This window comes from Phalangium opilio, unplaced genomic scaffold, assembly GCF_054372755.1.
Source record: "Phalangium opilio isolate 3A_F unplaced genomic scaffold, DU_Popi_V2 ptg000009l_1, whole genome shotgun sequence".
Taxonomy (NCBI): domain Eukaryota; kingdom Metazoa; phylum Arthropoda; class Arachnida; order Opiliones; family Phalangiidae; genus Phalangium; species Phalangium opilio.
In genome coordinates, this window is record NW_028324146.1 from 115,737 (window position 1) to 221,174 (window position 105,438).

Sequence of the window (105,438 nt, forward strand, 5' to 3'; positions counted from 1 at the left end):
CTGATGAGTGTTACTGAACGCAGCCTATGACGTGAGGGGGAAAAAGCGCGGGAATCCTATAGGCGCGAGCGCGAGCTTCTCGCCAGTCTAAACTCTGGGTCTGATAGCGGAGAGGGTGGCACCATCTCACTTGAAAAATATATCTGTGACGTCAGCCTACAGGGAAACGTTTTAGCCTTTTATAAAAAGAGGATTTCAAATCATTTCATATGAAGCATTTTCAAAGGCATAATTGCGGCCAAATAACCATATAGCTTGATATTATTCGTAAATATTTTTTGCTAAGCCTTGTCTATCGAATAAAAAAGAATAACGGAGAAAATAAAGTACTTAACTGAAAAGATAAGAGAATGTTTTGTGTCGAGAAACGTTTATCTCCATCTGACGTGTGACAGAACTAACCGCCTGTATCTTTTTAAGCAGTTATATTTGTACGCTCTTCCTTAAGCCAAGTTACCAACATATCGTGTTTGGATAGTTGCACATTATATTTCAATTAATTAATGATTAAATTGGAAAATAAAAATAACTTTATACACCTTTGTATTTAGAAATTCATTATAACAAATACAATTTGCCCTTTCACAGAGTGGAATAGATCAGTTGATATTTTGACTGAGTAAAATGTACGTCGCTGTAGTAGGGCCGATGGAAAAATAGTCGATGATAAATGTCAGACCAATGACACCGAATATGAAACTGCGTTTAAAACTAGAAATAACAACATTGACGTCAGGGTGGGAAATAAGGATTTTTTTTTAAACTGGACATTGGGCCAGCGACCCCTCTGGCCTGGAATAAATAAACTGGTCCATGACCACTGACCAGGGCGCGTCGTCTGCTAAATTGAAGAAGTGGATAATTAAAATACATTAGCTAATGTCTGGACTCTGGAAACCCTTGAATTTTCTTAGTGGTCAAGTGGGCCACTGACCCCCCTCCGATTTAATATTTAAACTGGTCATTTGCCCTGTGCCACCGCCTTATTTCCCACGCTGATTGACGTATCTGATTTCACGAGTATAGAGATCTTTCAGTTGGGGGAGGAGCTATGATTTGTGAGATAACTTACACGGCCATATTGGTGGGTTGAATGCAGGAGGTAAGCTGAAACCCACCAATATGGCTGCCAGAACTGAGGCAAGACTTAGGAGGATCTGACGTAGTATTCATACAGCTGAAAAGTCTCTATTACAGCTACATAATCCAAAGAGGATCTATTCCATCCTGTATCTCAATGTAGGACATAATCCCCCGGACAAAATCCCCCGGACAATTTCCCCCCGAATGGATGCCGAAGACAAAATACCCCCAGCCCCAGGACAAATTCCCCCCAGCCCCGGGACAAATTCCCCCCAGCCCCGGGACAAATTCCCCCCAAACTGTGTTCTTCGGAAGAAAATAAATGTAAAATGTAATATTTTGGAAAAGGCGTACCATTGTTACAATATTTCCAAAACCGAGCCGAACCCAACCCAACCCAACCCAACCTAACCCAACCTAACCCAACCCAACCTAACTCAACCCAACCCAACCCAACCTAACCTAACCTAACCGGGGATTATGACCGGGGAATTTTGTGTAGAGCGTAGGGGGATTTTGACTACAGAGTGGGGGGATTTTGTCCTGATAGTGGGGGGATTTTGTACTCTTAACTTGGATGGGGGGATTATGACCGGGGAATTTTGTGTAGAGCGTAGGGGGATTTTGACTACAGAGTGGGGGGATTTTGTACTCTTAACTTGGATGGGGGGATTATGACCGGGGAATTTTGTCCAGAGCGTAGGGGGATTTTGACTACAGAGTGGGGGGATTTTGACTACAGAGTGGGGGGATTTTGTCCAGATTGTGGGGGGATTTTGTACTCTTAACTTGGATGGGGGGAAAATGACCGGGGGATTTTGTCTTGAGAGAGGGGGATTTTGTACGTTTTTTAAAAATGGGGGGGGGGATTATGACCGGGGGTCTTTTGTCTTGGGGGTATTTAGTCCGTATACCCCTGTATCTGGGGCTGGGGGGAGTTTGTCCCGGGGCTGGGGGGGGGTTTGTCCCGGGGCTGGGGGGAGTTTGTCCCGGGGCTAGGGGGAATTTGTCCCGGGGCTGGGGGTATTTTGTCTTCGGCATCCATTCAGGGGGAAATTGTCCGGGGGATTTTGTCTCCTACCTGAGGGGATTATGTCCTTTTCTTCTCAAATGGGGGGATTATGTCCGGGGGATTATGTCCTACATTCATCCTGTATCTACCGCCCTCATACTCCAAAAGATAAAATCCAAATTAGGAATTGTGTCTTACCTCATCCGTGTCGGTCATTGTTTTGTTCATACACTTTTCACAGTAAAACAAAAACAAAATGAAGTATTATTTCGATCCGATTGTCAATTCAGCCACGCAAATTCCTTATACGTGAGTGGACGCAGATATTCACGCGTGTAAACTAGCGCGGGGTTGTGTTTATTACGAGATTGACGCAACTTTTACGCATTAAAACAACATAAACAGCGCCCAAATGAGATGAGAAATATGTGACACTACAAAGAATGATCGAGGTTTCAACTGCCAGACCTAGGCCTAAATACGCGAAGCCGAGCGGCGCTTGAAAGCAGAGAGAATTTATAATAGGGAGTGGAAACTGAGGAATATTATGTAGCTCAAAAATCACGTGATCAACAAAACTGGCCAGGTCCATTTCCGGTATTATTTTTTGAGGCCCCTCCCTCTAGGGTGGGTCTAGAATGTTGAGGGAGGGTCTAGGGGAGATGGACACTACCTTTTTAGGGAAAGGGAAACATCTGACTTAAAATAACTCCAAATGGCGCCAGTCGCACTCGAAATCGCCAACCCTTATTGGATAATTGTACAACCAACAGTGATTGAGGGCAAACTTTAAAATTAAAGGAGAGTCATGTGACCGGAAATTTACCTGGCCAGTTTTAGCGTGGCTGCCTACTTGTTTGAGCTACATTGTATTTAGCACTGTCAAGGGCAAGAACTTCCACTCCCTATTATAAGTTCTCTCTGTTGAAAGTCTCCGCCCTTGCCCCACTTGTAGGAATTCTTTTGGAAATGCCTATGGAACTTTGTTTGGCCTGTTAATCAGCCCAACAAGTACTAGGTTGCGACTAAAAATGCGGGATTACGACATACTATTTAACCAAGTTCCGCCACCCGCGCTATTTTCGAGGGGACAGACACTTCGCTCTTGGCTATGATGACACAAGGAGATATGTTCCAATTAAATTTATTTTATACTTTTATCAGAAGGGAATAAGAGAGAAGGGACACACTTTATATCTCCTTAATGCTTTACACTCGTAACAACAGTCTTACTAACCTCAAATCAACTACCCTTCACTGATTGGCTGCTATCTAACTTCTGTCGTAGCTGTGACGTCACATAAGAAGGTGACGTCTCGGTTGACGAATAAAAAGTAGTTTTGTTTACAACTTTACATTGAAGGAGATAAAAATGGCCGAATTTCTTGTTGATAAACGAAATCAAGCTGTGCAATGAATTTAGATGCACGGGAATTGAGAACACACCAAAATCAGATAATTTGAAGATGAAAACTAATTATTCTGAATTTATATTAAAAAATACAAATTAGTTTCAATAAAATACATACTTGAGGTTTTAATTACACAAGAACGAAACATGGACAGCCCTAAGCCTTTGGAGAATGAAAATCTAGCAGACAAATAGGCCGCCTGATACCGCGGAGAAGTTAAAGGAATAGCGACGTGATTTAAAAATTATCTCAAATCTAAAGAAAACCTTACTTTTTTGAGTGTTTAAACTCTTCTGATTCCAAAAATATGCTTGATTAATATTTAAATATGAAGGAAAACACAGAAAAAACACTTTGAAAACTTGAAATTTGGGGGGCAAAAGCAAATTTGCGAAGAAGATTTTTGGCGGGTTTTCTCCTTGCTACGTCACTCACGGCATCTCGCGGAAAAGCCAAGCGCGCGCGCGCCCGAGTCTAGAGTCTACTAATGCGCGCGAATCTGAATAAAATAGGCTTAACGCGGTGCGGAGACACTAAAAGGCGGCACGTGAGTGACATCTAGAGAGAAAATTTCTCCTTACTACGCCATCAAGCGAAACAAAATTTTAACTAGGCCTTTTCCAAACACTAAACTTTGATTGCAATTTTACAAATTTCTACGAAACCAAATACAAAAGTAAACATATCATAATAAAATAGATTTTTCAAGGATTTTTTTAGCATTTTAAGTTTGTGGGTGACGAAAATTATGTCACTAACACTTTAAAGAACTATTTTTGCAGTAAATTGGTTAAAAGCTGTGTACTTGCGCAAAGTTTTCGCGGTTTTCTTGAGGTTGGTTGGACTCTCGTTACCATAGCAGGCTCTAATGTCTCCCTTCTCTCTTATTCCCTTCTGATTGAAGTAATAATAAAGTTTATTTGTCCACTCTTTTTATAAAAAAAAAAACTTCCGTAGAAAGAATCTACAATTACGTAAGGCTTTATTTTAAGTTAAAAAGTTGATCATTAATTTTGATTTAAATAATTGTCATTCATCGAAAACAGAAATTGCAAATTAAAACTTTTAAAACTGAAATAAAATTACCGTTAACTTTTAATTAACCCTTTTTAATTAGAGTGTGGTGGTGGTGGGGGGGGGTGCCCAAAGACATTAAATATTGCTTAAAACTAACCAATGCAAGTACCTTTTGTTTGAAGCTATATATAAGGTCTTTGGATCCACATAACCGAATCGATGTTCCGTCTTAAGAGAAAAGGGTGGTCAAACACCATACTCTATTTTACCCCCAAATTTTGAAAGGATTCTGTCTATTTAACAATATATTCTGATGCCAAATAGCAGCGTTTATGCAAACAGATTCATCTTGAAGTAGAAGTAGGCGTTGTTTACATCTGGTTTACTTGAAATAAAGGGTGATTTTTCGCTTGAAGGAATACAGCAGAATTAATCTCCCTTAACTAATGGCGTATATTCATAATGTACATTATATTGTTATACAATGCTTCCCACGCGGTGTGGAAAAGAGGACGTCGAACAGAAAGAAGAAAAGCCTTCAACCTCAACGCTGCTCTGTTCCACTTTAACAGCAAATATTTCTTTAAAATATACTCTATCAAAAGCATACAGATATAAAAACAAAAAGTGCACTTCACTAACAATTCCCTAGTGAAGTGCACTTTTTATTCAAAATGTCCAACCCCTCGATTATGCTATATACAATCATGCATGCCTTTTGGCTATCAACTAGAAGAACTTTATCTCGTAAAGGGGAACATAAACTGAAGGGGGTCACACGACTGTAACGATATCCGCTGTACGTGGTTTCGCAATAGCGTAACCATTTCTATCTACATTAATATACGGTGCTTTGTGCTTTGAATTGTTAGCCACATCGTATATATACGATGTGGCTATTAGTTTCACTGTGGCCGTAGTAGTAGTAGTAGTGCCACAGTCCTGCCTTTGGCAGTATCGTTCGTCATTTTTGAACGACGCTAGAAAAGATTTTCTTCCTTATAGTATATGGTAGAAGTTTACATTCGGTATCATAAATATATGGTATAAGTTTACATTCGGTATCATAAGTATATGGTATAAGTTTACATTCGGTATCATAAGTATATGGTATAAGTTTACATTCGGTATCATAAGTATATGGTTTAAGTTTACATTCGGTATCATAAGTATATGGTATAAGTTTACATTCGGTATCATAAGTAGATTTTACATTCAGTATCATAAGTATATGATATAAGTAAGTAAAAAAAATTAAGTAATACAACAGTTAAAGGTAGCGCATCGAGGGGCTATTCACTCAAATTTTTTCTGTACGCGGTCGCCTGTTAAGTGCGGTACGATGTGGCTACTATTTCGAGCCCTTGGGTCGCCTTGTTTTCTCGATTATCTTATCTCTCTCGGCGATTCGTTATTTCGCTCTTACCGCGATATTTGAGAATTATGGTGTTCTATACCTTTGTTGTTTTATCTTTTAAACGACCATATTCGTCAATATTTCAAACTCAGTTAAAGGAGAAAATTAAAACTTGTTTTCAAGAATGAATTAAGGCTCTTTCAGACGATCCAACTTTTTGACTCAACTCGATGGGTCAAAAAGTTGTCTCAACTTTTGAAGGAAAAAGTGTAGTAAATCCTTCCTTTTCACAGGACTAAACTTTTACCGCCAAATGGAACTTTTTAAGCGCCACCTACCTTGGCATTTACGAAATAACCCGCGATAAGGCTTTTTTTGTAATTCATTTTGATTGGCTGGAGAAATGAACTTAAAAAGTTGAGTCAGCAAAAATTGGATCACTGATCCAATTTTTCCTAGCCAACTTTTTTGGTGACTCAACTCATCCAGCTTCTATTCACACGATCCAACTAGTTCAGTCAACTCGTGTTGACCCATCAAGCTCAGTCAAAATGTTGGATCGTCTGAAAGCGCCTTTAATATAGAGGCGAAACTATTCGCGTAATTTTTAAATCTCCATTCTGTAAAAAAAATGTTAAATTGTGTTACCAGGGATAGATTTAATTTTAGAAGTAGGAATGGAGAACGGCTAGTATTTACTTCAGTCCGACTCATAGACCAGTATAGAGTCCCTCCCTCCAACACGTAACGAACAGTTTAAATTATCTTATTGGCTGCTCATTTAAACTACGTTTTGATGACGTTGCTGATGGAGACGGCGAAAATACGTAATTCCTTTTTACCTCTGTCGCTATGACCCGCCTCTTCTTTCATACCCCCCCCCGTCCCGTGGAAGGGGGTCCGGGACTTTGACGCCCGCCCCCAGATTACTAGATCTGTTCTCCATTCCTACTTCTAAAATTAAATCTATCCCTGATTATACCCTAGTGGTTTTATTTTAATTGTGCCATTTCACAATACCCCTTTCAGTAGGATGGATTCTTGTAATATAATTATCACCCATTCTGATTAGTATGTCATAAATTAAAGGGGTAGTTCTTTGGGTCAGACAGAGTGTAAAGTGTCAAAGAACAGTTAGTTACGGAGGTACGGGCTCTCAAACAATGACACCTTAAAAGAAGGAAATTGGCGCACATGACGAGCAAGAAATATCAGTATGCTCATCTTGTTAAGACAATTTCAACAGCCTCCAATCTAAGAATGTTAATATGGCTTTATCCAGTAGAATTGTACCGGACGTTTAAAGTTAGAAATGTACTTAAAGGCCGACTTCCAGCAGCGAAAAGGGTTCTAGCGAACTGAAAACCGAGCATCGAGACTAACAATGGAGCGACCGTACCGATTTTCGAAGCAGAGAGAATTTAGAAGGGGAGTGGAAGGCCCCCCTTTGACTCTATTAAACGTGATGACGCCCAAACAAGATGTCGCGTTGAGCTTTTTGGGGTAGGCGAGTTTCCGGTCACGTGTTCTAAAATATCTCTGATACAAACGCATCATACCGGAAATCGACCTGCCTAGATAACGTTTGGCAGACGACGTTGCGCTACATACCAAACCACCCCTTCCACTCCCCTTCTAAATTCTCTCTGCTTCGAATCCCCGCTGGGGCAAAAGTTGGAAGGGTTCTAGCTAACTGAAAACCGTGCAGGGTGGGAAATAAGGATTTTTTTAAACTGGACATTGGGCCAGCGACCCCCAAGCCTGGAATAAATAAACTGGTCCGTGACCACTGACCAGGGCGCGTCGTCTGCTAAATTGAGGAAGTGGATAATTAATTAGCTAATGTCTGGACTCTGGAGACTCTTGAATTTTCTTAGTGGTCAAGTGGGCCACTGACCCCCCTCCGATTTAATATTTAAACTGGTCATTTGCCCTGTGCCACCGCCTTATTTCCAACGCTGAAACTGTGCTATGTGGTTCTAGCGAACTGAAAACCGAGCATCGAGACTGACAATGAAGTAGGGACCGTGCCGATTTTCGAGTCCCCGCTGGGGGGTAAAAGATGGAAGGGTTCTCGCTAACTGAAGATACACAATAGAGAATTCCCTTCAGGGGAAAGCAAAAACTCGAGAGGAAATAAATTTAAAAGGATTTCATTTGTTCATTTTCAGTTCGCTAGAACCACATTGCACGGCTTTCAGTTAGCGAGAACCATGGAGGAAGGATATGAGCTATGGGCTCTATCAGGAATGTATGGAGGGGTAGGAATGGCTAAGGTCAAATCTTAATCGGCTTGAAATGATCTTGGAAACAACTGGCGTGGCTTAAATTACGCTAGTGACGTCATAGCCTGACGTAAATATCGTATTTACCACTTAAATTATTTTCATTCATTCATTGGCTGCCAAAGAAACTTGTTTGCTATAATTGTCCACCCTCTTCCCTAGGTCCTCTGCCTAGGCTGAGAGAATCGAATATGAACGCGAACGGCGGTGAATCAGCGCATTTAATTTTAAAAAATCTAAAAGGTCATGCCTTTGTTAACGAGTCATGACATTTTTTGCCTTCGGTAGACAGCTAAACAGACGTAGGGGGTGGAGCTACACTTCTAAATAAAAAGGACTCGCCTTATGTTTCCACCATCAAGGGTACAACGAGAGCCCCCTTAGCCATTCCAGCCCCTCCATACATTCCTGGCTCTATAGGTGAGGCCAACTAATAGGCGCGCGAGAAGCCAAAAAGGGTCACGGTGGCGCCGCCAGACGGCGAGTAAAGTAATAAAATGTATGGCGAAAATATGAAGCTAGTCCCTTGGAGTTGATTTTGGGGTATGACATAAATTTGATGAAATCTTTTTGAAAAACCATAAATTTTCAGAGTTTTGAAAATGTAATTTATCCACCTTTCACAATCTGCAGCTGAAGTAGTATTTCAAAATGATTCGAAACGTCATAGTGGTATGCTAGAGGATATGTATATTCGTTGAGATTTAATTAAAAAATTGCCTATGTAACATTGATAAAATAATAAATTTACTGATTAATATTAGACTTACGATACGATTAAACATTGAGCAATTATAAAGGAGATACATATTTGTTTTATTTGGGAAAACATTTATGAGTGAGGAAAGATGTCACCCCATTTTATGCCTTGATACTAAGGGATGCCTACCTTCCTTTTTAGCCACATCGTATGATGTACACCTACGATGAGGCTCTTAGTTTGACCCGCCCTGTTGTTGTCGTCGTAGTAGTAGTTGGGGTGTCACAGTCCTGCCTTTGGCAGTATCAAATTTTTCGTTCGTGATTTTTGAACGTCGAGAGAAAATATTTTTCTTTTTAGTTAACGTTACAGTTCACAGGTGGAGTTTTAAACTTAATACAGGGAAGCAATTATTTCTTCAACTTTTCTTCCTCCACGGAGAATCGAACCGCGGACCTTTCACTTGCCAGCCCAGTACTAAGCAGCCTCGCCTAACAACGCTTGTTAAGAAACGGTCTCGAATAAAGCGCTATAGTCGGAGAGAGAGGTTTGTCACCGGCACCGTCCCCTTCTCTCTCTCTCTCTCTCTCTCTCTCTCTCTCTCTCTCTCTCTCTCTCTCTCTCTCTCTCTCTCTCTCTCTCTCTCTCTCTCTCTCTCTCTCTCTCTCTCTCTCTCTCTCTCTCTCTCTCTCTCTCTCTATCTCTTCAACTAGGAGTCATGATCCTATCCGAGGCCTGGAGATATAACTTCGCGGTTGGAGAAGCAAAAACATATTAAATAAATTTTTACCGACCGGGCAGAAGTTTTTATCACTGTTTAGGGTAGGGCATCGAGGGGCTATTCACTCTGATTTTATGCACGGTAAATCATTTAAGCATTGTAAAAGATAGCGCTATTCACTCATTAGGGTAAGGTATAGAGGGGTTATCCACTCATTAGGGTAGGTATAGAGGGGCTATTCACTCGTACGATGTGGCTACTATTACGAGCCCTTGGGTCGACTTGTTTTACTTCGATGAGGCTTAGTAGTTAAACATGGCTAGCCTTTGTAGAAGCGACTTCTGGTGAAGAAGAACCGTAAACAGAAACGAGTATTATGGTTCCAGAGTTGCCTCGAATTTGCCCATCCCATGTTCACCATCCCTCTATGCATTGTAAAGGAAGATGACCCTCCTGTAGCAAAAGGCCACAAGCTTCGTATCCCTTCTGATATTATGATTACCAGAAGTGAGATGAGACTAGAAGTGAAGGGCTCTAGCATTGGTAGTAGATCCTGGCACTAGTGAACAAATTTCAGGATTTTATGCCATCGCTCCCCACGCGCCTACACTAGAGAGAAAAAAATTGGTCGAGTTCCAAAAACATTTCCTACCCCCTTCCCCTCAACCTAAAGCGGCGGAACACGGACGCGGCTCCTTGAATCTAGTTCGGCCGTCTACCGCCACGAACGTCTCACTTTTTGGAGAGGGGAAATTCAGAAACCGCTACTAGAGGGCCAACCGTTCTTGTGTTATCAAGAATATTCACTTTCGTCAAGTGAAGAATTTGGTTAGCGCAGTACTTCTGGTCTCATCTCACTTCTGAAATTACCGATCTTAATTTCGAAATGCATTCTGTATGGAATGTAAAGATTTTTCCATTCACTAGAAATCTCCGAAATTTTTATCTCATGATCTCCACTTCTTGTTCCTCTAGGATTATTTTAAAGCAAACTTTAAAGGAAAGAGCGCCTCCGATTTCTTGATTTGATATTATGTCTTGATACTGGCAAGGGTGATCGATTACCGTGAAAGGAATTCATTCAATCATCCCAAGAATTTCAAACTACATATACGATAGCAGAAGTTGATGACTTCTTATCCTGGGGAAGTATTGGACACTAAGGCATTATATAGTATCCATCCCTGCAAGTCAAAATTGCCTATGGCATTCGTAAAAGAGGGTCGAAAGTTTCCTCCCCACTAGAAAAACGATCTAATCTACTGAAAAAATCCCACGCCGAGAGGCTGTGGCACTCAAACTGTGGGGCGTGTTCAAAACTTCTTCAGCGCCAATCGTTGAAAAGCCGTCTGGCTAGAACTCTATGAAAATCCATTACAATCCGTGGGCCTAGGACCCCACACTAGTTTGAACGGAATTTCTAGCAAACTCTATTAAAACAGCTGTTCTTGTCACCGTTTCTGATTCGTTACCTCAAACCACAGGACACGCCTTAAAGTTTCGTTTCTTGCCCGCTGCTGGCGCGCAAATCAGCCTGCCAACTCAAAATGAGGGAGATGCCGTAGGTGGCGCGGTGATCGGACATAATAAGAAGTTGGCTAACAGAGATGGTTCCGGATATGGTTAGAGTCCAATACTTCCCAGGATAAGAAGTCATAAACTTCTGGTAATAGTATTTGCTTCTTTGGAACTCCATGTGTCAGAAAATGGAGTTTAAATAATGAAAATAACTATTTATGTGCTTAGAGACGTAGCTTGGTTTTTGAAAAGCTTTTTTCTTTTATTGAGTGGGATCGATATGTATGTCACAGAACTGTAATTTACGACCAAAAAAGTTACTGGACCCTTGCAGTTGTATTATTGCGTTAATGATATTTGATACGTTTATCGTCATTGAAACATTATAGCTTATTGGATAACTTTCCAAGAGCGGCTGTGAAATATTCTTAGCGCTTTGAAATAATCTCGCGATAAACTACGATTTACTAAAATGACTTATTTAATCGAAAGTTTATATAAAATAATTATGTAATGGGCCTCTTAATGTGTAGAAAATTTTATTACGACTTCTCTATCGTCTTGTCGAAGTTGCGCAGAAATAGAAGCTCTTTCAAAGCAATTTTAAAATGCTCTTGAATATAGTTGATTACGTGGTGCTTGGCGTAACGTTACTGGTTTGCGCGATAATTGGAGTAATTACGGGTCGTAATCGTAACAAAGCTACGACGTCGGAGTATTTGTTGGCCGATCGCCGTATGTCCGTCATCCCCGTCGCCTTCTCCATCATGGCCACCATCTTCTCAGCTATTGCTATGGCTGGGGGTGTGGGAGAAATGTACTTGTACGGTGCGCAGTATCAGATAAGTTCCGTCGCTGGAGCAGCCACTAAAATAATCATCGGATTTACTATGGTTCCCGTATTTCATAATATGGAATACACCAGCATTTACGAGGTAGCTAATGGATATGTAGTATCAAAAGTGGATGAGAGGAAAAGTATGAAAATGGCCAAAAGTGATGGCGAGTCATCAGAGTTTCGCCGTAGTTGACCGTTTTATTGGCGTAGCTATACTGGGCCTGTTCACTCCCTTCAAATAGGTCTTGTGTTAATTCGCGGTTACGCGGTTACCGTCGTCTGCTATTGTGTATGCTAGAACGCCCTCGATTTGTGTTTGTAGTCAGGACAGAGTAGCTGCTAATGTTTTAAAAGGTATTTGAAGGTATAATATGGATTTAAGTAAGATTATCGAAGCAATAGAAGAGCACATGAAACTAGATACGTTTAAAACTAATCTCGGTAATTTAGCTATAGCGCGAGCAGCTTGCGTCGTGATGCGCGTGATCGAGTGGGCTATGGTTAAACCAAGGAGCATAAATGTCTGAACTACTTTCAATCGCGAGTTTGCAAGTCCATCAGTCACTAGTAAACTAAATAGTTATTGGCGAAACTTTGATGTCCGCGTTTTTTAACACAGGCTCTATGGCCATTGTCATACTTTCCTTCTCATCCACATTTGGTAATAGTTAGTATAGGGGGCGCTGTAGGTTAGCTGTGGCATAGGGGCTAGCCACCTGCACCCCTCTATGCATTGTAAAGGGACCCACTTGTAAACAAGCCACAGGCTTAGTGTGGAAATCCCTTCGTAGACAAAGCTCAGATTATTATTATTATTATCAGTACTTGGAAAATAGATTCGACCGAGTGACGAGGCTTCTATTTTCTGGATTCTATTTAATCACGAACGTCTTCTACTTGGGATTGGTGCTGTACGTTCCAGCCCTCGCCATCACCAAAATAACGGGAATTCCCTACTGGGTGACGTCAAGCGTTACGGGTCTCGTCTGTACTTTCTACTGCGTACTGGTAAAAACCTTTCTACATTTAAATTTTACCCTAAGCAGAAGTGAGATGAGACTAGAAGTGAAGGGCTCTAGCATTGGTGGTAGATCCTGGCACTAGTGAACAAATTTGAGCAGATTTTATGCCACCGCTTCCATCGCTGCGCCTCCACTAGAGAGAAAACAATTGGTCGAGTTCCAAAAACATTTCCTACCCCCTTTCCCTCAACCTAAAGCCGAGGAACACGGACGCGGCTCCTTGAATCTAGTTCGGCCGTCTACCGCCACGAGCGTCTCACCTATTGGAGAGGGGAAATTCAGAAACCGCTACTAGAGGGCCAACCGTTGGTGTCTTATCAAGAATATTCACTTTCGCCGAGTGAAGAATTTGGTTAGCTCAGTACTTCTGGTCTCATCTTACTTCTGGTCATTCCATTATTGCCATAAGAAAAGCAAACACCACAGGGCGAGGCCGCCATCATAGGCTATTTCCTTGGCGCCAATAATCACAGCATGAGGCAGTGTGAGTCGGCTAGCGTTGTGAATGGCAGTCCAGCCCCTGCGCGTTGATTTCTCTGCAAATATTTAACCCTAATCTCCTCATGCTTATGACCTGACGATTTTGTACCCACAAAAGCCCTAGTTCTTGTATCCCTACTTAGTTTATACGACCCATTTTAACCATAAATTCTCTAAATTAATTAAGTTAATAAAACCAGAAGGGGATAATGGGAGAAGGATGCCACTCTGTATTATCTTAATACATTAGTTATGTAACGTCATTCTTCCCAGGCGAGGGACCCCTTTTAGTTTGCTTTCCCGCTCATCAAACTACAAATGGGCATCGCACCGTAAGGTGAATTCAATAGTTGTTTGGCACTAAATCCCCAGCAATCATCCCGGGATACAAACCTTGATTGTCTTGACGTGGGACAAAAATGCACAAGCGCATGCGTCTTACCAAATATTTAAACGCTAATAGAATAATGATGAGGGAACTATTTATCGCGTATGTGATTCGGTTTAGTAACCTTGCCTTAAGTGTTCCGATGTTGGGAAGAGTGACGTTACACTTACCCCGCTTTGTGGTGCGGTACACTTCTCTCGAAGAGAAGTATTATATACTTCTGATATAACTCAGTTAATCGTTGGTCCTTTCACCCTTGACACTTTTTCCAAATAAACATAGGGAGGTTTCAAAGCCGTTGTATGGACGGATGTACTACAAACCGTACTCATGTTTTCATGCGTTCTGTTAGTTATAATCAAAGGTACGATAGACGTTGGTGGCCTTGGTGAAGTTTGGACAACTGCAGTCGTCGAAGGAGATCGTCTTCATTTAACGTATGACGTTTAACGTAATCCTAAGTAGAGTAGCAACTTATATATAAAATTATCGTAAACGCAGGGTCCTTGAAACTGAAACTACGCGTTACTCAATGTGGTCTCTATACGCAATGGGGATTGTTTTTGCTCTCAAAGATTATGGAACGAATCAAGCGGGAATTCAACGCTTTCTCAGTGTTAAATGCGCTAAGGATGCTCAAAAGTATATATCACTACTATCAAATGTGGATGAGAGGGAAAGTTTGACAATGGCCATAGAGCCTGTGTTAAAAACCGCGGACATCAAAGTTTCGTCAATAACTATTTAGTTTACTTGTGACTGATGGACTTGCAAACTCGCGACTGAAAGTGGTTCAGACATTTATGCTCCTTGGTTTAACCATAGCCCACTCCATCACGCGCATCACGACGCAAGCTGCTCGCGCTATAGCTAAATTACCGAGATTAATTTTAAACGTATCTTAGTTTTATGTGTTCTTCTATTGCTTCGATAACCTTACTTAAACCTTCAAATACCTCTTAAAACATTAGCAGCTACTCTGTCCTGACTACAAACACAAATCGAGGAAGTTCTAGCATACAAAATAGCAGACGACGGTAAACGCGTAACCGCGAATTAGCACAAGACCTATTTTAAGGGAGTGAACAGTCCCAGTATAGCTACGCCAATAAAACGGTCAACTACGGCGAAACTCTGATGACTCGCCACTTTTGGCCATTTTCATACTTTTCCTCTCATACACTTCTGCTACTATCCTATTATACGATGTGGCTAAAAATCATATAAGTTGACTGGGAATTTTCTCATTTCACAGATCAATTATGTTGAGCGCATTTATGATGTTAATTTTCAAGGTTATGCTGGTTCTTTTGACACTGGTTATTTATGCTCGCTTTGCCAACTGCGATCCACTCAATGATCCCAACAGTGACGTCACTTCTATGGACCAGGTCAAACACATTTTAATCTAATTTTGAATCAAACTATACAAATACCAGAATTATGTCCTGAGTAGAATATATTCTTGGAACCAGGCGAGGGGTCGGACGTTCGGCATTTTAGTGTACGGGATTTTGAGATTTCAAGATTTTGACAAAGATTTTGAGATTCTGACTCAGATTTTAGAAATCTGGAAATCTAGTCCAAGATTTTAAGATTTCGGGATTTTAAAGGAGATTTTCAGATTTTGAACGCGATTTTCAGATTTCGAAGAAGATTTCGGGATTTTGTTCAGGATTTTCAGATTTTGACAAAGATTTTGAGATTTTGCCCCAGATTTTGAGATTCTGACTCAGATTTTATAAATCTGGAAATCTAGTCCAAGATTTTAAGATTTCGGGATTTTAAAGGAGATTTTCAGATTTTGAACGCGATTTTCAGATTTCGAAGAAGATTTCGGGATTTTGTTCAGGATTTTCAGATTTTGAAGGAGATTTCGGGCTTTAGAAGAAGATTTTCTGATTTTGAAGGAGATTTTCAGATTTCGAGGAGATTTTCAGATTTCGAGGAGATTTTCAGATTTCGAAGAGATTTTCAGATTTCGAGGAGATTTTCTGATTTTGATATTTTAGGATGAGATTTCGGGATTTTACTTTAAGATTTCGGGATTTCGGGATTTTACTTTAAGATTTCGGGATTTCTAGATTTTAATGTGAGATTTCGGGATTTTAGGTGAAGATTTCGGGATTTTCAGATTTTAAAATAGGGATTTCGGGATTTTCAGATTTTAAGGTAGGGATTTTGGGATTTTTAGATTTTGACGTGAGATTTCGGGATTTCGAGATTTTGACATGAGATTTTAAGATTTTTAGATTTTGACGTGAGATTTCGGGATTTCGAGATTTTCGAGAGAGATTTTAAACAGATTTCAAACGAAGTGTACGGGATTTTGACAAACGTCCGACCCCTCGGAACCAGGCATTAGTCTGCTTAAATTTGTAGACGGAACTTGACTCGAAGTCAATTTGATACAAAATTTAATTTCAGATCTTGATTCACGCTATTGAGGTAACTCTGAGTAACACCCCTGGGCTAGCTGGATTAGCCCTGTCGGGTATTCTGAGTGGGGCACTTAGTACGTTCTCGTCTTATATTAACGCTTTCGCCGCCGTCACTCTGGTCGATTTTATGCAAATTTACTGTCCTCGATTGACCAGCAACGACAGAAACAATATTATCACTTGTAAAGTTCTGAGTAAGTTTAATTCGTGAAACAAGGTTTGCCATAGGCAGGAATATATAGATTTCTCTACCAGAGAGAATTTATAATAGGGAGTAGAAACTGAGGAATATTATGTAGCTCAAAAAATCACGTGATCAACAAAACTGGCCAGGTCTATTTCCGGTACTATTTTTTGTGGCCCCTCCCTCTAGGGTGGGTCTAGAATGTTGCGGGAGGGTCTAGGGGAGATGGACACTACCTTTTTAGGGAAAGGGAAACGTCTGACTTAAAATAACTCCAAATGGCGCCAGTCGCACTCGAAATCGCCAACCCTTATTGGCTAATTGTACAACCAACAGTGATTGAGGGCAAACTTTAAAATTAAAGGAGAGTCATGTGACCGGAAATTTACCTGGCCAGTTTTAGCGTCGCAGCCTACTTGTTTGAGCTACATTGTATTTAGCACTGTCAAGGGCAAGAGCTTCCACTCCCTATTATAAATTCTCTCTGTCTTCTACTTGGAATATTTAAGAAGTTATAGACCCCATATTATATCTGAATGAAGGTAAGGGGAAGGGCTTAAAACTTCAGTTTCTCCTTCCTCGCGTTTAATTGGTTATTCACTCTAGGTTTACTCGTTCACACAACGCAAAGATAAATTGTTACATTAGGGTTAGGCGCAGATTGATCAAAAGCTACGTCAATACCACTTGACTTCCAAGTTCAAACACTTTAGGTGTGACGTGAGTTGTGACGGTTTCTACATCTCCTCTCCCATTTAGTTCAAGCAGGGAGGAGGAATGTTGTAAAGGAGTGGTCTACGCACGTTGTAAAAAGAGAGAGAGAATTCTCGCAGATTCCGGGTTAGAGCTCTGAGACCTAACCGAGGCTCTTTTTTTTTCAGGCGCATGCGCGATTTTTTTTCTCCGGACCGTCGGCTGCTAAAATTTACTCTCGCGTGAGTCGCGACGGCGCGAGTCGTTAGGCTTAGAAATTTGAAACTTGGTTTTTTCTCTCTCTAACGTCAGTGATGACGTACTTGCGCACCGCTGATGCGTAGTAGCTACTAGTTGGTCTCGGGTCGATCTCTCTCTCTCTAACGTCGGTGATGACGTACTTGCGCACCGCTGATGCGTAGTAGCTACTAGTCGGCCTCGGGTAGATCTCTCTCTCCAGACCGCGAAATGGAGACCTCTCCGTAATACCTTTGGCCACTCCTCTACATTCCTCCTCCCTGGTTCAAGCAGATGGACCCAGTCACCCAGAAAATGGCGAGGTAAAGATTTCAAGTAGATAAATCTATTTATTCCTGCCAAAATGAGTAGAAATAAACAATATATAAAGAAGTTTGTAAAGGCGTGAATATTTTCACTGCATTGTTTATTACCTTTGTTTACACCTTTAAAGTACACAAACAAAGGGTTTTAGAATTGTATATGACAAAAACAACGGCGCTTTAAGCATGGTTTTCACTTGGCGTAAATCACGACTTTTCGCCCGCGACGTCAAGCGACACAGTTACGCTGGACAGAAATTACGTTGAGTGTGGCACTGGCGATATTAGCTTTCTATGTTTTCGGCCGCGTTCAACGTTAACGCTCTGCGCGAGCCAATCAGCAATAAGCTAGAGTCATGACGTCATTTTCGACCACGCGTCGAGGCCTTCTGCGGTCCGCCATGTTTTTATTTATGTCGTTCCTAACGGAGTCAGTAACTAGTACAAATCCCTGAGAATGCCGATCGAAGTTCAATGCTGAAAGGTTTATAGGGACTTGGCAATTCGGGCTTAACTCCGCCCCCAGCGCCATTATGGTATGTTTTTTTAACAGAATGAAAGCTATATAAGCCCCTGGTATGTTTTTTAGCACTAGAGGAAGGTAGCCTGACGTTGCATGACGTAGTACAGCCAAGTCCCTATTGAAGAGGTTAGGAACAATACAAATCTGTATGATATTAGAAACAAAGATTGCAACGAAGAAAGACAATAGATGGGCTGCAATTAGTGCAGTGTTCAGTTTATCTGTTAAGCCTTGGTTCCTTTATTTGCTGGAACTACGCTAAGTGAAAACGCTATAACGCTGGGTGACAGCGTAAAAAACAAATCTGACGTTTGACGTCCAGCTGCAAAGTAGTGTTTTTCGGTCAAGTGAAAACCATGCTTTAGATGCTTAGTCATGTCTAGAAAATGAAACACAATTATTTTATTTATTTTTAGCGGCTGTTTATGGAGTAATTGCGGTATTGTTTAGTTTCGTCGTTCCGTTTTTGGGTGGTGCCATGAAAACGTTTTCATCGATCGTAATGGGCCTATCTGGTCCAATCTGCGGAGTAATGATTCTTGCAATATTCTTCCCTCGAGCAAATCCTAAGGTATCGCTGTGCTAAATACATTTCTTCGCTAGTTTCTCGTATAACCAAGAAGTTATATCTAGTTTATTAGGGAGAAGGAATAAATTCGCCTTCAGATTTCCAGCTTTATCTCCAGTCCAAACGTAGCCTGTCCGGAGTCAATCCCCGTCTCTAAATTACAACCAGCATCTCATTGGTTCTTGAAAACTCACGTCAGCGCGACGACGCGAGGGACGAAAATTACACTCATATTTTCCGACTGAGGAGAGGCGAAATAGCCCGGCGCCTCCTTTTACGCCCCCCCCTTGTATTTTGAAAGGGGGACTGGGACTATGGCGCCCGGCGCCTCCTTTTACGTCCCCCCTTGTATTTTGAAAGGGGGACTGGGACTATGGCGCCCGGCGCCTCCTTTTACGCCCCCCCTTGTATTTTGAAAGGGGGACTGGGACTATGGCGCCCGGCGCCTCCTTTTACGTCCCCCCTTGTATTTTGAAAGGGGGACTGGGACTATGGCGCCCGGCGCCTCCTTTTACGTCCCCCCTTGTATTTTGAAAGGGGGACTGGGACTATGGCGCCCGGCGCCTCCTTTTACGTCCCCCCTTGTATTTTGAAAGGGGGACTGGGACTATGGCGCCCGGCGCCTCCTTTTACGTCCCCCCTTGTATTTTGAAAGGGGGACTGGGACTATGGCGCCCATCGCCTCCTTTTACGTCCCCCCTTGTATTTTGAAAGGGGGACTGGGACTATGGCGCCCGGCGAATACAAAGGCATCTTATACCTTCTCCCTAATAAACTAGATATCACTTCTTGGGATAACTGTAACTATGAAATTGTAATGTACGCTCAGTATATTTGACAATGAGCAAATCAAAATTATTTTCGTTAGGCTTTAAGTTAGAAAAGGTTGGTATTTGTAGGCCCCATTATTTTTCTAATGTTGTCTGAATCAGAGCCTCCGAAAAGAACTAGGCCCTTGCATGTCAAATTTTACGTGGGGAAATATCCCGTTTGTTTAGGAAAATATTTTCACCATATGTGTACGAGATGGCGCTTATATTGCCGTTGCGACAGGGGTCTTCCTTAAATTATCGTTGATGTTTTAGGGGTCAGTCATAAAATTTTTATGACAGAGAAAGGTTTCATCCTAAAATTAACGTAAATGTTTTTGGGGCTATTCACTTTTTATTGAATCTTTCGGTTAAATTGTATTGAGGACAACAAAATAAATTATTTCATTTAAAACAATTCAGTAAGAGTAATAAAAACGTATACTTACAATCCGTGACCTTGGCCCAAATACTTAAGCAGTCGACAGGGTCACGGGGTTCAACTTTGTTTATTTTACGGCCATGTAAGCGCCCCCAAGCGTAAAACCACAGCGAACTAAATTGGTTAAAAAAATATTCTCGCTTCGCGACATGCATGGGCCTAGTTCATTTCGGAGGCTCCGTCTGAATCGAATGTCACAATTTTTCATTGAAGGCTACGAAGGTAGCCTTGCTTTTAGGGACATTGATTTTCTTGTGGATTGCTATTGGAGCTCAAATATATCCAATAAATCACGACAAGTTACCGTCGTCTACAGCTGGTTGCTTATCATTCACTGAAAATTCAACAAACGTATTTTATTCCAACGCTACAAATCTCGAGTCAGATGAAATCCTCCCAACAGGGCTCCCATTACACGATATCATAGGGTACGTCAGACATGCTCGAGAATTTCTAGCCCTAAAGGAACTTACAATATACGTTTTAGTTTAATCAGAAGTGAGATGAGACTGCAGAAGTACTGAGCTAACCAAATTCTTCACTCGGCGAAAGTGAATATTCTTGATAAGACAAGAACGGTTGGCCCTCTAGTAGCGGTTTCTGAATTTTCCCTCTCTAATAGGTGAGACGCTCGCGGTGGTAGACGGCCGAACTAGATTCAAGGAGCCGCGTCCGTGTTCCGCCGCTTTAGGTTGAGGGGAAGGGGGTAGGAAATGTTTTTGGAACTCGGCCAATTGTTTTCTCTCTAGTGTAGGCGCGATGGAAGCGGTGGCATAAAATCCTCAAATTTGTTCACTAGTGCCAGGATCTACTATCAATGCTAGAGCCCTTCACTTCTAGTCTCATTTCACTTCTGGTTTTAGTTTAATTTATTAATACGCGGTAGTATTACCTGCATATGAATAGTCACTTCACTCTCATCACTGTTCTTTTTAACATGGCACAATGACTACCTTATCTGATTTCTTAGGTCTGAGATGAATAGTGGCACTCCGACTGGCAAGATGTTCTTCCCATTTTCTGGGATATCTTTCGCGTGGTTTGGTCCAGTTGGAACAGTGTCGACGATATTTTTCGGTTATGTTTTGTCGTACGTTTTTGGTAAGTCACAAATAACAATAAAATAAGTATAGTCACTCGCGAGCCAATGATACTAAGATGTAAAATGTATTTCAGTTGGACCAGTCGAAACAAACCCTAAATTATTGTGTCACCTAGTTTGTCGACCAAGCTCCTGGAAGAATATGTAAACTAAAGAATATGGGTTTTTGATAAAAAATTGATTTTTAAAGGAATAGCGACATGATTTAAAAATTATCTCAAATCTAAAGAAAACCTTACTTTTTTGAGAGTTAAAACTCTTCTGATTCCAAAAATATGCTTGATTAATGTTTAAATATGAGAGAAAACACAGAAAAAACACTTCGTAAACTTGAAATTTGGGGGACCAAGGCAAATTCGCGGAGAAGACTTTTGGCGGGTTTTTCTCCTTGATACGTCACTCACGGCATCTCGCGGAAAAGCCAAGCGCGTGCGCCCGAGACTCCCGAGCCTACTAATGCCGCGCGAATCTGAATAAAGTAGGCTTAACGCGGCGCTGAGACAGTTACAGGCGTCACGTGAGCGACATCTAGAGAGAAAATTTCTCCTTACTACGTCATCAATCGAAACAAAATTGAACTAGGCCTTTTCCAAACACAAAACTTTGATTGCAATTTTATAAATTTCTACGAAACATATCATAATAAACTAGATTTTTCAAGGATTTTTTTCGTATTTTAAGTTTGTGGATGACGAAAATTAGGGCAGTAACTCTTTAAATACCAGAAATACTTTATTTTTGCGTATACTACTTTCAATCTTATGACATTTAACATTACATTATCGTCTGTCTAATCGCCACTAACGGTGTTAATTTCTTTTTGTTGGAAATATCACGACTCACGAGGTTTCGTTTTCTTCAAGTATTTGATAATTGGATCGTTGATGTACTTCCGCTTGTAGTTTTTCCATTATTTCTCTCATTTCCTTAATCTCATCTTCATGCTCAGTTTGAATTTTTCTTATTTTCATTTCCAGCTCTTTAATCCTATTGGTTAGTCCAACACTCCTAGTGGATAATTCGCCATTTTCCGAGTGCAGTTCATCTAATTTCATTTGCAATTTGTCCGCGGTTTCGTTCTCCTTTTCCACCGCAGCTTCTAGTTCGAAGTTTCTTGTTGATAGATTGTGACTGATAGTTTCAACTTCATCATTTTTGTTAGTTAGTTTGTTTATCATTCCTTTCAGTTTCTCGATCTCCGCTTCTTCTTCCCTTTCTATTTTTCCAATTTCGTTTTCCAATTGACTTACTTCAACATTTTTGTTTTCCAAAACCGTTTGCATTTGTTTTTTCAAACGCGTTATCTGGTCCGATATTTCGGAAATTCTTCGACGTTGCCAATCCACGTCATTGTCTTCACGAAACGATGATTTTCCCAAGTTGGAAAATTGCTTTCTATCTCCAAAAGGGAAGTTATCCTTCGGTTTTTCATTTTGGTTGTTTTTCTTGCGGTCATCTCGCGTTGGTGCTCCAATGTTGAATACTTGGAATCCCGAATTGGCTCCGTTGTTAACGTTGTTGCTGCTGATGTTGCTGTAATGATATCTCTGCTTTTGCGTTTGCAATTTTTCAAGGAGGTTTTCCTTTTCAAGTCGAAGTTTATCAAGATCTTCTATGATTTTATTCAGGTGTTCGTCTTTTTCGTTCCGAGTCGAAATAAGATTCTCTTTGACGGTACTTAATTTGACTTTCAATGTCACGATGTTTCCAATTATGTCCATAAGATTTTCATCAAGTTCAGATTTATCTTTGGACTCTCTAGAATTTCCCGCTGTTTCACTTTTGGTTGTAGTTTCTTCCATATTTTCGTCTCTGTTATTTGCAAACCCTGTTTGAGTGTTGTCGGTCCTTCCCATGAAACTGGCGTTCCTTTTCACGAGATCTTCACTGCTTCGTGGAAAGCGGATCCAAATATGATAAGATTTCAAACCATGCAGTTATCGTCGTGTTCCGGCCTATTTCACTTTAAACGAAGTTGCTTTGAGCTAAATAATAAGCATTATGATTGTTAGTGAGTGTTAATTGTTAGGAGTTGTGGTAAAATATAGCTCATAATAAACCGACTTTGATATAAAAAATTAAATACGTTAAATTAAATCAATCAGGCAAGATATAGCCTATACAGGGTGTTTCTGATAAGCATGTCATAAATTAAAGGGTGTGTTCTTTGGGTCAAACTGAGTGAAAAGTGTCAAAGAACATGGGGTCTACAACGCTTAGTTTCGGAGGTACGGACCCACAAACATTGACCCCCAAAACGTGAAAAATGTCACAAATGTGGAGAAAGACATATCAGCTTGCTCATCTTGTTTAGACAATTCCAATACTCTCCCATATTAGAATTCTATTGAGCCATTTTCTAGCAGAAGCGTATTATTAAAGGTAGAAGTGTGCAAGGCATAGTATTGATTCTTTTAAACCTGCGTCATCACGCCACGTATGAAAAAAAAATTTACGTTATCCAGAACACACGTAGTGAAATTTTCTATGCGACCTAGCGAACTTATTCATTCTCTCTATTTTAAGATAAGACTTCCAGATATAACTGGATCTTGATGATAACATAATTTTTGAATGATTTAGGTTTAGGTTCGCAAACGCGTCCCCAGCGTTAACATAAGACGCACCTAAATACAACTAATTCAAGTTATATTTCGAAACAAATTGACTACAGAAATTAATTATCTAATCATCCTTAACCAATAGACAATGCTGCGTCCATAGATAGTCGATTTAATTCTTTTACCGTTTTTAATAAACACTACATTTTTTCAAAGGGAGGTATATATTTCAGTATATATCGATATATTTATAAATACTACCAAAAGTGAGATGAGACCAGAAGTACCAAATTCTTCACTCGGCGAAGGTGAATATTCTTGATAAGACAAGAACTGTTGGCCCTCTAGTGGCGGTTTCTGAATTTTCCCTCCAATAGGTGAGACGCTCGCGGTGGTAGACGGCCGAACTAGATTCAAGGAGCCGCGTCCGTGTTACGCGGCTTTAGGTTGAGGGGAAGGGGGTAGGAAATGTTTTTGGAACTCGACCAATTTTTTTCTCTCTAGTGTAGGCGCGTGGGAAGCGGTGGCATAAAATCCTCAAGTTTGTTCACTAGTGCCAGGATCTACTACCAATGCTAGAGCCCTTCACTTCTAGTTTCATTTCACTTCTGATACTACGTGAAAAAAAAGCTTTCGCCTCACTTTAAAGCCACGTCATAACTGCTAGTGAACCGAACATATTACAATGGCCCTAGTTGGAAAACCATAATATGTAGTATTTATCCATAACCATATGGATTGTTAATCCAGTGAGCTTCAAGAAAACCACAGTAATTCCTTTTCGTTAAAAATGTCTCCACTACGTCACTATTACACTGAAACTGATGCGTTAAATGCAAGGTTCTTAAACTCGCATCCGCTTATATAGGTTGGCTTATAATGGGGGGTAATTTTTCGGAGTTTTGGAACGGATGGTGGGGGGGCACGACACCTATGTTTTCCCTAGGAGAGACGTCACTGAATGTCTTAAAAAATAAAACAAGACGTAGCGTTTTTGCCCTCGATTTTTTTCCATTCTCCTCTCCTCGCCTCTCCCATCCTCTACCCGAGAGCATGCCGAGAGTCTCGAGTAGAGTACCCATCAGCTTCGGGCCTTCGGCTCGGCCGCCGCTCGGGTTCATGTCCGTTGCATTTCATATATATTAAAATATAATGATTGACATAGTTTAACCAAGGTAAATAATTGCCAATTAGGCTATTATTTAGTATTTAAATATTTAGTTTTCACACTGTCCATGTCACGTTAATTTTAGACTGACAACCAATGTAATCTAATTTCTAAAGTGTAGTTAACCAAGGCTTAATTCTTACAGGTTGATATTTTGTATTTGATTGGGAATTTCCTAAGGCAAATAATGCCGGTTTACACTGCGCGGTTTAGCAAACCTCAGTTGAAGCAAATAAATTTTTAAAATATCCATGGTTGTGTTTTATTTAATATAGTAAGGTATCAATTCACTTTTAATATCTCAGTTGAAGCAAACACCCTTTTTAAGTCCTAAGTTCAATAGAGACAGACAAAGTCATACATACTATGAGCCCGCCTTACACGTTTTGGAGCTAATCCTAGACATTCAGCTACGTCACTCACCCCATGCAGGCTCGAGTGCGACGAATTTCGGAAGAAAGCCCAAAGTTTGAGAGAGATAGTCCCCCCTTGCGTTAAATGGCCATAACACGTTGCAAAATCAACACTGGATAAACATGAATCCTCTTGTAATAGTTATGACTAAGAACGTACTTAAAAATTAAAAAACCCCTTCGAAACCTTTACAACTAAAGCCTTGGAGGTTTATGAAGGCTTTATGAAGTATAACGTTTACTTTTCTGTAATTTTAGTTGCTTTCAATCCACTATCTAAGAGCTAATGAATTTAGTTATCAGAGGAAAAACAGACGCAACCTTACCTTTCAACGCTTTTTGTTGTAATGCTATTCGTTATCTACACCTTCGCTTTTATCAGTAGTTTCGAAAGTTACGTAATAACAGAAGGGGATAATAGTAGAAGGATGACACTCTGTATCCTCTTAATGCTTTAGTAATGTAACGTCATTCTTCACAGGCTCCCCCTTTTAGTTTGCTTTCCCGCTCATCAAACTACAAATGGGCATCGCACCGTAAGGTGAATTCCATAATTGTTTGGCACTAAATCCCCGGCAATCATCCCACAAACCTTGATTGTCTTGACGTGGGACAAAAATGCACAAGCGCATGCGTCTTACCAAATATTTAAACCCTAAGAGAATAATGATGAGGGAACTATTTATCGTGTATGTGATTCGGTTTAGTAACCTTGCTCTAAATGTAAAATGATGTTGGGAAGAATGACGTTACACTCACCCAGCTTTGTGGTACACTTCTCTCGAAGAGAAGTATTATATACTTCTGGTAATAAGAATAAGTATGACCTTCTGTTGTTATATAAATAAGAGAAACTTAAAGCATTTTTAGTAAAATCCTTGAAATATAATTAAGCAAAATGTTTCATTATTTCCTGCTAATTACGAGTTTGATACTTGACGCATTTGCGACTGAAAATAACTTTAGCCGAAGCCCTTCATTAAAATGGCTAAAAATAACGTTAATCCAAGCGCCTAACACGCGACCAATTGGTAAAAAAATCACTTGATTTACCATTTCAATCACCCTTTAATGGTTGTTGTCAAAAAAGACGGTTATATTATAAAATACGCTGGGATCGGTTACAGCTAGATTCCCACTCGACCGAAAAAAAACCGGCGGAAATCACACAGCCAACGGTAGAAATTTTAACTTACGCCTACGACTGAATTTTCAGTTTGGCGGTAGATATTTTTGGGTCACGTGACAGATTTCAGTGGTTTCCACAACATTGATTTCCCACTCTGAATTAGTATCTTTGTCCCCTTGTCGCTTAGATCGTACAAGAAGGGATATTTTCTGTCCTCCTCAGTAAAGTCTTCCTTATTAACATCAAATCTCTTTTTACTTCCGTTAATTTAATTTTGCTTTCTTGGTAGTATGTTTTCGATAAGCCTTGGTCAACCACAAAAAAATGGCGGCTATCAATCTATCTCGCGTGTGCGTGCGCTCTTGAAATTTATGACGTTGTCAGTAGGATAATTTCATTGGTGGAGACACAGGCGTAACGCCGAACACGACCGAAAAAATAGAACACAACTTACGCCCGACTGAACGGAAATTCCGTCGGACTCGGCGTAAAGATTTTTCGGTCGAACCCCTTTCTGCCGGGTTTCCGTCGTGTTTTCCGTCGAGTGGGAATCTAGCTTTAGTACGTACTGAAAATGGATCAGCTTTCCTGATAAACATTAACGCAATATGACACATCAATTAACCCAGTTTCAGATTTTTCGCGTATATTTGATTGCGTTTCCGGTTCTAGCATAACAACACTCGCTCTTTGAAGCGTACGTAAAATTCATTTGGAACTAAAATGAAATGGATGATAGTTTCGAGTGTTCTAGCGCTTTGCCTGGCAGAAATCTCTAAGGTTAAACTAGATAAACCTCAAAATGCATCGCCTAAAACGCTGGCGCTCTTGAGGATGCAAATGACCTATCTAACCGCACTAAAACAATACACATTAAACATGGAGAACAATCTAGAACAACTGAAGGAGTAAGATCAAATTGCCGCCTTCACGGAAGACACTTTTAAACCGTTTTGAACCACTTTGGTAAGGTACAAAGGATAGTTAAAATGTCCAACAATTTATGGATGTAAAATTCAAAAAAAAAACGTATCTGTTTAGTTTATATAAATTTTTATGAAAGTTGAAAATGTTGAAGCACTAAAGCTTAACGCAATGTTTTTGGTAACAAAGTGTGTTTTTACCTCTCCGAGTGACGTATGTCACGGAGAGGTTCTAATTTCGACGTGTCTGTGTGTGTGTGTGTGTGTGTGGGGGGGGGGTGTGTGTGTGTCTGTCTGTTGTTATACCCACGTGACCGCGTTCGCAGTTTGCAAATCGGAGCAAACGTGTTCTCAATTTCCGGAAATTTCGAAAATTGTATTACACTTACAGGCTATTACTCCATTGCCTGTCTAACATCACCAGCCTCTGGTCTTTGTCCATCCCACATGGACACCAGTCTGTACACACTGGCTTCTAATCACAATCGTCTGCTGCTCTTTGTCCATCCCACATGGACACCAGTCTGTACACACTGGCTTCTACTCCCCACCCTCTTGTGGTCTTTGTCCATCCCACAAGGACACCAGTCTGTACACACTGGCTTCTAATCACCACCGTCATCTGCTCTTTGTCCATCCCACATGGACACCAGTCTGTACACCTGGCTTCTAACACCACCATCTTCTGGTCTTTGTTTTTGTCCATCCCACATGGACACCAGTCTGTACACCTGGCTTCTACTCCATCATCATCGTTAAGGTTAAGACATACGCGGCGATCGGCCAGGGTTACGAGAAACGTCCGGCCTCCCTAAGGTGGGGCTTCCACCAAAGGTTCACGCAATTGCGCTGTTCTTATCCATAGCTGCGATTCGACACCCTTATATACTACCTATTTGAGTAAGGCGACGCAACCGGCGTATGCTTCATTTCAAACGCCAATATTAGTCAAGTCTCTCAAGAATGTTTAATTATTCTTTTTCAAAACGATGTAACGCTCAATAAGGCGAACAACTATCGAAGAAAATATTTAATATTAATTATATTTATTTTAATATTTAAGATAATCATGTCTCTAAACTCAAAATTAATACGGAAAGGGTAAAACAGTAGTCTATGTGTTTGTCTATATGTGTCCGTCCGTTGTTACACTAGTGCGCTGCGTTAGAAGTTCGTTTTTGTTTTGATGTGTAAAGAAATCCTTCAGAACCTTAATATTCCTGTTTTCAATAATATAAAATGAATATGTGGAAATATTTTTCGTAATTATGATGCATTTAGTACTTTTGTAGCTTTAAAGCTCTATTTCATTTTGATATTCCAAAGATTTTTTTTAATATTATTATTTAAAATGGATGTTTATATATTACTTAAGCTATACTACATCTGTTTATAGCATAATCCTTCCTAAAGTGAATACAAGCGCAACGCTACAATGTTGGTCAAATGAACTGTTATTTGTTAATAGGCCTAGTGAACCAAAAAGTAAACGCTTGGGTTTGGTTTTCGTTTCTGTAATGCAGAGACATTAACGGTTCAGAGTGAGCCGAAAGTTAAATACACTATTAAATAATTAGGCTTAGATTATATAATCATGGTGGAAATCTGGGCCGCGTTCAGCAGAGCCCAGCGCTGTTAGCAGTGTCCTACATAACGGGATTTTGTTTTTGAATTTTGACGTCACGGTGCTTAGCGCTGAGCTAGCGCGGTCTTCAAAGAAAATAGGCGGCCTTTTGGATAACGTGACGTAAAACGTGTAGTTCTCAGCTTGGCGAAAAAACCATGGATGAATCAATACAAATAGCTCTATGGGACTATAGCTATTTAATTGGCGTGAAACCAGTTGATCACGCGAGAATTTTAAGAGATATGTTAGTTTCTAATTTTAATTATAAAAGTTGTTATCTATCTCTATAAATATGTTATCATACAATTTTTGTTAAGCCTTGGTACCTTGCACGCTTTATTGCGCTAGCGTCATTTATAAAACGCCGATGACCGGAGAAAAGCTATGACGACAGAGCTCACCGGTAAACATTTCCAAAATCCGCTGTCTTTTTTGGTGAGCTCTGCTGAACGCAGCCCAGACCAGTGAAAGGTCTGATCGTAATCGGATAATAGCTTCGTGTTTTCATGCTTTTCATGGTACGCATTTACTTTCAGTGTGTGTAGCCACAAATAAGCTTTGGTGTTATGTAACGTTAACAGTCATGTTGACAAACTAAGAAAATCGTTGAGGTGAAACGAGAGGATAGTGTTTATATGGCAACCCTGTTGTGAATATGGCTTTGAACATAGAGGGCATACAGTTGAGGAGTAGAAAATTGGGCCTTTACAAACACGTAAAGGTAGTATCCCTCCAAAGTTTTATCTCTTCATTTCCCGTTTCTCCCCCATCGGATGATTTTAATGTGTACAAGTATATCATTATTGGATGTAAAATGTCGTCTGATTTACAGTATATTTGCTATGCTTTGTATACTGCTTTCATATTTCATAAATTTTAACTTAAGAAACATTTCCATATCTGGGTAAATAAGTTTGTAAGTAGTCGTCTTGACTCGGAGAGGTAATATTTTGGTTTTCCCAACTTGTTATCTATTATTATAATGGCAACAAATCGTATATACCCCAAAATTTGAAGAAAGCGGGCAAGAGGGGTACCCTTCACTTTAAACGTCAATATTAGCAAAGTTTCGAAAGATAATAGGAACAACTTTATTTTAAACGATTTAACTATTTTTAAAGTTATTTACTGGCGATTAAAATAATTAATATCATTTATATTTAATTAATTATTTAAGATAAACTTATTTCTATGTAATGACACAAGTGAGAGTTTATATAGAACGAGTAATGAAGATTGCATCCGAATCGAAACACTACACGCACATCAAAGTTAATATAAAGCGAGTAGGATGATAAGATCTCTTACAAAACGATAACATTTCCTTTTTGCAGAATATTAAATGGAAATATTTTAAATATTTTTCGGCATTACGATTCTTTAATTAGTTGTGTAGCTATAAAGCTCCGTTTCATCTTAATATTCCAAGAACATCTTTTGATATTAGCATTTCAAATTTGGTGTTTACTTTTCAATTTAGCTTTACTATATTTATATATATAGTGTAATCGCATTTCTTATATTCATTAGATATTATGGGTGTTAATTCATCATCTATCCACAAGTGCTGAAACGATTGGGTCTGTGAAATAAGATACCCTAGATTTAAACTAGAAATGACCTTGTTTCGCCTCCTCTTATAGGAGGTGTTAACGGTTCAGAGTGAGCCGAAAGTAAAATACACCCTTCAGTGATACATTTTAGGTCCTCATTAGAATAATTGAGGATACAAAGGAAATTGTTAAACGCTTAAGCCTTTGCTAAAGACCTTGGGAATATTTCGCCAATTTGAACTATGTATTTCCGGTTTTTCTCATATGCTGGTGGACCTGTGTTTAGAAAGTAAATTCGTCTCGGCTCGGAGAGGTTTATTTTGGTTTCCCAACTTGTAATTATACCTCTGTCCAAATATAGCGCGAAGATGTTTTTAAGGATTTAGGAATTGAAAACAATCGCTGTCTGGTTGAAGCCCAGGTTTTCACTTGGTCTCTTCAAGAAGTTATATCTAGTATAAATTGGCCAGATTTCCAGCTCTTTATCTCCAGTCCAAACGTAGCCTGTCCGGAGTCAATCCCCGTCTCTAAATTAGAACCAGCATCTCATTGGTTCTTGAAAACTCACGTCAGCGCGACGATGCGAGTGACGAAAATTACAGTCATATTTGTCCGACTGAGGAGAGGCGAAATAGCCCGGCGCCTCCTTTTACGTCCCCCCTTGTATTTTGAAAGGGGGACTGGGACTATGGCGCCCGGCGCCTCCTTTTACGTCCCCCCTTGTATTTTGAAAGGGGGACTGGGACTATGGCGCCCATCGCCTCCTTTTACGTCCCCCCTTGTATTTTGAAAGGGGGACTGGGACTATGGCGCCCGGCGCCTCCTTTTACGTCCCCCCTTGTATTTTGAAAGGGGGACTGGGACTATGGCGCCCATCGCCTCCTTTTACGTCCCCCCTTGTATTTTGAAAGGGGGACTGGGACTATGGCGCCCGGCGCCTCCTTTTACGTCCCCCCTTGTATTTTGAAAGGGGGACTGGGACTATGGCGCCCGGCGCCTCCTTTTACGTCCCCCCTTGTATTTTGAAAGGGGGACTGGGACTATGGCGCCCATCGCCTCCTTTTACGTCCCCCCTTGTATTTTGAAAGGGGGACTGGGACTATGGCGCCCGGCGCCTCCTTTTACGTCCCCCCTTGTATTTTGAAAGGGGGACTGGGACTATGGCGCCCATCGCCTCCTTTTACGTCCCCCCTTGTATTTTGAAAGGGGGACTGGGACTATGGCGCCCGGCGCCTCCTTTTACGTCCCCCCTTGTATTTTGAAAGGGGGACTGGGACTATGGCGCCCATCGCCTCCTTTTACGTCCCCCCTTGTATTTTGAAAGGGGGACTGGGACTATGGCGCCCGGCGCCTCCTTTTACGTCCCCCCTTGTATTTTGAAAGGGGGACTGGGACTATGGCGCCCATCGCCTCCTTTTACGTCCCCCCTTGTATTTTGAAAGGGGGACTGGGACTATGGCGCCCGGCGCCTCCTTTTACGTCCCCCCTTGTATTTTGAAAGGGGGACTGGGACTATGGCGCCCGGCGCCTCCTTTTACGTCCCCCCTTGTATTTTGAAAGGGGGACTGGGACTATGGCGCCCATCGCCTCCTTTTACGTCCCCCCTTGTATTTTGAAAGGGGGACTGGGACTATGGCGCCCGGCGCCTCCTTTTACGTCCCCCCTTGTATTTTGAAAGGGGGACTGGGACTATGGCGCCCATCGCCTCCTTTTACGTCCCCCCTTGTATTTTGAAAGGGGGACTGGGACTATGGCGCCCGGCGCCTCCTTTTACGTCCCCCCTTGTATTTTGAAAGGGGGACTGGGACTATGGCGCCCGGCGCCTCCTTTTACGTCCCCCCTTGTATTTTGAAAGGGGGACTGGGACTATGGCGCCCATCGCCTCCTTTTACGTCCCCCCTTGTATTTTGAAAGGGGGACTGGGACTATGGCGCCCGGCGCCTCCTTTTACGTCCCCCCTTGTATTTTGAAAGGGGGACTGGGACTATGGCGCCCATCGCCTCCTTTTACGTCCCCCCTTGTATTTTGAAAGGGGGACTGGGACTATGGCGCCCGGCGCCTCCTTTTACGTCCCCCCTTGTATTTTGAAAGGGGGACTGGGACTATGGCGCCCATCGCCTCCTTTTACGTCCCCCCTTGTATTTTGAAAGGGGGACTGGGACTATGGCGCCCGGCGCCTCCTTTTACGTCCCCCCTTGTATTTTGAAAGGGGGACTGGGACTATGGCGCCCGGCGCCTCCTTTTACGTCCCCCCTTGTATTTTGAAAGGGGGACTGGGACTATGGCGCCCGGCGCCTCCTTTTACGTCCCCCCTTGTATTTTGAAAGGGGGACTGGGACTATGGCGCCCATCGCCTCCTTTTACGTCCCCCCTTGTATTTTGAAAGGGGGACTGGGACTATGGCGCCCATCGCCTCCTTTTACGTCCCCCCTTGTATTTTGAAAGGGGGACTGGGACTATGGCGCCCGGCGCCTCCTTTTACGTCCCCCCTTGTATTTTGAAAGGGGGACTGGGACTATGGCGCCCGGCGCCTCCTTTTACGTCCCCCCTTGTATTTTGAAAGGGGGACTGGGACTATGGCGCCCATCGCCTCCTTTTACGTCCCCCCTTGTATTTTGAAAGGGGGACTGGGACTATGGCGCCCGGCGCCTCCTTTTACGTCCCCCCTTGTATTTTGAAAGGGGGACTGGGACTATGGCGCCCATCGCCTCCTTTTACGTCCCCCCTTGTATTTTGAAAGGGGGACTGGGACTATGGCGCCCGGCGCCTCCTTTTACGTCCCCCCTTGTATTTTGAAAGGGGGACTGGGACTATGGCGCCCGGCGCCTCCTTTTACGTCCCCCCTTGTATTTTGAAAGGGGGACTGGGACTATGGCGCCCATCGCCTCCTTTTACGTCCCCCCTTGTATTTTGAAAGGGGGACTGGGACTATGGCGCCCGGCGCCTCCTTTTACGTCCCCCCTTGTATTTTGAAAGGGGGACTGGGACTATGGCGCCCATCGCCTCCTTTTACGTCCCCCCTTGTATTTTGAAAGGGGGACTGGGACTATGGCGCCCGGCGCCTCCTTTTACGTCCCCCCTTGTATTTTGAAAGGGGGACTGGGACTATGGCGCCCGGCGCCTCCTTTTACGTCCCCCCTTGTATTTTGAAAGGGGGACTGGGACTATGGCGCCCATCGCCTCCTTTTACGTCCCCCCTTGTATTTTGAAAGGGGGACTGGGACTATGGCGCCCGGCGCCTCCTTTTACGTCCCCCCTTGTATTTTGAAAGGGGGACTGGGACTATGGCGCCCATCGCCTCCTTTTACGTCCCCCCTTGTATTTTGAAAGGGGGACTGGGACTATGGCGCCCGGCGCCTCCTTTTACGTCCCCCCTTGTATTTTGAAAGGGGGACTGGGACTATGGCGCCCGGCGCCTCCTTTTACGTCCCCCCTTGTATTTTGAAAGGGGGACTGGGACTATGGCGCCCGGCGCCTCCTTTTACGTCCCCCCTTGTATTTTGAAAGGGGGACTGGGACTATGGCGCCCATCGCCTCCTTTTACGTCCCCCCTTGTATTTTGAAAGGGGGACTGGGACTATGGCGCCCGGCGCCTCCTTTTACGTCCCCCCTTGTATTTTGAAAGGGGGACTGGGACTATGGCGCCCGGCGTCTCCTTTTACGTCCCCCCTTGTATTTTGAAAGGGGGACTGGGACTATGGCGCCCATCGCCTCCTTTTACGTCCCCCCTTGTATTTTGAAATAGGGACTGGGACTATGGCGCCCGGCGCCTCCTTTTACGTCCCCCCTTGTATTTTGAAAGGGGGACTGGGACTATGGCGCCCGGCGAATACAAAGGCATCTTATACCTTCTCTCTGAGATACTGATATAACTTCTTGGTCTCTTATTGCCCATGTTGGTTTTCTTTAAAAATTAGAGTTACGCTTAGCTATCGTCTTTTGAAACTAAGAAACGTTTTATAAAATTAAAGGTAGCGTTTTGATTAACAAAGTTTTCTTAATTGTTTTTATTATTTTAAATCGATTACAAAATACTTGTCTGGCTATATTATTTTAAGAAACTACAGATATTTCATTAGAAAATGTGATTATTATTAACAGAAGGGGATAATAGAAGAAGGATGACACTCTGTATCATCTTAATGCTTTAGTTATGTAACGTCATTCTTCCCAGGATCACCCTTTTAGTTTGCTTTCCCGCTCATCAAACTACAAATGGGCATCGCACCGTGAGGTGAATTCTATAATTGTTTGGCACTAAATCCCCAGCAATCATCCCACAAACCTTGATTGTCTTGACGTGGGACAAAAATGAACAAGCGCATGCGTCTTGCCAAATATTTAAACGCTAATATAGTGTAATGATGAGGGAACTATTTATCGCGTATTCGTTTTAGTAACCTTGCTCTAAATGTTCCGATGTTGGGAAGAGTGACGTTACGCTTACCCCGCTTTGTGGTACACTTCTCTCGAAGAGAAGTATTATATACTTCTGTTATTAATTAAAAATGTACCAATTTCAAAACGGTTTCAAGGTCTCAATTGTGAACAAGGCTATAACCCCTATCTTCATCTACATGCAATTGTTATGGCAAATGAAGATTCTTCTGTTTCAGATATATTAATAAATCTCTGACAATTTACAACAATTCCGAAACAAACTATGAACAGTTTTTGAGTCATCCAATCAACAGCTACTTGTTGACTAGGAGATCTTCCATCGACATTGCTGATCTAGAAAAACTAATGACGAAACCTCACCAAGGTAAGCTTCCTCCCCGCGTTTTCACGTCCTGAATAAATTAAGTTACTCCGTCAAAAAGGCGTCTTATGTTTTCTACGAATCGGTTTTAACATAAGAAAATAATACATAGCTCCCTATAAGTATGAAACTTTCCATTTAAGCCACGTAAGCAGCATTTTCTTCCATTGAAATTTGTAAACGGTTTCTAATGCCACCTATTAAGAGTTTTTGGCGTTAAAAAGATGAAATATTTGCTTAGAAAATTTTCAAATTTTACATTGTAATTAAATAGTTAAAGGCCTAGAAGTTATTATTATGATAATTATAACTGATTAAGTACATGTCAAAATTATCATAATAAATTAATAGATGGCGCGAGATTTTGACGAACGAGGCTAGTGCCTACACTTGTACGAGGTAAGGAGTATCCCCGGCCCATCGTGCCTTTCTCGGACACCTTAGGTGGCGGAGGCGGTTTCGCCCCCTTTTACTCGTAGTACCGAAACTTCTCCCCACGGGGCGTAAAAGTGTAAGCGCGCCAAACTTGGGAGCAAATGCTGTAGTATGAAAATGTACTACGTTTCATACTTATAGGGAGCTATATATTATTTTCTTATGGTTTTAAGCAATACTTTTTTCAAGAAAGACCAATCCCTAATATGTTCACCAAATATGGAAAGTCTTTGTTCTTAACCTACAGCGATAATTTTCCAACAATGAATTTCAGAGTTGAAATCAATGGTAGAGTTCTTCCAAAACCTTGGCCACCTACCAGTTCAGGAGGAATACATCTTGGCGGTCGAAGGACTGATGTCTTTACAAGAAACATACGTTCTCGACTCAAAATCATTATCCAAAGGCTACATTAAAAGCCAACACTTCAAAAATTACCCTGATGTTAAAGGGGAGCCCTTAGAAGGTAAGTTTCAACACAATATAAAAAGTATTAAGATTCAGTACCGGTAGTGGGAACAAGCAGACCAAAATGTTCACTGAAAATTGTCATACAAAAAAATCTTTCAAGGATGTGAGAGTTTACTAACGAATGCAGAAGGTTTGACAGTTTGACTGGCGGTTTTAATAATAGTGCTTCTTAAAACTTGCAATGGCTGAAAGCAGAAGTTTATGACTTCTTATCCTGGGAAGTATTGGACTCTAACCATATCCGGAACCATCTCTGTTAGCCAACTTCTTATTAGGTCCGATCACCGCGCCACCTACGGCATTTCCCTCATTTTGAGTTGGCAGGCTGATTCGCGCGCCAGCAGCGGGCAAGAAACGAAACTTTAAGGTGTGTCCTGTGGTTTGAGGTAACGAATCAGAAACGGTGACAAGAACAGCTGTTTTAATAGAGTCTACTAGAAATTCCGTTCAAACTAGTGTGGGGTCCTAGGCCCACGGATTGTAATGGATTTTCAGAGAGTTCTAGCCAGACGGCTTTTCAACGATTGGCGCTGAAGAAGTTTTGAACACGCCCCACAGTTTGAGAGCCACAGCCTCTCGGCGTGGGATTTTTTTCAGTAGATTAGATCGTTTTCCTAGTGGGGAGGAAACTTTCGACCCTCTTTTACGATTGCCATAGGCAATTTTGACTTGCAGGGATGGATACTATATAATGCCTTAGTGTCCAATACTTCCAAGTCATCAACTTCTGCTGAAAGTAATATAAGAAAATGAGGAGAGGGTGTTTCATGCTTTTCACGATACTTTTGAGCCAACCAAAAATACTGTTCTATACAAACGACAAACTTTAATTTTTGAAATATTTACCAGAAACGCCCTGAAAAGAAAGTTAAAAAACTTATACCTATTTAAGAGACACTGAAAAAGTTAAAGGGAGGGTGAAGTAGAAAATCAAGTGATTTTTTATCGATTCTTCAACTAATTATAAGACCAGTCTGCATAGTCAAACATTCAGGAAATACCAGCTCCGAATGATTTTAAAATTCAAATTAGGTTCCGATTATAAGGATAATTTTAAACAAGGACCTCCGACCAATCGCGTAACGCCCTGCCTTTTTATTAACAAAATTCTCGTGGCACGCTCCATGTCTCGCGCCACGATTGTCACGTAGCGCGCGAATTTTATCAATCTCGTGCTAAATTTCATTCAACACGGAACGTGCCACGAGAATTTTGTTAACAGGAAGGCAGGGCGTTACGCGATTGGTCGGAGGACCTTGTTTAAAACTATCCGTAAAATCTGAACCTAATTTGAATTTTAAAATCACTCGGAGGCTGTATTTGCAGAATGTTTGACTATGCAGAATGGTCTTATAATTTGTAGAAGAATCGATAAAAAATCACTTGATTTTCTACTTCACCCTCCCTTTAACGAGTTAATATTTTCTACTGTTAGGCCTAAGTGTAGCCTACAAAATTTTATAATAGGATGTTTTCAATTGGATGATAATTTATAATAAATTTGAATGTAGCTATCGATTGCAAATGGCTGTCCCACCAATATTTTGAAGAAAAACTGGAGAAAAATGAATTCAGATCTGCAGAGTGGAAAGATATTGAAAACATACTGACTGTAAATATAAATTAAATTCATTTAAATTAGTCAAATTTCACATCTAACTTTGTACGTTTTCCAAATATATTTCAGTATGACATATTGGAATCAGAAAATAACAACTCTGGTAAGCATTGGTGCAATATGCAGGGATAATTTCAAAATATATGCCTACACGTCAATGTAGAGTAAGTAAATGAGTTGTCGCAAATACCTAAAAAATAAATTTGATCAATTCAGTTCTGTTCCATTGCAAGAAAGACGTTTCGTGTAGCTATTGTTGACAATGCAAAAGTCTGGGTTTGCTAACTTTCTAGCTTAATTTAGTCGTACAATTAAATAATGTCAATAGACGGCATATAGAATAAATAAGTTTGAAACAATTAATGTACTGGCTTATAAGCACATGCTAAATAAGTCGGATGGCCAACAAATAACTTCGGTTCAATTGGTTTTCTTTCATTGACGGTATTTGCGACGTCTTATTTTGTCTTTTATCTATTGTGATTGTACTGGTAGCCAAGCTTGTATTAGGAGTTTCTCCTTTACTTGGCTGCCACCATGCTCAAATGGGAAATAAATTTATTATTATTATTATTATTATTATTATTATTATTATTATTATTACTCTACAAGCGTTGCCCTTGTTAATCAAGGCCTAAGCACGGCGCCGATTTTTATTTTTCGGTTGGCAATTTAAGTTGCCGAATTCTCTTACCCGAGAGAGCGCTGTTAGCTGGACTTAAAGGGTCTCTAAAGAATTCGGCGGACCGTTGGAAATATTTTTTGAAAACGTCGTTATTAACGTCACAATCCCGGGGGGGGGGGGTGAGCAAAACGAAAGTCTTTCCTTCTAGCAAACGCAGCGGGGGTCTCGGACTCTCGCGTGTCAGAACTGGGGAAACGCCGAAGCAGGGCGGATCACAACCAATCACAAGAGAGGGGATTATGGGTCGGGTGAGTTTTTATAAAAAAAGAAATTCAACGGTCCGCCGACCTCTTTACAGTCCCTTTAAGGAATTGGAAATGTTAATTTTCGCACGCGTTTCGCTCCAGCTCGCAATGCCATCTCGAGGTAAAATAGTGAGAAAATAAGAAGTCGCGTCTCTTAAAAGTCGCCCCTTTTGAAATTACCGCGAACAGGCCTTGATTAACGTAGGCAGCGCTACAAGCCCCTTACATGTCAGGGAAGGTATCAAGACTGCTCATCAGCGAAGGGTTTTACATTAGAGAGAAAAAAATTGGTCGATTCCAAAAACATTTCCTACCCCCTTCCCCTCAACCTAAAGCGGCCGAACACGGACGCGGGTGCTTGAATCTAGTTCGGCCGTCTACCACCGCGAGCGTCTCACCTATTGGAGAGGGAAAACTCATAAACCGCTACTAGAGGGCCGACCGTTCTTGTGTTATCAAGAATATTCACTTTCGCCGAGTGAAGAATTTGGTTAGCTCAGTACTTCTGCAGTTTCATCTCACTTCTGCCTGTATTAAACAAAAAGTCCGATTTTCCATGATATTTAAAATCTTTTTTTTTTCATAACATCTAAAATCTTGTTTTTCACAAAATTTAAAATCCGATTTTCCATAATGAAATCTCCTGATATAAACCGTTTCAAAATTGCTTTATTGATGTACAGGTAACCTTGTTCCCGAGAAACCAATACTGGAAACCAAGCTTTTTTCAAATTTGTTGAGTCAAGAGCAAGAAACCAGTCAATTCCATCGATTATGTCGTGGTGAAAAATTAATTGTAAGTATGGGCAGAAGTTGATGACCGGGAAGTATTGGACACTAAGGCATTATATAGTATCCATCCCTGCAAGTCAAAATTGCCTATGGCATTCGTAAAAGAGGGTCGAAAGTTTCCTCCCCACTAGGAAAACGATCTAATCTACTGAAAAAATCCCACGCCGAGAGGCTGTGGCTCTCAAACTGTGGGGCGTGTTCAAAACTTCTTCAGCGCCAATCGTTGAAAAGCCGCCTTGAATATCCATTACAATCCGTGGGCCTAGGACCCCACACTAGTTTGACCGGAATTTCTAGCAAACTTTATTAACAGCTGTTCTTGTCACCGTTTCTGATTCGTTACCTCAAACCACAGGACACACCTTAAACTTTCGTTTCTTGCCCGCTGCTGGCGCGCAAATCAGCCTGCCAGCTCAAAATGAGGGAGATGACGTAGGTGGCGCGGTGATCGGACCTAATAAGAAGTTGGCTAACAGAGATGGTTCCGGATATGGTTAGAGTCCAATACTTCCCAGGATAAGATGTCATAAACTTCTGGTATGGGCTGTAAAATATGGGGAAAAATTAAATGGCCATCTTTAAAAAACATAAACTCTACACAACAGTAGAAATTTAATCGCTGACCACCTATTTTAATTTGAATTGATTATGATAGTAATATTGTGGTGATTTAGTTTACTAGCTAAGCAACCCGGGTGTTTTGTGGATCAGGAAGCCGGAAAGAGATTCATTCTCTTTGTAAAAGCAGGAATGTATGGAGGGGGGCTGGAATGGCTAAAGCGGCTCCCGGTGTTCCCTTGATGGTGGAAACATATGGCGAGGCCTTATTTTTTTTTAGAAGTGTAGCTCCTCCCCCATTGTCTGCTTAGCCATCTCCTGAAGGCGGTAAATGTCTAGTCGTTTCAAACGACGAGGGTGGAGTTAGCGGAAGAATTTTCACTTTTTGGCAGCCAATGAAAATATTTAAGCGGGAAATAATCGTATTTCGTCAGTCTATAACGTCTCTAACATAAAATAGGCCACGCCAGTTGTTTCCAAGATCATTTCACGCCTTTTAAGATTTGACCTTAGCCATTCCAACTCCTCTCCATTCATTCCTGGTAAAAGTTAAACACTTAAAAGTCTTTGGGCCCACACCTGGAAAATATATGCATGAGTTTTTTTAGAAGCAAATGGTTTACAACTTTGAATTTCAATAAAATGATGCTGCTGAATTGCGACGATTCTAGAATTGGACGTTATGAACATGATAGGGGCTCGTCTTCATCCCAAACTTGAGGAACATAAGCAAATCACTGCAATCATGCATTTTGGTCAAATTCTGAAACGAATTTTGACTGTACTGTCACAAATATACAAAGAAACGTACCAACATCTTTGTTAAATATATGCACAGGCTTAATCGGGTGTACAATTGGGTAGTGTTTCCTGTGTGTGATTGTAGACCCTAAACACTTAATAGTCTTTGGACCCTCTCCTATGAAATATCTGCAAGAAGTTGTTTTTAAGAAACGAAAGATGCTTATTTATTGATTTCAAATAAAGTGAAATTCTACGCATCTGGGATAAGACGAACTATACAGTTAGGGGTTCGCGGACCCAACTTTGAGTAACTCCAGAAAACCACTTCTAAAACCTTCCCCTTGTGTTACCATGCAGAAGTGAGATGAGACTAGAAGTGAAGGGCTCTAGCATTGGTTGTAGATCCTGGCACTAGTGAACAAATTTGAGGGTTTTATGCCACCGCTTCCCACGCGCCTACACTAGAGAGAATAAAATTGGTCGAGTTCCAAAAACATTTCCTGCCCCCTTCCCCTGAACCTAAAGCCACGGAACACGGACGCGGCTCCTTGAATCTAGTTCGGCCCCCGTCTACCACCGCGAGCGTCTCACCTATTGGAGAGGGAAAATTCAGAAACCGCTACTAGAGGGCCAACCGTTCTTGTGTTATCAAGAATATTCACTTTCGCCGAGTGAAGAATTTGGTTAGCTCAGTACTTCTGCAGTCTCATCTCACTTCTGATATCAACTATGAAGTTAAGTCAATTTCGGTATCGGATTGTGAAAAACTAGAAAAACAAGCCACTTTCTTATTATATTGCATCGCGTAGGACGCTTCTGTGGAAAAGACACTCTCTTGTTTCCTCTTCAATGGCTATGATGCGTATTACCTTCTGCAACCGATTAAGCTGGAAGTTGCGTCTAACGAGCCCTTCATCGCCATTTTACACGACATCATCAGTGACGAAGAGATGGAAGCTCTGAAAAGTTTAGCAATACCCATGGTGCGTGTTAAACAGATAAGAGGCCAACATATACCAAAGCAGAAGTCCATTAAATTAGCCAAGGAAGTAAACAATTACAATAGCTGGTATAGCGTACGTCTCTGCTGGGGTAAGAACTCCTCCTATCTCCACGAATAGGGGCTTAAATGTTTCCCCCTTTCCCAACACAGTTAAAAATATCGAGCTCCACTCTAGGAAGTCTTTCTTGACGTGAGCGGGGCGTGACTTCTTCAGCCTATGAACGCTGCATCTCTAAAGGGTAGATTGTTTGCTTTATAAAAAAATAAAAAGGAACGGCCACGGTCGTTAAATAGTTTTTTCAATAGGTTTATGAAGAGTCATTAAAAACTGAATGACCTTGACTGTTCCAAAATTCACACCCCCATCCCTTCTCCTGATTCTATGCTAGAGAGGCCTCGGTTTTACAGTGGAAGGGGCGTTTTCCGGGCCCTTTAGAGATACAGCGTTCATTTTCAGCCAATAGCTGTTTCTCTTCCAGTAGGGCAAATTTTGGAGTGCAGGTCGCACCTAAACCGGAGATCTTAGAAAAGTTATCGCGAGGTGGCGAATGTGTCGCCCTTCTTCAGTATTGCTACACAAGAGAGGGGAGTCCCAAACCCCGCTTTTGGTTACTTCCTAGGCTAATTTAATGGACTTCTGACCAAAGTAACGCAGTTTAATAGAATTGTGTATGTAGATGCAACCAGCACGTGGAGTCGACGCTAGTGGAGCTCTTTTACTTTCTTATGGAAGAATTAGCCATACGTAATGCTTTATTAAAGTGTTTCCCCAATGTTATGTGCCGACGCGTTACTGTGTAGAATGAGATCTATTTACTACGAGGGGGTAGACACGTTGGATCTCTGTGTATACCTGAGTTCAAAAGAGTTCAGCTTTGACAGTGCATTGAGTTCAAAGTATTCGGAACTCAGAGTTCAGCTTTGACAGTACATTGAGTTCAAGACATATTGTACACCTGAGTTCTCAAGTGTCTACCCCCTCGATTTACTACCAAAAGTGCATGCCACCAAAGAGAATATACCAAGAGGAGCCATTCACAAGGCTTTTGAATTGCCCGGCCACGGTTTTGGAGTAACTAGATCCGGTTTTTGTTAATTGGCTAAGAAGCGATGCCTTTCATTGGTTAAATTATGTCGGCTGCTTATTTTTGGTGGTGGCAAAGGGTTGATCTCCGGGTTGGCCGTTAACGTGCAAAAGGTAATTTCTAAGCAGACAACACGGTCACGTGAACAACCGCCGGAACTAGTTTCTCCAAATTCGGAGCCGGTCCCTGTTTACAAAGTTTCTGCTCCTCTTGGTATATTCTCTTTGATACCACGTGGTAGTGTTAAATTATTTTAGGTCCACAAGTAATCGCGCTGCCTTTAATGTTTAAAATTGCTCTGATTTCACAAGTAAAGAATTAACACTGGTTGCCATGAGCAAAGAGAATATACCAAGAGGAGCAAAAACTTTGTAAATCGGGACCGGCTCCGAATTTGGAGAAACTAGTACCGGTTGTTCACGTGACCGTGTTGTCTGCTTAGAAACTACCTTTTGCACGTTAACGGCCAACCCAGAGATCAACCCTTAGCCACCACCAAAAATAAGCAGCCGACATAATTTAACCAATGAAAGGCATCGCTTCTTAGCCAATCAACAAAAACCGGATCTAGTTACTCCAAAACCGTGGCCGGGCTATTCAAAAGCCTTGTGAATGGCTAAACTTTCTGCTCCTCTTGGTATATTCTCTTTGCTATGAGAAACTGGTAAATCTGTATTTGTGGAAAAGAGTTAATTATAAATATGTTTTAATCTTTTTAATTTTCCAACATTTGTAATTTGCAGAACGTTTGTAACTATGAATTCGAGTGCAGTAACGAAACGTTTAGCAAATAAACTACAAATGATGACTGGACTACGAATTAACGACACCGATTGGAGCAGCGAAGAATTCCAAGTAAATCTTTGACGCTGAATTTAGCTCGGAGTTGATGAGAGAATTATAATGAGATAAATTACTCGATAAAACCAGAAGTGAGATGAGACTAGAAGTGAAGGGCTCTGGCATTGATAGTAGATCCTGGCACTAGTGAACAAATTTGAGGATTTTATGCCACCGCTTCCCACGCGCCTACACTAGAGAGAAAAAAAATGGTCGAGTTCCAAAAACATTTCCTACCCCCCTTCCCCTCAACCTGAAGCCACGGAACACGGACGCGGCTCCTTGAATCTAGTTCGGCCCCCGTCTACCACCTCGAGCGTCTCACCTATTGGAGAGGGGAAATTCAGAAACCGCTACCAGAGGGCCAACCGTTCATGTGTTATCAAGAATATTCACTTTCGCCGAGTGAAGAATTTGGTTAGCTCAGTACTTCTGATGTTTCATCTTACTTCTGATAAAACTAAGATAAAAGTATTGGAATAAAAATAAGTAGTAGCACCTTGCGCAAGAAAACTTAATTAGATTTTAAAATTAATTAAGGTAAGATCACGGTGAATTAACATCAACTCCCAGTAGAGCGAAATTTTGAAGATTTTGTTTTGACAGTACAAAATCTCTCGGTATATCAAACGTTCTATAATATAAACTTTTGAAATTATTGAAATATTATTTTTGTATTTATACATGCTAAGTAATGGGCATTTATCGTGACATGTTTAAAATTTGACCATTTAAATGAGACTTTCTGACAATCTATATCTAACAAGTCCAAGACTTAATGGAGCAAATCGCTAGCAGTCAGAGCAATCTACTTGAATTTCTTGTCAGTGAGAACAGAAATATATTACTTTACACGAAGTTCACTTCTCCCTACCTCGCGCCGGCCATCATCTATGAAGTATTTTTACAGGCTAGAAACGGTACCGTTCCTCCCGAACAGCGAGGCAGAGAGGTGAAAATAAAAACACTAGCGTCGCGTAGTGAGAAAAATGTGCTTTTCTTACAATCGTATCATGGTTGTATCTTATGCAGCGGCTTCTCACTTGCGCGAAATACAGTTGAATCCCGCCGTTTCTAGGAAACGTCAGATTATCTTGGCAGTGGCCATTTATCACAGTTCTCTCTCGAGAGAGGAAAAATTTTCTCTTCGCGACTAGCGCGCGTCGGGAGGGGGAAAAAATTCATGCCTCTTCACTCTTGAAAAGTTTTTTTTCGGGTTTTCTCTTCATAGATGATGTCCACGGTACTAACCATTATTGAAGTGAACTTCGTGTAAGGTAATATATTTCTGGTGAGAATGATAAGCTCCGAAAGCCGTAGTTGATTCAACCGCTTGTTGACCCAAACGTTGATTTCCTACAAACTTTCCTATACTTTCTATACATGCAGGTAAATAATTACGGGACTGGAGGAGTATACAAGCCGCATTACGATTATTTTCAAGGAAATGATCCACAGACAGTAGCCATGTTGAAAGGCAGCGATGGTGATAGAATGGCTACCTTCATGTATTACGTACGTCAAATCGCATTCATACAGTAGACCCTTTTCGGAAGTCGGGTGTAAAATAGCGTCTGGTGACTGGCCACGTGGTTCTCTTAAGACGGAACTTCCGGTATGGGCATCCAAAGACGTTAGATATGCCTTCAAACAAAATGACTGGGGTCAACTGATAACGTCTATCTAATGTTTATGGGTCCACATAGCGGACGATCCGTTTTAGCCCTTTATCAAGCAGACGAAAATGCGTCACCTCTTTTTGAAAAAGTCTTTACTAGTGTGCTCACAGAGAGAATTTATAATAGGGAGTGGTTTACTAGTGTGCTCACAGAGAGAATTTATAATAGGGAGTGGAAACTGAGGAATATTATGTAGCTCAAAAATGACGTGATCAACAAAACTGGCCAGGTCTATTTCCGGTACTATTTTTTGTGGCCCCTCCCTCAAGGGTGGGTCTAGAATGTTGCGGGAGGGTCTAGGGGAGATGGACACTACCTTTTTAGGGAAAGAGGAACATCTGACTTAAAATAACTCCAAATGGCGCCAGTCGCATTCGAAATAGCCCACCCTTATTGGGTAATTGTACAAATAACAGTGATTGAGGGCAAACTTTTGGAGATTCATGTGACCGGAAATTTACCTGTCCAGTTTTAGCGTCGCAGCCTACTTGTTTGAGCTACATTGTATTTAGCACTGTCAAGGGCAAGAACTTTCACTCCCTATTATAAATTCTCTCTGGTGCTCATGAGCAAATGTCGTTTTACAGTTGTCTGATGTGACTGCTGGTGGGGCGACTGTTTTTCCCCGAGCTGGTGTCTCCATTTGGCCGAAAAAAGTACGTGTTCTATTTGGAACAAACACAATCTGCAGGGTAAAAATGTAAACCTATATCCAATTGGATAACTAACATAACATCGAGTATGGAGCAAATTATTTGATACGGTTGGGTTTAAAGGCAGACAGGAAACTCTTCTCATTTTCACTCCCTTAAAACACATGGGGGGGGGTGACGTCATTTTAAATTTTTTTGTTTAAACGCAGGGCTCTGGTGTTTTCTGGTGGAATTTGAAGGGAAATGGTGACGCACTCGAGTTAACGAAACACGCGGGCTGTCCCGTCCTCTTTGGCACAAAATGGGGTATGTTTTATGATTTTTTTTTCACTTCAGGTTTAAATTTTATTTTTTTGAAGTGACGAACGTCTGGATTCGCAGCAATGCTCAAATGTTTCGCAAGAAATGTCATCGAAATCCGCATAAATCATTTCGCGAAATATAATTTTTTCACCATATTTAATTTAAGCTCCTGCTCATGCGCACTTTTTTCTATTAAAATTTTAACACCTATTAATTTGGTACGACTTTTTTGTGACCAACCAACCAAGCGCAACTCAACCATGGAAATGTACCACATAACTGGGAATTCTTATTATCAACATTGCTGACATGCGACAATTTCAATTAAACAGTCACAACATAATTTTGTGTTCTTCAAATTATTACTATCAAAAATAAATAGAAATAAAAGAAGGTGAAGCAGTAAGGCGACGTGTGATTCATTTTGTCTCTGCTAGAGCCATGAGAAAAAATTACTAGGGGATGCAGCTGGTTTCTAATAGGATAGAGTCCAAAGGGTCAAAAAGTACAAAAGTGGCACTTTTTCAATGAATACAAATTAAACTCCCTTTCAACCGAAGAAGAAGAATAAAGCAGGGAGAGAGGGAGATGCCGCGTGAATAGCGCGAGGTGTCTCTCTTTTGGGTGGGGGAAGTAAATTTCCCAGCCAACGGGGGTAGTATCGCCCGGGCCACCGCGAGCTCTACTGCGCAAAATCCAAATTTTTTATCTCATGTAGGAACTATTCGTGATGTCACTTCGCGCATGCTCAATGATCCACCGAATGACCCAGGGAGAGAGAGAGAACATAGTATTTTATACCCCCGTTTTCAACCCCTTCCCGCTAGATACGAGTTCTGTTAGCATTAGGCGGCTTCTCCCTTTCCTCCCTGAATAAAGCGAGCACGAACCCAATTCATTTAAAGAAAGGGTATTGTGTCCGAAGGAGGCGCCATTGGACGGTCAAGGGCAAATTAACCAAGGTCCCATTATTATTTGGGCCTATTTTTTCTAAAAGGTGGAACAAATTATTAGGGCATATATATTCTAAAAGGTGAAAATTAATACTCAGGAGATATATTTTCTAAAAGGTGGAAATTAATATTCAGGAGATATATTTTCTAAAAGGTGGAAATTAATTATAAGGGGATATAATTTTTGGAAAGATGGCAACTAATTAGAGCCAATATTTTGTGAAAGGTATGAACCAATTATTAAGGTATACATTTTGGGAAAAGTATCATCTAATAATTATGGCCAATATTTTATCTAAAGGTGAAAACTAAGTATTAGAGGCAATATTTTGGAAAAGGTTAGAACCAATATTTTGGAAAAGGTTAGAACCAATATTTTGGAAAAGGTTGGAACCAATATTTTGGAAAAGGTTAGAACCAATATTTTGGAAAAGGTTGGAACCAATATTTTGGAAAAGGTTAGAACCAATTATCAGGATAAACATTTTGGGAAAAGTATCATCTAATTATTAGGCCCAATAATTGTTCAAAAGGTGAAAACTAAGTATTAGAACCAATATTTTGGAAAAGGTTAGAACCAATTGTTGGGGTAAACATTTTGGTAAAAGCATCATCTAATTATTAGTGCTAATATTTTTTCAAAATATGAAAACTAAGTATTAGACGCAATATTTTGGAAAAGGTTAGAACCAATTATTAGGATAAACATTTTGGGAAAAGTATCATCTAATTATTAGGCCCAATAATTGTTCAAAAAGTGAAAACTAAGTATTATAGAGCCAATATTTTGGAAAAGGTTAGAACCAATTATTAAGGTATATATATATTGGGAAAGATCGGCTTTGTCAGCTGACTAAAGTTGGGTAATGTGAACGGGCCTTTCAGTCTGCCAGTCAGTCAGGACTTTGATTTATATAGATATAGATTTGGAAAAATAATGTTAACTGTAATAGATAAGTAACATAAATCTAAATTTGATTTTAAAAATTATTACCGATACGCTCTTTTGCTTTTCAAATGACAAAATTCTCAAATTGAATGAGATAACGGTATTTAGTTATTTAAAAGGAAATTATGGTAAGAAAAAGAGTAGTAAATGATTGAAAACAGGTTTTGCTAGCGGCAAGGTGCTGCTTGTACGCGAAATGTAATGTAATAGCCGGGGGGCCAACAACACTCGTTTACTGACCGAATGTGATTCAAGCGATAGAATATGGGCGTTAATTCCAAAAAACAACTTAAACGAGGTACAAAGGACAAGTTTCACAGTACCGTTTCCAAGACAATTTCTCTAAACTTAAAGCTGCAAAATAAGTGTCGAATTTGTGAAGAAAATCATATTTCCTAAATCAAAAAGAAAATATATTAAACTAAGGATAATATCAGAAGGGAATAAGAGAGAAGGGACACACTTTATATCTCTATAATGCTTTACACTCGTAACAACAGTCTTACTAACCTCAAATCAACTACCCTTCACTGATTGGCTGCTATCTAACTTCTGCCTAAGCTGTGACGTCACATAAGAGGGTGACGTCTCGGTTGACGAGTAAAAAGTAGTTTTGTTTACAACTTTACATTGAAGGGAATAAAAATGGCCGGATTTCATGTTGATAAACGAAATCAAGCTGTGCAATTAATTTAGATGCGCGGGAATTGAGAACATACCAAAATCAGATAATTTGAAGATGAAAACTAATTATTCTGAATTAATATTAAAAAATAGAAATTATTTTCAATAAAATACATACTTGCGAAACATGGACAGCCCTAAGCCTTTGGAGAATGAAAATCTAGCAGACAAATAGGCCGCCTGATACCGCGGAGAACTTAAAGAACTATTTTTGCAGTAAATTGGTTAAAAGCTGTGTTTTTTTTTTCTTGAGGTTGGTCGGACTCTCGTTACCAAAGCAGGCTCTAATGTCTCCCTTCTCTCTTATTCCCTTCTGATAATATTTATTAATGATATTATATTTTGGTGTATTCCCTCTTCTAAGGAATTTTCAAAACTAAAGCGTTTTTTAGGTATTTTTAAAAATATAGTAGTGTACTTTCTAATCTTATTATTTTTTAAATTAAATATTATTTTCCAGTATATTTTGTAAATAAAAAATGTACATTCCTCTCAGTTTTCGAAAGTGAAGCGTAAATCCCAGTCCCAGTATACTTCCTAAATAAAAGCATAATTGTTAATATAATTTTAAACAACGTTATAATTTTTAATGTATTTCTAATAAATAAATGTTGATTTTAAGGTTAACTTTTGTATTAAAAAGTACATTATTTTCTTAATCAAAATTATCTATATCTATATAAATCAAAGTCCTGACTGACTGATTGACTGACTGACTGACAGACTGACTGATAATCAACGCCAAGCCCAAACCGCTTGCCCTAGAAGGCTGAAAATTTGCAGGAACGTTACTCATAAGTAGTAGGCGCGTACTAAGAAAGATTTTTCCAATACGCCGCCATCTTTTAAAATGGCGCCCAGAAGTGTAAAAAAATCTTCTCTACGCAACAAAGTCCTCGAGTTTCAACCGATTTCACAAATATTTAGTACGCTGGTTTCCTTTAACCTATAGACGGGCTGAATGGTCTTTTGGGTTCGATTTGTCGCCATCTTTTTAAATGGCGGCCAAAAACTTAAAAACCCTTCTTTATAGAATAATGTCCGCGTGAAAAGTAATCGAAAAAATGCATTCCGACGGGCTGACGGGCAACGCCGAGTGCCTTCGCTCCTAGGGTGTTACAAAAATATTAGTCGAATCAGTAAAATCCACCCACCGACTGGCTGACGGGCATCGCCGAGTGCCTTCGCTCCTAGGGTGCTACAAAAATATTAGTCGAATCAGTAAAATCCACCCACCGACTGGCTGACGGGCATCGCCGAGTGCCTTCGCTCCTAGGGTGCTACAAAAATATTAGTCATCAGTAAAATCTACACATTCTTTATAACTTTTTGATGGAAGTTCTTATCACACGCGAGAGTTCTTCATAAAATCCGAACAAAAATTTATGAAAAAATATATTGAAGGCAAAGGAACATGTAGTGTGTAAGGAAACATGCGAGACTATCCCTTTGACATTTTTATTAAGAAAAGAAAACAGAAACAACAAAAAAAGAGAACGAAATATTTGTTAGTTGTCAGGCGTTGGGCGCGGTGCAGCGCGGTGCCTTCACGTTCACGTTCAAATTGAGGGAAATTTCTCAGATATAATTTTTAAAGGCAATTTTGTTAAATGGCATTGAATACATTAACAATATACATACAACTTATAATGCACGAAAGGAATGTCAAATGCACTTTCCGGACAAGAGTAAATCAACGAGGAGTACAATACCCTCTTAAACACTTTCTCCAATTCTTTACAGAGGCAGCCTACCTGAACTAATCTTTGCTTTAAACTGAAAATCTATTAGGCCTACCATAGTTTGTTTTGTACTAATATAACCCTAACATTCGACTTTATATTTTAACATACGGAAAATGGCAATATTTTTAATTAATATCTTTAAATGTAAAAGTTCCGAATGGTCCAGTCTGAATGCTCTAACTATTATGCTGACCACAAGCTCTCGATAGTGTTATTCTTAAATGACAAGTACCAGAAGTGAGATGAGACCAGAAGTACTGAGCTAACCAAATTCTTCACTCGGCGAAAGTGAATATTCTTGATAACACAAGAACGGTTGGCCCTCTAGTAGCGGTTTCTGAATTTTCCCCCTCCAATAGGTGAGACGCTCGTGGCGGTAGACGGGGGCCGAACTAGATTCAAGGAGCCGCGTCCGTGTTCCGCCGCTTTAGGTTGAGGGGAAGGGGGTAGGAAATGATTTTGGAACTCGAACAATTGTTTTCTCTCTAGTGTAGGCGCAGCGATGGAAGCGGTGGCATAAAATCCTCAAATTTGTTCACTAGTGCCAGCATCTACTATCAATGCTAGAGCCCTTCACTTCTAGTCTCATCTCACTTCTGCAAGTACACAGTAAAAATGATTTTTAGAAGTCGTGACTATCTTCAACAATGGCAGCTACAAATATAACCTACAACTTCCTAGGGGAATAACGTCATTAAGTTTCAACCAATTTCTCTAAAATTTAACATAGTGGATTACCAAAATTTCACAAATAAAATAGTGTTGCCAGCCTTTGGGTCTGTAGACGCCATGTAAAATAAGAAGCGTGCTAACTCGGAATACCCATTTTACTATATACTAGCGCCTGTCAATCCCGAAGCAGTTATCGCTGTAAGACAACAACGTTTTTGGTGAAAGTGTTCCCATTTACCCCAAAAGGAATATTTCGCCCAAAAGATTTTTTTTTCCCGTTTCGCCCAAGCCCGGAAATTGAGATCACATTTTACAGGCCTAGGCCTTCTGTGGTTGCCTGTAATGTCTGTTACTAAATAAAGTATTATTGTTATTATCTAATTTTAGCCTATAGAAATAAAAAAACCTAGAAAAAAATTAGCCTTGTTGGACTGAGTTGGGTTGGGTTGGGTTGGGTTAGGTTAGGTTAGGTTAGGTTGGGTTAGGTTAGGTTGAGCTGGGTTGGGTTAGGTTAGGTTAGGTTATGTTGGGTTAGGTTGAGCTGGGTTTGGTTGGGTTGGGTTGGGTTATGTTATGTTGGGTTAGGTTGAGCTGGGTTTGGTTAGGTTGGGTTGGGTTGGTTTTGGTTGGGTTGGGTTGGGTTAGGTTAGGTTGGGTTGAGTAGTAATCATTCAGTTGGCTTTTATTGCTTTACTTGAGATACACAGTGAAATACGCGCCGAGTTTATTAAAGCAGTGGAAGGCACGGATCGAGATGATATTGTAAGGGAAATTTAGGCTAATATTTCTGTTTTGGGGGAAAAATATTTTGGGACAAATGAGTTTGGGAGAAATGGGAATTGGGGAAACTGTTTTTGGGTGAAATGGGGGAGAATCAGTGAAGTATCTAGATATTAATTGATTCTCTTTGAAGCCCACGAATTCACCCTCTAGCTTGTTTGACACTCCTTGGAGAGATTTGCTCCTGTTTATATATATCGTTCAATAATGTTTTTATTTTCTCGCATTTTCCAAGTTAGTTATTTAGATAATGGGTGGGGAACAAACTAGTTGAATTAACAAGTTTTTATAAGTCTAAAACGCTTATTGCTTCGTCAAGGCCGGTAAATATACATTGCGCTGGCTGAAGCTCGATATTCGACTTAATTACTAATATTTGCTGCTTGTTGTTGTTTTTTTACGTCAATAGTGGATTTTGTCTCGGGTATAAAAGACGACTTTACCTGTCGTTAAGATCACACTTTCATTCATTCACAAACTCTGCTTCAAACGGAATAACTTCTCCGAACGGCTCAACTATGAACGCTTTGGTAAGATTGATCAATTTTTATTAAATGCAGTTTTAGTTAGAACTGAAATATTTAGCCGAAACTCGTATCGTATTGGTCATTAACGATTCCAAGTACTTTAGAAAATCTATGACTTAAGTACCATGGAAGTCAAGGGTTTCAAAGTGTTATTTGAATCCCGCTTAGTATAGGTTTCTCTACCCAAAGTAAATTTGATATCTATGCTATTGCGCTATTGAAATTATTTAAAGTGTTAGTGCCACGTTTTTTGAAAAGTGGCTAATTTTCGTTTTAAAACATCAATTGGGTTATAATAACAGTAGAACCAAAGTAAAAAGTCTTATAGAAATTTATTCATTTTGTAATATGAAAAAGAAAATTGATATTTCACATACCTCATTAAGACGGAATAAATTATAAATATACCCCTGGTGACGTCATAAGAGGTTGACCAGCGCGAGACAGATTTCATTACGACAGCTAAGCCTAGTTTTTAAACATCGCGCGCGCGTCAAATTCGATGACTTTGAAAGCGCCACCTATCAATGAAAAAATAGGACTTGCGGAGTCGCTGTTCACGCGCGCTCGAATCGTGACGTCACCAGGGGTATATGGAGTATTCAACTGTCAAAATAGTTTGAAAAAATTCTGCGAGTAGGTTCCGAAAGCCGGGGTTTTAATAATATTTTAAAAATTATAATGCTTTATATAAATAGATATTCTGAATCAGAAAGATTTGATCTTTCAGATGGGGATAAAACCTTTTGGTTTTAAAAATAGCGATTTTTGGTGACTCTAACACTTTAAAGCAGTAAAAGACGTTTTTTATTATAAATTCACTATGAAAAATATGCCCAATTCATAATTAATTTTCCAAGACTAATATGAAGAAATCTCTCCATAAAACGTTTCTCAACATTAATGATTTTGATTGTAGTAAAATTGATCCAGTCAAAATGACCAGTATTAAAATTATCAAATTCATTATCAAACCCTCGTTATTACAAAAATTATTGAGGTTAAAATTCCCGTACGAATTCTAAATCGTTTTCTATTAACCAATTACTCTCTAAATGGTCCTTAAAATTAAATACAGCTTCGACTACTTATCATTGACAAGAATTTTAACCGTTACTATTCAGGATTATTGATTTTACTAACCCGGAAGCCTTTAAAAACCCGCTAGCAAAAGTTTGAATTGCTTTCATATTTCGTGGTTTCAAGGGCATAAAATATTTAGATCTGAAATAAGCAGGACGTTACTTTTAATTATTTCATTCATTTTTAAAAGGCTTTCAACGAAGTCGCTCTTTCTCAAAATTAGCTTAAATTGTTTAAAACGTCACACACTTTTACGTCGTTGAGGGAATCTAGGCGTTACAGAATAAATATTGTTGAAGCTCGTTCATGTGGAAAGTTATTATGATCAGAAGGGAATAAGAGAGAAGGGAGACATTAGAGCCTGCTTTGGTAACGAGAGTCCGACCAACCTCAAGAAAACCGCGAAAACTTTGCGCAAGTACACAGCTTTTAACCAATTCACTGCAAAAATAGTTCTTTAAGTTCTCCGCGGTATCAGGCGGCCTATTTGTCTGCTAGATTTTCATTCTCCAAAGGCTTAGGGCTGTCCATGTTTCGTCCATTTTTATCTCCTTCAATGTAAAGTTGTAAACAAAACTACTTTTTATTCGTCAACCGAGACGTCACCTTCTTATGTGACGTCACAGCTAAGACAGAAGTTAGATAGCCAATCAGTGAAGGGTAGTTGATTTGAGGTTAGTAAGACTCTTGTTACGAGTGTAAAGCATTATGGAGATATAAAGTGTGTCCCTTCTCTCTTATTCCCTTCTGTTACGATGTTAACACCACGACAAATTCGCTTTAATGGAGTGAGGGAGAGAGGAATTAGAAAGATTAGAAAACGCCCTGGTTATGACATAAACCAAAGAGAATATACCAAGAGGAGTAGAAAGTCTAGCCTTTCACAAGGCTTTTGAAAAGCCCGGCCACAGTTTTGGAGTAACTAGATCCGGTTTGTGTTGATTGGCTTAAGGAGCGACGCCTTTCATTGGTTAAATTATGTCGACTGCTAATTTTTGGTGGTGACTAAGGGTTGATCTCTGGGTTGAATGTTGACGTACAAAAGGTAATTTTTAAGTAGACCGTAGACGACATGGTCACGTGAACAATCGGAAGTAGTTCCTCCAAATTCAAAGCCGGTCCCTATTTACAAAGTTTCTGCTCCTCTTGTTATATTCTCTTTGCATATACATACAGTTTAACGATATATTTTTAAATCACTTGGCCGGTACGGTTAGGGAAAATTAAAATATAACAAAGTCAATATCTGACTTCTAAACCAGTGTTTGATGGAATTTTATTTAATGGTTGACTATTTTACATTATCAGTTTTTAACGTATCTGATTGTAAACATTACCAGGTCGCTATCACCCTTCTTGGCTTTGCCACCTACGCCTCCGCCGGTCTTGTCGGCCCATACGGACACGGACTCGGGCTCGCCGGGCACGGTCTTGGCCTTGGCGCCACCACCGTTGATGTTACTGGTCCCATCGCCGCTGCTCAAGGCGCCGCAGCTGCCGCTCAAGGCCACGTTGCTGCCAAGCAAGGAGCTTACGCCGCTCTCCAAGGACAAGCTGCCGCCGCTCAAGGCCACATTGCCGCCAAGCAAGGAGCTTACGCCGCTCTCCAAGGACAAGCTGCTGCCGCTCAAGGCGCCGTTGCTGCCGCCCAAGGCCGTCTCACTCACGCCGGAGTCGTCGGACACGCCGGTCTCTTAGGAGCTGGAGCCTACGGACACGCCGGTCTCTTGGGAGCCGGAGCCTACGGACACGCTGGTCTCTTGGGAGCTGGAGCTTACGGCCTCGCTGGACACGGTCTTTTGGGACACGCTGGAGCCTACGGAGTCGCTGGACACGGTCTCTTGGGACATGCCGGTCTCGCTCATGCTGGATTAGGGCATGCCGGTCATCTCGGATACCTCGGTTAAATTCAAACTATTTTCGTTTTCAAAAATCGCCTTGTCGCCAAAATTTTGCCCTCGTGTCTGTTACAAATTTGTAATATATTTTTAAATTCATTCGGCAATGTAAAATAAAGTAATTTATATATTAATTGTGATAAAATGTTTGGACCTTTATGCAGTTTGTTTTATAGATATAAACGCTAGTACAAATTGTTAACTAAAGTTGTCCTTAATTGGACCGTTTTTCCGTGTAGGCTGTCCCTCACAAAATTTAAATCGTTCGTCAAGTATTGTACATTTTAATTCATTAAACAGCTAAAAATGTTTTATGTTGAAAATTTCGTTTAAATATTTTCCTAGTTTTGCTAAGCCTAAACTATACTAGAGCAGGTCAGAATATACACTAACTTTGGGAAGTTTTTGGCTTTGGCGATTTAAATTACGAGAAAACATCGCTTGAGGCTATGAGGCATAAAAAAATAATGTATTCAACTTCACCAAATGCTTGGGTATTAACAGGGATAGATTTAGTTTTAGAAGTAGGAATGGAGAACCGAGTAATGTGGGCGCGCGTCAAAATCCCGGCCGGACCCCCTTCCACGGGACGGAGGGTATGAAAGGAGTGGCGGGTCATAGCGACAGACGTAAAAAGCAATTACGTATTTTTCGCCGTCACCGCCAGCAACGTCATCAAAACGTAGTTTAAGTGAGCCAATAAGATAATTTAAACTGTTCGTTACGTGTTGGAGGGAGGGGCTCTATACTGGGCTATGAGTTGGACTGAAGTAAATACTAGCCGTTCTCCATTCCTACTTCTAAAATTAAATCTATCCCTGGTATTAATTTATTGCCTTAAATCCAATAGTCATTTAGATTTAATCATAAGTAACATAATAACCATAAGTATGACAATTAGCCAAAACTAACTATAAACCCATTTTCGGACCTTTTACGTCATCATAAGTTCGCGCCCAGCACAGAGACCTCTAGCGGTGGAAAATGAAGCGACTTCCGCCCATATCGAAAATCCGGTTCAGAGATTTAAACAGACTCCATTGAGATTTGAGTCAACGGTCCTAAGCCTTGGTTATATAGTTGATTTGTATTGACTTTTTACCGGCCACATTACGAAGTTGAAAATTGCACTGGGTAGGTTTAGTTACCGAATATTTTGACTTCAAAAGGCTTATCATTTTTGGTGCTGAAATATCCGACTTATGGCAGTTTTAAAGTGAAACATACAAACACCGCGACCGCGCGAGCTTGTACAATAAATAGCAGACGAGCTATTTCCGACACAAATACGTTCAAGGAGATGGTTTATTGTGATTGGCTAAAATTGTAGAACTATGTCATTCGCCAAAGACCAGCATGAAGTACCCGACGGAGTTGCAAGTCCTGGCCTGAAGTAAGTGAAAGTGTCAGTGTTGATTATAGGTTTCATTTTGAAATTTGCATTATGACAATAGGAAGAGTCATACTTATGTTTATTATGTTACTTATGATTTAATGCGTTAATTAAAACTAAATTTGAATCGGTTTAAGGCGTTGGAAAAATTATAAGCAAATACGCGGGGAAAATCCATTTTGAAGGCTAATGTAGTAAGCATTGAATTATAATTTAAGTTTAGTGAATCGTTAATGAAGAAATAATTTTTAATTGAATTAAGGCTCTTTCAGACGATCCAACTTTTTGACTCAGCTTGATGGGTCAACTGGAGTTGAATCAAGTAGTTGGATCGTGTGAATGGACGCTGGATGAGTTGAGTCACCAAAAAAGTTGGCCATGAATAATTGGATCATTGACTCAACGTTTTAATTTCATTTCTCCAGCCAATCAAAATGAATTACAAAAAAAGCCTTCCTCACGGACTATTTCGTTAGTGCCAAGGTAGGTGGCGCTTAAAAAGTTCCACTTGGCGGCAAGAGTTTAGTCGTGTCAGGAATGTATGGAGGGGCTGGAATGGCTAAGTGGGCTCTCGTTGTACCCTTGATGGTGGAAACATAAGGCGAGTCCTTTTTTTGGTTTTTTAGAAGTGTAGCTCCACCCCCTACGCCTGTTTAGCTGTCAACCGAAGGCGAAAAAAACATGACTCGTTAAAAAGGCATGGCAGAAGTGACCTTTTAGATTTTTTAAAGTTAAATGCGCTGATTCGCCGCCGTTCGCGTTCATATTCGATTCTCTCAGCCTAGACAGAGGACCTAGGCTAGAGGGTGGAGCAAGCAAGTTATTTTGGAAGCCAATGAATGAATGAAAATAATTTAAGTGGTAAATACGATTTTTACGTCAGGATATGACGTCACTAGCGTAAATTAAGCCACGCCAGTTGTTTCCAAGATCATTTCACGTCGATTAGGATTTGACCTTAGCCATTCCAACCCCTCCATACATTCCTGGTCGTGTGAAAAGGAAAGATTTATTTCACTTTCCCCTTCAAAAGTTGGGCAAGTTGAGACAACTTTTTGATCCATCGAGCTGAGTCAAAAAGTTGGATCGTCTGAAAGAGCCTTAAGTCTCAAAAGTTGAGGTGTGAAAGCTCATTTCTCTGAAAATTTTAATTCTTAAGGACTCCAAAGTAAGCCAAAAAAATCTTCATTGAGATATGGTGGTGGCACTCTCGGGGTCTTACCAAAAATGACGTCACCAGATTTTAGCGACATCTGGTTGGCTTGCCGCTTATGGTAGTTCTCAAAGTCGCCGCTATGGGTAGGTGGCGCTGATTAGGAATAAGGCGAATTGAATTAAATAATTTGCAGCCTTGTTAGATTTGCGAATGCAGGTTTAATTTACCAAAACAACCTATGTATATACAAATAAAATCCGTATACGAATTAATACGGAATAAATTTTTTTAAAACAAACTGTACATTTAGATAAACGTTAAACCCGCCTTACATTTATATTAAAATTGCAGCAGCTACTTAGAAATTTACAATGTACATCGAATATCAGCGTCCTAATTAAAAACTAAAACCAAATTAAACAATAATTTGAGCTCCAGTTAAACCCAAGTTAGCCCAGCTCAAACCGAGTGGAGAAGCGGCGCTCAAAAGAGTTGGGCCGGCAGCGATCGACTTGATTCCAATGGGAGCAGCGGCGTTCAAGACAATTGGGCCGGTAGCGATGGATCTGAGTCCGACGGTGCTCAAAAGGGTTGGAGCAGAGGCAGAAACGGTGGTGATAGCGGCGGGAGCAGCGCTCAAGAGGGTTGGAGCAGCGGCTACGGTGGTGATGGCTGGGGCAGCAGCGGCGATGACACCCCCTTGGGTGAGACGTCCTTGGAGACGGGCAACAGCTCCTTGTTGAGCAGCGATGGCTCCTTGGGCAGCAGCGACGGATCCTTGGGCGGCGGCCACGGCGCCTTGAACAGCGGCAGCGCGTCCTTGGGCTTGGGCGATGGGACCGGTGATATCGACGGTGTCAACGACGGCTGGGGTAGCGGCCACAGTGATGGCGGGAGCCGCAGCAAGTCCAACGACTCCAGCAGAGGCGGCAGAGGCCAAAGCCAAAAGGGCGACAACGACCTGCGAAGTAAGTTATGATTACTACACTTGTTGAAAAGCCGATAAGGCTAATCCAACGGATATTGATGATCACCAATCTTACTGCGCAACTCGTATTTATTAAATATTATCAAATGTGGATGAGAGTGAAAGTATGACAATGGCCATAGAGCCTGTTTTAAAAACCGCGGACATCAAAGTTTCGCCAATAACTATTTAGCCTACTAGTGACTGATGGACTTGCAAACTAGCGACTGAAAGTAGTTCAGACATTTATGCTCCTTGGTTTAACCATAGTCCACTCGATCACGCGCATCACGATACAAGCTGCTCGCACTGTAGCTAAATTACCGAGATTTGTTCTAAACGTATCTAGTTTTATGTGCTCTTCCATTGCTTCGATAACCTTTCTTAAATCCATATTATACCTTCAAATACCTTTTAAAGCATTACCAGCTACTCTGTCCTGACTACAAACACAAATCGAGGAAGTTCTAGCATACACAATAGCAGACGACGGTAACAGCGTAACCGCGAGTTAACACAAGACCTATTTTAAGGGAGTGAACAGGCCCAGTATAGCTACGCCAATAAAACGGTCAACTACGGCGAAACTCTGATGACTCGCCATCACTTTTGGCCATTTTCATATTTTTCCCCTCATCCACTTTTGATATTATGCACTTGAGAACTTTAACAATTGCTAAACTTAAGTTCAAAAGACGCACTGAGGCGGAGGAATACACAACGAAAAAGTGTTAATCAAATCCGAGTACAACTTTAAAATACATAGCAGCCGTTTAACTTCGAAATGCGGAATTAAAAACCTAAGCAAAAACCTTCCACGATAAAGACATTGTACCTCACTTGTAGTTAAGTTTAAATTTTACTCGCGAACCTTATGTCAGGCCTTAAGCAGAATAGTTTTAAACAAAATGAATCGAAATTAAGCAAAATTTCAAACTTCTTAATGACTTAAGAGAGTGCTTTACGAATTTTCGGCTAAGTTAATATCAAGAAGTTATATCAGTATCTCAGAGAGAAGGTATAAGATGCCTTTGTATTCGCCGGGCGCCATAGTCCCAGTCCCCCTTTCAAAATACAAGGGGGGACGTAAAAGGAGGCGCCGGGCGCCATAGTCCCAGTCCCCCTTTCAAAATACAAGGGGGGACGTAAAAGGAGGCGCCGGGCGCCATAGTCCCAGTCCCCCTTTCAAAATACAAGGGGGGACGTAAAAGGAGGCGCCGGGCGCCATAGTCCCAGTCCCCCTTTCAAAATACAAGGGGGGACGTAAAAGGAGGCGCCGCGCTATTTCGCAGCCTCTCCTCAGTCGGAAAATATGACTGTAATTTTCGTCACTCGCGTCGTCGCGCTGACGTGAGTTTTCAAGAACCAATGAGATGCTGGTTGTAATTTAGAGACGGGGATTGACTCCGGACAGGCTACGTTTGGACTGGAGATAAAGAGCTGGAAATCTGGCCAATTTATACCTTCTCTCTGAGATACTAGATATAACTTCTTGGTTATTTAAACTCGCTCGGTAAAACATCTAACCGAACCATACATTTCTATGGGACATTTATAAGAAACAAAACTTACGAAGGTGTTCATGATGACTGTTGTTAAGCCGCTTAAGGAAGCTGATTTCGGAGAAAGGAGGAGAGAGTGATATGATTTTTTCCGAGAACCAAATCCCCTTTTATACCAAATTCGTTTCCGACAAGTTAACGCTTTACCATAATTGAAATAATTGCGCATTAATGAACCAATCGGTCTCGGTACATCGTCAGAGAATGTGTCCTTCGTTAGATATCAATCTTTTAAGCTAAAAATAATGCACCACCCATTTTTTACCCCTTCATTCCCTTAATATAATTTGCAGCCTTGGTATAGAAATCTACCGATATATGCCTCAAGGCACTAAAAAAACTATACTTATAATATTTAAAATTTAACCCAAACGGAAAACTTTAGCTTCCGTTTTTTGTAACTAAGAGGATAAGTAAGATAATAAGAATAAGTGTGATCAGAAGTGAGATGAGACTAGAAGTGAAGGGCTCTAGCATTGATAGTAGATCCTGGCACTAGTGAACAAATTTGAGGATTTTATGCCACCGCTTCCCACGCGCCTACACCACTGAGAGAAAAATTGGTCGAGTTCCAAGAACATTTCCTACCCCCTTCCCCTCAACCTAAAGCGGCGGAACACGGGCGCGGCTCCTTGAATCTAGTTCGGCCGTCTACCGCCACGAGTGTCTCACCTACTGGAGAGGGAAAATTCAGAAACCGCTACTAGAGGGCCAACCGTTCTTGGGTTATCAAGAATATTCACTTTCGCCGAGTGAAGAATTTGGTTAGCTCAATACTTCTGCAGTCTCATCTCACTTCTGGTGTGATGCACACTTCTTATTGACTTAATTTCTTGTGAAATTGAAGTTTGGTTTCTTATATGTTGAACCTGGAAACAGGGGCCTTTGCCTTGCCAAAGATGAATTTGATTTATAAATGAGAAGCTGGTTTTGCAAAATCATGTTTAACTCTTAAATACACATTAACTTATAGCATTGAGTGCCATTGGTATTGTTCATGCCAAGATTATAAAAAATTCACTTTATGGTTTACTATTTCTAGTAATGAAACAATGCGTTAATTTTAATGAAGTGTATACTCTAAGTGTGATGCTTCTCATGATAGTGGTTTAGCCTTGCTGAGATTTATTTATAGAGAGACTTGAGAATTGACAGCTCGAGATTTTACAGTCCAGCTTTGTATTTATTCTGTACCAAGCTTAGGGAGCTTGACTAATAAAAACCTAAAATAAATGTTAGGTTTAACACGTCAAACTTTGAAACTTTAAAAACTTTGTAAAATACCGGATTTTTTTGTTGTAAGATTTGATTAACGACTTTGATGTATTTTAACAATTTTCAGGGATTTTAAAATTGCTTTCAAACAATTTCATTCTCTACTTACTTACGTCTAATAGTGCAATTCTGAATGAGAAACGGAATGGTTGACTCATCAATCTGATTTAAAATTTGGTATTTCCCAAATCGAAATCTGCGCGTTTTTAAATTTCAATGTAATAGATGGAGTAAGAGTTAAAACCAGAAGTTGATGACTTCTTATCCTGGGAAGTATTGAACACTAAGGCATTATATAGTATCCATCCCTGCAAGTCAAAATTGCCTATGGCAATCGTAAAAGAGGGTCGAAAGTTTCCTCCCCACTTGGAAAACGATCTAATCTACTGAAAAAAATCCCACGCCGAGAGGCTGTGGCACTCAAACTGTGGGGCGTGTTCAAAACTTCTTCAGCGCCAATCGTTGAAAAGCCGTCTGGCTAGAACTCTCTGAAAATCCATTACAATCCGTGGGCCTAGGACCCCACACTAGTTTGACCGGAATTTCTAGCAAACTCTATTAAAACAGCTGTTCTTGTCACCGTTTCTGATTCGTTACCTCAAACCACAGGACACACCTTAAAGTTTCGTTTCTTGCCCGCTGCTGGCGCGCAAATCAGCCTGCCAACTCAAAATGAGGGAGATGCCGTAGGTGGCAAGGTGATCGGACCTAATAAGAAGTTGGCTAACAGAGATGGTTCCGGATATGGTTAGAGTCCAATACTTCCCAGGATAAGAAGTCATAAACTTCTGTTAAAACCACTATCAGATTTTCTAGGTAAATCTTTACTCCCAACGTGACGCTTTACCATTAATTCTTAAAAGAAATTTACGTTAATAATTATGCATGAACAATTTTTATTTGAACGTGAATCCAAATATATACAATCAAAACAAAAAACTGTTCAAATCAACGTATATGAAATTGAGTAACAATTCCTATAGAACTATTTACAAAATTTGTTAAAATAAACCATGGACTAGTTACTTCAAAAATAAACATTGAAACGTGCTACCATTGACGAGAAATCAAACTTAACCGATAATCTTGGTGGCTCCAATTCCGGCAATACCGCAACCCCATGGTCCGCATGGAGCAGCAGCGGCAATACCACAACCCCATGGTCCACACGGAGAACCAATTCCCAAACCCAAAGTGGCAGCGGCAATGGTACCTGGTGCAGCGATAACTCCTGGAGCGGTGGCGGCAATTCCGCAACCCAAAGGTCCGCATGGAGAGGCAATTCCGCAACCCAAAGGTCCGCATGGAGAGGCAATTCCGCAACCCAAAGGTCCGCATGGAGAGGCGATTCCCAAACCCAAAGTGGCAGCGGTAATGGTGCCTGGTGCAGCGACAATTCCTGGAGCAGCGGCGACGACGCCTCCTTGCGTAAGACGGCCTTGAGCGGCAGCGACGGCACCTTGGACAGCGGCAGCTTGTCCTTGGAGGGCGGCGTAAGCTCCTTGTTTAGCGGCGATGGTTCCTTGGGCGGCAGCTACGGCGCCTTGAGCCGCTGCGATTGGTCCAGTGATATCGACGGTGGTAACGGCTCCGATTGGGGCACCGATGATACCGGCACTGGTAGCGGCGGCCATGCAGCAAAAGGTAAGGGCAACCTAGAATCAACAAAGGGTACACGATGTACTTAGTGACCAAGGATTATAAATGCAACTAATTTCGTTCTGTGAAAATAGACTGGATTATTTCTATTTATGCTGGGGTTTACAATTACATTATTCACATTTTGAATTATTCTCCTCAGATCTTTGCTAACTAGGCTTAGTGTTTTTACGTCAAAGTTAACAATACATATGAAATGCAATGGTGTCTTAATTTCTCAGAGCTTCTATTTCTTGGAGTACTAAAGATTTCAAGTCTTCAAACGTACTAGAGCATTGCAACATTTTCTACTTTGAGCAAGAAGTTATATCTAGTATCTCAGAGAGAAGGTATAAATTCGTTAGATTTCCAGCTCTTTATCTCCAGTCCAAACGTAGCCTGTCCGGAGTCAATCCCCGTCTCTAAATTACAACCAGCATCTCATTGGTTCTTGAAAACTCACGTCAGCGCGACGACGCGAGTGACGAAAATTACAGTCATATTTTCCGACTGAGGAGAGGCAGCGAAATAGCCCGGCGCCTCCTTTTACGCCCCCCCTTGTATTTTGAAAGGGGGACTGGGACTATGGCGCCCGGCGCCTCCTTTTACGTCCCCCCCCACTTGTATTTTGAAAGGGGGACTGGGACTATGGCGCCCGGCGCCTCCTTTTACGTCCCCCCTTGTATTTTGAAAGGGGGACTGGGACTATGGCGCCCGGCGCCTCCTTTTACGTCCCCCCTTGTATTTTGAAAGGGGGACTGGGACTATGGCGCCCGGCGCCTCCTTTTACGTCCCCCCTTGTATTTTGAAAGGGGGACTGGGACTATGGCGCCCGGCGCCTCCTTTTACATCCCCCCTTGTATTTTGAAATGGGGACTGGGACTATGGCACCCGGCGCCTCCTTTTACGACCCCCCTTGTATTTTGAAATGGGGACTGGGACTATGGCGCCCGGCGCCTCCTTTTACGTCCCCCCTTGTATTTTGAAAGGGGGACTGGGACTATGGCGCCCGGCGCCTCCTTTTACGTCCCCCCTTGTATTTTGAAAGGGGGACTGGGACTATGGCGCCCGGCGCCTCCTTTTACATCCCCCCTTGTATTTTGAAATGGGGACTGGGACTATGGCACCCGGCGCCTCCTTTTACGACCCCCCTTGTATTTTGAAATGGGGACTGGGACTATGGCGCCCGGCGCCTCCTTTTACGTCCCCCCTTGTATTTTGAAAGGGGGACTGGGACTATGGCGCCCGGCGCCTCCTTTTACATCCCCCCTTGTATTTTGAAATGGGGACTGGGACTATGGCACCCGGCGCCTCCTTTTACGACCCCCCTTGTATTTTGGAATGGGGACTGGGACTATGGCGCCCGGCGCCTCCTTTTACGTCCCCCCTTGTATTTTGAAAGGGGGACTGGGACTATGGCGCCCGGCGCCTCCTTTTACGTCCCCCCTTGTATTTTGAAAGGGGGACTGGGACTATGGCGCCCGGCGAATACAAAGGCATCTTATACCTTCTCTCTGAGATACTGATATAACTTATAGGGACTTGGCAGTACTACGTCATGCAACGTCAGGCTACCTTCCACTAGTGCTAAAAAACATACCAGGAGGAGGGGCTTATGTAGCTTTCATTCTGTTAAAAAAACATACCATAATGGCGCTGGGGGCGGAGTTAAGCCCGAATTGCCAAGTCCCTCTTGCTTTGAGATTAACAATTCAAAAAGCAAAACGCTCGAAATGGTGATCAAGCTTCTAGAACGGATGCAAAGTGATCCCAAGTACTTTCGTTTACCATTTACATATCCTAAATTATACATAGGCTGGAGGGTATTGCTAAGCCTTTTGCTCTTCGGTTTCCCTGAATAACCATTAGGATGAATTCTTACCAAAGCGTTCATGTTGACTTGGATCTTGTTTGTCTGCTCGGGATGGATTCCAAAGGAATTCTGGTTAAAGTTTGATGTCTAAACAGCGATCGTCGCCGCTATTTATACCTCGGCATTTGATATAATCCCACCCATCTAAACAACAACAGTAAACAGATTTGGCCCAACCCAGAAACTCTCAAGTAGAAGCAGAAGTGAGATGAGACTAGAAGTACTGAGCTAACCAAATTCTTCACTCGGCGAAGGTGAATATTCTTGATAACACAAGAACGGTTGGCCCTCTGGTAGCGGTTTCAGAATTTTCCCTCCAAAAGGTGAGACGCTCGCGGTGGTAGACGGCCGAACTAGATTCAAGGAGCCGCGTCCGTGTTCGGCGGCTTCAGGTTGAGGGGAAGGGGGTAGGAAATGTTTTTGGAACTCGACCAATTTTTTTCTCTCTAGTGTAGGCGCGATGGAAGCGGTGGTATAAAATCCTCAAATTTGTTCACTAGCGCCAGGATCTATTACCAATGCTAGAGCCCTTCACTTCTAGTCTCATCTCACTTCTGGTAGAAGTGATTTAAATTGAATGTCCTTGATGATCGAACGTCCTTTATTTACAAATCAACAACTTCACTGAAACATATCAGGTGGGTAACACGCATTCAACACGAGATTCGATCTCAATTCTGAATCAAGGCTTGATTTAAATTAAATACGGGTTAGAATTATGGCTGCGGAATGTCGTTAGGCTTAGCGATTAATCTTTATTTAATGTAAATTTTATTCTTTTATTCAAGAATAAAAATCTAAACATTTTCTAGAATGAGTGAAATCAGTTGGTTGTAATTACGCAGACTCGTTGGCTAATTTGGGATCCATGGAGGCAGTAGTTTTACTCCTATAATCTCCCTCTAATACTCTTGAACTATATATATACCAGTTTTTAAAGGGAGGGTGAAGTAGAAAATCAAGTGATTTTTTTTATCAAATGTTCTACTAATTATAAGACCAGTCTGCATAGTCAAACATTCAGGAAATACAGTCTCCGAATGATTTTAAAATTCAAATTAGGTTCAGATTTTAAGGATAATTTTAAATAAGCCCCTCCGACCAATCGCGTAACGCCCTGCCTTTTTATTAACAAAATTCTCGTGGCACGTTCCGTGTTGAATGAAATTTATCACGAGATAAGATAAAATTCGCGCGCCACATATCAATTTCTGTATGATTTCAATTTTTTATTAATATTAATATTGTGGGAGCAACGCCTAACGATTCCCTCAGAGAATTTATAGTAGGGAGTGGAAGCTTTTGCCCTTGACAGTGCTAAATACAATGTAGCTCAAACAAGTAGGCTGCGACGCTAAAACTGGACAGGTAAATTTCCGGTCACATGACTCTCCTTTAATTTTAAAGTTTGCCCTCAATCACTGTTGGTTGTACAATTACCCAATAAGGGTTGGCGATTTCGAGTGCGACTGGCGCCATTTGGAGTTATTTTAAGTCGGATGTTTCCCTTTCCCTAAAAAGGTAGTGCCCATCTCCTCTAGACCCTCCGCCAACATTCTAGACCCACCCTAGAGGGAGGGGCCACAAAAATAGTACCGGAAATAGACCTGGCCAGTTTTGTTGATCACGTCATTTTTGAGCTACATAACATTCCTCAGTTTCTACTCCCTATTATGAATTCTCTCTGATTCCCTCAAGTTAAATTACGGAAGTTCCTTAAATGGATATTTTTTTAAAAAAAATTCAAAACTTGATTTTCTCAAGGTTTGGCAAGGTCGTTGGCGTTCGCCTTTAAAGTAGGTTCCTAGAGAAATTTGCATATATACCATAGGAAATTGTTTTTCATCAATGTATTTAAAAGATAGCGGGGACTCCACCCTTTTTATTGGGTCTGTTGGAACCAGTTTTTACCACTTTCCAATGATATCAATATTCAACCTAGAGATGCCGATCTCGGCCCCGTGGACATTTGGATCTTTTTCAAGGTTCAACTACATTCTAGGCAATTATTACACCTAGCAAAATATAGTTGATTTAACGGTTGTAGAGATTTCAATAGGTTTTCTCTAACCAATTATAATTTCAACTCTAATCTGTAGAAAAGTCAGAATTTAGTTTTTATTTATTCGATTAATGATAAATATATACAGAACTAGCTGTTACCCGCGGCGTCGCTCGCGTATAATAAGAACTTCCATCTAAAATGATATAAAGAATGGGTAGATTTTACTCATGACTAATATTTTTGTAGCACCCTAGGAACGAAGGCACTCGGCGTTGCCCGTCAGCCCCAAGGGATGCATTTTTTCGATTACTTTTCACGCGGACATTATTCCATAAAGAAGGGTTTTTAAGTTTTTGGCCGCCATTTTAAAAGATGGCGACAAATCGAACCCGAAAGACCATTCAGCCCGTCTATAGGTTAAAGGAAACCAGTGTACTAAATATTTGTGAAATCGGTTGAAACGCGCGGACGTTGTTGAATAGAGAAGAGTTTTTTTACATTTCTGGGCGCCATTTTTTAAGATGGCGGCGGATTGGAAAAATCTTTCTTAGCACGCGCCTACAACTTATAAGTAACGTTCCTGCAAAGTTTCAGCCTTCTAGGAAAAGCGGTTTGGGCTGGGCGTTGATTATCAGTCAGTCTGTCAGTCAGTCAGTCAATCAGTCAGTCAGGACTTATATTTATATAGATATAGATGATAGCAAAATTACAAACCCATTGTCAATTTCAATGTTATGACAGTATTAAAATTGACAGAATATGAAGGGTATTCATTGAGCATCTAAAGTCATTTTCCGTGACCAATTCTAATTTCCAGTTTTATTTTTTTTTAAAGTCAGAACGTTCATTTTAATTAAAATTAATTTGCAATACACATTTCTGCTTCTGCGCATAATAATTAGTTCCATAAGTTCATAAAATATGTTTCATAAGTTTGTCTTTGGTTACTGAGACCTTGTCACGAAGTGGCTTAGGTGAAACGTCAAAGATTCTCGTAGTGAGGCGCTGTCAATAATTAAGAAGATGTACTAAAAACCGAGTATGGTCAATAGAGTAATTTCGGTTGAGAGGGGGAGTGAACTGTGTATCCCCTACGTTAGGGGCAACTTTGTACTAGAGAATACTATTTGCCCCCGGAAGGGAAGGGGAGGGGGGATATCACTAAGGTAAGAGATAGAGGGTTATGACGTTGCCGTATATGGGAAAGAAATTACTCTATTCTTGCTTCGTTCTCGAATTAGCTTTCAGTGTGTTTCTAGCATAACAAAATATAGGTAGTGAAAGCAATCAATAAATATATTAAACTAGTAGCCCGACGGGACATTTTTGTTCGTTTCCCAGTCGCCATTTTAAAAGATGACGGCAATTCGAAACGCAAAATTCATAAGCCTTGCCCATAGAATATATATCCGGGGTACCAAATATTAAATTTAAAGTAGATCTGTCCGCAATCTTTCAAGATGGCGACGGAATGGAAACATCTTTCTTATTACATGCCTACTACCAGAAGTGAGATGAAACTAGAAGTGAAGGGCTCTAGCATTGATAGTAGATCCTGGCACTAGAGAACAAATTTGAGGATTTTATGCCACCGCTTCCATCGCTGCGCCTACACTAGAGAGAAAAAAATTGGTCGAGTTCCAAAAACACTTCCTACCCCCTTCCCCTCAACCTAAAGCGGCGGAACACGGACGCGGCTCCTTGAATCTAGTTCGGCCCCCGTCTACCGCCGCGAGCGTCTCACCTATTGGAGAGGGAAAATTCAGAAACCGCTACTAGAGGGCCAACTGTTCTTGTGTTATTAAGAATATTCACTTTCGCCGAGTGAAGAATTTGGTTAGCTCAGTACTTCTGGTCTCATCTTACTTCTGCTACTACTAAAGAGTTACGTCCCTGCATATTTCGGCCTTCTAGGTAAAGCGACTTGGGTGGGGGTTGATTATTAGTCAAAACATATATAGATAATTATCCGTATCAATTAATAATTTTTTTTTTCCGGGCCAAAAATATTAGGGGTGAGGTGCTTTGAATATTAAAATCTCCAGTAAATTCTAGAAGGTACCGGTTTCAACTGGAAAGACATTTATGTGAATTGAGTTTTGCCCTTCGAGCTCGACTTGAATGAATAACGAATCAAATACTTGCTACATAAAGCTAAGCAAGCTGTATTTGAAGAAATAAACCGGTGTCAGTTTTGTAATAGAGTAATGTCGGTAGAGAGGGGAAAAACCAGTTTATCCCTCCCTTTAGGCGCGCTTTTGTAAGAGGGAATACTGAGCGCGCTTGTTAGGGGGGATGACACGGAGCATGGAGAGTAGTATAGGCGCTACGTACAGCAACGTCACTCCCTTCTATCTCCAAGCTACGTGTCATCCCCCCTAACAAGCGCGCTAGTATTCCCTCTTACAAAAGCGCGCCTAAAGGGAGGGATAAACTGGTTTTTCCCCTCTCTACCGAGATTACGCTATGGAGTGACGTTGCAATACGTAGCGCTGACATTACTCTATAAAGAATTATCTGCTTAAAGAAAGTAAAAAATATGATATTAGATTCATAACTTCAAAACTAAAATATTTGAAAAAAAAAAAAAACATCGAAGAAGGTGATTTCGCAAAGTCGGACTAGTCACGTGCAACTGTTTCTGGAGACGTCACACAAAGTCCTACTACCGTAAAAAAATAGGTTTTGGTCGGCCGTATTTATAGAGGGTGATTGTTATTTATCGTCTGCTACAATTAGCCTTATTCCTGATCAGCGCCACCTACCCATAGCGGCGACTTTGAGAACTACTGTAAGCGGCAAGCCAATCAGATGTCGCTAAAATCTGGTGACGTCACTGACTGGCACTCTCGGGTCTTACCAAAAATGACGTCACCAGATTTTAGCGACATCTGATTGGCTTGCCGCTTACAGTAGTTCTCAAAGTCACCGCTATGGGTAGATGGCGCTGATCAGGAATAAGGCTAATTAGATATGCTACAAGTTGAAAGCTTACAAACGTGTTTACTTTTCATTAATTTGGTTACCAAGTAAATATCAATATTGTTCTTAATAAAAATGTATCGAACCATTTAATCCTAAATCCATATCCACTAATCCAAGTGTAAAATTTGAACAAGCAGACAGCTTAATCCTTTAACCCTAGTCTTGAAAATATCGATTTTTCACCCTGAATGATGTTTTCCCTGGCCGGGAGTGTAGCGCACTCCTGTAAGCCAAGCGTCTGGGCGGCAAAGTTTGAGGGAGTAAGACACATGTGGGCGATCCTACCCTATAGGTGCCGACTGCCCCGTGTCCGCCGGAGGTGACTTGACCCCCACACCCCGTCCGTCACCTCCCAAGTAAACCTCATTTCCTTCACCTGCTTATACACATCCTGATACCTGAATAATCACATCCTTGCCGCGGTCCATTGACCCACTCGCAATGAGACCTGCAATAATCTAAGACGTCGTAATGACCTCGTAAAAACACTAAAACAAGCTGGAACGTGCTGACATAGTTTGCGAAATCACCTAACATTTTGGAAAGATGAGTCAAGCTCATTTTCGATTTATAAACCGCTATAGGGAACTATATTAACACCCGCAAACGCTAATTGGCTTGAGATCCCTATTACGATTTACATATCAGAAATTTGCTGAAATTATATACAGAACTAGCTGTTACTGGCGGCGTCGCTCGTGTGTAATAAGAACTTCCATCAAAATGATACAAAGAATGGGTAGATTTAACCGATGACTAATATTTTTGAAGCACCCTGGGAGCGAAGGCACTCGGCGTTGCCCGTCAGCCCGTCAGGATAGTTTTTATTACTTTTCACGCGGACATTATTCTAAAAAGAAGGGTTTTTAAGTTTTTGGCAGCCATTTAAGAAGATGGCTACAAATCGAACCCGAAAGACCATTCCTAGGTCAAAGGAAACCAGTGTACTAAATATTTTCGAAATCGGTTGAAATGCGCGGAATCTGTTTGCATAGAGAAGATTTTTTATATTTCTGGTCGCCATTTTTTAAGATGGCGGCAGATTGGGGGGAAATCTTTCTTAGTACGCGCCTACTACTTATGAGTAACGTTCCTGCAAATTTTCAGCCTTCTAGGGCAAGCGGTTTGGGCTGGGCGTTGATTATCAGTCAGTCAGTCAGTCAGTCAGGACTTTGATTTATATAGATATAGATTAACGAAATATTATTGGTGTAGAAGTTTTTCCAATAATTTTAATGTTGTTTTATTAATGCAAATAGACTAGAAAATTGTCGTCTGTACATTTAATTATCCTTTTAATGGTTTAAAAACCATGTATATAGTATTTCACTTGAAGTTGAATATTGCTACAGAGCTTTTTTTGATTATAACTAAGATAAGGTGCGCTATATCATTTAAAAGTGAAGAAGAACTTAAGTCAATGTGCTACAGTTACAATACTCGATCAAGAAGTTATATCAGTATCTCAGAGAGAAGGTATAAGATGCCTTTGTATTCGCCGGGCGCCATAGTCCCAGTCCCCCTTTCAAAATACAAGGGGGGACGTAAAAGGAGACGCCGGGCGCCATAGTCCCAGTCCCCCTTTCAAAATACAAGGGGGGACGTAAAAGGAGGCGCCGGGCGCCATAGTCCCAGTCCCCCTTTCAAAATACAAGAGGGGACGTAAAAGGAGGCGCCGGGCGCCATAGTCCCAGTCCCCCTTTCAAAATACAAGAGGGGACGTAAAAGGAGGCGCCGGGCTATTTCGCTGCCTCTCCTCAGTCGGAAAATATGACTGTAGTTTTCGTCACTCGCGTCGTCGCGCTGACGTGAGTTTTCAAGAACCAATGAGATGCTGGTTGTAATTTAGAGACGGGGATTGACTCCGGACAGGCTACGTTTGGACTGGAGATAAAGCTGCTGGAAATCTGGCCAATTTATACCTTCTCTCTGAGATACTAGATATAACTTCTTGACTCGATTCTTCTATCGCTATATTTCAACATCGAATATATTTCTTTCCAAACCGAATGATTGTGACGAAAGAGAAACCACTTGGAGTTAAAAAACATTTGAGTGCTTTTTGATGAGCACTACGATAATGCGTGACAATACTATAAAAGGCTTTCGTGGAAACAATGTTCATATAGATTTTTCTTCAAGTTACGTCTCTTCGTAGCTCAAAACATTTCAAAAATGAACACTCTGGTAAGTTGAACTTAATGTCTTAAAACTACCGTCTTAACTGTGGTGGTAAGTGAATACTACAAATTATGGATCGTAAAAAGTGAATAGGGCATAGGGAAACTAGGAGAGCGCTTTGCTGGTACAAAAACCGTGGTATAAAGAGTGGAAAATTAGGCTTCTTGGTATTAACAGAAGTGAGATGAGACTAGAAGTGAAGGGCTCTAGCATTGGTAATAGATCCTGGCACTAGTGAACAAATTTGAGGATTTTATGCCACCGCTTCCCACGCGCCTACGCTAGAGAGAAAAAAATTGGTCGAGTTATAAAAACATTTCCTACCCCCTTCCCCTCAACCTAAAGCCGCGGAACACGGACGCCTGTGCTTGAATCTAGTTCGGCCGTCTACCACCGCGAGCGTCTCACGTTTTGGAGAGGGGAAATTCAGAAACCGCTACTAGAGGGCCAACCGTTCTTGTGTTATCAAGAATATTCACTTTCGCCGAGTGAAAAATTTGGTTAGCTCATTATACTTCTTGTCTCATCTTGCTTCTGGTATTAAGGAAGTTTATTCGAAATGATTGAAAACTAAAGCTAATCGCAAAACTTATGAAAATATTCGTAAACTTCATTTTAGACTTGGAATGATTTCATCTGAATTGAAGGAGACATTTAGAGACTAAAATTAACATACATAATATTTTCTACTCCTGTGGTTTTTCATTCGCGATGCTAAAACTTTATAGTTCATTTAACACCTAATTAATTATTCTAGGAGAGCGATAGCTCTCTTAGATAAGACCTCATACCGACTTTAATGTATAAGGATGGTTTTTTGATTGGTTATAACTTTTTTTGTATCGTATTAACTGCTTTGAAAAAATTCCACAGAACTACAATTCGGGCCCTCAATATGTGGTTAAAATTTCAAGAAGATCCACCCATTAGTTTATTGTATAAAAAATAAAGTTGCTAAGGGTGGTTTTCATTTCCATAAAATTAATCAGCCCTTTTGGTGAAAAAGTTAAATTTTCCCATAGAAATAACATGGAGTTTTTTTCAAATTTAGCCATTTTGTGGCCACCCTTTTGAAATGAAATATTCGTTTGTTACGTTTGGGAACGGTTTTATATCAAAATTTAAACCTTTTTCTAGGACCATTTTTAAGGTTTTTGAGAAAAATTAATTTTAAGTATGTTTAATTTTAAATTTTAAAAACTACCCCAATCTGCGATATTTTAGCATGGATACGCTGTTTCATTGGTAAATATCAGCGCGACCAATATTGGCCTTTTTTTACGTATAGTTGCGTCATAATAATCCGATTGTTTTTTCTTAATGCCTTTTGGTTGAAATGGCCTATCGATAGTGAGATAAGACTGCTTTAATATTGCCGCCGTGACAAATTACCCCGTTTGTGGCCGCCATTTTTTTAAGGGGAAAAAAATTTGAGAGTGGGTCCTTTTTCGTTGCCATTTTCATATTTTTTGAGGATTTGCTCATGGATGGATTTTAAATATAATATAAAGTAGGTTTCAAGCTTTAATATAAGCCTAATTTCATAGTTTTCCACCTTTTTATTGTCCCACAATCTATTTCTAAACTTGGCACTTTCTTTAAGGCGGTGAAATTGCGCTAAGCCTTGGCTTACCTTTAATTTTTGCCATTTATAAAAATGTTTACCTCTTGTTGTTACTTCGCCTTCTCGTATCGTCGTGTTTTTAAAGTTTAGACTTTGAAAGTAGTGCTTAGTTTTCTTAAATATTACTTAATTGTATAAAATTTCAATATTATAATTGCCTAAAACGTCCGTATTAACGAATTCAATGTTTTTTGTTGAAGGGACGCGCCTTGCATTTGAATTTCGTTCCCTCGAAACTACCCCCTTTAAGAGACCGGCCGCCGGAGGCTTTTTCTTCTACGCCCTCTCGGTCGCTCGTTCAGCCCCGATTCCCCCGAAAACAGCTGTAGTGACTCTGTTATTTACCAAAAATGTATGCGGTCAGTGTGTTGTTTTTGCATTTTAATGCTTCTAATCGTGGTGCACGTCGAGGTTTACGAATCCAACGTGTGTTGCGTAATGAAAATCAAGGGTGGATACTATATGATCTAATGATCTATGCTTTAAAAGGAATTTGACGGCGACAGTCATGCAAAAACGGTATTAGGCCTTGCCAAAAGTTGACCAAGCTATAGTGAGCCTTGTCAGTCAATGATATAAGAAATTGACCCTCGGATATCCTCTGACTAGGAGATGGTTATAAAGTTACTAACTCTCGATTTTGGAGGTAGATACTGTCTAGTGACACTTAAAGTAACGACTTAATCTTATAAACAGACTAACATCATAAGCCCATATCGTAAATTCACCGATGTTGATATCTAAGCTTACTTGAAATACCAATACCAATTTTTTTAACTCAATGAATCTTAAATATCAACATCAAAAATTATCTTCTGAAAGAGATATCTACTTATATTCCATTCAAATTTCTCGCAACATTTCAAATTAACGAATAGAAATGTGCAAATGAAGTTCTAACTGATTAATTGGGCAAATTGCTATATTGGTCACCATTACCGATCGCAGATAGATTTGCGCCCTTCAGTAGTGTTTATTATGCTTGTGAAATGGTAAGCGAAATCTGTGATTAAAGTTTAAAATAGACATGAGCAAAAAGGGCTTTATTCATATCAACTCGATTACCGAATATCTAAATTTGACTAAAATTAACAAAATATTCCCTTCATGGTTAAAAATCTTGTTTGAAGCAGCAAGCCATCTAATCCTTATTGACCTTCTTTTGAAAAAAAATAATAGGTTGATACCTCTTTCAGTAGATTATTCATTCATATTTCAGTTTCATTGAGTTTAAAAAAAATTAGTTCCACCATTGGTTAATTTTCAATATTGACCAATCGACAATCAAAAATTTTAATAACTAAATTACAAAGACCGGTTCAAAACCATATTAGTTTTGAAACGATTAAATTATAATTTTAAACATATATACTAGTTAATTCCTCGTAGGTAATTAGTTTATTTCCTTAGTGAAATTAATGCTGAATATTATATACACAAAGTAAATAATAAATTAACTTCTAAAATTTAAATGTAAAGTGTGTGCATTATTTCCCGATTAATAAAAGATATCCACCTATTTTCATTCAAATTAATTACTAATTTGTGGATAATGGATAGAAAATGTCGAGCTCTAATTGCGATATAGCTAAAATCAATCCCACGGGCTAATTATATTACAATATAACCTTTGCCCTATGTTTACTGTTTTGAATTTTATTTGTAAAATTTAAAACATAAAATAGTATTACAATTTTTTTTAATTAAATAATTATTAATAAATTTCAATAAAATAAATTCTGGTTAAATACATAACACTACTTTTTATTAATTTTCTGAAATTATCAGAGCTAAATATGAAAGACACATATTTAATTGCTCTCATTTCGACACAACTGCAACCGTATAGATTTATTCATTTAATAACATTTCTCATTTCTAATTATTTAAATTCAAAGGGCTGTATTAACTTTTAAAGGTGAAAACCCAGCTGACTTAGAAGTAAAAAAATACCAGGCTGCCAGGCTGTCTCTTTACACAACAGAGTTGGCCATTCTCGCTTATGAGAAATGAATCCTTGTCATATGCATCTCTGGACTTTAGGAGCTCCAGGACTCCCAACTGAATCAGGGTGGGAAATAGGGATTTTTTTAAAACTAGACATTGGGCCAGCGACCCCCTGCCCAGGAATAAATGAACTGGTCCATGACCATTGACCAGGGCGCGGCGTCTGCTAAACTAAAGAAGTGGGTAATTAAAATAGTTGAGATAATGTCTGGACCCTGGTTACCCTAGAATTTCCTTAGTGGTCCTGTGGACCACTGCTCACCCTTCGATTTAATTTTTAAACTGGTCATTTTCCCTGTGCCACCGCCTTATTTGCAACGCTGAACTGAAGATTTCTTTTGACCGGACCATAGCCTACTCGATCACGCGCAACACGTCGCAAGCATTGAGTTCAGAACATATATCCATGTCGCAAGCTGCTTGCGCTATAGCGCGAGTCAGGGTGGGAAATAAGGATTTTTTTAAACTGGACATTAGGCCAGAGCCCTCCTGACTTGGAATAAATAAACTAGTCCGTGACAATAGACCTTTTCACCGGTAGAGCGGGGGTGAACAGGGGGGGAAATTTCGAGAGGTGAGCATGCGTAGAAAGAATGTTTGGGTGCAGTGCAGTACTTTTAACCATTCCTTTTGCCTTATTTGCTACGCATTCGAGTTTATTTTTATAAAACAGTGTTTTATTACTTGTTGTAAAAGTATTAATTGAACTTCCGAGGTGAAATTTTATCGAATTCAATTGATAGACGTAAAATTAGGGAATTTAATGAAATTCTACTCACTAAATTGGGCGCCAAGGCTTACGAGCGTGTTATACGCAGCACTTTCGGCACGGCATCGGCGGTCATCGCCGATGATCCCATACCGTCGCCGAGGCTTAGTGAGTTTAACCTACTAGTATCAATGCACCGTTTCCATTAGAACTTAAACACTTTATTTCTTAACATGGTTTTAATTGTACTATCTCAGTTTTAAATACTAGGCATTTTATTTTAATATTGAATTTCAAAAGGTCTCCCATACGTCCATCGTAGTTTAGTTTACACGTTTAACTCCATAGAAGCGCTATAACTCATGCCCCCAAACATTGCAACTTCTCATGCGCGGCCCTTAAAGTGAATAGGCTAATTGGCCAGAGCACGTCGTCTGCTAAGCTAAGGAAGTGGATAATTAAAATATTAGAATTTTAATGTGTGGACTCTGGTTACCCTTGAATTTTTTAGTAGTCTCGTGGACCACTGACCCCCCTCCGATTTAATTTTTGAACTGTACCAGGCAATTTTTAAACTCGTCATTTGCCCTGTGTTACCGCCTTATTTCCCACGCTGGCGCGAGTTGCTTTGCGTTGTCGAGTGCGTGATGGAGCGGGCTATGCCTGGAGTCCCAACCCCCGTTACTTACTACCAAAATACCCACTAGCATAGCCCACTCGATCACGCTCTCTTTTCCCCGGCTACATATTTTGAAGAGGGCACTTTTTAGGCGTATTTATTAACAATCTTGGATCACCTTTGTGGACTTTTAGGGTAGCCCTTATAAACTGAGTCGGCATTGCCCTGACTATTTTGTGTTTAAGGTTTATAAGCTTAATATCAAACAGACGTTAGTTAATGCTACAAAAAAAGTTCGAAATTGATAATCTCGGATCGTCTTTGAGAAGTTTTAAGGATATCCGAATTTCATATTGGGCTTATGAAAAGTTTGAGCTAAAGGTTAAACAGACATAAATCAGCGTTTTAAAAAATTGTGTAAAACTGTCAATTTGGTCCTATTTGTGGAATTTTTAGGGGAGCGCCTCGCGTTTCAATAAAGGGTTGTAAAAAATTGTATTATGTTAATTACAATAAGAATACAAACTTTCAATGAGTTACGTTTTTATTTTTTGGAGTATCATTATAAATAAATGACTGATTGAGCTAAAGTTACGGTCCCCTTTTTATATGTTTCTGCTTAGTGTAGATTTTGAAAATGTAAAACAGTTTCTTAACAATCTTAATTAAAATGAAGACTGAAGGAGCAGATATTAATCAAAAATGTCTTGATTAGAATCAAGTCCTAAAAAGTATCGATAAGACTGAGGTTATCACTTGTCTGAAGGATCAGATATTAATTTTTCTTTTTAATTGAAACTTAAAGGCATGCTTAAGAAAAAAACAACGTTCCATTACCGTTTTCCGTTGAAATAACTTATTTTACAGGTAATCAATTTCAAAAATTTACTTATCTCGGGTTTTCGGGCACAATTCCATTCCCCCAAAACATTTTATCATTACATTAATTACTTTTGAGAGATAACGTGTCAAAATAAGCTTTAAAACAATAAAAAACTGAATGAGCGGTCTGTTTAGCCATGACCAAAACCTTCAAATCAGTGTTGCTAATGTTAGAAAGTGGATGTTCCCACTTCCATTTTAAAAATTTGCCGCATTTCCCACACCCCCTTTTTTACAGTCATATTTATCTGGACTATTTTATCATACTAAGTTTAATATGGAATATCACTCCGCATGGCTTTGACAATATGTACAAATGCTATAAAGCTTTAAAATTCTCAAAATATGCTTTCTTTTTTTTCAGTGCCAAACTTAAAATCACCGAATTTATTTCAAAATGTCGCTTGAAATTATTAAACCGGATAAAATTTTCGAAAATGCACTAATTTTAACTGTGCAGTTAAAATTAGTGCATTTTTGAAAATTTTGCACTATTAACCCTTGAACAGGAAAATTCCGACATTTGATTGATTTCGGAAAAATATTACTTTTTCCCCACAGAGCCTAAAACCAAACCTAAATCTCCCACGATGTGGGAAATTACCCACACATTGGCAACACTGCTTTAAAAACTTACAACAAGCACACTTTCGAGACATGTTCTGAACAAATTAGTGCTTAACCCTCTAATAGTACGACCACGGAGAATTGATGTAAACTGTAGTTGAAATATATTCATGTGCGACCTGTGGCACTGAATGGTCTCTAACCATTGTTTGAAACTAGAGAGAGAAATAGTGAGCAGCATTAATCATGTCCTGAGCTATGAGAATGAACAGTATGACTGTTGACTGAAGTACACTAGACATTACATCATTTTGCATAACCACGAGTAAAAATCTAACTGTCCCTACTTAATTTTCCGCCATTGTTTTAAAACGTATCCACTGCGAAGCATACCGGGCACAAATGAGGGAACCTTTTAAAACTCAATGTCATACACGTACTCTCTCAAAAGTAATTAATGTAATGATAAAATGTTTTGGGGGAATGGAATTGTGCCCGAAAACCCGAGATAAGTAAATTTTTGAAATTGATTACCTGTAAAATAAGTTATTTCAACGGAAAACGGTAATGGAACGTTGTTTTTTTCTTAAGCATGCCTTTAAGTTTCAATTAAAAAGAAAAATTAATATCTGATCCTTCAGACAAGTGATAACCTCAGTCTTATCGATACTTTTTAGGACTTGATTCTAATCAAGACATTTTTGATTAATTAAACTATGGTATAATGCAACCCTGAAAAGAATATAGTTTAATTGAAAAATTATACGTTTCCAAAGCGTCGAAATTTATATTAATTAATTGTTTGTATTCTTTATTGTAAGACACACTTCAGTCTTCTGGCTCTTAAATTGGTTATGGGTCATGGAGTATGAGTCGGTCTTACAATGACGGTGCATTTTAGCCACATCGTAGTATACGATGAGGCTCTTAGTTTGACCTGCCCTGTTGTTGTAGTAGTAGTAGTAGTGGTGTCACAGTCCTGCCTTTGGCAGTATCGTTCGTAATTTTTGAACGTCGAGAGAAAATATTTTTCTTTTAGTTAACGTTACAGTTCACAGGTGGAGTTTTAAACTTAATGCAGGGAAGAAATTATTTTTTTTAACCTTATTTCCCCCACGGAGAATCGAACCGCGGACCTTTCACTTGCCAGCCCAGTATTATACAGCCTCGCCCAAAATCGCTTGTTAAGAAACGGAATCGAATAAAGCGCTATAGTCGGAGAGAGAGGTTTGTCACAGGCACCGTCCCCTTCGCTCTCTCCCTCTATCTCTTCAACTAGGAGTCATGATCCTATCCGAGGCCAGGAGATATAACTTCGCGGTAGGAGAGGCAAAAGCATATTAAATAAATTTTTACCGACCGGGCAGAAGTTTTTATCGCTGTTTAGGGTAGGGCATCGAGGGGCTATTCACTCTGATTTTATGAACGGTAAATCATTTAAGCATTGTGAAAGATAGCGTTATTCACTCATTAGGGTAAGGTATAGAGGGGTTATCCACTCTTTGGGGTAGGTATAGAGGGGCTATTCATTCGTACGATGTGGCTACTATTACGAGCCCTTGGGTCGACTTGTTTTAAATTGAAATAGAGCTGAAAACCGTTGTCAATGGTTAGGCTTATCCATTCTAAATTCTAAGACAATGACTGACTATTTGGCTATTACTATTTTAGATCTTATTGGCTTTCTTGGGTATGGTCGTCTACGCTACGGCGTCGCCCTTCGTCGCTTACGCAGGCACCAGTGACATCACTGGATCGGTCGCCGCTGCTCAAGGTCGTTTCGCTGCCGAACAAGGACTCTACGCTGCTGCTCAAGGAACCGCTGCCGCCCACGCTGGACGATGGGAAGGACACCCCGGAGTCGTTGCCGTTTCTCCGTACAATACTGGAGTACTTCCCATTGGCCATTCTGGACTTTATGGATTAAGATCCCGTATCATTTACTAATTTGTATTTCACACACGCGGATTTCCTAATAAAGCACGATTTCGTAAAAAAAAAATATAATTTCGTTTTTCGTTAAATTTAATATTTTATAATAACTACGGTGCGTCGGGAGAGAAACTATGGGCTGCGTTCAGCAGAGCTCGCCAAGAAAATGAGCGGATTTTTATTTATTTAGAAAAATCTTCAGAATTATATGTAAAGGTGCACCCCCCCATCCCCAAACTTATTAACGAGTCTTCGTGGTACAGTGGTAGAGTGTCACACTCCTGCGCCAGCGACCCGGGTTCAATAATCTGTCGATAACGAAAGCGAAAACACTGGCCACTATTACTACGACTCGGGTCAAACTAAGAGCCTATCCTAAACTACGATGTGGCTAAAAAAGCTCGTAATACCATTGCAACCCTTGTACCTTCTATTTTATCTATTGGAAAAACGCTGGATATGAATTGAATTTCAAATACATGCTGAACCATCTATTCTGTAGATAAGGCTGATTACAGAAAACGTAGTAGATCAGAAGGCCTTCAGTGATAAAAGTAACACATGAATACTAAAAGACGAACGAGGATTTAATAGACCCAACCAACAAATAAACAAGTTGGCTTGGTCTAGTCTCCATCTAAGGGATAGGATCACTTGACTAACGAAGTTGACTGTAGTACCATCTGTCGTTGAGCGACGAAAATAAATCTCTTATTTTTCTGATTGGACTCTTGAGGTAAAATGGGCTCTGCGCATGGCAAAATCAAGCCAATCGGGTTATCCCTTTCTCGCCTCAAAACCCGCGAACGAGATCTGAGCCGTTATAAAAATTCAAAAGATTTCTTGGTTGGGTCTATTAGAATGTAAATGTTTATATTTAAGTAATTAAGAAAAAAGTCTCAATATTAATTAAACTACTGGAGTCCTGTATTTTACTTGTCCTTTTTTAAACTTGACGATCTTTCAAGGAAGGGATATCAAGATTTTGAATTTCAATTTATGATTTAAGAAACTCTTATACAATCAGAGTTATAACATTCTTTAATGTTTAATTTATAGAATTTTTGGGGGAGGGAGAATTGTATCTGTTATAACTCAAATTAGCAGAATTCTTCGGAACTTTATTGTTCTAAACTACTGAAGTCCTATATTTTAATGCTTCTAAATGCGATCCCGAAAAATGAAAGCGCTCATCAAAAATTGAGAAGCAGAATAAAAGGATAAAGAAGAATTGAATATATTACTTCCACCTGGTTTTCAGAAAATCAATAAAAAGTCTACTTATAATAGAGTAAGCTTGACAATATATTAATATATACATATACTCCGTGGTGCACTCATTTCCAAAGGTTAAGAATCAGATACATTCTCCTAAGAATATCCTTACGGAATTAGATATTTCAATAGCAAATAAAAACAAGTCGACCCAAGGGCTCGTAATAGCAGCCACATCGTTCGAGTGAATACCTTGCCCTAATGAGTGAATAACGCTATCTTTTACAATACTTATATGATTTACCGTGCATAAAATCAGAGTGAATAGCCCCTCGATGCCCTACCCTAAACAGTGATAAAAACTTCTGCCCGGTCGGTAAAAATTTATTTAATATGCTTTTGCCTCTCCAACCGCGAAGTTATATCTCCTGGCCTCGGATAGGATCATGACTCCTAGTTGAAGAGATAGAGGGAGAGAAGGGGACCGTGCTTGCAACAAACCTCTCTCTCCGAGTATAGCGCTTTATTCGAGACCGTTTCTTAACAAGCGATTTTGGGCGAGGCTGTATAGTACTGGGCTGGCAAGTGAAAGGTGCGCGGTTCGATTCTCCGTGGGGGAAATAAGGTTAAAAAAAAATAATTTCTTCCCTGCATTAAGTTTAAAACTCCACCTGTGAACTGTAACGTTAACTAAAAAGGAAAATATTTTCTCAGACGTTCAAAAATGACGAACGAAAAATTTGATACTGCCAAAGGCAGGACTTTGACACTACTACTAGTACTACTACTACTACTACTACTACAGGGCAGGGCAAACTAAGAGCCTCATCGTAGATGTACATCATACGATGTGGCTAATAAAACAAAATGAGATTGGAAGGAGAGCGTAGGTGACGCGCACTGTGACCGAGCGTGTGAATTACGTTGCCTTGACTTTCTGCTGCCAAAGAAAAATGTTTAGTTCGGGAAAACCCACAGCAACAGAATTACCTTTACGAAGCACGCTTGCACTATTAAATCTATGAACAACTACAAGAAGAAAAAATATAATTTCCAAAGCTTTTCCATAATTCTTGGAAATTGAAACGAAAAAAAATTGCTATTTTGTGTTGAGTAAATTAATATTAGAGTAAAACGCTGCTTGGTTGACCAAGGAATTAAGATAAGTGAATGTTTATACTTCATACTGTGAATACAATACGAAAAAACTTTCGGTTATTTCTATTTTATTTGTTTGGGGGAACAATATTCAGCTATTTCAGATAATATAGACAACAAACAATATTCATGGAAGATTCGAGTAAATTGACTAAATTTACCCGTGGGAAAATATTCACCGTGAATCGATCGCTGACCACTTTGATATCAGCCGCGTCATGTTAAATTATAATAGAGTTGCTTTTCCAATTCGTTTGTTCTACTTTGTCACGCGAAATAAAACCAATAAACGAGCCTTGAACTAAGAACACCTAGATGGACATTGCTCTCTAGTCCAACATTTATCCATTGTTCCCTTTAACGGATGACATTACAAGTATACTGAGCACATTTCTTTGTATCTGAGGAAGAATCGCTGTCGGTAAAAATATGATCTGACCAAAGAATTTTGTACTCTAATTTTCAGAAACAAGTAAAAAATAAAGAAAGGTGAGGCATTGAGGGAAATGAAAGCCTTAAAAAAGTGCCCAATATAAATTTGAGCCTTTTCTATTGATTTTTGCTCGATCAATAGCGCTCTACTTTAGCCATACGACGATTTTTTATATTTCTCTCCATAAGAAACACCAGAAGTGAGATGAGACCAGAAGTACTGAGCTAATCAAATTCTTCACTCGGCGAAAGTGAATATTCTTGATAACACAAGAACGGTTGGCCCTCTAGTAGCGGTTTCTGAATTTTCCCTCTCCAATAGGTGAGATGCTCGCGGTGGTAGATGGCCGAACTAGATTCAAGGAGCCGCGTCCGTGTTCCGCCGCTTTAGGATGAGGGGAAGGGGGTAGGAAATGTTTTTGGAACTCGACCAATTTTTTTCTCTCTAGTCTAGGCGCAGGGATGGAAGCGGTGGCATAAAATCCTCAAATTTGTTCACTAGTGCCAGCATCTACTATCAATGCTAGAGCCCATCACTTCTAGTCTCATCTTACTTCTGGAATTACCCAAAGCGAATTGTGAAGCATTAGGTTAATGCGATAGAGTCATTAGAGTGTATTTAGTTCTTGGAGATTATGACAATTCATAGTACAAACCTAGTTGGAAAATGTAATTCGGGTCTACCCCTCTTTCTGAATTAGTCTTTCGTTCACCCGAACTTCCTCTGTTGCGAAGTACTATGTCCATGAGTACTTTGTTCACGGTGCAACGAAGGCATCACGTCTTATGTTTCAAATTGTTCACAGGGCGAGCAAAACTCAACACGTAAGGTCAATGCTTAGAAAAGCTTGCGTTGAGTTTCAAAGCAAAACATGGATGTTTGCCAAAATTTGACATTAACCGTTGCAGCAATTAGTGTGAGTAATTAGGATTTATAAATATTAAATAAGGACTTTTAAGAAATTTACATGAAACGCGCACGTCAAAGTGCTCTAGTTTTAATTATGGCTTCTAAAATTTTAATTTGGTTGTAGTAGGAAGATTTTTGACTGTAAACAAAGTTTTTTAGTTAATGAATAATTAAGTTTTAGCAGAAGGGAATAAGAGAGAAGGGAGACATTAGAGCCTGCTTTGGTAACGAGAGTCCGACCAACCTCAAGAAAACCGCGAAAACTTTGCGCAAGTACACAGCTTTTAACCAATTTACTGCAAAAATAGTTCTTTAAGTTCTCCGCGGTATCAGGCGGCCTATTTGTCTGCTAGATTTTCATTCTCCAAAGGCTTAGGGCTGTCCATGTTTCGTTCTCGTGTAATTATAACCTCAAGTATGTATTTTATTGAAACTAATTTTTATTTTTTAAAATTAATTCAGAATAATTAGTTTTCATCTATTTATTACCTTCAAATTATCTGATTTTGGTATGTTCTCAATTCCCGTGCATCTAAATTAATTGCACAGCTTGATTTCGTTTATCAACATGAAATTCGTCCATTTTTATCTCCTTCAATGTAAAGTTGTAAACTAAACTACTTTTTATTCGTCAACCGAGTCGTCACCCTCTTGTGTGACGTCGCAGCTAAGACAGAAGTTAGATAGCAGCCAATCAGTGAAGGGTAGTTGATTTGAGGTTAGTAAGACGGTTGTTACGAGTGTAAAGCCATTATGGAGATATAAAGTGTGTCCCTTCTCTCTTATTCCCTTCTGGTTTTAGATAAACTAATAACACGATGAATAATTTAAAATATTTTTTAATTACTTTATAATGTTTTACCCAATTATGTTTAGGGATGAATTGGTTCTAAGAAATTTATTTAGAAAAGTGACTTTAACTATTTTTTCCTTTAAGCACCCTTCGTTTCAATTCGTTAAGGCCGGAGGAAACTTGACGATCTTTCAAGGAAGGGATTTCAAAATTTTGAACTTCTTAGCAACAAATATGAATTTCAAGTAATTATAGACAATTTTTGGTTATAGAAAATCTTATACAATCAGAGTTATAACACTCCATAGTGGTGAATTAATAAGAATTTTTGGGGGAGAGAGACAATTGTATCTGTTATAATTCAAATTAGCAGAATTCATTCGGAACTTTATTGTTTAAATCTTAAAGGGTATGGGAATTTACAATTTCATATCATATTTTAGCACGAAAGTGGTATTATATTACACTTTCAAGTCTCTACTTTCAAAATATCAAATTTATAATATAATTGAACCAAAGTTTCTATTTTTAAAATCCATTGGAAAATCACGAAAACTCAGTTTTGATATAGCAATAATTTTGTCTTGTCGAGCTTGTTCGTCCGTTTTATGACATCACTATGACGTTGAGGAAAAAAGCGCGAGCGCGAGCGCGAGCTATACGTGTCTCGAGCTCTGTCCATGCTTTGATAGCGGAGAGAGTGGCACCATCTCGCGTGCGTGACGTCAAAAACAAGAAAACGTTGTAGCCTTTCTTAAAAAGAGGATTTCAAATCATTTCATATGAAGTATTTTCAAATGCATATTGCCAAATAACCAGAAATGGGAGAATTGCAAGCTTGATATTTTTGAATTCACAGAAATTAATTCTATCTTTTGTTATATAAATCAGAGATTTTTCAAACGAAACTTCTCATACCCTTTAAGGAACGACAATGGGGAAGTGTCATACTTATTGTTAATACCCTACTGACGCAACTACCTATGATAAAATCATATGTCTCTCAAATAATAAAATGTTTTAATGTTAATAGATATCAGATAGTGACACCACCAGACGGAAAATGGGGGACTTGTGACGATAACGGACACTGTGTTGGGCTTATTGAAATGCTAGCTAAAAAGGTTAAGAGAACATTTGAAATTCACTATAAAATTTAAATACATTTATCACTTTTATTTCCTTTAATATTCCAGGAAGCTGATATGGGAATATCTTCGATTAATCCGACCGCTTCTCGAGCGCGATTTGTCGACTTCTCTTATCCTTACATGCTGGACGAAGTGTCCTTCACCACAAAAGAACCGGACACGAAAAAGACTGCTCATCGTCTCTTTTTCGTACACGCCATGCAGATAGAAGTAAGTCACAGCCCGCTTTATTTTCAAGCTGTTGTATCATTTCTAGCGTTAAGTAGACGCAAGAAGTTATATCAGTATCTCAGAGAGAAGGTATAAGATGCCTTTGTATTCGCCGGGCGCCATAGTCCCAGTCCCCCTTTCAAAATACAACGGGGGGGGGGACGTAAAAGGAGGCGCCGGGCGCCATAGTCCCAGTCCCCCTTTCAAAATACAAGGGGGGACGTAAAAGGAGGCGCCGGGCGCCATATTCCCAGTCCCCCTTTCAAAATACAAGGGGGGACGTAAAAGGAGGCGCCGGGCTATTTCGCCTCTCATCAGTCGGAAAATATGACTGTAATTTTCGTCACTCGCGTCGTCGCGCTGACGTGAGTTTTCAGGAACCAATGAGATGCTGGTTGTAATTTAGAGACGGGATTGACTCCGGACAGGCTACGTTTGGACTGGAGATAAAGCTGGAAATCTGGCGAATTTATACCTTCTCTCTGAGATACTAGATATAACTTCTTGGTAGACGCTTTAAGCGGCTATAAAATACCAAAACTAGAGGAACAATGATTTCTATTGAACGTTTCTCGCTCTAGAGCGATTTTTGACACTTCTAGATTTTATGAACATCTTCTTGGAGGTACGTATTTTCAAGATCTAAGTCACAAACTTCTCTCGTTTTATCGTTTCAGGTTTGGATATTTCTCGCGAGTTTCTTATCGATTTCTTACTTAATCAACAAAACTTTTAATTGGAAATTCTTAAAGGAGGATGCGCTAACTCTAAGCACAATGATGGGCATTTTACTAAAACAAGGAGTCGGTGGTAATATCGTGCATATTATAAATTTTATAAAGGAATGCAAATACGTGTGCTCTGTCGTGAAAAACCAAGAATGCAAATTCGTGTGCTTTTGTCGTGAAAGACACGAAATGCTAGCAGAAGGGAATTAGAGAGAAGGGACACACTTTATATCTCTATAATGCTTTACACTCGTAACAACAGTCTTACCAACCTCAAATCAACTACCCTTCACTTATTGGCTATCTAACTTCTGTCTTAGCTGTGACGTCACATAAGAGGGTGACGTCTCGGTTGACGAATAAAAAGTAGTTTAGTTTACAACTTTACATTGAAGGAAATAAAAATGGCCGAATTTCATGTTGATAAACGAAATCAAGCTGTGCAATTAATTTAGATGCGCGGGAATTGAGAACATACCAAAATCAGGTAATTTGAATGTATTAAATAGATGAAAACTAATTATTCTGAATTAATATTAAAAAATATAAATTAGATTCAATAAAATACATACTTGAGGTTATAATTACACAAGAACGAAACATGGACAGCCCTAAGCCTTTGGAGAATGAAAATCTAGCAGACAAATAGGCCGCCTGACACCGCGGAGAAGTTAAAGAACTATTTTTGCAGTAAATTGGTTAAAAGCTGTGTACTTGCGCAAAGTTTTCGCGGTTTTCTTGAGGTCGGTCGGACTCTCGTTACCAAAGCAGGCTCTAATGTCTCCCTTCTCTCTTATTCCCTACTGGTTCTAGTATATCATGTTGATTCGAAATGTCACATCAGTGTTTGAAACTAGAGGTGCCGGGAAGGATTTAAATGAGAAACTTACTATTAAAAGGGTATATGAAGGCCACTTTTAATTTAAGAGCTCTCCATTTAAATGTAGATGTGCGGGAGAAAGCAAATTACCTGTTGTTTTATCCCAATTTTTTGTTTGCATTGCGAAAACATTTGCTTAGCTCGCTCGTCTATCAACAACACGACCAACATCGTGGTGGCATTAGACGAATATTCTAAAAATAAAATAAAATAATCTTGTACCATAAGAAAATAATATATAGCTCCCTATAAGTATGAAACTCTCCATTTAAGCCATGTAAACAGCATTTTCTTCCATTGAAATTTGTAAAAAGTTTCTAATGCCACCTATTAAGAGTTTTTGGCGTTAAAAAGATGAAACATTTGTTTAGAAAATCTGCAAATTTTACATTGTAATTAAATAGTTAAAGGCCTAGAAGTTATTATTATGATAATTATAACTGATTAAGTACATGTCAAAATTATCATAATTAATTAATAGATGGCGCGAGATTTTGACGAACGAGGCTAGCGCCTACACCGGTACGAGGCAAGGAGCATCGTGTGTCTCTACGGGTGCAGCGATATTTCCCCGGCCCATGGTGCCTTTCGTGGACACCTTAGGTGGCGGCGGTGGTTTCGCCCCCCTTTTTCTCGTAGTACCGAAACTTCTCCCCACGGGGCGTAAAAGCGTAAGGGCGCCAAACTTGGGAGCAAATGCTGTAGTATGAAAATGTACTACGTTTCATACTTATAGGGAGCTATATATTATTTTCTTATGCTTCTACTGAATGTGTGTAATTATTGACTGAGACTCATACTCTGTTGTATTTCAAAGCAGACATGAAATTGAGAAGCATGAAAAATAAATCCTGGACTTTGGTGACTTTCATTTCAATCGTGGTCTCATCAGGATGCTTATGTAAGATTTACGAATGCAGTATCACTTCAACGACGAGTTTCGCTCCATCATCAACGCCCATCGACACGATAGAGGACCTAGTGGACGCCGTAACTAATCGTAACTATATTGTCATGGCTCTCGATAGCAGCTCCGTTCAAAAGACAATCATGGTAAATATGTATGAAAGACAAACATTTATGAGGATTTCTCTGTTACTTATCCATTAAAGGGTATGAGAAGCTTCGTTTGAAAAACCTCTGATTTATATAGCAAAAGATAGAATTAATTACTGTGAATTCAAAAATATCAAGCTTTTAATTCTCCCTTTTCCAGTTATTTGGCCGCAATATGCATTTGAAAATGCTTCATATGAAATTATTTGAAATCCACTTTTTAAGAAAGGCTACAACGTTTTCTTGTTTTTGACGTCACACACAAGCTATCAAAGCATGGACAGAGCTCGAGACGCGTATAGCTCGCGCTCGTGCTATCGCGTATAGGTTTCCCGCGCTTTTTTCCTCAACGTCTTAGTGATGTCATAAACCAACCGAACAAGCTGACAAGACAAAATTATTGATATCGAAACTGAGTTTTCGTGATTCAATTTCAATGGATTTTAAAAATAGAAACTTTGGTTCAATTATATTAAAAGCTTGATATTTTGAAAGTAGAGACTTGAAAGTGTAACATAATACCACTTTCGTGATATGAAATTGTAAATTCCCATACCCTTTAAGAGCCTTTCCTGAAGGTTGCGTGATGGAGGGTCTTTTTACTTCGACCCTTCCCCTTATCGTAAAAATCAAAATCCCCAAATCTAACTTTAGTCCGCCATTAATATTTTTGGAAATATATATTGAAAGCGGATACGAATTCAACAATACCTCCTTTATTTATAAATACAGGGTGTTTCTCATTAGTTTGGCATAAATTAAGGCAGATGATCTTTGGGCGATTTTGAGTTGAAAATATTCTCTGACATTTTGGCTTCCGGGCCTCTGTTTTCAAGTTAAGATTGTTGTATTTTAGGGATGAACCCTTAAATTTAAGTAAGAAACTGAAAGACAATGAGTTTTAATTTAAGGGGTCATACTTAAAGGAATAGCGACGTTATTATCTCAAATCTAAAGAAAACCTTACTTTTTTGAGAGTTTAAACTCTTCTGATTCCAAAAATATGCTTGATTAATATTTAAATATGAAGGAAAACACAGAAAAACACTTTGAAAACTTGAAATTTGGGGGACAAAGGCAAATTTTCGGAGAAGATTTTTGGCGGGTTTTTCTCCTTGATACGTCACTCACGGCATCTCGCGGAAAAGCCAAACGCGCGCCCAAGACTCCCGAGTCTACTAATGCCGCGCGAATCTGAATAAAATAGGCTTAACGCGGCGCTGAGACACTTACAGGCGTCACGTGAGCGACATCTAGAGTGAAAGTTTCTCCTTACTACGTCATCAAGCGAAACAAAATTCTAACTAGGCCTTTTCCAAACACTAAACTTTGATTGCAATTTTACAAATTTCTACGAAACCAAATACAAAAGTAAACATATCATAATAAACTAGATTTTTCAAGGATTTTTTTAGCATTTTAAGTTTGTGGGTGACGAAAATTATGTCACTAACACTTTAAATACACTCAAGTCATAACTTGAAAACAATGGCCCTGACAAAAAATGTCATAGAACATTTCCGACTCAAAATCGACCAAATAACATCTCCCTTAAATTATGCCTGACTTATCAGAAACACCCTGTATAAGCCGGAAAGAAACCCTCGCTTACTTTCCTACAGTAGAAAAAATGATATGAGAAGAAGTCATACCTCTAATTAAAGGAACACACGAAAATTGAAAAGACGTTTTTTATTTTTAAAAATATATCATGGGACCCCTAAATTCGATATGATTCTGTTGTAATATTAACATTAAATCTACGCATAAGGACTACGAATTCGGGAATGCTTGTGGCTATTTACAGTGTTTGAGTTTTTCCTTAATCCGTAGTTAATTCTTACTTTCTACAGAAGTCCATTAAATTAGCCAAGGAAGTAAACAATTACAATAGCTGGTATAGCGTACTTCTCTGCTGGGGTAAGAACTCCTCCTATCTCCACGAATAGGGGCTTAAATGTTTCCCCTTTCCTAACTTTGTTAGAAATCTCGAGCTCCTCTCTAGGAAGTCTTTCTTGACGTGAGCGGGGCGTGACTTCTTCAGCCCACGAACGCTGGATCTCTGAAGGGTAGATAGAGTAATTTCTTTCCCATATACGGCAACGTCATAACCCTCTATCTCTTACCTTAGTGATATCCCCCCTCCCCTTCCCTTCCGGGGGCAAATAGTATTCTCTAGTACAAAGTTGCCCCTAACGTAGGGGATACAAAGTTCACTCCCCCTCTCAACCGAAATTACTCTATTGTTTGCTTTATATAAAAAAAAGGAACGGCCACGGTTGTTAAATAGTTTTTTGTTCAATAGGTTTATGAAGAGTCATAAAAACTGAATGACCTTGACTGTTCCAAAGTTCACACCCCCCATCCCTTCTCCTGTTTCTATGCCAAAGAGGGCTCGGTTTTACAGTGGAAGGGGACGTTAACCGGTCCCTTTAGAGATACAGTGTTCATTTTCAGCCAAGAGTTTTTTCTCTCTCAATAGGGCAAATTTTGGCGTAAGAGTCGAACCTAAACCGGTGATCTGAGAAAAGTTATCGTGAGGTGGCGAATGTGTCGCCCTTCTTAAGTCAAAAACCCCGCTTTTGGTTACTTCCTAGGCTAATTTAATGGACTTCTGCTTTCTATTAGCTGCCAGGTAAAGCTTTCAGAGCAAAAAATATTTATTTGACAGACGGCAAAGAGCGGTTACTTCAGCGTATTCGCCAAGTCAACATCTTTGAAAGGTCCGCAAAGCGTAGACGATATTTTAGAGACATTTCTGAAGGGCGATATGGCTTTCGCTTGTGAAAAACTTGTCACACAAAAAGCCATAGCGATGAACAAATGGCCATCCAACATTTTCCATTGGAGTAGAGAGAGTTTATACGTTACGTTCATATCTATAGCGTTCAGGAAAGATTTTCCTTGTAAAGATCAAGTCAATAAATGGTAAGCATCAAGTTTATCCAAAACTTTGTGTCGTATCACATTACTGTGGCGTCAGATTTTCAGATCAACTTTTAATTTCATGACAAAATATCGTAAATAGTGATCTTAGACAAAATTGATATATATTACCAGAAGTAAGATAAGACTAGAAGTGAAGGGCTCTAGCATTGGTAGTTGATCCTGGCACTAGTGAACACATTTGAGGATTTTATGCCACCGCTTCCATCGCGCCTACACTAGAGAGAAAACAATTGGTCGAGTTCCAAAATTTTTCTTACTCCCTTCCCCTCAACCTAAAGCCGCGGAACACGGACGCGGCTCCTTGAATCTAGTTCGGCCGTCTACCGCCGCGAGCGTCTCACGTTTTGGAGGGGAAATTTAGAAACCGCTACCAGAGGGCCAACCGTTGGTGCGTTATCAAGAATATTCACTTTCGCCAAGTGAAGAATTTGGTTAGCTCAGTACTTCTGCAGTCTCATCTCACTTCTGTTTTTATTAATCAAATGCTGGTAGAAATAGAACATTGGCGATATAAAATTAGTGGGACGATGAATTTATTCGCTATAGTACTCTCCCGATGTTGATTTCTTCATGCCAAAATCATGGTTATTCAAATTAATTTCAGGCTACGAATTTTGACATCTATGGATTTGATAAACAAATGGGACGTTGATGACGTCAGATTGCCGACAAAACAGCGACTAAGTATATCTGATCATTTGAGTTACATCACGTATGAAGATTTGGCATTTGTCCTGAGTTTGCTTCCAGTCGGGTGGCTCATCGCCATAATAACCTTAACTTTGGAATTTTATATTTTCTATACTGCGCAGAAGTAGTGTGATGTCATAGAGAAAAGTTGCTCTCCAACAAGTCTGCTGATCGTCGCCGCAAAATGGCAAATCGTTAAATTTGTTTCAATTAATATAAGAAAGTATCAGAATTAATCGAGGGGTCGGTCATTCATGAAATCCCGTACGCTACCCGTGAAATCCATCTTAAGAAATCCGAAATCAATGCTGATTTTGAAATCAAATAAAAAATCCGAAATCAGCAACGACATCACAAAATCAGTAAGGAAATCATAAAATCAGGAAAAAAAATCACAAAATCAGTAAGGAAATCATAAAATAAGAAAAAAAAATCACAAAATCAACAAAGAAATCACGAAATCAACATAGAAATCACGAAATTAGAAGCAAAATCAGTAAAGAAATCGTGAAATCCACTACAAAATTCACGAAATCCAAAATGAAAAGAAATCACAAAATCCGACGAAATCACGGGAAAAATCTCAAAATCCGAGGAAATCACACGAAAAACCTCAAAATCCAACGAAATCAAGGCAAATATCGCAAAATCCGTCGAAATCACGGGAAAAATCTCAAAATTCGATGAAATCCATTGGATTTTATCGAATTCTGAAATCAACCAAAATCCGACGAAATGCAACGAAATCCGAAGAAATCAAATTGGATTTCGAAATCCCGTACACTTTTTCCTAAACGTCCGACCCCTCGGAATTAATTGTTTTCGAAATATTTTCCAATAATTAAGACAAGTCGGGAAACCTAAATAAATCTCTCCGAGTCGAGACGAGAACTATCTACCTAAATAATAGCTTCTTCTTGAATAACTTAATAAATATAATTGTTATAAACTATTTTAATCGTCAGTAATTTACATTAATTCTAGTTAAGTCGTTTTAAGAAACGTTATTCCTTAAATAATTTTAAACATAGCTAATATTAACGTTTGACTTCTAGCGAACACCTATTTCAGAATTTTTAAATTTAGGGTGTATAAGGCGATTCAATCTGCCATAGGGAGACTAGACGTTTCTCATAACTCTAACGATGGTAATAATTTCTGTGAACTGCGAACGCGGCCCGGATATTGGGAATACGTTAGTTCCGATTTGCCAAGTGCGTATGCTGTTACAGACTGACAGACAGACACATTCAGTGTAAAACTTCTCCGTGACGTCATCATCACTTGGAGAGGTAAAAATAAATTTTACAAGGCTCAATATTCACATTGAACATATATTGAAGACACATCACGGGTTTATGATCTACCCCAGAAGTTGATGACTTGGAAGTATTGGACACCAAGGCATTATATAGTATCCATCCCTGCAAGACAAAATTGCCTATGGCAATCGTAAAAGAGGGTCGAAAGTTTCCTCCCCACTAGGAAAACGATCTAATCTACTGAAAAATATGCCACGCCGAGAGGCTGTGGCACTCAAACTGTGGGGCGTGTTCAAAACTTCTTCAGCGCCAATCGTTGAAAAGCCGTCTGGCTAGAACTCTCTGAAAATCCATTACAATCCGTGGGCCTAGGACCCCACACTAGTTTGACCGGAATTTCTAGCAGACTCTATTAAAACAGCTGTTCTTGTCACCGTTTCTGATTCGTTACCTCAAACCACAGGACACACCTTAAAGTTTCGTTTCTTGCCCGCTGCTGGCGCGCAAATCAGCCTGCCAACTCAAAATGAGGGAGATGCCGTAGGTGGCGCGGTGATCGGACCTAATAAGAAGTTGCCTAACAGAGATGGTTCCGGATATGGTTGGAGTCCAATACTTCCCAGGATAAGAAGTCATAAACTTCTGTCTACCCCTAATTAACCATCATTTCATTGAATTTTTTATGAATGAATAAGAAATTTGGTAATTTTATACGATTTAATACGATGATGATGCCCTCAAGACGGAAATGACAGGTTTCCGCGATTTCAGCAGCAGTATCGCAACAAAAAAACCGTAATTGGTTATCATTTTTTGTTTTATCAAACCTCCAGATTATTGGTGGGAACAAGGTACAGTCTAGAAGTAATCTATTGCCTGGAGATTCGACGCTCTTTTAGAGTTCGAGTTCGCGATTGAGAAGAAGAAATCGTTTTCGATCCGCAATTTAATACCGAATTTCATCTTCAGGTAAGAAATTCCAAATCGGGATTTTTATATTCAAATCGTTTCTCCTGATTTCAAAAAAAAAAAAGCATTAGTTACTGGAAAATTCTGAGATTTTAACTTAAGAGTGGCCATATTTACACACAGAAAGTGGAAATATTGTAAAATTCAGACTCCTAAGATTTAACCCATAACTTGATGATTTCTCCCAGAGATTCTTAAGATTTAACCCCATAACTTAAAGATTTCTCTAAGAAATGTCTTAAGATTTAACCCATACCTTGATGATTTCTCTCAGAGATTTCTTAATATTTAACCCATAACATGAAGATTTCTCTCAGTGATTTCTTAAGATTTAACCCATAACTTGAAGATTTCTCTTAGAGGTTCTTAAGATTTAACCCATAACTTGAAGATTTCTCTTAGAGGCTCTTAAGATTTAACCCATAACTTGAAGATTTCTCCCAGAGATTCTTAAGATTTAACCCCATAACTTAAAGATTTCTCTAAGAAATGTCTTAAGATTTAACCCATACCTTGATGATTTCTCTCAGAGATTTCTTAATATTTAACCCATAACATGAAGATTTCTCTCAGTGATTTCTTAAGATTTAACCCATAACTTGAAGATTTCTCTTAGAGGCTCTTAAGATTTAACCCATAACTTGAAGATTTCTCTTAGAGGCTCTTAAGATTTAACCCATAACTTGAAGATTTCTCTCAGAGATTTCTTAAGATTTAACCCAACTTGAAGATTTCTCTCAGATATGTCTTAAGGTTTAACCCATAACTTGAAGATTTCTCTCAGAAATTTCTTAAGATTTTTTAACAGGAACGATTTCGGATTTTCCCAGAAATAGCTTAAGATTTTGCCCAGACACTTTATAGGATTGCCCAAAAACATTTTATGATTTTCCCTTGCAACGTTTTCAATATTTTCCCCAGATAAAGTTTTAAGATTTTCCCCAGAAACAGTTTTAAGATTTTACACCAGAAACATTTTTAAGATTTTAACCCCTGAAACATTTTCAATATTTTCCCCAGAAACACTTGTAAGATTTTCCAGAGAAACATTTTTAAGATTTTCTCCCAGAAACATTTTTAAGATTATACCCCCGAAACATTTTTAAGATTTTACCTCAGAAACATTTTTAAGATTTACCCCAGAAACATTTTCAAGATTTTTCCCAGAAACATTTTTAAGATTTTACCCCTGAAACATTTTTAAGATTTTAACCCAGATACATTTTTAAGATTTTCCCCAGAAACATTTTTAAGATTTTACCCCTGAAACATTTTTAAGATTTTACCCCAGATACATTTTTAAGATTTTCCCCAGAAACATTTTTAAGATTTTACCCCTGAAAGGCTGAAACATTTTTAAGATTTTACCCCTGAAAGGCTGAAAAATTTTTAAGATTTTACCCCTGAAAGGCTGAAACATTTTTAAGATTTTACCACAGAAACATTTTTAAGATTTTCCCCAGAAACAGTTTTAAGATTTTACCCCAGAAACATTTTTAAGATTTTCCCCGGAAACATTTTTAAGATTTTACCCCAGAAACATTTTTAAGATTTTACCTCTGAAAGGCTGAAACATTTTTAAGATTTTACCCCTGAAAGGCTGAAAAATTTTTAAGATTTTACCACAGAAACATTTTTAAGATTTTACCACAGAAACATTTTTAAGATTTTCCCCAGAAACAGTTTTAAGATTTTACCCCAGAAACATTTTTAAGATTTTCCCCGGAAACATTTTTAAGATTTTCCCCAGAAACATTTGTAAGATTTTACCCCAGAAACATTTTTAGGATTTTCCCCACAAACATTTTTTAGATTTTCCCCAGCAACACTTTTAAGATATTTCACAGAAAATGTCATAGCAGTATTCTTAAAGGGAGGGTGAAGAGGAAAATCTAGTGATTTTTCTACTAATTATATGAACATTCTGTATAGTGAAACATCCAGGAAATATCTCCGAATGATTTTAAAATTCAAATTAGGTTGAGATTTTATGGATTATTTGAAATAAGGACCTCCGACCAATCGCATAACGCCGTACCTTTCTGTTAACAAAATTTTCGTTGCACGCCACGATTGTCACACCACGAACAAATTTTTTACCAAATTTCACGCTAAATTTTATTCGAGAATTTTGTTAACAAGAAGGCCGGGCGTTATGCGATTGGTCTTATAATTAGCAGAAGAATCAATAAAAAATCTCTTAGTTTTCCACTTCATCCTCCCTTTAAAAATTCCAATACGACTACCTTCTCAAATTTCATATAAATCCGGAAAAAAATTTATATTTCGTACGAAAATGTCTTAAAATTTCACCAAAGTTTCCAAAAAGTTTGAGAGACGCTCAAATTTGAGGCTGCAATAGGCATATGTTAAAGGAAAAATATTAAAAATAGTGTTATTTTTCACAAGAAAAATAGTGTTATTTTTCACAAGAAAAATAGTGTTATTTTTCACAAGAAAAATAGTGCTATTTTTCACAAGAAAAATAGTGTTATTTTTCGCAAGAAAAATAGCGTTATTTTTCACAAAAAAAATAGTGTTATTTTTCACAAGAAAATTAGTGTTATTTTTCACGAGAAAAATAGTGTTATTTTTCACAAGAAAAATAGTGTTATTTTTCACAAGAAAAATAGTGTTATTTTTCACATGAAAAATAGTGTTATTTTTTACAAGAAAAATAGTGTTATTTTTCGCAAGAAAAATAGTGTTATTTTTCACAATAAAAATAGTGTTATTTTTCACAATAAAAATAGTGTTATTTTTTACAAGAAAAATAGTGTTATTTTTCACAAGAAAAATAGTGTTATTTTTCACAAGAAAAATAGTGTTATTTTTCACGAGAACTAAATGAATTAAAATGGAGACATTTTTTTAAAGTAGAAGGTTCTTTCCATGAGTAGAATCTATGTAGCTGAATTATTCAAAAATGGGGCCGCACCCTGAATTATGACAAAGGAATTTAGAATTCGGTTAGAGTAGGAAAATTTAAAAAGGAAGTGAATTACTACTACTACTGCTGCTAGCAATCTGACAGATAAGATTAGATATAACCACCGTTCGGTAAAGGTTTTTATGCCGGCATCGCAAAGCAGCGTCATGGCCATACACTATCAGTCTCAAGTACCTACTTTCAAGTCAGCTAATCGTGATCTTTGGTGCGTGGGATAAAAATATGTATTTAAATTGAAAATAGTTTCAAATTACAAAAATAAGTATTAAAACGTACAGTCATTTCGTATCATTTGTGATTATAAAGCGGACTAGCAAAGAATTAATTATTGTGATCCGATTACAGTGAGGTTAAGACTCAGCTTTTGTTTTATAACACATTAAAACAAAAATTATAGATCTCTTATTTAAAACTAAGACAAAAATATTATGCCAAAAGAAATCTAAATGAGCTATTGATAGTAGCAGAAGTGAGATGAGACTAGAAGTACTGAGCTAACCAAATTCTTCACTCGGCGAAAGTGAATATTCTTAATAACACACGAACGGTTGGCCCTCTAGTAGCGGTTTCTGAGTTTTCCCTCCAAAACGTGAGACGCTCGCGGTGGTAGACGGCCGAACTAGATTCAAGGAACCGCGTCCGTGTTCCGCGGCTTTAGGTTGAGGGGAAGGGGGTAGGAAATGTTTTTGGAACTCTCTCTCTAGTGTAGGTGCGTGGGAAGCGGCGAATAAAATCTGCTCAAATTTGTTCACTAGTGCCAGGATATACTACCAATGCTAGAACTCTTCACTTCTAGTCTCATCTCACTTCTGATAGTAGATATTACTGTAGGTTACAGAACGAATCTGGGTTAAAGAGATCGAAAATGACCTGCGGAAAAGATTAAATACGTCAGATCTGAAGTTGTTTTAAATTAGTCTGATTAAGGTTGCAAGGTCTGATTTAATGCAATTTCAAATAAAAATCATACTGAGATATTTTAACGACGTCTCTCTTGAAGATCTCTTATGTAACTATCTCCGCGACAAGTCTCGTCTAAATATACTCAAAAGGCGTCACATTGAAACATATTCAAAAGACGTCACATTGATACATATTCAAAAGACGTCACATTGATACATATTCAAAAGACGTCACATTGATACATATTCAAAAGACGTCACATTGATACATATTCAAAAGACGTCACATTTATACATATTCAAAGTACGTTCCATTTAGAGACGTTATAAAGACGTCGAATTTAGAGATTCTCTAAATATGATATCTAATGAACTTTTTCTAATTACGGCTTATTTTATATCACCCTTAAAGTTATATAATCCTTTATTACATGACTGTATGTCTCTATTATTGCGTCCCCGGTTTAAAATTCGTTTTAATCAAACGGAGATGTCTAAGACACGTTCAATTATAGTTAAGTACTGACGCTCAAGGTACGCTGTTCAGGTTGAATGAAATTTCGGACCAATGGGAGGGAATCCTTTTAAATTTAAGATATTAACCATCATGTTCTACGCCAATTTAACAATATGGTTTTAACAATCCTAACTTTATGCTCAAATATAGCATTGAGCAGAAGTTGATGACTTCTTATCCTGGGACGTATTGGACACTAAGGCTTTATATAGTATCCATCCCTGCAAGTCAAAATTGCCTATGGCAATCGTAAAAGAGGGTCGAAAGTTTCCTCCCCACTAGGAAAACGATCTAATCTACTGAAAAATATCCCACGCCGAGAGGCTGTGGCACTCAAACTGTGGGGCGTGTTCAAAACTTCTTCAGCGCCAATCGTTGAAAAGCCGTCTGGCTAGAACTCTATGGAAATCCATTACAATCCGTGGGCCTAGGACCCCACACTAGTTTGACCGGAATTTCTAGCAGCTGTTCTTGTCACCGTTTCTGATTCGTTACCTCAAACCACAGGACACGCCTTAAAATTTCGTTTCTTGCTGGCGCGCAAATCAGCCTGCCAGCTCAAAATGAGGGAAATGCCGTAGGTGGCAAGGTGATCGGACCTAATAAGAAGTTGGCTAACAGAGATGGTTCCGGATATGGTTAGAGTCCAATACTTCCCAGGATTAGAAGTCATAAACTTCTGCATTGAGTAAATTAATTTTCGAAACTAGGGTATAATTTGTATCGGTTACACGCCCATGGAGCAAAAAGCGTACGTTACGAGTATGAACAAACGAAAATGCGTCCCAACTTTTACTCTTTAATTTGCCACTAGATCGCTTTAGCTAGAAACAACTTACGAAGAACAGAAGTTTATGACTTCTTATCCTGGGAAGTATTGGACTCTAACCATATCCGGAACCATCTCTGTTAGCCAACTTCTTATTAGGTCCGATCACCGCGCCACCTACGGCATTTGCCTCATTTTGAGCTGGCAGGCTGATTTGCGCGCCAGCAGCGGGCAAGAAACGTAACTTTAAGGTGTGTCCTGTGGTTTGAGGTAACGAATCAGAAACGGTGACAAGAACAGCTGTTTTAATAGAGTTTGCTAGAAATTCCGGTCAAACTAGTGTGGGGTCCTAGGCCCACGGATTGTAATGGATATTCAAGGCGGCTTTTCAACGATTAGCGCTGAAGAAGTTTTGAACACGCCCCACAGTTTGAGTGCCACAGCCTCTCGGCGTGGGATTTTTTTCAGTAGATTAGATCGTTTTCCTCGTGGGGAGGAAACTTTCGACCCTCTTTTACGATTGCCATAGGCAATTTTGACTTGCAAGGATGGATACTATATAATGCCTTAGTGTCCAATACTTCCCAGGATAAGAAGTCATCAACTTCTGCTAAGAAGCAGTGCTGATCCCAATAAATTGTTCTTCCTAAAGCGGGTATCGATTTCTTAACATAATATTTGATCATATAATTTTTTTTCGTTGCGCAGAAATGAATTATCTAAAACAGACATTCCTCGGTCTCGTCATTTGCCTGTTGACGTCTCTGATGTGGTCAATGACGCACGCGGTACCGACCGTTGACCGAGTGCGGTGTTTAGAAGCGGAATTACAGGCTTGCAAATGCTTTAAGAACCAGGATGTTGTCTTACAATGCGCGGCCACCAACACGAGTCAAATTCAACGAGATTTCGGCAAAGTATCGTCAAGCGGAGACCAAGTATCGTCTATTCAAATCCGAGAATCTGACGTCACAGACCTCGAGGGTCTACCGGAAGCGTGGATGAACACTATCGAAACCATTGAATTGTCCAGCGTCATCTACGAAGAGACCAAGCTAACGAATTTACTTCGAAGCGCCGAAGCTCTGAAGCACTTTGTCTTGGACAACGCTAACATACCGATGCTTAGCAGAAGTCATTTGAACCTACCTGACACCAACTCGCAACTGCAAACGCTCAAACTGATCAACGACAAGATTAAGGACATCGACGAGTCTTTTTTCATGCATTTGAATTCAATTAAGCATTTGGAACTAAGCAACAATGAGCTCAAGACTATTCCGAAAGCTATCTTCCGTTTATCTAACCTAGAAGAGCTAGACTTGAACGGAAATGGAATACTGGAAGTGAAGAACGAAGACACTGCGGCTCTCAAAAAAATTAATACTCTCAACAATTTGAAACTTGACAGTAAGTACGCTATAAAATAAAATAATGATCCTTGACGTTTCTTGATAAAAGCAGAAGTGAGATGAGACTAGAAGTGAAGGGCTCTAGCATTGATAGTACATCCTGGCATTAGTGAACAAATTTGACGATTTTATGCCACCGCTTCCATCGCGCCTACACTAGAGGGAAAAAAATTGGTCGAGTTCCAAAAACATTTCCAACCCCCGTTCCCCTCAACCTAAAGCGGCGGAACACGGACGCGGCTCCTTGAATCTAGTTCGGCCGTCTACCGCCACGAGCGTCTCACCTATTGGAGAGGGAAAATTCAGAAACCGCTACCAGAGGGCCAACCGTTGGTGTGTCATCAAGAATATTCACTTTCGCCGGGTGAAGAATTTGGTTAGCTCAGTACTTCTGCAGTCTCATCTCACTTCTGGTAAAAGGGATAGTGCTATGACATTTCGTAATATGACCTTGCTTCACCTTAAAAATACACATCTTTACACGCAGGACACCAATCTTAGGGGCAAAATACTCTTTAGAAATATGACCTTGATACACCTTAAAAATAAAGATACTAATACAAAGGACACCTAGCTTAGTGTCAAAATTAATTATAAGAAATTTTAGGAGACAATTGTATAAATAGTAGGAGATTTTTAAGTAAAAAATTGTCAATGTTAACAATACCAATCATAATATCAATGGGCTTTAGTGATTCCTAAGAACATGGCAAATTTCCACAATAACGAATGTTTTCCTACTTTATCAGTTAATTTCAACTAGTATATAGAATAACAAGTAGGGAAACCAAAATGAACCTCTTCGAGTCGAGACGAGGCCTATCTACCAATTAAGGGGTTTTCTTTAATAATTAACTAAGTACAATCAAAAGTGGATGAGAGGAAAAGTATGAAAATGGCCAAAAGTCGCGAGTCATCAGAGTTTCGCCGTAATTGACCGTTTTATTGGCGTAGCTATACTGGGCCTGTTCACTCCCTTAAAGTAGGTCTTGTGTTAATTCGCGGTTACGCGGTTACCGTCGTCTGCTATTGTGTAATCTCGGTAATTTAGCTACAGCGCGAGCAGCTTGCGTCGTGATGCGCGTGATCGAGTGGGCTATGGTTAAACCAAGGAGCATAAATGTCTGAACTACTTTCAATCGCGAGTTTGCAAGTCCATCAGTCACTAGTAGGCTAAATAGTTATTGGCGAAACTTTGATGTCCCTCTTATCCACATTTGGTACAATTGATTTTAATTATTTTAATCATCAGAAAATTGGAAGCTACTGTCTCTTTAATTGAAAAACAGATTAGTTAGGCTACGTTTATCTATCGCATTTTGATTAGTAAAAAACACCGCAGTCCAGACTAAAATCAACCTGTTCCATAATTTTTATTTAATTCCAATTTTAGATATCAACTGTAGCTGCGATTTGAGTAAGATGGAATTCTACAAATTCGTGAAAGAGCGTAGTTTGAGTTCAGTCATTTGCCGATTGCCTTCCAAATTCAGCTCTCACTCCCTCTCGACCAAAACCGAGAAACAGTTGTGCAATGGCAGCGGAGTCTTACTCATTTCTTACACGCTGCTATTCGCTACCATTTTGTTATGGGCTAAGAAATTCACAGCGTAAGATGACGAATCGTGAATGGTTTAAGCAGGAAATGTTTTATTAACTATTTGTGTTTTCGCAATTTACTGCAGTGTAAAAAATCTGGGGACCCCCATAGAAATTTATGTATTATATTTGGAATTAAACGCTTCTCGATTTTATGATATGTTTGAATTTTGATATTTACACGAGCCTCGATTGTTCAAACCAGAAGTTTATGACTTCTTATCCTGGGAAGTATTGGACTCTAACCAGATCCGGAACCATCTCTGTTAGGCAACTTCTTATTAGGTCCGATCACCGCCCATCCTACGGCATTTCCCTCATTTTGAATTGGCAGGCTGATTTGCGCGCCAGCAGCGGGCAAGAAACGAAACTTTAAGGTGTGTCCTGTGGTTTGAGGTAACGAATCAGAAACGGTGACAAGAACAGCTGTTTTAATAGAGTTTGCTAGAAATTCCGGTTAAACTAGTGTGGGGTCCTAGGCCCACGGATTGCAATGGATTTTCAGAGAGTTCTAGCCAGACGGCTTTTCAACGATTGGCGCTGAAGAAGTTTTGAACACGCCCCACAGTTTGAGTGCCACAGCCTCTCGGCGTGGCATATTTTTCAGTAGATTAGATCGTTTTCCAAGTGGGGAGGAAACTTTCGACCCTCTTTTACGATTGCCATAGGCAATTTTGACTTGCAGGGATGGATACTATATAATGCCTTAGTGTCCAATACTTCCCAGTCATCAACTTCTGTTCAAACCTAAACTATTTAGTATCAATAGATGAGGAATAAGTGAGGCTGTTTTGAACTCAATTGAATTCCCTGTTTTGATTTAAAATCACAGGCTGGAAAGCTATTGGTTAAAAATTTAACAAAGGCCCGAAATGGTGAACGCCATTATTATAGCTGGTGTTTCTTTCGCAATTCTAAGTCAAGTTAGGTAGATGATCATTATTATATCCATATAAATCAAAGTCCTGACTGACTGACTGACAGACTGACTGATAATCAACGCCCAGCCCAAACCGCTTGCCCTAGAAGGCTGAAAATTTGCAGGAACGTTACTCATAAGTAGTAAGCGCGTACTAAGAAAGATTTTTCCAATCCGCCGCCATCTTCATAAATGGCGCCCAGAAATGTAGCAAATCTTCTATACGCAACAAAGTCCCCGCGTTTCAACCGATTTCACAGATATTTAGTACACGGGCTTCCTTTAACATATAGACGGGCTGAATGGTCTTTTGGGTTCGATTTGTAGCCATCTTTTTAAATGGCGGCCAAAAACTTAAAACCCTTCTTTATGGAATAATGTCCTCGTGAAAAGTAATAAAAAATGCATCCCTAGGGGCTGACGGGCAACGCCGAGTGCCTTCGCTCCTAGGATGCTACAAAAATATCAGTCATCAGTAAGATCTACCCATTATTTATATCATTTTGATGGAAGTTCTAATTAAACGCGAGCGACGCCACGGGTAGTCATTTCATAAACAGGTCCTCGCCAAACTTGTTTTGGTGTATCCATTCTTCACAGACATACAGACACTGACTTGCCAGTACATGCAGCCTCTAATATTTAATTGTTTTTTCTAATATCAGTTAATTTGTAATCTTTTTAAATTAGATAAGTCTAAACACAATAGAATCTCTGAAAAGATCGAGTTTACGTTATCGAATTTCTTTAGAAGTCCACATGCAAGCGATTCATTAAATTGCTTATATTAAACTAAATCAGGTCATTAGAGAAATGGTTCTACAACTCGCGACCGGGTGACATTGAGTTAAATCCAACGAACATAGGAATAAGAGAAAGTGATGCAGTCAGGAGAGCGA

General features: G+C 39.7%; 7 protein-coding genes and 2 long non-coding RNA genes across 14 annotated transcripts; 8 read left to right on the forward strand and 1 right to left on the reverse strand.

The window, feature by feature from the left end:
• Positions 1-11,190: 11,190 nt before the first annotated feature.
• On the forward strand, positions 11,191-94,192 carry LOC149712155 (glutamate receptor ionotropic, kainate 5-like). 5 transcript variants are annotated; one of them, XM_089844907.1, is made up of 9 exons: positions 11,191-11,253; positions 84,680-84,790; positions 85,721-85,821; positions 86,610-86,700; positions 86,773-86,937; positions 87,615-87,747; positions 89,366-89,598; positions 92,273-92,529; positions 93,155-94,192. In XM_089844907.1, exons 2-9 carry the CDS (start codon positions 84,746-84,748, stop codon positions 93,366-93,368), a joined length of 1,239 nt encoding a protein of 412 aa, XP_089701033.1. In that variant the 5' UTR covers positions 11,191-11,253; positions 84,680-84,745; the 3' UTR covers positions 93,369-94,192. The 5 variants fall into 5 exon arrangements, 4 of the variants coding, with proteins under 4 accessions (XP_089701033.1, XP_089701032.1, XP_089701034.1 ...); XM_089844906.1 differs by having other exon boundaries at positions 11,202-11,253; positions 84,575-84,790; XR_016370255.1 differs by lacking the exons at positions 11,191-11,253; positions 93,155-94,192 and adding exons at positions 91,455-91,521; positions 91,586-91,670 and having other exon boundaries at positions 84,415-84,790; positions 91,907-92,415.
• LOC149712156 (sodium-coupled monocarboxylate transporter 1-like) lies at positions 11,454-21,346 on the forward strand. The gene is made up of 10 exons (XM_089844903.1): positions 11,454-12,040; positions 12,766-12,951; positions 14,116-14,270; positions 14,335-14,475; positions 15,089-15,224; positions 16,261-16,468; positions 18,651-18,805; positions 20,267-20,481; positions 21,024-21,154; positions 21,230-21,346. The coding sequence occupies exons 1-10, from the start codon at positions 11,714-11,716 to the stop codon at positions 21,301-21,303; spliced, it is 1,728 nt and encodes a 575-aa protein (XP_089701029.1). The 5' UTR covers positions 11,454-11,713; the 3' UTR covers positions 21,304-21,346.
• LOC149712157 (uncharacterized) lies at positions 24,554-25,373 on the forward strand. 2 transcript variants are annotated; one of them, XR_016370251.1, is made up of 3 exons: positions 24,554-24,891; positions 25,030-25,163; positions 25,228-25,373. It is a non-coding gene; the product is annotated as an uncharacterized LOC149712157 (long non-coding RNA). The 2 variants fall into 2 exon arrangements; XR_016370252.1 differs by having other exon boundaries at positions 25,030-25,158.
• On the forward strand, positions 26,824-41,960 carry LOC149712158 (prolyl 4-hydroxylase subunit alpha-1-like). The gene is made up of 10 exons (XM_089849341.1): positions 26,824-27,334; positions 35,146-35,294; positions 36,001-36,192; positions 37,709-37,809; positions 37,885-37,918; positions 38,649-38,748; positions 38,848-38,866; positions 38,935-38,983; positions 39,429-39,541; positions 41,649-41,960. The coding sequence occupies exons 1-10, from the start codon at positions 27,150-27,152 to the stop codon at positions 41,958-41,960; spliced, it is 1,254 nt and encodes a 417-aa protein (XP_089705467.1). The 5' UTR covers positions 26,824-27,149.
• LOC149712159 (prolyl 4-hydroxylase subunit alpha-1-like) lies at positions 42,509-46,574 on the forward strand. Its single transcript, XM_089843357.1, has 6 exons — positions 42,509-42,587; positions 43,671-43,782; positions 45,157-45,282; positions 46,034-46,102; positions 46,309-46,405; positions 46,459-46,574. Exons 1-6 carry the CDS (start codon positions 42,520-42,522, stop codon positions 46,542-46,544), a joined length of 558 nt encoding a protein of 185 aa, XP_089699483.1. The 5' UTR covers positions 42,509-42,519; the 3' UTR covers positions 46,545-46,574.
• On the forward strand, positions 52,308-55,981 carry LOC149712160 (uncharacterized). The gene is made up of 3 exons (XM_089843369.1): positions 52,308-52,508; positions 52,595-52,715; positions 55,136-55,981. Exons 2-3 carry the CDS (start codon positions 52,704-52,706, stop codon positions 55,700-55,702), a joined length of 579 nt encoding a protein of 192 aa, XP_089699495.1. The 5' UTR covers positions 52,308-52,508; positions 52,595-52,703; the 3' UTR covers positions 55,703-55,981.
• LOC149712161 (uncharacterized) lies at positions 62,923-65,725 on the reverse strand. Its single transcript, XM_089843381.1, has 2 exons — positions 65,567-65,725; positions 62,923-63,701 (listed from the first exon to the last, which is right to left on the reverse strand). Exons 1-2 carry the CDS (start codon positions 65,576-65,578, stop codon positions 63,120-63,122), a joined length of 594 nt encoding a protein of 197 aa, XP_089699507.1. The 5' UTR covers positions 65,579-65,725; the 3' UTR covers positions 62,923-63,119.
• LOC149712162 (uncharacterized) lies at positions 72,578-81,143 on the forward strand. Its single transcript, XR_016370256.1, has 2 exons — positions 72,578-72,734; positions 80,808-81,143. It is a non-coding gene; the product is annotated as an uncharacterized LOC149712162 (long non-coding RNA).
• Positions 94,193-94,344: 152 nt separating the features above from the next.
• Positions 94,345-103,780, forward strand: LOC149712163 (uncharacterized). Its single transcript, XM_089844916.1, has 4 exons — positions 94,345-94,532; positions 95,336-95,471; positions 101,318-102,019; positions 103,415-103,780. Exons 3-4 carry the CDS (start codon positions 101,320-101,322, stop codon positions 103,633-103,635), a joined length of 921 nt encoding a protein of 306 aa, XP_089701042.1. The 5' UTR covers positions 94,345-94,532; positions 95,336-95,471; positions 101,318-101,319; the 3' UTR covers positions 103,636-103,780.
• Positions 103,781-105,438: the final 1,658 nt, after the last annotated feature.

Excerpts from the sequence above, each read along its gene's own strand:
- LOC149712156 (XM_089844903.1), top strand. The coding sequence starts at position 11,714 with ATGCTCTTGAATATAGTTGATTACGTGGTGCTTGGCGTAACGTTACTG. Across the intron at positions 12,952-14,115 it reads GTACTTTCTACTGCGTACTG|GGAGGTTTCAAAGCCGTTGT; the intron begins GTAAAAACCTTT and ends AAATAAACATAG. Across the intron at positions 21,155-21,229 it reads TGTTTTGTCGTACGTTTTTG|TTGGACCAGTCGAAACAAAC; the intron begins GTAAGTCACAAA and ends AATGTATTTCAG.
- LOC149712159 (XM_089843357.1), top strand. The coding sequence starts at position 42,520 with ATGCAACCAGCACGTGGAGTCGACGCTAGTGGAGCTCTTTTACTTTCT. Across the intron at positions 46,103-46,308 it reads TCTCCATTTGGCCGAAAAAA|GGCTCTGGTGTTTTCTGGTG; the intron begins GTACGTGTTCTA and ends GTTTAAACGCAG. Across the intron at positions 46,406-46,458 it reads CCTCTTTGGCACAAAATGGG|TGACGAACGTCTGGATTCGC; the intron begins GTATGTTTTATG and ends ATTTTTTTGAAG.
- LOC149712155 (XM_089844907.1), top strand. The coding sequence starts at position 84,746 with ATGGATGTTTGCCAAAATTTGACATTAACCGTTGCAGCAATTAGT. Across the intron at positions 85,822-86,609 it reads GCAACAAATATGAATTTCAA|ATATCAGATAGTGACACCAC; the intron begins GTAATTATAGAC and ends TAATGTTAATAG. Across the intron at positions 89,599-92,272 it reads CCGTTCAAAAGACAATCATG|ACGGCAAAGAGCGGTTACTT; the intron begins GTAAATATGTAT and ends TTTATTTGACAG.
- LOC149712158 (XM_089849341.1), top strand. The coding sequence starts at position 27,150 with ATGAAATGGATGATAGTTTCGAGTGTTCTAGCGCTTTGCCTGGCAGAA. Across the intron at positions 27,335-35,145 it reads AATCTAGAACAACTGAAGGA|ATATATTAATAAATCTCTGA; the intron begins GTAAGATCAAAT and ends CTTCTGTTTCAG. Across the intron at positions 39,542-41,648 it reads GTCGTGGTGAAAAATTAATT|GACGCTTCTGTGGAAAAGAC; the intron begins GTAAGTATGGGC and ends TGCATCGCGTAG.
- LOC149712163 (XM_089844916.1), top strand. The coding sequence starts at position 101,320 with ATGAATTATCTAAAACAGACATTCCTCGGTCTCGTCATTTGCCTGTTG. Across the intron at positions 102,020-103,414 it reads CAACAATTTGAAACTTGACA|ATATCAACTGTAGCTGCGAT; the intron begins GTAAGTACGCTA and ends TTCCAATTTTAG.